At 35.5% G+C, this 109,856-nt stretch overlaps 3 protein-coding genes across 11 annotated transcripts; 2 read left to right on the top strand and 1 right to left on the bottom strand.

The window, feature by feature from the left end:
• Positions 1-16,441: 16,441 nt before the first annotated feature.
• Positions 16,442-48,055, top strand: LOC121410967 (histone lysine acetyltransferase CREBBP-like). 9 transcript variants are annotated; one of them, XM_041603391.1, is made up of 27 exons: positions 16,442-16,965; positions 22,915-23,759; positions 24,922-25,461; positions 25,858-26,128; positions 27,532-27,645; positions 28,432-28,551; positions 28,770-29,367; positions 30,143-30,281; positions 30,847-31,105; positions 32,142-32,539; positions 32,758-32,868; positions 33,216-33,654; positions 33,942-34,060; positions 34,725-35,003; positions 35,653-35,741; positions 36,550-36,654; positions 37,748-37,804; positions 38,271-38,416; positions 38,919-39,066; positions 39,334-39,474; positions 40,054-40,167; positions 41,294-41,459; positions 41,847-42,023; positions 42,564-42,731; positions 42,889-43,158; positions 43,531-44,841; positions 45,724-48,055. In XM_041603391.1, exons 1-27 carry the CDS (start codon positions 16,878-16,880, stop codon positions 46,501-46,503), a joined length of 7,992 nt encoding a protein of 2,663 aa, XP_041459325.1. In that variant the 5' UTR covers positions 16,442-16,877; the 3' UTR covers positions 46,504-48,055. The 9 variants fall into 9 exon arrangements, with proteins under 9 accessions (XP_041459325.1, XP_041459387.1, XP_041459332.1 ...); XM_041603453.1 differs by having other exon boundaries at positions 25,855-26,128; positions 30,164-30,281; positions 34,764-35,003; XM_041603398.1 differs by having other exon boundaries at positions 25,855-26,128; positions 30,164-30,281.
• Positions 48,056-56,030: 7,975 nt separating this feature from the next.
• Positions 56,031-102,277, bottom strand: LOC121410957 (serine/threonine-protein kinase Nek1-like). Its single transcript, XM_041603370.1, has 37 exons — positions 102,201-102,277; positions 98,447-98,596; positions 97,923-98,019; positions 96,571-96,752; positions 92,337-92,404; positions 91,869-91,955; positions 91,462-91,516; positions 90,069-90,193; positions 88,785-88,860; positions 88,053-88,170; positions 87,475-87,568; positions 86,883-86,919; positions 85,643-85,699; positions 84,976-85,023; positions 84,366-84,491; positions 82,895-83,169; positions 82,274-82,388; positions 81,717-81,800; positions 80,885-80,965; positions 79,355-79,408; positions 78,903-78,998; positions 77,349-77,421; positions 76,458-76,516; positions 76,011-76,039; positions 75,022-75,155; positions 71,231-71,392; positions 69,965-70,129; positions 69,006-69,143; positions 68,255-68,572; positions 67,502-67,562; positions 66,505-66,565; positions 65,488-65,774; positions 64,870-64,946; positions 62,643-62,831; positions 61,508-61,647; positions 60,997-61,129; positions 56,031-58,029 (listed from the first exon to the last, which is right to left on the bottom strand). The coding sequence occupies exons 2-37, from the start codon at positions 98,561-98,563 to the stop codon at positions 58,007-58,009; spliced, it is 4,041 nt and encodes a 1,346-aa protein (XP_041459304.1). The 5' UTR covers positions 98,564-98,596; positions 102,201-102,277; the 3' UTR covers positions 56,031-58,006.
• A 306-nt stretch (positions 102,278-102,583) lies between these two features.
• Positions 102,584-109,468, top strand: LOC121410946 (NADH dehydrogenase [ubiquinone] 1 alpha subcomplex subunit 2-like). The gene is made up of 3 exons (XM_041603359.1): positions 102,584-102,718; positions 107,215-107,321; positions 108,653-109,468. The coding sequence occupies exons 1-3, from the start codon at positions 102,630-102,632 to the stop codon at positions 108,745-108,747; spliced, it is 291 nt and encodes a 96-aa protein (XP_041459293.1). The 5' UTR covers positions 102,584-102,629; the 3' UTR covers positions 108,748-109,468.
• The last annotated feature ends 388 nt before the right edge of the window (positions 109,469-109,856 follow it).

Genomic DNA, 109,856 nt, shown 5'->3' with positions numbered 1-109,856 from the left:
ATGACTCATCTTAGTCGAGAATGGGCTGATAAGGAAGGGGGTGGTATCAAGAATTGCTTATGTGGGGGACTTAAAAGAATGGGTTGGTCAAAATTAGGTTGGTTAAGATTTGGGTTGTTGTGACTGAATAGCATGGGATTGGACAAGGTTTGGGTGTGATAAGTTCATACATTTTGGAATCCATAGGAAAGATATGTATTGAAAATAAATCTATATACTGTGACAGAACTTTGTTGGTCTAGAATAGAGAATTTATGTTTGTTTCAAACTTTTTTTCTGAAATATTTGTCCGTGGTCAAATTACAAAATACAAATTGAGTGAATTTTTACATATGTTTTAGTTTCCACCGTAGAGGTGATTTATGTATCAGTCAACATTTCTTCTTTTGACAACAAGTAATGAGAAGCTTAGTTTTCAGTTTGCTGTATAAACATTTGACTGGTGCAGCATCCTAAAACACCATGCGAGATTCACTGGCAAATTAAATTAATGTCTAAGTTTACTAATATCAATTTCATGATATTTGATTAATCTGCAGGGTCTAAAGATTGATTTTAGCCATTAGGGAACTACTCCCCCTTCCCTTTTCAATGAACCAATTCCATGAAAACTTGGCGTTTTTATATTTTTGCTCTTTTTTGCGTGTGTGTGTGAATCCACACCATCGCAACTTTTTTTTCCCTGTTTATGGTTATTGCTCATAAACAGCACCACTATAAAATCAACATAAATTTCCTTTACCTGCTGACAAGTAGAAAAGAAATGAGAAAATAGAGCATGGAATATTCAGAGTTCACTGTGACATTTCTTTGTTACCTTGTCAGGAGCAAAGCAACCTCATTTTGCTATTGCGCCCAACAACATTTTGAAACATAACATGAAATATTTGCTAAGTGTAAAAAAAAAGGACTCCCAATGAATTTATGTTTATTGCATGGGTATTTGTCTTTCTTTGTTATTTTTTACAATAAAGTTTCTTGTCAAATAATCACTGAAATTGTTTGTGGTAACATAATATAATGATCATTTTTATATGTGCATATTGTTGAAGATACCCACTATCAAATAATGCAATTGATTGTGAAGCTCTTTGTAACAGGGCCCCCGGAAGTGGTTCTTAATCTGTTGTTTTGGCTAGAAACAAGTCTTTTTAGCTCTTTCAGTACAACTTCCATCCTTTTCCTGTCCTAAGCTTTGCAGAGTTCATGCAGGTTAGGAAAATTTTGGAGAGTCAGGAAATGTAGTTTTTCCAGAAACAAGAAAAAATAGAGAAATGGTCAATTGCATATGGAAAGACATGATAGTAAATTTTCCATATTTTGCATTTCAGAATTTTTTGAAGACATATATAGGAAGAGCATGATAAAATACATGTACCTCCACAACCCTAATTTGGTTTGAATCGGTTCATCGGGCCCAAGACGTTACCTCATGAATAGTTAGCCCCATTAAAATCAATTTATCATTAGCCTGGATCTAAATGTTATGAACCAGGCAGTACTGGATTGACTTCAATGTGATAAATCATGTATTCATGAGGTAATATCTTGGGCACCCATTGACTGCTTCCCAACCAAATTTGGGTTGTAGAGGTATTTCATCATGCTCTGCCGAAATATGCTATGAAAAGTGTAAAAAAAAAAAAGGGGGAGTTTTGGGTGACGTTATCATTTTGGTACTTGATTGGTGTCAGTGACCGACATGTTTAATATTTGGGTAGTGATGCTCATACTTCAGGCACTAGTGGGGATTTTCTCCAAACTTTCATGACCATCTATTGCTAAATCTATTTGAGCTTTCTAAATCCATCAATCATATGTAAGTTTGCAAACGATTGCTGATATACTTCTTGCAACAAGGTGTGTAAACTGATTTGCTACAGTTGAAATTTATCTATTGCAAAAATCGTTCAATTGATTGAAAATCATTTGTTACCACACTCTCTAAGATTGACAAGTCATGGAAAATGTTCCAAGTCCCTTTCTCTGGAAAGTCATTGAACATAATTGGCAAATCTATGATCCCAACCTGGTGTTTGGGTCATTACCTAGTCCATAGAAAAACAGGAAAAAACGTTTGGTACTACTAAATCTAGGAAAACGTTGTATGAGTATATGATACAATGAAGCCCTTCGTCTTGCAGATCTCAAAGAAAAGTGTTAAAATGAACAGAAGGCAATATTAGACAAGGTGAACATTTATGATAACACCTTAGGCTATGTCTTGAGTATATTAGAACTATTGTTTAGGTACTTTGTACATATGTTCTTCTTGATAACAATAATAATAATGATGATAATAATGACAATAATAATATTTATTTCATAATTCTCCTGGAAAAATTACAGGAGATCCCTCCCGCGCATGCGCAGTCATTACGTTCGCAGCATTGATTTGGCAGTCATTTTCAGCCATTTGGGGTAAGATAAAAATTGTTTTTTTTCTTCCCCTTCTTCGAGTTGGTTGCTGGAATTTATGAGCTAGAACCCTTTTCTATAACAACCTCCTTCTGACATCGACATTGGGTTCGAGTTGGAGTACTTCCTGATGAAAATACGATTATGAATCTTTATATCTTGAATGTGGATACCAAAATTATGTCACCTCAACAGTGTTATCTATCTCTATGTTGTGTATTCTCCCTTGTCTATGAAATTTTAGATATGGTTAGGCAAATGAGAGCACACACAAAAACACATATTTTATTGTAAAGAATTTCAATTAGATGCAAGACGACATGTAAACATGTAGACTATTCATGGTTGTCAGTATGGTATGTATCTTTTGTTAACTTTCCATATCACATCAAACCATTTTTACACTAGCTCATATATTTACACTTGTTAATATATATATACATCTTGAAATAATGATAATAGAGGTGATGTCTGATGCAACGCATTCTTTCTTATGTTCATAATCTCAGTTTTGCTTTCAGCAGCAGCCTTTATACAGAAAGTGAAAATGTTTGCAGTTGTGTACTCTCAAAACTGAAATGCTTCAGTGCAGAGCATCAGAAAAAGAGTGGTAATAAATGACCATTTAGATAAGTAGTGACACAAATATTGTTTATTTTTGTATGATTTTTGAAGAATAAAAATGAAATAGGATGAAGTCTTACTGAAAGTTTCATTTATTAAGAAATAATTTCTGAGCAATGCACAAAAATACTGAAATTACCACATTTTTTACAGTTTGTGGCATGCAAATTACCTGTTGTGAGTTATAGTATACTTTTTAAAACTTCATGGATGAATAAAAAATATGATTTGTTAAATGCTATGTTATGTACCATATACTGTAAACATATGTCTATGTTATGATAGTGTTATTAAGGTGAAAAACTGCTATATCTATTCAATTGGCAGTTATGTTAATTTAAAGGTCAAGTCCACCCCCAAAAAAGTTTATTTGAATAAATAGATAAAAATCAAGAAGAATAACGCTGAAAACTTCATCAAAATCAGATGTAACATTTTAAAGTTGTGCTAATTTTTCACAAAACAGTTATATGCACAATTCAGTGCTATGGAAATGAGAGAGTCGATGATGTCACTCACTATTTCTTTTGTTTTTTATTGTTTGAATTATACAATATTTCAATTTTTATGAATATGACAAATAGGACCCTCTTGTTTGAACACACAAAATGTTAAAACAGTGGAATCCCACATGTTCAGAGAGGATTTTTTTTCATATGGCAATGAGGAGAAAATTAAAATATTTCATATTTCACATAATAAAATACAAAAGAAATAGTGAGTGATGTCATCGGTCCCCTCATTTGCATACTGATCAGGATGTGCATAACTGTTTTGTGAAATTAAGCAAAACCTAAAAATATCATTAGTTTCTTATTTTAGATCGGATTTTGATGAAATTTTTAGCGTTATGCTTGTCTGATTTTCCTTTCTCTATTCAACACAGCTTTTTGTTGGAGTGGACTTGTCCTTTAAGCTCAACTGACTTGGGGAGTTAAATATTTTTTAAATGTTTCAAACTTGTAAAGTGACTGTAGGGCTGGATAAAGTATGGAGTTTCTTAGATTGATTATTTCTTTAGAGATCTGCATAGAATTGATTTTAGATTGATTATTTGGTGAGACATTTATCTACATCAGATGCTCTCCTTCCAGGTGTTCAATTGATTTTTAGTGATGATTACCCAAGTTCTTGAATTGCTAGAGTTGGTAGTCTTGTAAACATAGTTCTTTTTATGCTCTTGTAAAATCTTTCATAATGCTGCTAAATTACATATTCATACAGATTCTTGGTGATTTTTTTTCACTTACGCTAATATTAGTAGGAGTATCGTTTTGCAGGTCATGCAACAAATTGACATAACATACTTGTCGGAAAGGAAAAATGATTTATAAACTTACCTCAGCTTAATTGAATTTCACCTCTCTTCACTCAATTTGTATAACTATTGAAAGGGATATATGTTGAGACCTTACGTTTTAAAGCTGCCCAGATATTGTCATTTTTAATCAAATCATTGTCATTAATGCTATTTTTAATCATCAGCTTGTTTCAATGTACATTATAAAATTGAAATGGAATTGTGTAAATGGAATACTAACTAATTTGATTTAGATTTCATGTTTCCTGTAATATATGTACACTGCAAATACTATCTTGTACATGTGAATGATTTTTGAAGAAGGAATACCTGAATTTTCCCAGGGATTACATATAAGAATGTTTTTGTTTAGGGGTGAATGAGGTGATGTTAAGAGTAAAATAGATTTGCACTGCAACAGTTCAGTTATTAAAAACACTGAGGAGAGAGAGTGAGAGAAAATGGAAAGAGAGGGGGTGGACAGAGACAGAAAGTAAGAGATATAGGGAGAGAGGGGATAAGATTGAGAGAGAGAGAGGGGGAGAGAGAGATGAAGGTGAGTACATGTCTACAATGTGTGTGTGTTGTTTAAATATGTTCTATGATAAATTCACAAAAGAGAAATTTAAACATTTGATGTGACAAAATGAAGAAAAATTTTGTCATCATATTTTATTGTAGAGTATCATGTAAATGGTGCCTACAGACACATATATATCCTATAAATAACTGATTCCTACACTGTTCTAACATTAAATCATTGTATTTGGTTTTACACAGAGTCCAGTGCTTTTTTAAAAGCACTTTGTTGTGAAAAGTATCAATTTTGTAAAGAGATTTTAAGTTGAACTATTTAGCATATTGATAAAAAAAAATAGCTGGCCATTTAACATGTATATCTGGCCAGATGATGGCGTCCTGTGTGTCTAAAGTACATGTAAACAGTACCGATATAATACTTTATGCTATCGATATAATATTGTACAAAAAGTGCAGTTTGTAATATAGATATAAATACTACTAAATAATAAATAATTGGCAGATGATATTGCATAATTATGTGCTTTTAATTGGAATGTAAATGTAGATCATGGATGTATAAATTTTTTTATTATTATTTTGGTTTGAAGTTTGCTGATCTTGATTGAGTTTTTGTTTGTCATTGCTGTGAAATATGAATTTTTATTTGCTGAGTATCCATACTAATCAATGGTAGATCGATATTGACTATTACATGATAAGATACAAATAAAGAATGCAATATAATTGCAGCTCTGTTTGTAGACCGTTTTGTCCTTTGTTGGGGTTGAAATGAATGTCTGAAGTTATTTTAAATACATGAATACATTTAAACATGGATTCCATTTTCTAAAGATTTCTGAAAATGGTAATTTTGCTATTAATCACAATGGAAACCTGAGCCTTGTTACCAAAGTAACTGACATTAGCGATGTTAACATAAGACCCTTGTGAAATAGGCCCTGGTTTAAGAAAGCTAATTGATATGAGCATGATGAACATTCTAACCACATTAGTTTCCATTAATGACAGAGTTTTACAGTTAACTCATTTGCAATCACTTGCAATTTGTTTTATTATTGATTTTATTTGATGCAAAGATGAAAAGATCAATTTGTTACAAGAATGGTTTCCATCTGAACCACATAAAACACAGAATATATTGGTTGATTTGGACAAAAAAAACAAGGAGTCAAATAAATCTAACAAAGAATATAATGTCGGCTTATAATGATGAAGTAAAGAATGTAGAATAGGTTAAAATGAAATTAAAAATGCAAAACTGAAAGTCATAGAGACACAATTTCCCCCTAGGATTTATTTCCCTTTAAAAAAAAATGAGTTTGAATAGATGTGGTAGATAATGAATTATTGTATTGTCTTGAGTGATTATCAATAGTATGAACATGACTGCAAATTGAAAATGGAAGAAAACAAATGTGGGATCTCGACACTCTTTTAGGCCATGTCTACCCGAATAAAAGTTAATCGAATAAATATTTAGCGAGTGTATGAAAAAATTTTATCAAAATTTGATGTGAAATACAGTATGACAGTTATCTGACAGTTCGAAGTTTCACTTAATTAAAAAAGGATTCATTTGCATATCACCTGTTGGCAATCATTTGAATCTATTGGGAAGGTGGTTGACCCCCATGGTCTCATATAAAAGAGTTACAAAGGTTGTAACTTTGCCAACTTTGGCAACCATGGCAACAGGGCTCAGCAGCCAATCAAAATCAAATATAACATGGTAGTTGCCATAGTGGCTGCCTAAGTTACAACAGTTGAAACTCTTTATGGAACGGGCCCCAGGAAGAGTTGTTAAAGGTCAAGTCCACCCCAGCTAAATGTTGACTTTTAATAGAGAAAAATCAAACTAGCACAACACTGAAAATTTCATCAAAATTGGATGTAAAATAAGAAAGTTATGGCATTTTAAAATTTCTCTTTTTTTCACAAAACAGTGATATGCACTTCTCAGTGACATGCAAATGAGTCAGTCAATGATATCCATCACTCACTATTTCTTTTGTTTGTTGGATTTTTTTCTTTTTATTCAAATATTTTTCTTTTTTGGGGGGGGGTGTCCTTTAAGTACAATTTTTTGTTGTTGATTTGTATTCTAGATGGGTATTGAAATAAATTCATCTTGGTTGCCACCTTGGCAACCTCAATCATTTTTTTAAAATTAGTCTAATTAGCATATATACAATATATAGTATGCTTCTACCTTTAAACCAGGGGAGCGTTTCATCAATATTTTCATCTGACATCTTTCCATGATTTTGATTTGATTTGCTGAGAGGCACCGTTCCTATGGTAACTGTCGGATAAAATGGGACTTGTCGGATAAAACGTCCGACAAGTCCTTTCATGAAACACTCCCCAGAAAGACTGAAAACGTATCATTTTTCTAAGAGTTCCTGTAATGAGGAATAGATTCATGACAATAGTTTTAATTTTTAAGGTACGCTGTTATTGTCATCGTAATTAGCATAATGAGCTAATTAGCATAAGAATAAGATATACATATTTCTGAATGTTTCTCCAGAAAATCCCCCAAATACAGCCTTTCTAGGGTTTTCTATCATGAGGAATTCATTTTATACTAGTTATACATTTAGACCAATGTAATTGTTATAATTAGCATAGTTAGCTAATTAATATACTCTGTACTGTATATGTGTAATATATTGATTTCTTTGTCAAAGTTCTGTCTACAAAGGCCTGAAAAATAGATAATAAAGCTCTTCTAATGTTTTCTTTGTTGAAAAACTAAGTTATTACACTTAATTTCCCTTTAACCGATGACAATATCTTAATTAGTATAACGCACTAATAAACATCTACTAGTATATGTGAAAAGTATGAATGCATGAGTATCTGAATATAAAAGCGGCTGAAGTCCAATATTTTGCTAAATTGAGTAAAATGTGGGAAATAGTTCCTTATGCAGTGACTCATCTTGTGTATAAATGATAAATCTGAAATCATCTCGGAAATATAAATGAGGAAAATCTGGTATGAGTGTAAGAATAGCCCAATGCTTTTCTTGCATTCATATCATAGCGCCCTCTCTCATTACTTCTACTTACTTCAGAAGTCTATCATTCATACGTGTAAGAATGACCCAAGTCCATATTATGATTCTAAAAACGACCCAAGTTCACCAGAAACAAGGCACGCCCACAAGTAACATGAAAATATTAATATTCGTAAAAACAATGTACACTGAACCTTGTTTTATGATGCTCTCTGATGTCTTTTGGCCAAATATACTTCAATTGCCCAAATAAAAAAAAATCGATTTTCTCAAGGTTTTCAATGACGAGGAATTCATTTATTTCATTATTTTCCCCTTTTGATAAAAGTAGGCAATAATGTGCGCTAATGTGCAAGATAAAACAGCTTTTCTAATGTTTCCCAAGACTAGGAATTCATCATAGTTTTTATTGTTGAATCAATAATTATAGTTGTAATGAGCATAATAAGGAAAAATGCACTAGTTGCGCAGAATTGTGTTCAATAAATCGACTTTTGTTTATAAAGAAAGCCTGAAAATATAAATCCATGTAAGATATCTTCTATATGGCTTCTATACGACCATGACTTTGGTCCTGCATTTCCCACAGGCGGTGGAAGCGGGGGGGGGGGACACGTAGCCCCTAACAAAAAAAGAAAGGAAAGAAGAAATTAATAAATGGAGGAAGAAAGAAGAAAAAGTAATAAGAAAAAAAAAGAAAAAGGAAAAGGATAAAATAACATGTATACTGAACAGCTGAAGCAAGAAATATTAAAACCTTTTATAGAATAGCGAAAAATTGCAGTTTTTACTTTGCCAATCAATATACACAAATTTAAGCTCGCTCCTAATGCGATTTTGTTCAGAAAAAAATGATAAGCAATATGAAGGAGATTTAGGTAAAATATCTCCATTATTAGAACCCAATTTCAATAAACAGGATGTTGATTTCATACAAATAAGTGTTTTTTTTTACAAAATGCCCTTTGGAAATATAAAAATTTAAAGGCTGACAGGAGCTTTGCGCCTTGGACCCTATACCCGCCGCGCGCTTTGCGCTATATATGCGAAGAAGAAAGAAAAATGGAAAAAGGATGACAAAGAGAAAAATAAGAGCAAGATAAGAATAACAAGAAAATTAAATAAAAATAAGATAAAAATGAAATAATAAGCGGAGGGGAATAATTGGAAAATGAAAATTTTGAGTCATTACATAAAAATGAAAGTTTCGCTCGCATTCCCTGTCAGGGAGATTGCCTGCTTACGAGGATAACATGGAGCTTTGAATATCCCACTTAAAACAAATATGCACAAATTATTTTGCTCGCGACTTGATTATCCATTGTATTCTGTTCATGCTTACAAAAAAATTTTTTTTTTTTTTTTTACTTTTAGCAGCCGACTGAGAAAAATGTGGGTGAATATATTTTTTCCGTCACCCCCCCCCTCCCCTCTAAAGTTTGATGCTTCCGCCTCCATTGGGTATTTATGGGTGGAATTGGGATCCTAACTTTATCTCAATACAGTGACAGAGAAATATATATATGTATTGCACCTATATGTTAATTAGCACATAATTTTTGTTAATTACAATACATTGATTAAAATGGAAACCTGATGTCATAAATGAATTCCTCATCATAAGAAACCATATACACGAGCTGTATTGTTTTCTAGATATTGCAGTTACAATTAGATATGTATTGCACAAATGTAATTTAGCGCATTATTTGACTACATGGTTAAATTTCACCCAATATCTTTTTCAGTGCACATATACATTGGCGGTTCCAGGGGGCCCAGGGGCCCGGGCCCTTGGCGGAACAAAAAAAAGGGGGGAGAAAAAAAGAAGGGGAAAGAAGGGAGGAAAAAAAGAAGAGGAATAATGAGAGGAGGAAGACGAGTGAATAAGATAAGATGAGGGGAAGACTTGGAATATATATACCTTTTTTTATATTTCATGTCACTATATTAAATTGTCGCTCGCACCTCGCGCTCGCATTGCCTGCTCGATGAGATACATCTTGCTCAATAGGCTGATATGTATGAAGTTTTGAAGTCAATATACAAAGCATATTTTAACTCGGACATCGAGCTTCCATTATTTTGTTTGATTTACCAATTATATGATTTAAGTGTTCTGTAAAATGTCCGTTTTATGGTCGGAATATCAACATTTGCAGCTCGCGCTGTGCGCTCGCATTATTGATTTTCATGATAAAAAAATTAAATGTATTCAGAATGCCCAGATTCTGTCTAGCTCTAAAACACGCGCACGTATGTTTATTGAGATACGCAGCTTGATTTTTACTCAAAACGTGCTAAAGTTTCAGATCAGAACATCAAAAGATTTCTGCTCGCGCTTTGCGCTCGCATTATTAATGTAGAAAGACACCAAATTACCCATCCTTTTTCATGATACACAAACACATTCAATTAAAATTCATTTCCACATCTGATTAAAAAGACGAGTACAAATTCATATGCAGATAGATATACAATAAAAAAAAACATTAAAACGTGAATAGAGTGTCCTGTGTTTAGGTTTGAAATCTCAAATTTGTCCGCTCGCGTGTGTGTGTATTTGAGTTTTTGTCAGACGTGCATCAATCAGATATGCTTATTTACGACTGGGACCGACCTTTAACGTCACCATCCGAAAGACGTGACCAGGGTCCCGTAACACAAAGGTTAGCGATTAATCGTACGCTTGATTATTTCGATTGATTGTACATTGTAGTCTATGGAATCAATCGTAGAAAAATGTTCTACGATCATTGCTAAGCTTTGTGTTACGGGCCCCAGGTCTCGAACCTCGAACCTCTGCATCAATTTGTAACTTCCCCACAGCTTGGATTACAGGCGCACGCCACAACGCGCATCAAAAATATTATTGTTTGGTTATATACCGATTCCGTTCATGATTACGAAAAGTGATTAGAACGTCAATTTTTATTAGTTCGGAATGTGAAAATTTTTAAGCTCGCTCTCCGCGCTTGCATCATATAATCTTTGAAATATGTATCGTCTTAATGGCTAACTGCAAAAACATCCTTAATATTTTTTGACCAGGCCAGAACGCATATTAGAAACTCATATTCAACATTTCTGCTCGCGCTTCGCGCTCGCAGTAATTAACTTGTTACATTCGCATCTTGTTCAGGTTCACAAACATTGTGAAGAATGTTCAATTTTCAGGACAAAGTACATGAAATTTCAAATTGTTGAGATTATTACACATTTATGTTGTTTATAAGAATAGAGCGAAGAAATGACTGTTAGGGCATGTGCGTTTTTCCCCCGTTCCCCGTCCTAAAAAAAAAATCACGACCAAGAAAAAAAAGAGAAAAGGAGAAGGTAAGATTGTGAAATTATTTTCCAAATTTTATGTTAAAATCTATCACAAATTGGAATATTTGTAATAAAAATGTCAAAATGTTTGCTCGCTTGCTTCGCTCGCTCGCAACCCTTATTAATTTTACATCATACCCCATATCGGGCCCCCTCAAAATTGTCGGCTCATTACGCCGCTAGGACAACCCATTTAAAGACACAAATTAATATCATCTTTGAGCTGCCGATCGGGGAAAATATGGGTGAAAAAAATCGGGCCCCCTATAGGCGGAAACTGGATCCGCCCCGCATATAAGTTTATAACGATAATTGTGCACCTTAAAAAATAAAACTATTGTCATGAATCTATTCCTCATCACAGGAACTCTAAGATGGATGATACCATTTTATGATTTCTGTCTGGTTTAACAAGGTGGCAACCAAGCTGAATTTACTTCAACATGTTCAATACCCAATTAGAACACGAATTGAAAAAAAATTGTAGTTCACAGCCTTTCCAGGTCTGATTTTTTTTCTACTGGACTTGTATGGCGAATGACAGGGGCGAATTTTCCAAGGGGAGCATTTTTGTTATCATGATGAAAAGCTGGACCCGCAATGGCACATGTTCTTAAGTTTTGATAACTAAGCGGCAACACTTTCAAAGAGTTCGTACAAGTCGCTGCTAGTTCAAGACCAAATTTTGTGACGCCCGGTTACGAAATTATGTAAGTACATTTCAGACCAAATATTTATAAATAACATGACTCATGTGCAAAGTCAATGTGTTTTCAGCTAAAATTCATAAATGAATGATTATTTTTATCTTTATTGACAACAATCATTGATTTCAATATGATGTTATTTATGGCCCAAATATTGTCACGGACGAATTTTGGCGAAAAGACGATGAAAATATGAATAATAACAATAAATAAATAGCAATGAAATACAGTTGAAGATCAAACAATAATTAAATGAAATGTCCTTTCATGAAATTCTCCCCATGAATTGATTTTACTGGCGCTTTGTGGTAAAATGTCATTAAACAAAGGGTATAACAGTCATAATTTATGGTAATACAGGGTCGTAGCCAAGGGGGAAAATGCTCACCAACAGCAAAAATAAATAAATAAATAAATAAATGAATGAATGCGTGAATGAATGAATGAATAAATAAATAAATAAATAGAGAGGGAGGAAAGTTAACAATACATCTTCGATATATAGAGTGATCGAAATGTAACCGAATTACATGTACATTAAACTAAAGAAGTATGAAATAAAATGAGATATTTAAACAATAGAAAAGTACAATACAGATAAAATATCAATTATCAAAAAGAAGAGAAATTTCTCTAATTGCACGGAACCCTACCACCAGCACGGGAAATATCGGTTGTTTCCACATATTTCAGAAAGTTACTTGTTTGTGGTTTAGGTGTTTGCATTGTCTTTTGACAAAATCAAATGCAAGGAAAGTTTGGACATGGATCAAAAGACCCAAAGACCGTTAAACATGAACGCGCCCTGATATATGACAATGTCATTATACTGTACATGGAGTTGGGATAAAAAGAGGGTTTCTTTTGCAGCATTTTTATTCGTGCAATTATATTGGCCTGTAACTAAAATAGTAGACAGATACAATGAATTAGAAAATTTGTTTTAAAAAAGACGACGATTTATTGTAAGCATGGCATAGAATTAGACGAATAAATGTTGCCATATTTGATAACCATGTCATTTTTATTGTGAAAGGAGCAAAGTTGTTACCAGATATCAAGATAAATGAGAAAAGGCAATACACAGCACTGCGTGTGGAAAGTTTGCTTTGATGCTTGAAGGGGGCGTGGCCTATTGAGTTCATGCGCAATGAAACGGGGGAACCCCGGTGCATGCAGATCCCGAAATATATAGGCTCCGCCCATTCCCTGTATACTTATAATGTCGTCGCTCGTTTGTTTGAGCCATCAGAAACAGGTAAATTTCTATTCAGACAAGACAGTGAGAAACCAGAGGGAACGGGCTGGCGAGTGCATTCGTACATGATGTTTCCTTTTAACAGGTAATGACCTCAAAAATATATATTTTTTCAGGCCAAAATACTACATAATGTAGATCTTAAAATGAGAAGTATTAGTAATAGTATATGTATCGTTCATTTTTTAAAATTTTATTTTCATTATCACTGTCTCTTTCTATATATGTTTGATTGGAAAGGATAAACCCCCTACATATTGGGCATATTATATTGAAAAAAGGGTGTGGAAAGCAATAGTTGAAGCAGCAGTAGTAAATTGTAATAGTATTAGTAGCAGCAGCAGTAGCAGCAGGGAGCAGCAGCAGCAGCAGTACCGGCAGTATAGTAGTAGTAGTAGTAGTAGTAGTAGTAGTAGTAGTAGTAGTAGTAGTAGTAGTAGTAGTAGTAGTAGTAGTAGTAGTAGTAGTAGTAGTAGTAGTAGTAGTAGCAATAGTAGTAGTAGTAGTAGTAGTAGTAGTAGCAGCAGCAGCAGCAGCAGCAGTAGTAGTAGTAGTATAGTAGTAGTAGTAGTAGTAGTAGTAGTAGTAGTAGTAGTAGTAACAGTAGTAGTTGTAGTAGTAGTAGTAGTAGTAGTAGCAGTAGTAGTAGTAGTAGTAGTAGTAGTAGTAGTAGTAGTAGTATAGTAGTAGTAGTAGCAGCAGCAGTAGTAGTAGTAGTAGTAGTAGTAGTAGTAGCAGCAGCAGCAGCAGCAGCAGCGGCAATCTTTTAGCAGGAGGTATTCTTTGCAGTGATGTAAATTTTGATCTGCGCCAATACAATATTAATCCAGACAATCATACAAGGGTAATTCCATTATAATCCATTTCAAAACACATTTTCAGTAATAAAAGTTAATTTAACTAAAAATTGATTTAGCAACAATGTTTACTAAGTCATGTTGGATTATTGGACCATTGCCGGCATCATTGGCATCAGGATTCATTAAAATTGCAGTAATGCCTTACTTTAGCGCAAGTCAAATTTTACATCACTGCAAAGAATACCTACTGATTATTCAAGCGTCAAGACATTAAACACACTGAAATATGGTTTATATTTATTTCGGAGCAGATAGGCTACTCTTTCTGACTGTATATGGTGATAATGCACTCATGACATTGGCGTACCCAGGATTTTCCACAAATTTTGAAAAAAAAAGGTCTTCAATCACAAATAAAGGATATTGTACCAGAGAAAAAAGTGACAAGCAAAAAAAAAAGGTCTTGAAGCTCGTCAAGGGGCAATAAAGATATTCAAGCACGTCGGGGGGGGGGGGGGGTTGGCAAAAAAGGTCTTTCAAGCTCGTCGGGGGGGGGGGGGGGCAGGGATACGTCCTTTGCATGGGTTGTGACTCGTCAGGGGCAGACTGCCCCCCCCCCCCGTAGGTACGCTAGTGGCTCATGACATATTTTCTTTACATTGGCGATTTGTGAGATGTCAAGTTTTTATTCTTTCGGTATACATGCCGATTTTAGTTTTAACTGTATATATTGTCAATATCACCTCCAAATGTGAGTTCTGCCTTGTCAGTGAACTCCTACCAGCGTGTGATATTTATGTTTCTATCATATCCCGTTTTATATTATGACATTAACAAATTCATTACCCTGAAAACGATACGGGTTATTTTGTCTGCCTTTCTAAAATTCATTTTGTCTGTTGGATGACCGTATTTCTGTAATATCTGTCAAAATATTTTGGTCCCATATTATTTCGATTTTCAAGACTTTTTTGGCAAGGACTTTCCTCGTGGAATTTTATTGTCATTAACTTCATAAATAATTGAGATGTAATATAATGACCCCTTCTTCGTTCACCTCCTTCATTCTCGCTTACACACAATAAACCCATGAACCCGGTTCACAAAAGAGAATTCCACGCTATTGACGTGCCTGGTCAGGCAGCAACGATGGCGCGCATGTGCACGTGTGGTAAACGTTTGAATCGGATTTCGGGGAGTCCCCCACCTCCTTATGTTATAGTGTCTTACTTGGCGCACGCTTCGCGAAAGTTTCTTTCTTAACCAATCAAGTGCTATCAAATTAATCCTGGTCTAACTTGATCAATGACACGTCTGGTCATAGTACAACCAGACTTAAGAATTGGGAAATGACTTTATGACATGAGTTATAAGCCCCTATGAAACTGACTTCCTACGGGCTATGTGCCTGCCATAATTTTATGCCAAAACCGACTTTCGAAAAGGATTATTTTCATTCTAAACTACGAAATCCTCAGTCTTTCGCGTTTGTTCCCATTAATGCACTGTTGCCCATTGTCGCCTGTGATTATCATTATTATTATTTTTTTTTAATTTTACCTATTCATTTATTTAAGTTTGGGGAGTTGTCGATAAAGTATCTTAAGTTGTTCAATGCCATCATATATGCCTCTTTATTCTGACTGAACGTGACAAATACATGTTTATATTTATGTAGGCCTATGCTTCGCCATAGCCCCTTCTTCAATATTTACGTATAAAAACAACTTATGAAAAGTTTATGTGTGTAAATTTGAGTCTCACATAGTTTTATAACTAGTATTTGAGAGATGTGGATGATAAATAATTAATTGCACTATGCTTCCTGATGAATGGGCCCTGCGACTTTTCATTCAAGATTCTAGCTACCAATCAATTTGGTTTGGTTTGTACCAAACCCAAACCACACTTATATACCGGTAATTATGGAGGAAGGAAAACTGCAAGTGAATGTCAAATAAAAAAAAATGCAGCATAAAAGTACTTCAACTGTTTTTGAAATTACTATAAACATTGTAGAAAAATGTGAAATTGTGTTACTAGAGTAGTTGTAAAGATATAATTGCACCTACGACAAAACTGGCCTGGGTTTTTTTCCTCCACCGATTAGCATCAGCTATGATAGATCTTACATTTACGGTACACACACGGTAGACACACTGATATGATCGCTGCAGCGCGCTAAGACCACTGGGTATTTAAAGAATCTTACACTCTGTCCACTGAATTCGTCACCTGAATTACGAAATCATCCGAAATATCCCGTTACTTGCCGATTCATTTGCACTTGTCAATCATAACTACGTCAGTATAAGATTGACCAATCGCAAGCAATATTCGACGCACTCTTTTGATATGCTAACGAGAAGAACGTGACTAAATTATCTTTCGGATTCGGATTTTTCCGGAAGCTTCCCTTGTTCGGTTTTCTGACAAGCGTAAAAGGTTTTCATCAACAGCCGCCATTTTGTGAATGCCCTACCGGGCGAAAACAGCATTTTCCCCCGGATTTTTACGCCTCATATCGGAAACCTTTTTCCACTAGGCGATCTGAGGAGTTTAGCTAGTATTTTGATTTTCCATAGACGTTGGTTAGATCGTCTTAAATTGTAGCATAATGTGACTGTTGGTCTCTCAATTTGACGATTTTTTCTCGGAGATCAAGCTTTGTACGCCCGCATCATACTGTGTAAAGATGTGCGCTGTAAAGATTCATCATCAGAGACATCGCGATGCCCTGGTTGAACTCTACATCCAAGATGAGATTGTTGTTGGCGAGTAGATGGTCCGATAGGAACATATTTTTGAAGATTTTCTATTACTGAGTATCTATTATAAGGATTCAAATATCGAATTTCTACATTACAATTTCAGAATGGCGGACCAAATCGTCGATGGGCCGCCATCGAAAAGGCTAAAATTAGCGTCGCCAGCGAACGCTTCCAACGAACGTGGTGAATCAGGTAAAATCAAAATTACAACATCCTGACCCTAGCTAGCATGATAAGCAATGTCTTTGTTTTCATTTACCGTAAAGCAGTTGGAAAAAACTCAGTTCATTTTGATAAATTCTTGTATCATAGTTTATCTTGTCAATTTAATTTGTCAGGTTTTATGCAAGTTGTTCTCTTCTCGGGCTTTCAAAAACCTTGATTGAAGAAGAGATTTTATTGCATCGGCGCCACCAGTGCAGCATGTAGTGAGTGGTGTGATATGACTTGTGTCCAATGCAATGCAGACACTGAGACAGCTGATATAGATGTCTCTGTCACTGATTGGAGGAAAAAGCTTGTTATAATATATTCTAACACGTAGGATCTAGGTACATGTAGTACGCTATCATTTAGGCCTAGAACCTGTTCTAACGCAAGTTGTCTAACATAAAAGCTTAAACCTATGCCTGATTCTGAGACTGAGAGTGAAGAGTCTGGCAGGTGGCAGCCATGATGGCGTTCTTTCTTTTTAATCATGGTTACTGTGCTACCGATATCTATTAAACTCAGACTTGGTGCTCTTATATATAACTGTTATTCATTAATGCAGCAACCAGATGTACATTGTAGATCAGCGGAGTAAGACGAAGAAAAAGATGGAAATCTCTGTCATGTTCGTCAGCGTCAATAAATTTTGAAAGCTACATGAATGATCTAGAAGTCAACAATCAAAATTGTATGTGAATTATGATTTATTAGGTCAGATTTTTTGGGTTATTTTCCAAAGATGTTCCTATTGACAATTAATGTAAAATTTTATTGGAACTGAGCCACTTTTCCTTGAAATTTCAGACATTTTAGCTTTGCTTCATGAGCTTTTTCTCTTAAATTTTTTGCAAGTGTGTAAATGTGCTCATCTACAGTTGATTCTTATCCATTGAATCGAAGCCGCAAGTCAGACATTTGGAAGTGTGCCTATTTATTGCGAGGTATTAATGTTCTGCCTTTTACCATGCACTGTCATGACTGTCATTGTAGATTTTTCGCGAAAGATCGAATCCACTCCTAGGCCCGTATTCTGAAGTCGGGTTAAACTTAAACTCAGGTTTAAAGTTCTGGTTTACAATGTAAGTATGGACAGCCAATTGTTACATAATCACTAACAGTAGAGATATCATACTTTCAGCTCATTCGGCTCTCAAATCATCCATAATTGTGAAGGAAGTATAAATAGATGATTGTCTTCACCATCGATGAATCAGGAAAGAGCACAGTAGATCTACATAAGAAACATATGGTAGGGGGTCCTAAAGCTGCGCGGGTCCTAAAGCTACGCACCACTCATCGCGCATGTAGTTTTTAATGGCAAATGCGCACTTTGTGTGGAATTGTGACTGCAGAGTGACGAACGATTCCTATTCAATTTTTTCTACAGAGGCTGCAGTAAATCTCTAAATGCAGAGAACACCCACAACTGTTTTAAATTTTTGAGCTATATTCTCTTTAATTTCGTATTATCCTATGATAGTATGAACATATTTTAGAAATTGAGGCACAGGAAATTCTATTTTTCTGCATGATAAATCAAGTGCGTAGCTTTAGGACCCCTTCTAACATCGGGCGGCGAATTCAAGAGGTGTTCGGAAAACACGGCGGGATTTTCGTATTAGTGAGTTTTGTGATATTTTGTTCTTGCTTAATGATCTTTAGAATATTTGCCACAAGTTAGCGACAGATAATTTGTTCAAATATTAAAATTGGCATAGTTTCTATCGTTTGTAAACAAAGTGCGTAGCTTTAGGTCCCCCCATCATACAACTTAAAGGAAACCAAAACCCAAGAAGAGAAGTAATCTTATTGGAAAGAGTAAAATGAGATGAACAATTTAAAAAAAGTTTCATCAAAATTGGTTATGAAATAAGCAAGTTATGGGAGTTTGAAAACTCTTGTTTTACTTTCTATGGGCATCCTCAAATTGGCAAACGTGCTTCAAAATGGCTGATTTTGTGGACAACTCTCCATTTGTTTTGTACACAAATTTTCAGATTTTCCTCATCTTTCAAATCGCATCTTGCCTCCTTCTGAGCACAACATATGTCATTGGAAAATATAATTCACACCATATATGTCAAGGTCAGGAGGAGAAAATGTGACATATGTAAAATAAAGGGGAAAATATGTGTACAAAACAAATGGAGAGTTGTCCACAAAATCAGCCATTTTTAAACATGTTTGCCAATTTGGGGATCCACATAATAAGTACAACAAGACTTTTTAATCAGCCATAACTTGCTTATTTTATAACCAATTTTGATGAAACTTTTTTTTAAATTGTTCCTCTCATTTTACTCTTTCCAATAAGATTGCTTCTCTTCTTGGGTTTTGGTTTCCTTTAAAAATTTTGATACTTTAGGCTTCCCATACTTAAACCACAACTTTAAATAAACCTGAGTTTATGTTAAACCCGATTTCAGAATATGGGCCCTGGAGTCCTAGTGGTTTGATTTTTGTTTATCTTTTTAATTATGAACTTTTTAAAATGAAATTAGTTATTGTGTATTGCAGTGTTCAGGGTAGATATCATATCTAAGGTAAAAATTTTGAATGAATATCTGGACTTTGTACAATCATGCTTGAAAGTCTGACTACATGTACATGTAAATGGCAGCTTTTTCCAACCTTACTTAGATCCCATTGTCCCCTAGAGTAATTAAATCACGTTAAGTAGTATCATTTTTATAGCTGGAAATGTCTCGCAAGCATTGCCTCACCCTTTACAGATTTGCTTTTGCTGTTGTTATCATGTTCAGAAAATTTAGCCACCTGTCCTTACTTTGCATTTCTGTGATATAGATAAGTTCATGTAAAATCTCCATGCAAATACCTGTATGTGTGGGACCAAATACATGTACTGTACATGTAGCTGTTGCTAGCAGTCTATTAGAAGTAATTATTTCTTTGGCAGTGTGTGACATTTAGAGATTTCACTTGTGAAATTTCCAGTGTTATATAGATACTGCAATGAAGGCTGCAGTGCAATGTTTCATTGGACAATTGTGCATTGCCTTTTTATACTTGAAAATTAGGTGTGTAGAGCATAATAAACAAAACAGATATTGAACTCAGGATGATCTGATGATGTATTTGTAACTTAATATGTACAAGGTTGACAAGCTCTACAATGTAGGTTTTTAATAGCAGACACTAGCAGACCTTTCTCTGAATATCTGGAGATAAAGAAATAAAGAAAATCAAGTTCTTTCCTCTTTAATAATCTTGAAATGAGCTTTGCAGCCTGTCTCATACATGTAGGTGAACAAGAGGAAGGGATTTTTTTTTAAACAATGATTTCTGCTAGAGTCTTAATACAAAGTAATTGGTAAATTCAGATTTGAAATAATTACTGTAATAGTATGTGCATGTAGTAATGCAGTCATGAACCCCTTGTTGTTGACTTTTCGAGAAGATCAAAAAATCTTCTCGAAGATGTTACTCCTGTTGGCACTTTGGTTGAGCGTAGGCCATTCCTCAAACTTTCCCTATTTCAAAATACTAGTACATAAAATTCAAATACAGTTTTTTTGTCTGCAGCCAAATGTCATTTTGTTCAATGAGTTTCTGACTTTATTTTTGTTGTTGTTGTTCGTTTTGGGCCTGTTTCACGCCCTAGTAGTCTCCTCGGTAGACACTTGGTGTTGAGAACTGTACTTTATTTTACTGATGGTCTAGTGCTAGTTAACTATACAGGTCTGCCTATTTCTTTCTTTATTTAGCAGTCTTCTTGAGCATCTGAAAAACTGTCAAAAAGACAAGAATTTGTATATTGATTTTCTTGAGTCTTGAATCAAGCAGGAATTGTTAAGAAAAAAGGTTTAATTGCACCAGGGAGAATCCAGTAGCTCAGAGCTTCCATGGGTTTTAAGTGGGCCCTGGACCCCGGCTGCAATTGACTTCATGTTCATAGCTTGTACTTTGAGCTTACATGTATTTGCTTGTGTCACAAATTTATTGAATTTTTAGTTATGGAAAACCTTCCTAGTCAAGTTTCAAGTCATACATAATTTCAGTATGAACATCTTTATTGAATGGTCCCCTGAGCTTACAACTCTTTCACTGCACTATTACTACAAGTATTGTTTTTAAGTCTTGGATAAAGTGAATTTTCATGTCAATTTTCATGTACACTGTACAAGGTGTTTGAAAAATATTGAGACAAGTTAAAGCCACTACACACCTTACGACCCGACTGGTCTGCGACTGGCTTGCGACTGAGTAAGGGGAGATGTGACGTCACAGCTCTTGTCAGCTTGATAGTCCCAGACCGGTCAGAGACAAGTTGCATGGAAAATCGTAAGGATTTGACATGTCGAATCCTTTATAACTGGCTCAATCCAACTTCCAGCCAATCAGAAAGCAGAGTTGCACGATGCAAATATGATAAACAATGCGCATACGCAGTAGTAAGTGCTTTTTCTCAGTTGCTATGACAAAAAGCAAAATGCATGCGTGAGTTGTAGAGAGCATTCTAGTTGGATCGCAACGTGTGCGGTGTCAAGGCTTATGACTACTGTGCGATTCGTCTCTACTCACTCAGCCGCAAGCCAGTCGCAGACCAGTTGGGTCGTAAGGTGTGTGGTGGCCTTTACACGAAATTTGATTTCATTTCCACTCAACAAAATCAAGCAGGTCATTGGTGTCAGAGTGGTAAATGACTGGAACTCTTTGCCCGCTGAGGTAGTCATAGCATCAACAATCATTGGCTTTAAGACAAAGCTAGACAAGTTCTGGTCTGTGTGGCATTATGTTCATGCATGGGAATAGTGCCTCTTTCATTTCAATGCATTGGCACAGCACATTGCATAAACTGCACAGACTTAGTTTCTTAATTTATCCAAGTTAGGAAGACAACAAGGTGGACCTGGAAACTTGACTATAGGAAGAACTGTATTTTTCAGTAGATGTGGTATAAAGGTATAAAGAAGCAAGTGTGCCAAACTTGACAGCACAGAACTCAGAAGAATCCTTCCAATCCAGTGCATTAAGGTGTGACAGGGTTGGATAGAAAAGTGCAATTGACTCAAGGATTCATTTGAATGGGAAAGTGATTTCTGCTATTTCAAAGTGAAATATTTTTGTGATGCCACCTTATATTTGTATAGTATTTACATGAAGAATATTTTAATCAGGGACCAGACTGACTAGCCTCCCACCCCCTCCCCCCAAAAGAAAAAAAATATGCAAAATCATTTTATTACAGGTCCAAGAAAATTTAATAGTTTCAACTTCAGTCTGTTGCTTGTAAAGTATACTATTGATGTTAGCTTGTTATTGTATTTTTTTCATTGAAAACATTTGTTGGCTATTGAGTGATGTGTTCATTAAGATTAACATCAGTGGTAAAATTATCGCTGCTTAAATTATTCTAACTATGGTAACTACCAGGGAAACTTAGAATGTGAATTGCTTCAGAGCCCTGTTACCACATTAGTTGCTTAAGTCATACATGTAAATGCAAAGTTTCCATTTCTTTTTATGAAACCGGTTCCAGAATTCATCTTCAATGTACTTGGAGCTGTTGGAAGTATGTTTGTTAATGCTTCACAGAGCATGAAAGTGGAGTAATGGACCATACATACATCATATTACATACATGTACATGTATGCATCATGTTTGCAGTCAAGAGAATGGGTTACTTCGACTTCTTGAGTCTTTACTTGGTATCCAATTTTTGCTAGGTTTGTCATGTCGAGAGTAAGGCATGTTGGAACTACATGTACATAGTTTTACAAAATAAATTTTGCTGCAGTTTTCACTAATATGTTTGATCTTATGGTGATTCTTTACTTAATAAATTAATAATGAACACATTTCGTAGTATATGAAATGTTTGAAATCAGACTTACAGTACATGTGCCATGATATTCCGTTTGGATGTTGCTGAACTTCAAAGTACATTTCTTTCTTTCCCTTTATTACAGAATTAACCAAGCTTCTTGACATTGATGTTCCACCTCTGGCTGATGATCTTCATGTGAGAAGTCACAATACCAATGAGACTCCAGTATCCTTCTCCTCAGCCAGTGCCAGTCTGACAAGTGTTGGAGGAGCTAGTAGTGGCAGTACGTCAGTAACTGTTGTGTCATCGATGCCAGTCACCACTGACACACATAATGACCCAATGAAAAAGAACACACAGCTTACCAAGTTGCTGCAGTCTCCACCCCGCACAGGAGTAAGTGCCCAGGTCAGTCAGCCTGGGAGTGTTATGGGAAAAGCTGTTGCAGTGTCATCAGGAATGCAGCAGAGTCAAATGCAGGGTGGAGTTTCCAACTCCAACCTAGTCAACATCTCCCGTTCCTTTACTAATAGTCCTGTGCCAAATAGCATTGCAAAGCAAGCAGCAGGGCAAGGTCTAGCTCCTTCCCCAGCCGTGAATCAGACTGTTGGTGCAACTTCTGGAATTGCCAACACACGGACAAATAACGCTAGTGCAGCTAACACTATTGGTCAGTTCAATCCCAGTACTGGGGCTATGCCCATTAACAGTATGGGCAATGCAAATGTTGCCTCAAACATGGGACCTGGTCATGGGATGATGGGCAATCGGCCAAACATGATGAATGGACCATTTCAAGGTGGAGATGGAATGGCCATGGGTATGAACAATTCCATGGTTCGGAATAACAATCCTGTAGCCAATTCAATAGCGTTGCAGCAAATGGCCAACAACAATGCAATGGGCAATAGTTCTGTGGTCAATGTTGGACAACCAAATATGATAAGTGGAATGGATCCAGCGATGGCAAAAGCAAGGGCAGCAAAGGTTGGTATAAAATTTTACTTAATACCTTACTACCTTCAATATAAAGTATATTTAATGACAGATGTATGTAGTATTCAATTAAGTAAAAGTTAACTTTCATGGAATTTATTTTTTGTTCAATTCTTTATTTACTCTGATACCGCTTGATCAGAAACTGGTGTCATAAATGCAATTAGATTGATAGCAAATTACAAATTGCATGTATTGTGCATAAATTGTATGAGGTATTGCATTTTCAATGTGAATTACACTAATCTTTGGTGAAGGGTTTTTTTTTTTTTACACGTACAAAGTGTGGCTTGTATCATCTCTGTAACCCCCATCCCTGGCAATCATTTTATATTTGGGTCTATAAGTAGCTGAATGTAGGCGCATGATGTTGTGTTTGAATGTTTTTATTGGCCATATGGATATAATAATTGAACCTCAAATTATCTTGGTTTTTTATCAGGATTATTTGATCACATGAATCGATGCTTGTCATGTACATGTACCCTCCCCCTACCCATCAGAATTTGCTCATAAAGAACAAGTTCTGCATTATTTCAACCTTTATTGAAGGAAAGCAGTTTATATTAAAATGAAAATAAAAAAAGTAATTGAATCAAGACTTTTTGTAAAGGGCACAGAGTTGCAAAGAACCGAAATGATTGGCATGGTTTTTTCAGTGGGAAGTTACCACAGGGGGTGATCCAAACATTTTTTGTAATTTTTTCAAAGCATTTCTAGAATCACTGGAATCTGAGAGGTAATGCCAAAGCAATTTGATCCTTTTCACTTTGTACCAACTGATTTGCTAAATCATCCAATTCGATATGTAGTTTAATTAAAAAAATTTATGAATGTATTGATTCTTGCTGGATAAGGTTACTCTTATGATCCCATTTGATTTCCAAAGGAATCGGATTCACATGAATTGGTCTTTTGAATCAAGCTTTTATTCTATTTCATCTTAGCATCATCTCAATTTTTTAGCAGAATATTGCATGGTCAAGTGGTTTCCAAGATTCTCTAAATGCATATTTTCTGAATATGGTTTTGTTATTCTCTTATTAATCTTAGTAGTTTTTTGCCATTGTCTTAATCTTCTGTAAACCTGTTTACATCTTATTCATGGTGGAAGTTGTAACTCTTTATTTAATGCTTGCTTGCTTGCCTGCAGGTGGGTGGTATGGCAAATGTACAGCACATGACCCAGCCAAACACCAACAACCCTTTCCATGGATTCTCCTCTTCCATGAACACTATGCCTACACCCACACCCAACATGAATGCATTGTCCTCCTTCGTGCCCACCACGACCAGCACTTATGCATTAGGGAATATGGTGGATGGACTCAATATGCCTGGCAATATGAACATCAATCCCAACAACATGGGCTCACCTGCCGTAAATATGAACCCTAATATCGCTGGAGCTGCTCCCAACATGGTCAGGAATGTGATCACTAACTTGCCTGGAAATATGGGTGGGAACACGAACATGATGCACCCAAATATGATTGCTGGTGGCAACTTTAGGGGAAGTATGAATGTGCCAGGAACATTGCAGCGGACCATATCATCAGGAAATGTGAACATTGCAGCAAACAATGCTGGGGCTAGTATTCAAGATGCAAACAGAAGTGACAATATTGCAGGGAATCATGGTGTTGGTGCTGTAAGCAATGTTAACATGAATGCTCAAGCTGGAGTGAATGTGGTAAGCTGCTTTGTTGCAATTGTAGCCTTCCTAACCGTCTCATAGCCTATACTGTGTCATATGCACTATCCTGCATGTTATACATTTTATACTTTTGAGTAGCATTTACAATATTTGAAATTCATTTTTTTCTCATGTACTATTCCCTTAATACTTCTTCTCTCTTGCTTTCTTTTTTTTTAAATTGCATTTAATGATCTCATGGTGGTGGTAGATGTGTAATTAATTCACTCATATGGGCTTATGTTTCATGTATGTCTTGTTTACTATAGGGCAACATACATGTACAAAGAAGATAATCATCTCCGTTTTAATTAGTAAGAAGAATGATCTTTGGTGATTTTGTTCCTTATGTGTGTTGTTTACTTTATACGTGTATTTGTAAATTTCCAGCAGCAACAGCCACCACAGTCATTAAGTGCTCAACAGTCACTTGCAGGAGTTGGTGTAGGTACAGCTGCTGGTGGCTCCCAGGCTTCAGCAGCAGACCCAGGCAAACGCAAACTCATTCAAAGGCAACTGGTACTACTCTTGCACGCACATAAGTGTCAGAGACGGGAAACTGCGGCAAACGGAGAAGTGAAGCCCTGTGCTCTACCACACTGCCGAACCATGAAGAATGTCCTCAATCATATTACTAACTGCCAAGCCGGAAAGTCTTGCCAAGGTATACAGGGATCCTTTACTAATTGTGTTCATTGCAGTGTTTTTAACAAGTAAATCAAAGTTAAGTTTTGCTTGATACTTGTTAGATTGGCTACCAGTTGAAGTCCTTGGGGCCTTTCGCTTTTGGGCAGAATCGATATGCATGTAATTCGAAAAAGATCTGTGTATTATCTATAGCTGAAAATGTTTTTGATAGTTAATTTGTGTGAAAATGTGGCATTATTGAATAAGCTTTACAGATGTTATTAAATTTACATACAAATGTTATTAAATTTGCGTAACCGTTCATTTTAGTTAAAGATAAACGTTGTCACAATTTTGATGTGAGGTTGTACAGAATTGAATGAAATGACTACACAAGTCTCTGTATTAATAAAATGGGTATCTCATGATTCTGGATGAAATATGTAATTTGCTCAGATGTTGGGTCTTTCCCAAGCAATAATGATATACTGCACCACAAGTGCTTTTCTGTGCTGGTGATATTCAGTGTCATCATATTTCACATTTTATTCCATGATTTCAAGTTCAATTTATGTAAAGGTACCAAGGCCCTGTTAAAAAAAGTTACCATTATCTGGAATCCTTGATTTTGATTGTTTGGTGATCAGCGTTACCATTATTGGATGGAAAAGTTAGCATAATAGTAAGTTTTATGCATTGGAGCCCAGATCTGCATGTAGATCCATGATGATATAGTGACAATTAAAGGGGAATCCTACTCAAATAAAAACTTGTTTTTATAAGAAAAAAATCAGACAAGTTGATGAAAGTTTGAACAAAATTGGATAATCAACAAGAAAGTTATGAATTTTTAAAAGTTGTAAATATTGGTAATCACTATACCCATGGCGACTTCAAATTGGCCGCATATGGGATGTCATAGTGATGTAAGTCAGGGACTACTATTCCATGTACTCCAATACATATTATGGCTAAAATGTAATTTTTACCAAAAGTTTTATTTAAAATTATATTTTTTCTTTCATGAGGACATAAAACCATATACTACCTAGGTTATATTTTGATTACTGCCCCAGGGGAATGGGTACTTACAATTAAACCACAAGTCCCTTATGATAAAGTACATGGCCTATGGGAAAGTTGTCCTTGCCCCTTGTCATAATTTACTTACCGGTACCCAATTGCCAATTTGAAATCTGCATAGTATTAGTGATCTCAATTTTAAAGCAGCTATAACTTTCTTATTGCTTGTCCGAATTTTTAAAACTTTCACCATTCTGTTTAACTTATTTTTCTCCTTCCCAACACAACATTTTATGGCCAAGGCTGATGTTAGTTGATGTTAGTTTTATAGACTTTCTTATTAATCAGTGTTTTCTGAACTACATTCATTTATCTTTAACTCTAGTAACTAAGTTTGATTTATTTCACCTCTTGCAGTTGCCCACTGTGCTTCTTCTAGGCAGATTATTTCTCATTGGAAAAATTGCACAAGGAATGACTGTCCTGTTTGTCTCCCACTGAAGAATGCTTCAGATCGTAAACAGCAAAATTGTAAGTACATTGCTATGGCAGGAATGAAATCATCTAGATGAAAAATGTGTGGTATTGGTATTTGTTCCCATTGTCAATCAAAGACAATTTAGATTTGCAAACAGATGTGATGTACACTTAATCGGCATATCACACATGCTAATGGACTTTATAGAGGTTTGTTTTTAATTTTTAAGGTTGATTTATCTTTTTAAAAAAAGTATTTGGAGTTTTCATTGAAAGAATTCTATGTTTTACTTTTCTTATGCCTACCCTTGGGTCACAAAACTCTAGGTCACAGAGATGATTATTTGAAAGTTTAGAAAGTTTGATTCTATTCAGGCTTTAGCTGTGGCATACATTTTTACTAATCTAATCTAGCTAAAAGGTTGTTTTTATTTGTTCTTATGTGAATTTGCGTTGATTCAGTTAATTTATCAAAGTTAAAAAGGTTTGTAGCTATTAAATATTTTCTCAGTCTTTTGCATCATGATCACACAAATACATAATAATCTTGATGTTGTAATTGTAAGGTTGATAGGCCATTTTCCAAAACGCAACATAGAAGTAGAAGATACCACGGTGATAGAGGGCTCAATGATTCTTCCATGGAATCTGAGACAGGTTTGGCCTTGAAAACCATGAAAAAATCTAGGACAGGCCTATTGAACTAAGAGCCTGTCATTGTGCTCTGAGTGTATATGATGTCACTGGTATAAATATGTTAGTTTGAAACATCAACTGTAAAAAGTGTAATAGGAGTTGTCCAAACTTATTGCATTGTTTTTTTTTGTTCGCTTCCAACAGCTACAGCAAGTCAGTTTCTGCAGAATCTTGCACCAGTCTCTGTTGATCACAACTCTATGGCACGTGCATTTGAAAGTCTAGGCATCCCCATTAAAGCTCCAAGAATGCAAGGAATATCAGGTAATCAATGCAAATGCAAATTAACTGTGAAATGACTTGTAATGGTTTAATTTAAGGTTTTTAAGTGTTGAAAAGAGGACATGTACTGTCATAGTCTTTAAGAAGGCAAATGATCAGTTTTAACCTGCTGATATGATTTCGGAATATATTTTATATGCTGTGCGTTGGTATTTGAAACAAACCAATATTTTTTATATTTTTTCCCTTTGAATTTTTAGGAGAATCTGCTGGAAACCTGTTGAACCAGCAGAATATCCCACAGGCATCAGGTGCAGCAGGAAATATTCCACGTCCTGTCTTGAATCAACCTCTTACTACTGCAGGTTTAGAACAGCAGCAACAGCAGCAGTTGTCAGCACAGCAACAGCCTCCAGCACAACAGGCACCAACACAGGTTACACAGCAGGTTGTACAGCAGCAGCAGCAGCAACAAGGGCAAGCACAACAACCTCAACCAAATGCACAGCCTGGTCAGACACAACCACAGCGGACACCCCAGCAGCCGGCCCAGCAACCAGCACAGCAGGCTGCTGCATTGCCAACGAGCAGCAATGCTCCGCCAGCTAGCAGTTTCCAAGGCATGAACTCCTTGAGCAATGCAGGACCTACCAACACCATGGTTGCACCTAGTAGCAGCATAGCAGTAGCTCTGGATTCGGCAAGTTTGAACACCTCCAACATTATTAAAAGCATCCGGAATCAAGAGATTAATGTGTCTTCAGCTTCTGGGCTCCCAGCTGCAATCCAGTCCCAAGCCAACCAACCATGGCATGCATTTGTCACACAGGATCTCAGAGCCCACCTAGTCCATAAATTGTAAGCAACTTTTTAAATACAGGGATTGAAGGGCAGGTTTTGTCAGAAAATTAAATGATTAAAAGATTTACTCTTCATCTCTTGCAGTAATTACTTGATTCTTTCATTATAGGTTAGGTATACTCTTGTTTTTGGTGGACAATGACAACAAAAACAAACATCAATGGTTCAGTCAATGACTGTTTTGGCGTGTAATTTGATAAATATTTGCTCCGGTTCCATGACATTTGCTCTAGCAAGAATTGCTCTGCTGTAAATTCCAAGCACTAATAGAATGGTCAACTCCAACCCTGGATTTTAACACTAACCTACCCTAACCTAAACCTAACATAAATCCCTATTACAACCCTAACCCTATCTTAGATGAAATAAAGCCTTTAGAAATTGTTGCATGAACAGATATTTTACCATTTGCTCCATGAATAAATTCAAAAGTTTTAACTCTAAAAAGACGAGCTTTTGAGGCGAAGTATGTGGCGGCCAGTCATTTTGTTTCTAATTCACACAAACATGTTATTAGTGTCAGACCCAAAATGGCTCAAAAACATGATTTCATGTACAAATCCAATAAATTTATAAATGTAACATTATTTTCACTTCTACCGATAAAAAAATATTGAAAAACAAAATGCCTGTGAACAGTGAAGTAGAATATTTGCAAAATAGATAGTGAGGATATGCAGTTTGATTTTGAATCTGTATGTATAGAAAGTATTGCATATATACGTGGCTAAAATATTATATTTTCCCCAAGAAATGATGCTTAGAATAGTAGTTCTCGTTTCCTGTTTTTCAGGGTGCAAGCAATATTTCCCTCCCCTGATCAAGCAGCCATGAGGGATAAGCGCATGGGGAACCTGGTTGCTTATGCCCGCAAAGTGGAGAAGGACATGTATGAACAAGCAGGCAGTAGGGTAAGTTTAGTTCTATTTTATTTCCTTGATATATATGAAGAGCTCACAATTTGAGGAGTTATCTTTCTTTTCATAAGTGAAATATGAAAGTATAATTTTGATTTTTACATTTGTGATGGAATTTTTTTATGGAGGATACAGAGCTGCCAAGTAGTACTGATTTTCGGTATTTAGTACTGAAAAGTGAGAAAAATACTGATAGTTTAATGTAAAATACTGATTTCTAAAGTTTCAGCTTTATGTGTTATCCTATGGTATTTTTTTAAAGTACTGATTTCCTCACCGAAATACTGATTTTCAACTTTAAAAATACCAAAATGTTATTTTTCAGGTTGGCAGCTCTGAGGATAAGTGTGTGTGTGTGGGGGGGGGGGGGGGGGGTGGTGCATTTAATGACATGTTAATACATGTCAAAGTTTTGTAGTAGGTATTCAAAACTATAGATCAATAGTTAGTAATGACACCCAAGCTATATTTAGAGTTATAGTTATGTAATCAGTGTGGAATGATAGGGCATATTGTTCAATAATTTTATCTTTCTTTCATTTCAACATGCATGCAACAGGAGGAATATTATCATCTTCTGGCTGAGAAGATCTATAAAATTCAGAAGGAATTGGAAGAAAAGCGTCAGAAGAGGGTAGCTGAGCAGCATGGCAATCGTTTGCCTGGCTCAGTGGGTCCAGGTGGACAGCTGCTACCAGGCCAGCTTGGGACAGGTCAAGGAGCCAGTCGTGGTGCTCTCACTGGTCTTACACAGAGTGAGTACATCTCTACCGTCCTGCAAGATTTGAGTGGAGTGACTCCAAATGGCCCCAAACGTGGTGAGAATATTACTGGTCCCCTCGGGAAACTTTCTTTTTCTCTTTTGCATGTAAATTGTTCTGACATGTTCTAACCCCAATCAACTTGAAATGTTGACTAATTTGTTTTGCATGTGATGCTAACACTGAAGTGTTTCATTGGAAATTCTGCTTGTTCTGTATTCATTGAGACAGCAATCACTGTGGTGTTGGTCCTATATGGTAATGTCATTGGTGATCCAACCTCATTGAATGAAACAAATATAATATCAATCCATTTCCAGTGCTTTGGAATTAGTCTTTGCTATCAATTTTTTTATTATTTTCTTGCATGATCTTCATTTATTTGTGTTTCTTGTTTTATTACTTCATTTTTTATAATTGTGTGTGTACCTTGAGCATTTCAGTTAAAAAGGTATTTAGTAATTGAAGAGAAAGGGTACTGAGTAGTTTGTGAAAGGACATGTACATATGAATGTTGTGTACACGTACACCCTTCATTTCATGTTGCTAACATTTGCAGTGTGTTAAAAAGATTCTGGAATTCATTGGATGAATTGAATTGAAGATTTACTCATATAATTCCATTATTTATAAATTTTATTCCTGTCAGATGACTAAAGAAGGATTTGAATCAGGCAACTGTTTGTGTTTTTATTCGATATTAAGTTTAATTTTCATTCTAGTTCAAAATTGGCTTAAAGAAATGCCTATCAAGTCAATTTAATAAATGTTTTGTCATCGTATGGTTATTTTATAACACTTCAAAATGCAATCCAGTCAAAAATTTTGTTTCTATGATGTGTTTGTTACAACAAACCTGCACATGTGTAAATTCAGTTTAAATCTTGGTAAAAGCACTGAATAGTTAGAAACCTGGAAATCAATGGCTTATCTAGTCTTTAGTTATTTCTTTTATTATTTATAGTATTTGAAATAAGAAAGAAATGAGGATTAGTTTAAAATTGTTAGAATTCTTGTAATTTTTAAAAATGTTTATTTAAACACCAAAAATAAGAATCAATCATTTAGAAAATATGGATTCTGTTAATTGCAGATCTTGCAATGAACACTAATGTTCCTGGGAATTTGCCAAATATGGTGAATGCAGTTGGACCTGGGCAAACTACTGTCAACCCACAGCAACAATCTGGCCAACAATCAACAATGCAAGCACCATTGCACCCTGGTCAGCAACCACAGCAACCTCAAACGCAGCAACTTGCCAACCAGCCTCAACAGCAGCAGCAGCAGCCCCCACAACCCAACCCAAATCCGTTCCGTAACTTCCCTCCAATCCCTGGGCCACCACAGTCAATGGCGAATGCTGTCAGCAAGGCTCCAGCCAGTGCAGCTATGACACAGCCACAGAGTGTTGGTGCTATCACATCTCAGGCACAGCAACCCACCCAGCAGCAACAAATACCAACTCAGAACAACACATCACCAATTGCTGTGAGTCCACATTTCCATCTTATTAATTAATTAATTGGTCTGCAATATAATCTTAGAATGAAATATTTAAACATTAGGGGTGATAATTCAGGCATGAAAAAAAGATGTTTAAAGTTCTGAATCATACCCTAAGATGAACTGTATTACTGGAGACAACCTCTGTGGATAGATGTTGTTAATATCTTTTTTTGTTTGTGTATCTTTTCTTTGCCCTCCAGTCTTCATTGCCATCAGTCAGTTCAGTGTCTTCTAGTCAGCCTACACCTCAGGCAAGCTTATCTGGTCCACTCTCAAACCATACTGATCACGGTGAAGATGTTAAGCCTCAGGTATAGTTACCATTATTTTCATTCATCTTTATTCCCTATGTTTCTCATTTCATTTCCATGTGATTGACATCTACAAAGTGAAAACATAAATGTCATGGCAATTTATTATTTGCTGTAGGAGGATAATTTTAAAAATGTATATGGCCATAGTTGGTTCACATAGTGATACATAACATGTGGGCATATTCAATGAAGTGTTTTTTTTTAAGATTCATTAATTTTCATTGCAAAAAACAAACTTTTGATGCTTACGTGTCTCAGGAGTACACATTTATTTGAAATTGTACTTTCTTCATTCTGGTGATATGTGACAAGAGTAATGTGATTGTGTGTTTCATTGTGTTTAGATTGGAGGAAAGCAACTTCCCAGCAACAACCCGGCATCAGTGGCAGAGAAGATTATCAAACAGGAACCCCTGGAGACACCAGGATTAAAGAGTAAACCGTCCATGGGTCTCATCAAACAAGAGTCATCAACGGCTGTAGCAACAGCAATCCCTCAGAAGCCATGCAGCTATGGTGACAAACCTAGCAATATTAACATCAAGACAGAGCCCGTCATCAAGTCTGAGCCAATGGACCACGATGGCAAGGCGGAGGTCACTGCAGCGTCAGCAACCCCTTCCTCAAAACCCACAAGCAACAGTACAACCACAAGTTCCAGTGGTGCTACAGCATCAGTTAACAGTACAAATGACACCAAGGCATCTACGTCTAGCCACAAGGACGGTGCCATGTCAACGCAATTGGTTAAGAATGAGTCGAAAAAACCAAAGGCAATGAAGAGTAAGTTGTGATGTGTCATTTATTTGCATTGTGAAATGTTGAATATTAGTAACATTGCCATTTTAGTGTAAGAATCAATTGTTAGCAAAAGATTTATTACTCTAAAACCAGTACAGGTGGACTTGGAATTTCTCTGTGAATTAAAGTTATTTTCATCTCAATATATTACTATTGCTAACTTGAAAAAGCTCCTAGTTTTATATGTGAAAAAGAAAGTCATGAGAATATCAGTAAAAAATAATATTGAATTGTACCTAAACTGCTGTTCATTGTGTTTCTCCTTATAGCATTCAAACCTGATGAACTGAGGCAGGCCCTCATGCCAACACTTGAAAAGTTATATCGCCAAAACCCAGAATCATTACCCTTCCAACAGCCAGTTGATCCTCTCAAGCTGCAGATTCCTGTAAGTATTTACTACCTTGTTTAGTCTTCTGTTTCAAAGGTATATAGATCCACAGAAGAAGGAAGGGTTGGTACGTTGCAAAAAAAAAACTAACTTTAAACCACACCTATCCCTAACTTCAAACCACACCTATCCCTAACTTCAATATTAATCCTCATTCTGAATTGAAATGCCTGTAACTACCTTCACACTCATGCTAAGCCTTCAGAGAAATTAAAGGCAGCGCACTTGCTGCAGGAGTCACTGATTCAAGATGAGTGAATATGTATTTTCTGTTAAAACAATTAACCATTTTTATAGGGGAAGATCTTATGTTCAGAGAACTTAACACTCACCTGTCTGATTATATGAGATACCGACTCGTCATTGTTGAACTCTTAAGGACCTCTTCTAACGGATAAAAAGAATGTGGAAACTGAATAAGTATCTTGCAGTGATAAGTGCCTGGCATTCGGTTCTGTGACATTTGCTTTGCATCATTTTTCTGTTACCAAGTTCTGAAGTCTTTGAGAAATAAAAAAATAACTGTAAAAATTTTTTTAAAACGATTTTCAATGTACAGCCAATTCAAGTCTATGGACTGAGCTGGCATTGATATTTTGACCCAAGTAGCTCTTTCTTTTTACCCGAAATGTGTATATGAATGTATGTGTATATCTTTAAGTTGGGTAATTGCATGCGGCAAAAAAAATCCCACTTACAGGATTACTATGACATCGTGAAGACACCTATGGACCTACAGACCATCAAGAACAAGCTGGACACGGGCCAGTACATTGACCCGTGGCAGTTTGTAGATGATGTTTGGCTGATGTTCGACAATGCATGGCTCTATAATCGCAAGACATCGAGGGTCTACAAGTACTGTACCAAACTGGCTGAAGTCTTTGAGCAGGAGATTGACCCAGTCATGCAGGAGCTGGGCTATTGCTGTGGTAGAAAGGTAATTATTACTAGTCCAGGACTTTTACCTGAAAGATGGATCAAGCCTGGCAAGTGAATACACAAGCAATAAATATTTGACAGTTAATGTAATTATAAACAGGAGGCTGCATAAATTATGATAGAAAAAGATAAGTGGATATCAGTTTCTTAATCAACTTCCTTTGCGTGAGACAGCAATGCATCAAGGATATTGGTAATTAGCTTTAGTTGATAATATTTTGAGTTCTATGTATGAAATATGTTTCAAAAGGAATGATACTATTGATAGCTGTGATGAAAAAGTGTCATTTAAGTCTGTAACTAATGTGATATGCTTGTTACAATTCATGAAGAAAAAACTTGGCAGTAACAGTTGCATATTCTTATGATACTTATAATGTGGATTGTCAGGGCTTTATCTTTACGTATTATAATTTTATAGCATATCGCTTATTCAGTTCATATTTTAAACAAATCAGATGATGTAAGTGATACATTAAAAGAGGAAATGTCCAGGTAACAACTAAAAACTTCAAATGTTTTTCATTCATTCGCCATTGCTAATGCCTTTCATTCATTGCCATATTGAATGTACAAGAAGGGTACCACTTCCATTACATGAATTTTCCCAATACTTATATCTTATACTTCATTTTTATTTCCCCTAGCATGTATTCCATCCTCAAGTGTTGTGCTGTTATGGAAAGCAGCTGTGTACTATACCTAGAGATGCACATTACTGGACATATCAGAACAGGTGATTATATTTCTAAGTTTTACACTTACTGTGATAGAGCCATAAAACTGTGAAACGGGTTTATGCATAGCTTTGTAAACATTGTAAAGAGCCAAATCAAACTTTTTAAAGATTTCTTATATCTGAAGCAAAAATATGGGGAAGTATACTTGTCATTTAAATATTTTTTTTGAATCGTTCTGTCAAAGTATTAGTAACAATGCACAGCTAAAGGAAGTGACTCCAGTATAACTTATGTAAATGTTTGTACAAAAATAAAAAGCTGCAGCATAATTAATCCAACAAACATTAGCAGTCACATTCATATATATTAGTGTACTTGTAGATGTGGTCTTTGAATTATTTACATCAAGAGAATTTTTTTTTTTTTGTATTTGAAAGTTTAAGCTAAGAAAATTCCATCGTTCATTTACTTACTAGTTGGAGTGAAATACACATGTGCACTTCATATTCAATTCCTTATATTCACATAGTACTTTGGAACATAGTGTATTTAAGTAAAGAGTTAAGATGCTAAGATGCATAAGATTATTTTGCAAATATTTGTGTTCTATCATTCCTGTCAATCTTTGCACACTTTTTAGTCTTTTGAAATTAGAAAATAGTATTGTGTTCATTGTAGGTTAATTATAAAATTCCACTGATTCCATGCCGAGTTCTTTTAATCATCACTTTCTTTCATTTTTCGTAGTCTAATCTAACCACATAACATCTCACCCATCTTACTCTTCCATCTTTCACATTCTACCACTATCCCTATTGTGTCTTTGTGTCGGTGTACTTGGCCTAACATTACTTCAAATTACAGAAGTGTTGGCCTTGTTTCCAACAGGTATCATTTCTGTGAGAAGTGCTTCAATGACATTCAGGGTGACACCGTTGTCCTTGGAGAGGACCCTACACAATCACAAACGTAAGCTTTTTTCAAAAGTTCCTCATCACTGAATGAATATTTTTGAATTTCTTTTTAATATAGATGTGTATCAAGGATTAGTCTAAAGAAAAAGTAAAGCCTGAACCTTTTCCTGTTTTTTCTTGCAAACTCACTTCTCATGTATAAATATCACAGCCACTGTTCACAGTTTGGATGAAACAAGAATTTAATGAATATGTAACATTAAAGGTCAAGTCCACCTCAGAAATATGTTGATTTGAATCAATAGAGAAAAATCAGACAAGCACAATGCTGAAATTTCATCAAAATCGGATGTAAAATAAGAAAGTTATGACATTTCAAAGTTTCGCTTGTTTTTATCAAAATAGTTATATGAACGAGCCAGTTACATCCAAATGAGAGAGTCGATGATGTCACTCACTATATTTTTTGTTTTTAATTGTTTAAATTATACAATATTTCAATTTTTACGAATTTGACGATTGTGACCTCCTTGCCTGAAGCACAAAATGTTAAAATGATGGATTTCCACGTGTTCAGGGAGGAATGAAACTTCATTGTACATGACAATGACGAGAAAATCAAAATATTTCATATTTCAAACAATAAAAAACAAAAGAAATAGTGAGTGAATGACATCGACTCTCTCATTTGGATGTTGCTGGCTCGTTCATACAACTGTTTTTGTGAAATGAAGCGAAACTTTCAAATGCCATAACTTTCTTATTTTACATCCGATTTTGATGAAATTTTCAGTGTTATGCTTGTTGAATTTTTCTCTTTTTATTCAAATCATGTTTTTGTTGGGGTGGACTTGTCCTTTAAATTTAATACTGCTATATAATTAGATATGAAATAGTTGATGACTGGAAGCTGCTTATGATAATCAATATATGAATGATATAAGAGGAAAAAGAAGACCAAAGATGACATGGAAAGATATGTTAGAAAAGGAAGCAATAAAGTTATCTGAATAAGGAGCTCCAGACAGAAATAACCCCTCAGAAAATGCTGACTGAAATAGATGATGGTGATTGTGATAAGAAATTGAACACGGGAGAGCCTGATAAGCTTTTTAAAAATTACATTATTTACTTATTTACCAATATAGGACAATCGAGAAGAAGACATTTTGCAGGAAGAAGAATGACATTCTTGAACCTGAACCGTAAGTATATTTATCTTCATTCATTTCATACAAATATACAGCAAGAGCAAGTGATACAATAGATGTAACTACAACAATTTTCTCATTTGTAAATGAACTTTGGCATAAAAAATAAAGAAGTTGTATTATTATACTGCAGGTTTGGTGTCTTATTTTTTCAGTCATTGATGATTTTACAGTAATCAAAGAAATGCTGGAGCTATTTAGGATCATGAGAAGGTGATATAAGCATGTGTTCTACTACCAGTGTCAATAGCAGTTGTCTTAAAATTTCATGGAAAAATATTGATGTAGGGTTAGGGTCATATTTAAAAAAAACTTTAAAAAATCCCCAGAACCCATCTTTAAAGGAGATTTATCCCATAATCTGTTATGATATTGTGTTTTTCTTGTAAACTGGTTTATTTTAACTTGTAGATTGTTGTTACTAGTAACATTTTGCTCATGTATTGTTTTTCATTATCAGGATGTACAACTGCCTTGAGTGCGGTCGTAAGTTGCATCAAATTTGTGTCCTCCATGTCGATGTCATCTGGACCGACGGCTTCATCTGTGATGGATGTCGGAAACAGAAAAATATCAAGAAGAAAGAAAACAAGTTCACAGCAAAGAGTGAGTAGCCAAACCAGTTTAATTATTATCTTATGAAATTGAATATTAATGTATTAAAGTTGAACTGACGATACTTGTATATACTTAGCTTAGGGAAATAGTAAGTTTAATATTTTTTATTTTCTATTTTCAAGATTAAATTAAAATAATTACTGAAAAAAAAAAATCCTAACTTTTCTTTAAATACTCCTCTTTCATATTTTTTTCCTTTCGAGACCATTACAGTCTGCCCATCTTTCCATAATTTTAGATATAAGACATGAACAAAATTTGTACCTTTCTTAAATAGAGTTGTAAAAAGCAGCAAGGTCTGTAATAAATTGTGGGATAAGCTTTGAGACATTTCCTCTGTTAAAAGTTAAATCCACCAGATTGACATAGATATCACAGCTGTGCCATTTACGCTCTTTATCATATTTGGATTGCCTCTTCAGATTTCTAATAAATTCAACTGTAGTTGTTACTCTTCCCCTAATTCATGATGATAATTTGATTCTTACAGAGTTGCAACCTTCAAAGCTGGGAACTCACCTTGAGAACAGGGTCAACAAGTTTCTTAGAGATCGCAACGCTGGTGCTGGTGAAGTGGTCATTAGAGTCATGTCATGTACAGAGAAGGTTGTAGAGGTCAAGCCAGGAATGAAGTCAAGGTAAGTCCACATGTCTTCTTCTCGGTCCTGTTTCTTAATGGACTACCAATTATGGTATTCCATGGTAAAATAATAAATAGCACACTGTATTGAATGGAGCAGTCAAGTAACCTTGTTTTTTCAGCATTTTGTGTACTTCACTTTATCCGGATAGTTAATTTCCCAGCAGCATGTATTTAATCTTTTCAAGTTAAAATGTGTACCTGATTTTTCATTGACGATGGTTTATGCTTTGATCTCTTCTTCTTCTTTTCTTTCCCTTTGCAGATACGGAGATGATCTTCCTGATACCTTTCCATACAGGTCAAAAGCACTCTTTGCCTTTGAGGAGATTGATGGGGTAGAGGTGTGCTTCTTTGGGATGCATGTGCAAGAATATGGCTCAGATAGCCCCAAGCCAAACCAGGGGTAGGTATATTAATTTGAGAGCCATCAAGAAAGTTCAGTTGAGAAAATATGATTGACAACTTTCAAATTGTTATCTTGTAGTAAAGATAAAGAGATTTCCTTTCAGCCGCCCTTACTCTCAACATGACCCCCGTTAATAAAATCTGAAATGCTTGGGCTAGAGATTTCTTTGTATTCCCGTACATATATTTCGGTGCAAGTGTATATAATTCTCAACAGAATAGAGATTATTATTTATTTATCATATTGATGATACTAAAATTCTACAGCATGCACAAATTCAAAGAAGGCATTATGTTTCCCAATCATTTGAAAACATTCTCTTCTATAAATCAATGTCACCACCAGAACTTAACTTGATATTTAAGTTATTAATTATGACTTCTTAAAAAAGCATAAATGATTCTTCACCAAAGTGCTGCTGGTGATTAGTTTTAGATTTCCTAATTACCAAACCACTGATATACCAAAGAATATTTTTTCACATCATATCATGCCATCAATCATATCAAACATATATATTTTGATAGCATATGTTTTGATTATCATTTAATTCTTGTATCTCTTTATCTCTTTTAGGCGAGTGTATATATCCTACCTGGACAGTGTCCATTTCTTCCAACCTAGGGCTTTCAGGACCGCTGTCTATCATGAAATACTTATTGGTTACCTTGAATACACTGGATGTCTAGGGTAAGATTTGCTTGTCCAATATAAGAGATTCACACATGCATCCATCCATCCGTTCTTTTCTTTTTGTTTTCAAAGGGGGGGAGGAATTCAATTTGATGTCCATATTCTTTACAATAGATGAGCATCTGATTAAGATGCACAAAGGTGCATTAAGGTGCACTAAATAAATCATGTGTATCATTTTTTTTGTTCTAAAATATATGAACTTGATTAGAGGTAGCAAATGCATTATCATTTTATCTTTGTCCACTATCCCAACTTCCTAGAAATATTAGTATAAATGTTATCTTTCTTTATGCCCTTTAATCCTAAATCTCCTGGGGTATTTTGATTCTTGTCAATTCCGGGGGGGGGGGCATTATGGCCCCCTCTTTAAGATCTTGGCCGCGGATTGCGCGATCACAACGAAAATTTGCATGATGGTAGAGAATGATGTAATCTACGCAGTTGCATTGGTAAATTTCACTGAATTCATATATTTTTATCTTATATGAATTAATTTTGCTAATTTATTCATGAAATCATACTTATTGCTCTGATTCACTAAATAAAGCTCCTAGAATGCCATTTTTGGGTGAAAATATGCTTTATAGCATTCCTAACAATTGTGAATTGAAAAAAATTTTGGTTCCAAGACCGATTTCTTATGTATTTCTTTTTTTTTTGATGGAAATCGTTCCAGACTTAATTCTGATCATAAACAAGGCAGAATTAAGTTTAATCAGTAAAAGTAGAAATAATGACACATTTATGAATTTTGGCTAAATACACAATTTTCATTGGATTTGTACATGAAATCACATTTTTGAGCAATTTAGGTCTGACATGCATGTACATAATGTCGTAATCGCGTACCCGGGCGTCACAAATTTGAACTCAAAATTTGCGCGAGACTTGAAAGTAAGAAGTCAGTGAGCGGCGAGGTCAAAAAATTTTGCGCAGCAGATATATCGCGAAAATTGTTGGGGGGGGCATTATGCCCCCCTCCCCCGGGAGAATTAGGGTTAATTCTGTTTCAAGATATAATAAACATGAAATATGTGGCAATGTTGCCAAAGATTATGTAAACGCTATCTGAAACTTATGATACTATATAATTTTGTTGCCTACATCTGTGTTTGTGCAGGTATGAGTTTGCCCACATCTGGGCTTGTCCACCGAGTGAAGGAGATGATTATATCTTCCATTGTCATCCTGTAGAGCAGAAGATTCCTAAGCCAAAGAGATTACAGGACTGGTATAGGAAAATGTTGGACAAAGCCCTAGCTGATGGTGTCATCCATATCTACAATGTAAGTCTCATTGGGGTCCTATTCCTAATCAAAGAAAATGATGCAAGAAACTCATTTCCAATTGATTGCCAGTGTGAATTTACAATTGATATTTGACTGTAATGTTTTATGAATCAATTTAGTTGTAACTTGTATATTCTAAATTAATAGCCAGACTTGATATTCAATTTTGGACATAGATGTGACTTGATATTGATAAATTTCTTGCAACATTATTAGATTTCATATTTGTGAATAGCTGTGTTGCTTTTTATTGGAGAATATCCTTGTCTAAACCAAAGTACCGAGTCCCATTTTCACAGAAGTGGTTCAAGCATCCACAAGTGGATTATATGTTATGGTCTTATGAGATTTGACCCATATCTACCTATATTCTTTTTGTTTCAGGACATCTTGAGTGCAGCTATGGAGGATGGGTTGACGTGTGCCACTGAGCTTCCTTACTTTGAGGGTGATTTCTGGCCTAATGTTCTTGAAGAGAGTATCAAGGAGTTAGATCAGGAGGAAGAGGAAAGGTTGAAGGCTGCTGAGAAGGCTGCTGCTGCACAGAGTGCCAGTGAAGAGGTAAAACCCTCAATCCTAAGCACCATGATTTACCTACTCATTAAAAGATATATCTCTACAATTCTCACATGTACATTTTGATAAAATTGTTTTAACATATGTTGCAGAAAATTATCTTTTGAACGAAACTCTGGGAAAATTGAGTGCAACTTGCCTTTCAGCCAATCTGAAGAAAAATATTGTGTGAAGCTTGTCATACAAAACTTTTTATTGACGGTAACGTTACCATTTACTTCAGTGGAAACCTCCCTTTTGATTATTTTTTTTTAGCAATGTTACCATGTTTTCCACTTTTAACTTTACCATTCCAAGGAAACTTTGAGTTCGTCCGCTTGTTTTCTCTTTCCACTCGATATTGAAACAATTACCTACTTGTACTATATGTAATATTTTCTTGCCAATTTGTTTTTTTGGGATGTCAATTTTCCTTTTTAAACTGTTCATGATTTGCTTCAGTTAATATCCCATTTCAAAGTCATGTGCACAGTCTCAATAGTCTAGTCATTACTGAATGAATCTTTGTCGTATCTGCTTATATAGCAGACCCAGGTTGGTCCAAATGGCAGCAAGAAGTCTCAGAAAAAGTGCAAAAAGACGAACAAGAGCAAAAGCAGCAGTACCCGCAAGAACAACAAGAAGACCAACTTTCCTCAGCAAGGCAATGATCTTTCACAAAAGTTGTATGCTACCATGGAGAAACACAGAGAGGTGAGTGCATATTTTGATCCCGACTTTTTAACAGTTTCGGGGGGAGGGCTAGAATTACAGTTGAAGCTTCTAGTGAAGCACAAATAGTTTTTGACGTGTGATCAGATGAACAGAGGCAGAGTTTGAATAAATTTGGTGTTTGTGTTTCCTTGATTAGGTATTCTTTGTCATCAAGCTCAAGCGAGCACACAGTGAGAAGATCCATGACCCGGACCCACTGGTTACCTGTGATCTGATGGACGGACGTGATGCCTTCCTTACCATGGCAAGAGAGAGGCATTATGAGTTCTCTTCCTTACGTCGAGCAAAGTTCTCTTCCCTCTGTATGCTGTGTGAGCTTCATAACCAGGGTCAAGATAGGTTTGTCTACACCTGTAACGAGTGCAAGCACCATGTGGAGACCAGATATCACTGTACTGTGTGTGAGGTAAGTGAAAAACCCTGGCTGCTTTGTTCAAGATATTTGGATATCCCTTTTTTTTTCGTTCTTGGCTCATGCAACGAATTGAAATAAATTGATCAGTGAATTGTGGCCTCTTGTACTATTTACTGTTTTTTGTGAGTTCTTTTTTCAATTTCTTACAAGGATAAGTAAATCTCACTTTTGTAAAATAAATTTGATTTTATTTTCATTCATAGTTTTTTGAATGTGATAGTTACCATCAATTTGATTTATACATTTACGTAAGTTATTCATAACAATTAAAGAAGTTGTACTCGCTAGAGTTATTTAAGAGAACAACACTTGTTTTTGAATACTCTAATCAAAGAGTTATTATTTTTCTATCCAATCATCCAGGATTATGATCTGTGTGCAGTATGCTATGAGAAGATCAAACATGAGCACAAGATGGAGAAGTGGGGACTAGAATTGGATGTGGAACCTGGCTCCAATGCAGTGAGGAATCCTCAGGAAGCTCGTCATCTCTCCATACAGCGATGCATCCAGTCACTAGTCCATGCCAACCAGTGCAGAGATGCCAACTGCTGCTTACAGAGCTGTCAGAAGATGAAGAGAGTTATCCAGCACACGAGAGGCTGCAAGAAGAAGACAAATGGAGAATGTCCGATCTGCAAGCAGCTTATTACTCTGTGTTGTTTACATGCCAAGCACTGTCAGGAACAAAAGTGTACTGTGCCATTCTGTATCAATATCAAGCACAAGTTACGGCAGCAACAGCTTCAGCAGAGACTGCAGCAGGCCCAGCTCCTTCGGCGTAGGATATCGGCTATGACGCGGGGAGCACCGCCTCCTTCTCAGCCTGCAGTGCAAGCAGCACCACAACAAACGGCAGTATCTTCGATGCAACAGCAGCAACAACAAGCGGCCTTACCCCCTGGACAGCAACAGGCAGCAATAGCTGCTCCTCCACAACAACCAAACATTCCTGCAGTGCCACCACCTCCTCAGGGTGCTCTCGATGCTGTGAAAATTGTGCAACAACAAGTTGATGCAACTAGGAATCCAATTAATCAAATTGCACAGCCAAGGACTATTTCACCACCAACTGCTCAGCGAGGAAACCCCAATCTGAAAACTGTCATGAGTCAGCCAATGATGCAGCAACAGCCACCACAGCAGCAACAACATGGTGGACAATTACAAAAATCTGTTTCAATGCCTCCTGGTGGTGGTGTTGGTGGTGTAACTGCAATGAATCAAATGGGTCAGTGGAGGCCCCCTATGGATCAGGCAGGACATATTCAAGGCCAAGTGCCTGTCATGCAGCAACATGCACAAGGCATGGTCATACATAATGCATCCCAGCCTCAGCAAAATCACATGACTCAGGTACCACCTCAAGGTCAGCAGCAGATACCTCCGCAAAGGAATAATGTGCCACAGCAGGCATTGCAGCAATTGCTGCAGACACTGAAGTCGCCACATTCTCCTCAGCAACAGAAGCAGGTTCTGTCTATCCTGAAGTCCAACCCCCAACTGATGGCTGCCTTCATCAAGCAACGGTCGGAGCATCAGCAGCGGATGCAACAACAGCAGCAGCAGCAGCAACATGGGCAGCTGCAGCAGGGTAACATGCAGGCTGCTGGTCAGCCTGTACCACAGCAACAGATGGCTCAACCAAATATGCAGCAGCAACCTGCACAACAGGTACGAAGAAGTTTAGACTTGGATGAGGTTTATGGGAACACCATGTAAATTGTCCTCCAATATACTGTTCATTCTCTAAATTAATTAAGTCTTCTTCAAAACTACTTACATCTTTACCCACATGCCTTGTCCTCGGGTAGTTTTTCACAATGCAAACCTTGTTTAACTAGCATTTTATTATTAAAGCAGTAAAGGATATAACATAAGTCAAAGATTAAGCTTCATTGTCTTGGCTGGAAAGGTATTAAAAAAAAGAAATCTAAGAAAGAAAATATGATTATGGTATATTTGCTATTTTGGTAATGACTATGGTGGAAGGACTCAGGCACCAATCAAATTTGAGGTTTCCACTGTTATTACCTTATTTGCAAGGTTACTACAATCAGAAGTCATATATGAAATAGCCCCTGGTGTTTGGCAAACAGATGCATCAGTGTAAATTTGGAGCTTGTTGATTCAACACGCAATATCAGCCAAGTAGTATGTGTGTAGAATCAACTACATTACCGTCTGGTAAGGACTGCTCAAGCTATGCACATCTTATTATGTAGTGCATAGTGTTTGACCAAAGTGTAGCTTTTTTAGCTCTTGTTTATAAAAGAGTTGAATGGCTTGGCAAATTATTTGTTCAGTCAACCTTATATCCTGTGCACAACTTGTCTGATAGAGATTTCCTTAGTACCATCATGATAAAAAAATTATTGCAAACTTTCCAATTCAGAAGTATTGAGAGCATACAGACCTGAGTGGGTATTTTTAAGGTACCCTTGAAATATGCTTTGCACCCTCATCCCAATAGGATCCTGTATATTTTGCATTTATTTAGTGATTTCATTCTAAAGTCCAATTTTTAATGATGATTTCCTTTTCAAAATTTTTCAGATGATGAATCAAACGTGGATGCAACAACGGCAAAGACCAAGGTTTCAGCAGGGTTATATTCAACAGCAGATCCAACCGCAGAACCCTGGCAAACCCTTCCAACAAATGCCAACTGGCCATCCAGCACAGTACAGTCAACACCCTTCTGCCATGCAGCAAAGGCGAAACATGATGCCACAGACCATGCAGCAGCTCCAACAGCAGCAACAGCAGCAGCAACAACAGCAACAGCAACAACAAGGCATCTCACAGGGTGATCCTGCCATGCAGTACATGCTTCAAGGTCAGGTTCAGCAGCAAGGCATTATGTCCAACCGCTCGCCACAGCAGGTTCTGTCGCAGGTCCGTTCTCCTCAGACAACGAACAACCCCCTTGCCCAGGTCCGGTCGCCGCAGACCAATGCCAATAATCCCTTAGCCCAGGTCAGGTCACCACAGACAAATTCCAATGCCCTGGCACAGGTTCGGTCACCCAATCCTAACCAGTCACCGAGACCTCAGTCACAACCCTCTCCTTCACCAAGAACTCATTCTGCTCAGCCTTCTCCAAGGCCAGTAGGAGCAATAAACTCTCCTCACCCTGTGGGTGGGACAACAGACATTCAGATGGATCAGACCCCTGTGTTGTCACAAAACCCAACGGCCATGGGCCATAGCAATAAGAACTCGCTGCAGAGTCCCGCTACAGTGGGCGGAGCAGCACCAGGTCTACAGGAGGAATCCGACATGACACCACTCGATCCTCAGGACCAATTGTCAAAGTTTGTAGAGATGTTGTGATTGTCATGGTGGAGTATTCGTTGTGTGTGTTACTATTTAAATCACAAGGCCAAATATGAAATGAACAATCTTTGTACAAAGGAGATGAATATAAAATGTAATAAAGCAGAGACTTTTTTTTTTTACATAGACTTCCCGTCTTAAGGGTTACAAGCAGTCGATGATTAGCTTCATCTGATGGGGATATAACTGTAGATTTTGGTGCAGAATAAGTATTGTTTTCCAAAGTGTAATTTTTATGATAATTTTATTTTATATTTCAATTTCATTCCTTGCAGTTTCTTATGAAATCTAAAACAAGTCTTGTATCATTGCTATAAAAAGAGAAAGTTAAGGAAATTTCTATTTGTACAGCTCTATATTATTATTATTATTATTGTAAGAAAGAGAGGAATAATGCCACTCACTCAAATATGAAAACTTTCTTATTTTTCATTGTTTCATAGTCATTTTTGTATACAGTAAAAAAATTTAATATAACATGGTGCATTTCAGTACCAGTGACATGACTAAAGATGTATTTCCTTGACTCTATCCACTATGACTGTGACATATCTATGTGCTGTACAATTTTAGTATAAATAGGTGTAGGTATTGTGAATGGTCTTTATTTTCCTCCCATTTTTAAAAGAAATGGTCTACATTACTGTGTCATAGTGGAATTTCTGTCCTGTTTTTTTGTATAAAAATTGTTTGAAAAAAAATAAGAGAATCATGCTGAATGTTCTATTTGAAGGTTGTAACTAATTTGAAGAACCCCACGATTTCAAATGTTTGTACAAAAGAATGACACCTAAAGTGTATTTCCTACTTATATATCATATGCGTAATATTCTAAATAAATGTCTGCACTTTTCAAATTTGAAAGGAAGTTCTTTTGTCAATGACGTCTTTCATTTGGTTCATTATGTTATGTTGTATTCATGGTAACGGTAATCCCTGGGCAACTTTTTCCCCCTTTTTCTGGATTCCATGTGCACAGACATCTCTTAGACATATTGCATTGGTAATTTTCAACTTGTTTGTACTATCATATATTTTCTGTAGGAAGCCATCCATATCACAATTCTTGTTTTATCAAAGTTATGACACTTCTTTTCATCAAACTGAAATGTACTTTAAACGTAGGACTCGGACAGCATTCTCACGTCTTTATATGTAAATTAGAAATTATGTGAGGTCTGTTTCAATCGGAAGTCCAGCTATGCAAAACCGTTAAAAAAACCCCGTTTAGTCTGAACACAAACTTGTGGCAGATTATGTCTCTGAGCCATTGTTAATACAAGTGCTTTGGACTTGAAATTCATTCTGAAATGTTTCCTTTTTATTATTACTTGAATTTCCTTGAATTTCACAAAAATATATACATCCACATTTATATTATGATGGTTATTAACTACAGAGAGTGGAAAGTGTATCTTTGCAAATGTGAACGTCAATGATGTTAATAGCAATTTTAAATAAAGAAAGAAGTCAATTATAAAGCATTATTTTGATAGCAAGATGATTGAATCTTCTTTAAAACAATGAATAAACATGTTTTTAAGACAGACAAATGACTACTCTGTGTGGAAATATGTGTATTATTCAGATATATAATCTGCAGCAATGTTCTTTTATCTCTTAAGGTTTTAGGCTTCTCAGTAATAGCCTTTTTATCTGTCCCTTTTCATCCCTGACAGGCTCCAACTAATATTGCTCAAGACCACCCATAATATCATATTTCAATAGTAAAGAAAAAAGGAAAATTATGGTATTCAGGCTAAATGAAATTGTCATCAAAATCAGATGTGGAACCTTTTGTCTGACATTGTTACATTAATCACAACACATATTAGTTACAAATAAGTTAGCTGATATTGTAAATTGCTTTGATTATATAACTTGCCCAAATAGGGCAGTAAGTTTGACATGACATGACCAATGCCAAACTTGAAATAGAAAATTTATACAAAAAATATAAAAATCAGTTCTCTTAATTGTAAATTACAAAGGTGAATTAATGCGAAACAGTGTCAAACCAATCTTTGGGCTGAATTTAGTATCTGGATGTTAATTTTTGTGTTTCACAATGGCTGGTTTATAAGTTATGCGTTCAAACGTTTTACATCTGCTGGTTAAATTCTTGGCATCAACTGACTAGACAAATGATGTAGCTTCAAACTTCAATTGTGAATGCAAGTTTTAACACCACGGTGTGAAATTTAGTCTATTGGTGAAAATGTGGATATATGTGGTTTGGATCCATCAGTTTATGTTACCCGCCTTTGTAGGCCAAAGATTTTGTAACATTTGTAATTCACATCTGATTTTGATGAATTTCTGCTGTATTTCTAGTTAGATTTTATCATAATTGATCGTTATTTTGTGGACATATTCTTTCAAGCCAGTTTCTTTAGTGAAGGTTCAATGATGTGAATTGATATGGAAGTATTATTTGACATTCCAGTATTTGTGAACATTTAAAGGACAAGTCCACCCCAACAAAAAGTTGATTTGAATAAAAAGAGAAAACTGAAGGAAAAAAACCCTGAAAATTTCATCAAAATCGGATGTAAATTAAGAAAGTTATGACATTTAAAGTTTTGCTTAATTTCACAAAACAGTTCTATTCACATCCTGGTCGGTATGCAAATGAGACTGATGTCATCCACTCACTATTTCTTTTGTATTTTATTATATGAAATATTCTAATTTTCTCATTATCAAGTGAAACAATGATTAATTCCTCCCTGAACATGTGTAGATAGCATTGTTTTATACTATATGGTTCAGTCAAGTTGGTCCTTATTGTCAAATCTGTAAAAAATGAAAAATTGTATAATTCAAACAATAGAAAAAAGAAATAGTGAGTGATGGACATCATCGACTGAGTCACCTAATTGTGCAAAATCCACAGTTTTGTGAAAAATAAGCGAAACTTCAACATGTCATAACTTTATTATTTTACATCTGATTTTGATGAAATTTTCAGGGTTGTTCTAGTTTGATTTTTCTCTATTTATTCAAATCAACATTTTTCTGGGGTGGACTTGACCTGTAAACTTTACATTCAGCAACCTTAATATGTAGTGTTTTTATTTCAGGCCCTTTAAACACTGATCTTACAAATTTTATGACTGAATGTCAGAAAGTTACAAACAAAAATAATCCATAATTTTCAGGCATTCTCATGCTTTAGAAAAATAGTTTTTACGAGAAATTGTTGAATAATAAAAATATGCAGTTATTTTTAATTTTAAGACAGAATTTTGGATATATTAACCAAAAGAGAGGTTTTTATAGAAAATTCCTGGGTATTGTTTTATTTTTAAAAATCTTTTCAAATTTTTACCTTACAAACAAAAGCTATAGGGCGAGGGATTTTTCTTAAAGGGGAATCCAGCCTTGGCCATAAAATGTTATGTTGGGAAGGAGAAAAATAAATCAAACAGAATGGTGAAAGTTTGAAAGAAATCGGACAAGCAATGAGAAAGTTATAGCTGCTTTAAAATTGAGATCACTAATAGTGTGTAGATTTCAAATTGGCAACTGTGTCAGTAAATTATGACAAGGGGCAAGGACAACTTTCCCATAGGCCATGTACTTTATTATCAGGGATTAGTGGTTTTCTCCTAAGTACCCATCACCCTGGGGCAGTAATCTAAATATAGCCCAGGTAGTATATTGTAGTATGTCCTCATGAAAGAAAAATATAATTTGAAATAAAACTTTTGGGAAAAATGACAGTTTAGCCATAATATGTATTGGAGTACATGGAAGAGTAGTCCTTGCCTTACATCACTATGACATCCCATATACGGCCAATTTGAAGTCTCCATGGGTATAGTGATTACCAATATTTACAACTTTTAAAAATTCATAACTTTCTTGTTGTTTGTCCAATATTGTTCAAACTATCAACTTGTCTGATTTTTCTTTTCCTTATAAAAACAAGTTTTTATTTGGGTTGGATTCCCCTTTAATGAAACAATTATAGGAGGTTAAGTTCACATGGGAAATAGATATTCACTGATGGGTGTTGCATAAACCCTGTAGAAGTGCCAAACAAGCTCGGTAGAAGGGTAAAAACAAAAGGTTGAGGACAAATAAGTTTCTTCATTCACAGCCATTACTCAAAATAATTTTGCCCCTGCCCCCGTCCTGTTGAAAAACATCAGCTCAAAGTCCAACTCTGCTACACCATAGGGGTATTTCTCACAAAGGCCCCTATTCTGAAGTCGGGTTTAATTTCGACTCTGGTTTAAAGTTGTGGTTTAATTATGGAAAGCCAGTTACATTGAACCTCTACTGTTAGAGATTTATGTATCAGCTCATTTGACTACCAAAACATCATTAACTGCCTGGGAAGGATAAGTAGGACAATTTTTCACAAGTCTTAAATAAGTAGTGAAGAGCACATTTAACATGAGAAGCATTCACCGTAAACAAAATTTTGAAACGTTTGGCTTCCCATAATTTTAGCACAGAGTTAGACCATGGTCCAAGTTAAACCGACTTCAGAATTTGGGCCAAAGAGTTTAGTGAGACTTGTCCGGGCTGAAAGAATGTTTAGCTGAATAGAGTAGAATTCACTGAGCAAAATGCCGAAATTTTCATCAAAATCGGATAACAAATAACAAAGTTATTGAATTTTAAAGTTTAGCAATATTTTGTGAAAATAGTTGTCATGAATGTTCATTAGGTAAGATAATGATGTCACATCTCCACTTGTTCTTTTGTATTTTATTACATGAAATTGGGTTTATTCATTTTTTTTCCTCCCAGAACGAGAAAAATTTGATTGACAACTGATTTAGTGCATTAGATATTTATTGCTGCAACTTATTTCATTATAAGGGAGACATATTCACACAAGTATGAAATAATGAAAAAAAAAAATGATTTTATGTAATAACATTAAAAAACGGAAAGTGGAGATGTGACATCATCAGCCCACCTAATGACTATTCATGACGACTGTTTTCACAAAATATTGCTAAACTTTAAACTTCAACAACTTTATTATTTGTTATCCGATTTTGATGAAATTTTCGGCATTTTGCTCAGTGAATTCTACTCTATGTATTAAGATATAAATATTTTCAACCTGGACCATCCCTTTAAAGCTTAGCGCTGACACGCACATGGTATGTAAGGCGCAATGCTGCAATGTTATTAATACACAGTAGTGTATCCTCTTCAAATGATCTGACCAATGCGGTGATGCCATTTATAATGCATGCAACTTGTCATACTTTTTGTGAAACACCCCCCAAATATGATAAATCAAAACAGGCAAATATTCTCTTCTTATGGATACATGTATTCATATTTATTAAAGACCATCTAATGGATGCATAGAGAGAGACAGAGATGGGGGCAACATTGAACCTTTGGTAAGTACACTTTCCAAGGGAACACTTGATTATCAAAGATGGACATTTCCATATTCAGTTACACAGTATTCCCATAACAGGAATCACTTGGGAAAGAATATCTGATCACAGAAGGTCAAGCTTTAGAGTATATAACTAGTTTGCAAATTTCTGAGAACGGGCATACGACTAAGTACATTATTTGGAATGAACACAAAACCATTATCTGGTTGAGCTTTTATAAACCTGTGAGTACTAGGGTCTTTTTTAAAGACTCCTCAATTTCCCACTTCAAAAAGAAAAAACAAATTACAGGGTTACTTTGGGCTAACAGGCTAAAATTTGCTCCAAAATATTACTCTTTTCATTCTCCCTTCTGGGAATTTCATTGACAATTTTACCCTGAGCCCCAGTGGAAGTTTTGTTTTCAGATGATATATGTTACATGTTACTTAGCCGCATATAATTCAGGATAAGGAGGTCCATTTATTCAGACATCTAGCTCAAAAGACAAAAAGGGTCCTGAATAATTTTGAGGTCTGTATATGATACTACATGTATTGGGAAAATAACGGTCTGTATCAAATAACCTACATTTCACAATCAACAAGTTTGACATGCAAGTATTTGAGAGTCAGTTTTCTGTCATTAAAATTTCTCATTTCAATACTAATCTACACACTTCTCTATTAAGTAACAATACGGCAGTCTTTCAAAGTTTCATTTTTTTTCTCAAAAACGTCACTTTACTGGGTTTCATATAAAGCATTAATTTTAAAAAGCTTAAACATTTTCGTCACCTAGAAATAGCAGAATATGACAAATTCATCAGACTTGTGACCTCTCATGTATTTTTTCTTTCATTAAACATACATTATTTTACTTGAGACTTTGCAAGACCTAAAATTTATTTCTAAAGTGAGGTATGAGATCAACTTTACAAATCTCCATGACTAAAAACTTTCAAAGTGGAATATTGAATACTATCAAGAATACTACTATCTGAATACAGCTGGATGATGTGATAATACATAATAAGGAATACATTTACTAATCTAGAATTCCATAGCTGCATTGTACTAGCTGAATGAGGAACATACATGCCAGAAATGACTATGAATACAGTCCCATAGCACAAAATCTACCATTGATACTTTACCACCAATGTTAAATACCATGGCATGGTGCTCAATAACCAATCAAAACCATGGTTTCCATATCAGGGGCCCGTTGCATAAAACTTTTTACCTGAGAAAACTCAGGTTGTTTTTACCGGAGTTTTTGCCCTGTGCTAAAGTCAATGGCGGAAATCAGACTAACCTTAGTTTTCAGTTTTTACCAGAGTTTTCTCAGGTAAAAAGTTTTATGCAACAGGCTTCTGATATCATTGATTGCACAGTTTAATGGTAAGTTTTGTCCCATGTCATATTTTGGGGCTTTAATACCTGGTAAATGTTTCATAAAGCTGTTCTTTAGTTAAGAGCGACTTTAAGAACGACTGGTGATCCTTTCTTATGCGCAAACCATCGCCAATGAACATTTTGGTTGTATGTCATTTACCACAAGAAAGCATCACCAGTCGTTCTTAAAGTCGCTCTTAACTTATGAACAGCTTTATGAAACACCCACCTGGTAATTATCATCATGTTTCAAATGAATTCACGAGACACAAGGATCACCATCTATAAACTTGTGAGAGTTGGGCCCACGAATTAAAAAGAGAAAAATATTGCAGAAATCCAAGATTTGTATGTACCTGACATGCATGAATAGATTACTTTTGCCAGTTCAACATCTTATTTACTATTTCTGATATTACAATGTCACATACAATGAATGAATTGGAGGCTGAAATGAACAAAATTTTCACGACAGAATACATAAAATCTAAAATGAAGATGCTTCCTCTTGATTTTTCTGTAAATCATAACTTTTTTCCTGTTCAATAATCTTTGGATAGGATATGGGCAAGGGTATGGGAGCTCTGAATCAGCCCCCCAAAATTTGTCAGGTATTAAATAAGCCCAGCCTATTTAAGCTAAAGTCATTTTCTCATAGTCAAACTAATTTTCATGATCCAAAGAGTTATTTGACTTCTACACACAGATTCATCTTAACTACTCTTTAATCATTTCAGTTTGTTCATGTTTTTTTTAAATGCTGCTGACGATAAGTCGGTGGAGATCAAATCTCTGAAAGTCTTAATAGGCAAATAAAATATATAGTAATGCATGATATGGGTAATTAATTAAGTACTGTTTCATAAGTCTCTTTAAGAAGTAGAAAAAAGGTACTTTCTACAATGCCTTTGGCCACATACATGTATGTTAATATAAGGTTCATGGGCCATGTAAAGCAAGATTTTAATCTATCATGTCCAACATCACTTTGGTTGATAAGCAGTATTCTTTGCTTAATCTTAATCAATGTTGTTTAATTAATGAGCAAGTACTTCAACATGACAAAATGGAATGCAAAAAAAAGAATACTATAAAGAATTGAATAGCAAGGACGGAGAAAATATGTTGCACAATATACACACAAAAAGATATATAGATTTTGGACCAGCACACGTCCAAAATATGTACATTTAAGATGACAATGAATGTTCATCTCAAACATGTACACAAACTAATGCATTAAGCATCCACACACAAATATATTACAATATATAAATCATCTATTCAATCTGCATAAAATGCTTTTGTGGAATTAGATTTTGCAATGCAACTATAGTAGTACACATGATGAAGTTGAAAAAAAAAATGGTTTTTAGCCATTGGGAAACGCCAGCTGGTATAATTCCAAAATATTTTCTTACACCAATAAATGATAGATTTGTACCAGTAGGATTTTGGTCTTAATTTTGAATTCTTCAAATCATAACTTGGTCTGAAACCAAGTTGGGGTAACAGTAATTTTGATCAATTGGTCTTTTTGTAGATGTAATCAGATAGACTATGTGTTGTAATGGAAAAAAAGTTGATATCTAAAGAAACAAACAGTCTTATTGGAATACAATGAAATATTAAGTAGCATTTAAAGCAAAACCGAAATGGTATTAGACAAGTAGAACTATGTAATATGGGATGAGACCAACCAAGCTATCAAGTGCGAACTCCCCAAATTCCCTGCATGACAATTTTGAAGCCTGGAGCAAAATCGCTATTCTTACCTACAAAATTATTTTTTAAAAAGAGCTAATCTACCCCAAGTATGGAGTTGCAAGGTCTTATCCACACAGAATCTAAGTTCTTCATCTCAACTCTACAAATTTCTTATGTTAAAATAACAATGACACATCTAATAAATATTGCTACCAATGTTGCAATTTTTGTTGCAGTACACATGTATCTCTAAACCTCTGCAAATACATACCATTTTCCAACCAACACCCAACAATACACTGGCAAAAAAAATCTGACATACATAAAGAAAGCCCTCATGAATTTTTAAAACTCTTCTATGTATGCATACAATCCACAACTATTATTTCCATTCCTACAAGGCAAACATATACAAATCTTCATAATTATTATTCACACCTTTATCACATAAAACAATAAGTAATCCATTAATTCTTAATGGAATTTACTAGTTAAATTGAGATAATTTTTTTATATTTCATCCATCTTATTACTGATGAAGAAAACTTCTTCCTAAGCAAATAATATCATACCAACACTTGTATACATCGATTCAGTACAGAATTTCCATTGAGAATAAAGACTGCACTGTACTGCATAATCATACGTTTTTTTCTCTGTTTCTCTTCTTTCTTTCACTGTGCCTTGGAAAATCTGCAGAGTGGATTTGGCACACTATAAATCCATTCTATTATTATATCATCAATGAATTCTTTCACTCCTCTGGCACAATAAAATTGACCAACTTTAATACATCACCTGACACTGGCATGCCACCTGATATCCACTTTCTGTATGTAGTCACCTGACACTAATTCTTTCATAGGGTCACATGACATTGAAATATCACCTGACATCTATTACCAATACATAACCACCTGACAATACTATCATGGATACCTGACAATACCATCATATCATAAGTCACCTGACACTTTTGTCCATTTACAAGATATACAAGGCAAACTGCTAAAGCATTTCTTCAAATTTATTCATTTCTCTCTTCATGGGTCTTTTTCTTCAATATATCTGGATTTTCTCATCTTCATTCATCATTATCTGTTGAGAAAGAGAAATATTTGATAATCAATAAATTGACAATTTACAAAAGTCATGATAGAAAAAAAAATTGATTATGAAGATATGCTTAGTAAATAAATGCGAACTATACATGTACACTACTAATCCTATTATCAAGCATCTCAGTACATATACATGTATAATTGTATATACATAGTACAGATTAGCCTGAAGGGAGATAATCTTATGCCACACCTAGAATTCTAGTGAGGGCAGCACTGCATCTCCCCCCCCCCCAATTTACCAGATTAAATCATTAACATTAAAAACCCCAGACATCTAGAGCAAATGTGAAGATGGTGTGAAGTACATGTAAATGCAATAGTAAAAATAATCACTTGTCTTGTTGCAAAAATATGATTCCAACTACGCAGTTTAATTCATGACTGTCTATTTTACACTTAAATCCATTAGATTTTTATCAGTGAGCAAGTAATGATTTTTCAGTCAGCAATGTATGTAAAAAAACAAAATGGAGCAAGAAGGTGTAAAATTTACATTGCTCAGATGTCTGATGTAGTTAATGATTGATAATGTTTCATTAGATCAATAGGCCATGATTCCACCTGCGTACACAATCATATTAAATGTACAAATCAATATTTTTCTGTTAGTTACAAATATAAAGTTAGTATTCAATGAACCAAAGCAGGGATTAGTATGCTTATTCAACCACAAAAAAAATGCTCAATATTGACCAATTTTAAACACCACCACCACCAACAAAAGACCCCACACATTTCTACTATAATTAGTGCTCCCGTGCAATAAACTAGTGCATCATATTTTTTATCAAATACATGTACTAATTTCAATTACTGAATTAATCATATTGTCATTATTCATAAATTTTACAAGTATATTACAACATTAATTACGTTAGCATGAAATGTAATTTCACCATCAATACTCATATCCGCTAAAACAAGGATACATGATTATCGGCAGCATTGTATTCATGATACCAACAGAGAAGCATACAGAACCCCTAAATGAGACAGGATATTTCTTTTAATTTATCAAAACTCGTTCACACAACGTACTGGTCTGTTCCCATGACTTTCTACTCATTCTCACAACATATAACTTAATAACTGCAAAGTATGCTGGGAGAATGAGACAAGTCTTAGGTATGAGTTAGTAAATTAATGAAAAGAGATAGCAAGTCATGAGAACGAGTTATAAAAAAATAAAAGCATCTTATGTCTCTTTAGGCGATTCATAGAAGTTCCAGAAAATTTCTGCATTGCAGATGCTATAAAATTCAATTCACATTTCCACGAGATACCATTTTCACAAGATGCAACAATATTGCTCTTATACACCAATGATAAGCATACATTTATATTACAGTTTATAACTACATGCTCATTTACAGCAATACACATGCTTTAAATTTTATATCTTGTAATGTAATTCTAAAGATTCATATTTTTACTGTAGCCAATGATCTCGAATATCCTGGTCGATCTACTCAAATCAAATGTGTAAGATGTCTATCATAAATCTATTCATTAATTGACTTGTAAAATGTCATTACTACCTGTACAATGTGTCTATAGAATGAAACATTCACAAATCTGGGAGTTTATTATACCATTCCATAATTTCCATTCTTTAAAGGGCAAATAGTGATTTGATGTAATTTATAACCATAGCTACATATTCCAAAATCAGTTTGTCTTTCTTCTTACAAACTGTGCTACTCAGTTACTTAAATGTTAGATTATCTTACTTGAATGTTCATTTACTTGGAAACAAATAACAAGTTTATAAAATGATTCATTTCATTAAACTGAAGGATGGATGTTGATCATGTAGGGTTTGATGGTTTACAGATGACAAGGGAGCAGGATTACGGGTTGATGATGATGATGAAGAGTAACAAGCTTCTGATTACAGTCACATGCAGAGCAATGATTATTTTTTCTGGCTCTTTAATGCTATTTTTCATGCCATAAAAACAAACAAAAAAGGGAACAAAATGGGAAATAATGCAATGATACGATTAGTTGCTCCTTAAAATAGAAAAAACAAAATATTTACATGCACTTAATTCAGATGAGTTGCATCTCAATCAAGAGGAGTTAATCATGATCTATAAATATAAAAAGATTCAATAAATGGAAGTTAGTTTAAATAAGAAAAAAATATATAAAATGAACATTGACTTCAAATCATTTAAACATATTGTAAATTAAAAGGTTATGTGAAGCAACTATAAATTAATGTTTAATGTCATCTTTCCAGCATGCATTCCCAGATAAAATATTACACTATGAAATGTATTTGCAATATCATAATAGACCAGTTGTCCTCAGTTTTCGAACAAAATAATTCCAAATCACATTTCTGTGAGATGCACACTTCAAGTTGCAAGCATTTTTGGATAATTTATCAAGTCACTTTCAATTTCAAACCCCCTTATTTTAATATTAAAAGGATATCAGGCACGTGTACAGACAAATGCCTACCAAAACACACTTCATAATGTTAACAACAGAATGACTTTGAATAATAACTTCTCTTACATACATGTACCACTGGAATATCACAACTACACCCCCATTTTATCAACATTAGTGAATGCTTACTAAAAGACACCTAAAATAATTAAATTACAGTTGAGCATGAAACATAATCAATTTTACTTACATACACACTAAATTAGTCTTACTCTATTCAGGCTTAAAATGTCTAAATGAGTTTGGACATCAGGTCATGTACATTAAACATACAACAACCTCTCTATTTTCCTTAAGAGATTTTGTTTGGAGTAAGAGGTATTTCAAACTTCTTCAAGGTGAATGTAATATTACAAGCCAAAATGTAGGCCCTATCCTAAATATGAAGTGCATGTGTATATCAAGGGATTGTTCATAAGTTGATTATACTGAAACCTAATGATACAAATATTTTTACAAATGAAAGACAAGCAGTAGTCATAGATACATCTGATCTATCATAATATGACAACTTAAATTAACAAGCCTCAAATTATAATTCTCCTTTAAGTGTTCAAGAAATACCTCCATGCTAGATAAAAAAGAGGAAGAGATGAAAAGGGAACAAAAGAAAAAGATAGAGAGAGACAGGCAGACAGGACAGACCAAGAAGGGGGAGGTTAAAAGATGGGTAAAACAAAATATGCAGACATACATTCCTGTCGGTACAGTGCAAAAGAAAAGAAAAAGAAAAGATTGTGGGTATGAAATAAATAGATGCATCAATACATAGTGGAGTTTGCAAATAGGAGAAAGAGAATGATATAGATGAAGTCTGAGAAAGATTAGGAGAGAGACAGCAGGACAAGAAGAAAAGAGATCCAGAAATCAGATTAAGAGACAGATACAGAGAGGTGATGGATGAAAAAGGTTTGGCAAAGAGAAAAAAAACATGGATGGTGATGCTCCAGATTGATGTTCACAATTATCTGTAAAACCTAACATATCTCATTTTCACACAAACACACACAAAACAAAACACTCTCACACAGTGAAGAGGTTAAAACTGACAAACAAGAGCATTCAGCAGTTTAATCCAGGTTCCTAGACATTATGTTGATTAACCAAGGGATAATTAGTAGTAGATCACAGAATATTGTATTGTTTTTGTACATACAGCAGGTGGAATCTCACTTCACAAAACATACACAACTACCAAGTAGTGAAAAAAATTCAATAATATGGATGCCTGTATTAGGCATATGCGTACATATAGGTGTCTGAAAGAAAAGAAAAAAATGAGATTAGGGCCCGTTACAATTGATCCGATCAACCTCAAGTATATGGAAATCCATCAACGTCATATTTTTTTCTTCAGTTTATTTGCACAATGTCCTTTGTAAACAAGGAGAAGCACACTGAATTTTCAAGAAAATTATGAATGTATGACATCTAAAAAAAAAAAACATTTTGAACAAACCTATGTTTTAGATGATGGCGTTGCTGGCTTTCCATAGTTGGGGTTGATTGCATCGTAACTCTTTGTTTGGCAGGGCCCAGGGGCCCATCTTACAAAGAGTTGCGATTGATCCAATCAATTACAACTATGGACGACCAGCAACGTCAACAACTAAAATGCATGAATGTTCAAACTATTTTTATGACGTTAATTACATAAATTCATTGTTTTCTTGACTATTTGGTGCGTTGGTCTTTGTTTACAAAGGACATTTTGAAAATTTTATGTACAAAAATAATGACACTGATGGATTTCCATAGAGTTATGATTGATCGTTATGATTGTTTGCAATTAATCACAAAGTTTAAAAGGCAATTCTGATTGGTGACTGGTCGGTTTTGAATTTCTTTGATTGATCATTTCAAGATTGGAATTAATTGCAAACTTTTGTGTTACAATACCGAGAATAGAGATGGATGGATAGAATACTGAAGAGATTCAGGTAAGGAATGGAGAATAGGAATGGAAGGGGTTGCAGGGAAAGATTGAAGGAATGGAAGGAAGGAAAAGTGAGGTGGAAAGAAAGAGAAAGAAAATGAGAACAAATACAGGGAAAGTTGGGAGGGGTCAAAAAGAATAATGAAAGGATGGAAGCAAGAGAAAAGAGGAGGGAAAGCAAGAGGAAAGAGGAGGGAAAGCAAGAGGAAAGAGAAAGAAAATATGAAAGGATAGATAGATGGATGGAAGGGAGGAAATAGGAGGGTAAATTGGTATGATAATGGGAAACAAGGTAAGAAGGAATGGAAGGAGATTAGGGATGGAGGGATCAAAGGAAGGATGGGAGAAAGGAAAGAAAGAAAGAAATAGAAAGAATCAAATTAAAGAAATAAAAGAGTAACTCTGGTAAATTTGAAACTGACAAATGGGAGTAAACCCATTCAATAAAGTCAACCCAAATAGGAAAAAAACCAAAATAAATCCCAAATAATGTCAACCACTAATCTTACCTTCCGTGTATGCTCCATCAGCCATCACTAGCTGGAGGATCTTTGTGTATACTTGACCTTTGCCCTCTCCTAGGATGGTATTAACACGCTTAGTTCCTTCTTCAATATTCTCATCTTCATCTTCATGCATGGCCTGGAAAATAAAGGTATTGATTGAAAAAAAAAAATTAAAGAAACATGAAATTGACATAATGCCTACCATGACAGGATGTCTATAAAAATAAATAATACTCCCATTTTCCCTCCATTGATATCACTTAAAGTCAAAACATTAGATTAATGAGGAAGGTTTACTTACCAACTTTCAATTTAATTACATTTTTCTATTATGCAATAGACATATCTTCCGAATTCAATTCAAAAGTTTATCTAGAAAGAAAGTACACTGCACTTCATTAGGATAAATAAAGAAAGTAATCAAATAGTCTCGTATGTAGTTTCATGACTATGCACTTCCGTCAAAGCTAGATATGAATATAATGCTAGAATAAAAGAAGAATGATACACTGACCTGTATTGATTTATATGCTTTGAGGAATGTCTCACATCCAAGTTCTTTCTCTAACTGTAGTCTTGATTCTTCTAATCGACTGTATATACTTTCTCTCTCCTCAGCTGACATACCAGTCTCTTCTCCTTCACTTCCTTCACCTGGGATAACAAAAACAGACAATGAATCATATCCAAATAATAAAAAAAACTTTTCCCACAAAAACAAAGATTTCATCCCAGTGTATATTATAAAGCCACAGGTGACATATTTGTGATTTTTTTCCCATGATGCATCATGGTAAATTGATGATCATGAACAGTAAATTGTCATGTGTATGTATCAATGGTGAATGAGGAGAGTGACATATCGGAATGCACCTCTGTTTGGTAAGATGTTTCACTAGGCCAATCTTTCCATTGATTATACATACAGGAGGACATTTTGAGAAGCCACGTGGTAGCCCTCTCATCAGAACATCTAAAGATAAATTAACACACATAAATATCCATGATGAACCAAATCAGTATGTTTACCCACTCTATTGTGAATCAGCAGAACAAACAAGAGTCAAACCTGTCTATATAGAGAATCCAAGTAAGCATTATCTGCGATACAAGAAAAACTGTCCTTATAAGAAGGTGGTCTCTATGGGCAGGTTTGTGTATTAATGTTTCCATGGAGATGATTATCAAAGGAAAATGCCAATTGTGGTCTTTATAGGTGGGTGGTTGCTAAAGCAGGTTGGCCAACTTCAACACAATTATTTGTCTGAGTAAGTGGTATCTGTCATAGCATCCAACCTGAACCAAGACACACACAATGGCCCGTATTCACAGAAGAGGTTTCAATTGTACCATGGCAAATAACCATGGACTCTGCAGATTTGTGTACATAATTATGCTTATTTTATCGCGTTCTCTAAGAAAAGTCCAATAATAAATGCATGCTTTTGGCACAGGGCGCCTAATTGATGTGCGATAATACAAGGAATCTTTATAAACCAAGGTTTTGTACCAAGGTAAAAATTGAAACCTCTTTTGAAAATATGGGTCAATATTGTGCACATTCTTCAAACAGCAATGGCCAAACTATCCTAATCAATGGCTCTGTGAATCCACTCTACAACTCATATAATAATAAATTGATTTCATACCAGAGTCCCAGTCCTCATTAATTGGTTTGCTCTTGCCAGAAGTCTCCTTATCATCGTCATCTTCCTCTTCATCGTCATCGTCTTTGCTCCCTGATGGCGAAGATGGGGAGGAGTCATTTGATTCTGCTCCAGGGCTCTTTCCTTCCTCTTTATCTTGTATCCGTTTCTTTCCAGGTGTATCTGAAACATCTTGGTGAAGATAAGACCATAATGCATTACCATTCATGGAATTTAAATATTTAATCAATACGACACTATTATTTCAAATTTGAAACATGGGTGGCTGTAATTTGAGCAAAATTGTTTCAGAATTAGCAAAGATACCGTAAGTAACGGTGTATTAACCGCACCCCCAACTTTGGACTAAAAAAAAAAAATTCTTCTCACATTTACATGCATATTTGAGGTACGAAGAAACAAAAACTAAGTTTAAGATTTCAAAGTATCCAAAGAGATTACCAGTATGCGGAAATCTGCTGTTCTTGATCAATTATCTACAAATGTTAGAAAGAAAGAACGGTCCCGACAATATTGGCCAATTACACACTCACCTCACAGTCACAGTGTACACACACACAGCACTGCCATTACATTGCAAACTAAGATACAGTACCAGTCATGCCAGTACATCTTATCAATTATGATCTGTGTCTTTCCCAGCGTAGGAGGAAGAAACGTTCACATTTCTTGCATCACAACCTCACAATCACTTTCAGAAATTTGATGTTTTAGCATGAATTTTGGATACGAGATAACAGGAAGGTTCAAGAAACAAAGAAATTGACATTTTTTTCGAGTTGTTTTTTACGGCTTTGTGCCGTCTCTCTCATGCGTGGTTTACATGGTATCTTATAAAAAGCAAACAGGAAGGAAAAAAAACAAGCTGACGCGAAATGGGACTTTGAATAGCGCCAGCTTAAGTCGCACTATAACCATATTACAACGCAATCTCTAAGCTCACTCAACTCTCGCTCAGCGGTGACAAAATATTACCAAGTATGCTTGGGGTCTCTTTTAACTTAGCCTAAAAACTTCACTACTTTGAATCGAGAATAAAGTCAAAATTAGTGTCATGAAGGTGGGTGCATTTGTTATGGACAATATTTAATCAAGATCGTAATAATCGCTTCCCATTACCCGCAGCTCATACCCCGCTAAACGACATTGCCTGGGCGGCTACACCCGGCCACTCGATGTGTTGTGAACTGGCAGACATCGTACATGTATGGGAGGGGTTACGGCAGGCTGGCTCAGACCCGTCACCGTGTATAAAACCGCACCCCCGACTTTTGCTTCTAGCCCGCCGAGAAAAAGGTGCGGTTAATACACCGTTACAGTATCTAAAAATAAACACTACAATTTGTGTGAAGGTACCAATGGAAAAATCCATCACATGCAGATTAATGAGACTTCCATTTGTGCAACATGTGCACTGTTGTATTGCGCATTAAAAGAGTAAGTTTTATCTCTGATCATTTGAATTATTTTACTGAAAATTCACCAGATAAATCTTGCTCAAATAATTTTTACATCAGTAAACATGTCCATTTCGCAAGTGCTATTGCTAACTAGCCTATCTACAATTAAAACACTAATGAACCATAACTGTATCTTTAATATTCTCTTTTTCAAATACTAATACTCCATCCAAAGAGTTACATACGATGATCCAGTCTTATTTGGCGATCCAGCCTTACAGGTTTCTTATAACCTTCATGGAAAGCCACGCAATTTATTTTATTATCTAATCACATTATTTGATGTTTCTTTGTATTTTTATCCTATTTTGCGAAATAAAGATTGAATAATATTATGCAACATTTATATAGCGCTTAATACAAATGTTTCTAAGCGCTGCATACTATTACCCCGGCTTTAGCACAGCTACCCTGATCGGGCGCATCGAGCATTCAAGGAATTTCTTCCTACCAGGTACCCATTTACTACACCTGGGTTGAGAGTGGCAAATGTAGATAAACGCCTTGCCAAAGGACGCTAGTGCTGCGGTGGGATTTGAACTCCGGACCTTGTGGTTCACAGTCCGGAGACTTATCCACTGAGCCACAACACCTCTATGAATTGATGATTGCTTATTGATAAATTCTTAATTGAAACAATGTTAGGATGTTTTCATCACTCCATGAAACCAGTGGTATGAACTTTAACATAATACTAAACAATTATTTTTCATCAATTTCATCAAACTGCAATGGAAATGTTTTCTTACCATTTGATTCCAAGACACTTCTCATAGACTCAACCAGACTATGGTATTCTTCTTCATCTTCATCAAGTACTTGTTCACTGTTTGTGAGAAAACCAGAGAGAAGGGACATTCTGGTTTATACTTTAAAAGAGCAGGAGGAGGAGGATAAACACAGAGGGTTAAGCTGGACTCGATAGTCAAATCCTATAGACCCTATCTAACTGCATTATATGACAAACTACTGTATCACTTAAATCACGATCAGGATACTCCAGCTTTTGAGATATCTGCAAACGATACCCTAACTAGATTGCTAATCATGCGTGAATTTGAATTAGCCTGTTGAAGACTTAATGATTTTGCTAAAACACATGTTTTCCATAGACTCCAATATGCATATATGATATGGGCCAAGTCTCCACCTGGGTGAAGTCTTCTTGTTTTGATGCTCCCTAAAGAGAAGCGCATATTAATATTGTTGCAAAATTAGAGCAGATTTAAACATTCTACAAGAACCTAACCATCCCACAAAAGTCTGCTGTCACCCTAAACTGAAAAACTTCTTCAAAACAATCTGACTAAAATTTGAAGAAGAACATGTTATGTAGATCTATATAACACAGTCTGAGTCATACGTACATGTCATCTTCTCCATCTTCCTCTTCATCCTCCTCGTCGTCCTCCTCCTCGTCGTCCTCCTCATTCCTGGCCGTCAAGTTTTGGAGTTGTCGAATAAGTTCATCTTCCTCATCATCATCATCCAGGTCATCATCGATCATGACATCTTGGTCATCGTCCTCCCGATTGCTGAGGGCAGTATCAACACTCTGAGCGACAAGGTTCTGATCTGCTTCAAAGAATGGATTCAGGGCCATGGTCGTACGGAACAGCTGTCTTAGGTCCGGATCAGAACACGTCCGCAACAGCTAACAATCACAATAACAAGGTGAGAACTTCATTTACACTCGCTACAAATACATTTACCTGGGGGGCGTTTCATGAAAGGACTTGTCGGACGTTTTATCTGACAAGTCCCATTTTATCCGACAGTTACCATAGGAAAAGTGCCTCTCAGCCAATCAAAATCATGGAAAGATGTCAGATCTGACAACTTGTCGGATGAAAATATTGATGAAACGCTCCCTAGGAGTGTGGTAGTTCCTGAAGATTATTTATAATTAAAGTAAAGAATATGAAACTGAATACTATGACTTATGGGAGTATTATTTCTGGTGCTGTATATTCATATCACCTTTTGACATTGGACTTTGCTACAAACACACATCAGTTTAAAATTCAATATTATTCATTGCAAATCATACATTTTTGTGAAGAAAAAGAGACGCACAGTTATTAAATTTTGAGAATGTATTCTTCATTTCATTTCAGAAGTTTGGGACAATGAAAAATTACTTTGATTTTTAGACCACCGGCAGTGGCAGATCTAATCAGATTAGCATTATATTTTAGTTTGGCCCACCATTCTGCACGAACAATTGGGGCAGTGAAATAATATTGATCACTAGGGCAAAAAAGCCAAAAATACACTGTGGTGTGGGGGTTTTGGTTACTTTGCATTTACACCATTATGTCAATGGTGTCTGAAAAAATTACAAGATTACCCCCATCTTGAATGAGTGTAAAGCCTTTATTTACCTTGGGTTCTGTATCAAAGTAGCATGTAGACAAGCCAGCAACCACACTCTTCTTGGCAGACCTACAAGATATACAAACCAATTCCCTATGATTAAGGGACAACGTAGACATGACTTCGTGAAGTGGGCCCATTAATAGTTCTAACAAACGTTTAACTGTTTTAACTCATCCTTCCCCCCCCAAAAAAAAAGTTTAAAGATTATGAAAAAATTGAAACATACAGTATATACCAAAAATATATTTTCACAACTATCATCCATAAAATTAACTTCTAGTATCCTAATTTCATTGACAGCTATTTACATTGATAGAAAACTAATAACAATTCTGTTTCTATGTAAAATATTATTACAGGTATTATATTCCCTATTACAGGCCACCGCACACCTTACGACTGGTTCAAGATCCAATTTGGAACAAATCCCTATTTGCTCATTTTCTGAAAATAAGAATGAATAGTATCTTTCTATTTGAAGCTAAAATTAACTGAAAGAATACTAATATATCTATTTTGGATGATTGCAAGCCTTTTATTTTTTAGTAAAGGCCAAATTAGTTTCAAACTGTATCCAATCGTATGATTGCTATGTTGTCATTACGACTAAATGTTAAATTCATTTTTATTCTAATAAAGATGATATCATAGTCAAAAATTTGCACAAAGGTATTCACATGATGATTTAGAACATTACAGAGTACAGTAATTATATGTTTCAATATTAGCATCAAATTCTACTTAATTTTATTCCAAAATCGGGTCATAACAGACAATTTGTTCTAAAGGGATGTATGACGACATGATTCGTACGTTAATTCTGTTCACTAAGACATAAAATGATTTGCTACCAAATTTACATACCCACTTGGTGAACACTAGCAGGGGATGATGATTTATTAATGGTTGGGTCTATTTTATAGGGTAAATCAAATTAGCATTCATAATTCATTTTGGGAAAAACAACTTGATAGAGATCATTGGAGTAAGAATTAAACTTACTTTTCACTGCTTTCTTGATCATCCACATCTTCTTCTTCCAGTTCAACAGCATCAATTCCACCTTATCAAAGACAATTAAATGAAATAATAAGCATAAATTAAGATTTACAAGAAAATCACTACTTGGTTCTTATATAACACTCAAAATCATCAGAATCAACCTTCCTTGTGCTTTAATGAATAATCTCATTTTTTTATAATAACATAGCTGCTAATATATTAATCTAGCATATCAATGAATTCTTTTAAAGTACCTTACTTTACCTGGGTTGAATGTGGTAAAAGCAGATAATTGTCTTGCCACAGGATATTAGTGTTGAAGTAAGATTTGAACCTCAATCATACCCCATAATACAATCAAGAGACATTTCCAGTAAACCATTGACATTGTACCATTGGTATTCCTCCATTGCTGACAAGGTTGTATTGATGACTCCCTTCTATGTTCACTGAAGTATGTTTTTGAAATACCCGTATCAAGGACTATCCTTGATTTGAGCATCGATTATAAATACACAATTTCTTTTATCTGATTATAATTTGAATTAGTATGGAATATATATACCTTTTTGATATACTACACACAAGTTTTCAGTTAAGACTTTCTTGTGTGAAACAGAATAAATCAAGTGTGTGTACAAAATATTAAGAATTGACATGCATATCATGAATAAGTATTAAGAATTGACATGCAAATCATGAATGAAAACATGATTTTCACATAATTTTGAATTCCATGTGAAAACTACCAACCTTTCTTTTCCTGTGGGTTTTTCTCTCCTGTTTCCATCTTTTCTTTTTTCTCCTCATCTGTTTTAATTGGACTCTTCACTCCTGATGGTGAGGATGATGATGATGGTATGATGGCAGGAGGAGAGGCAGTTTTTACTGAAGGAGGTGAGGTACTAGGCCTTGGGCTCTTGGGAGGCGTGGCTTTCTCTGGTGTAGGAGGGGCCTCAGCATCAGGGGCGAGCCTTGGAGGGGATGAGTTTGATTTGGGGCTGTCCTTTGTTGCAGAAGTGGGCGGTTGATCCTTCTGGTTTGGAGAATCTTGTGTTTTAGGTGCAGCATCTGCATTGAGAAGTTTAATCAAATTTCATTGTTTGTTCATATATGAAATTTATGCGAAGTGATGCAATTAAGAAAAATAGCTAAATAATATTTATGGAACAATAACCTCCATACCACACATCGTAGAAATCAAGCATTTCATATATTTAAAAAAATTGTTTTCATTAAAACATGACCTGCATTCTGGTATTGACTTAAATCATTAATTGAAAAGCTATATGTGATGGATAGATGAATTGAAAATCACTGCAATTACACTTTTATATTTGTCATACGGTTGATGGGTACTTTCTTGTAAATGTAATAAAAATGTGATAGTGTTTGAGAAAAAAATTGAAAGGAAACCAACATGTTACCTATACAGATAGGGGAATCCCAGAATGCCATGCTCTTTTGAGGTTGTGGAGTATAATAAAAAAACTCATTTGTTTACCTATTTGTGTTTTGTTGCTAGGTGATGATGCTGCATTATTCCATGCTGGTTTAGATGGAGATGGAGGAGTCTGTTTACTACCATCTGAGGATTTGGTATCATCTTCCTTGTTCTTTGCATCAATAGTTTCAAGATCAGCTGAATAAAGAAAAAAGTTTGATAGTGATTCATCAGGTGAACTGAAATGTTCAATTCACCATACTCCACTGAAAAAGGTCCTTTTGGTAATGATCAGATGAAAATACCTATATATAAACTGTGAGAGAAATGATTTCTCCTTGAAAAAAATCAAAGATTTTAAGAGGAAATCATTGATTATGGTAGGACTACTGTATCTTATATCATAGGCCAGTGTGTTAAAGTTTAACATGATGTTTTACTTGCAAATCGGTTGTTTAGGGAGCATTCAATATACCATTCTGCCATGACAAATATATGTTAAGCCAATCAGAAGCAAGATATTCAATAGCTTATATCAGTCAATAATAGAACCTCCTGCTGAGACAGTTCACAAAACTCTCCTCTCTATTGTCTCTAAGAACCTGGGGTCATTCATAAAACTGTTTGTATTAAAGATACGCATAACTTTCTTGTGCTACATACAGTATGTATCTGACCTACCACCTAAGAATATGTTCCAGTTGTGTGCAAAGTAATACCTTGGTCACATTTGTCCTACGGCAGCGGTACGGCGAGTCAAAAACAGCCATTTTATTCATTTTTATCCAAACCACCTATGTATAGCTGGTACAAAAAATGTTTTAACGGCTGTTTTCGACTCATCGTAGAGCAAATGTGACCCAGGTATTATGCACAACTTTATGACCAGCTTTATGAAACAGTCCCTGTGTATAACAAAAATTTGATTAAGCAAGGTAATCCTATGGTTCCTAATGTTTGATTACTTTGAGTCTCCAGAGTTTGAAGATGCAATAGCAACAATCACATGACATCCTTACCTGCTTCTTCGTGGTCACCTGACTGTTTCCCATCAACGACACATGTGTTGTCTTGGACTACGGGTATCTTCTCCCTAAGGCTCATAGGTTGATCCTTAATGACAGTCACACCCATAGGGCTCCCTCTATCGTACATTCCAGGTGCTTGCAATAATTGAGTTTCTCCTGGAAAAACAAAAGTTTGAACAAACAAACTCATCAAAATCTCTCCTGTTTAAAGCAGCTATACAGTCCGACCTCTCTTATCCGGACACATTGGGACCAGCACCAATCCGGAGAAGGGATTTATCCGGATCTGGGAGACCAAAAATTACATACATGCAGCTGCTGCCTCGATCCCCGCAATGGCAACGGCGGTAGCTACACGTTATCCATTGTAGTGGGCTTACAGACAGTATTCACTGCAGTGTCAGTGAAATTATAGGCGGTATTTTTACGGACATGAAATCGAACGATGGCCAAAACTGTAGGATAATTTACCTGCTCAAATGATTGAGGTATAAATGGAGCATACCTTAAAGAAAGAGAATGAATGACTCAATGAAACTAAGTTTTACAAATAGATCATCGCGGCGGCTATCGCAGCTTCGCAATGTCAGCCATTGCTATACTGACTTTAGGCTCAAACACAATAGATGGCGCTGTCCGTATTGAGGCCTAGCGTTAGCTAGCGAAACTTGTTGTTTTTCCCTGGGAAACAAAAAGAGAACATGATGAAATGTTTGCACTGTGCCCCGATTTCCTGGAAATTATCCTGCCTAAGTTCTTTCAGTGATTTGGGTGAGATATTTTTATGTAAAATAATGTTGTTTTCTGTAGACTATATTGGAAAATATATGTAATCAAAGTGAGTTTGCGTATAGGATTGAGTTTAGATTGCAATCTCATTTCCTCACGTACTAGATTGAATTTAAAAAAAAAGATAAAAATCTTGGCAAGTGTGCGTCCGGATAAGGGGAGGCCGGATAAGGGGAGGCCGGATAACAGAGGTCGGACTGTATGATAATTATTTTATTAATAACTTACATATCTGTACAGAAAAACCTGTTTTAATAACACTTCTATGCACATTCCCTGTCTATGAATATGAGTCTGTTTCATAAATATTTGCAACTACGGTTTCTTTGCCATTATTGTAACTATGATGTAAACCTTTATTGTGATTGGCTGATGAGCCTTGTTACCCTGGTACTTGCCATAGAACATTACTTCAAAACTTTCTTTGTGATTTTGGGCCAAAGAACTTTGCACAATGTCTATTCATACCTTTTGGATTGACCGCTGCCATGGTCATAGTTCCTGCCTTGATCTCAGCCATCTGAAGAGCATTGACTACAGTATTACCTGGAGCACCCCACTTCTTCCTATTGGCTTCTACATTGGATGCAGACACTGATGATGGCTGTAACATATCACCTCCACTAGTGGCTGTCATAAAGGTACGTGATAAAAAAAGGAAATTTCGTAATAACACAGCAACAACAAAATGCATCATCTACCTCAAATAATAAAATTTGCCCTTTATAGTTTACCTGCTGACTTGCTCACAGCTGAAAATTAGAATATCTCAAGATAATATCAAATATACAAGATATTTTGTTCACTCTTGACAGACTTGTCAACTTCACTAAAACAAAATATTCATGAAGAAGAAAAAATACCACCTGGGTGATGGAATGACTCAGTGTCTGTAAAATTATGCAGAAATAAAACCACTGCAGCATTAATTTACAAATAAATCTCAGCAGAATTTATTCCTTGCATGCTTTTAACACTATATGCAGCAGCTGGTTAAAGGTAGGGGATAGTGAAAATAACTATGGACCTCAGAAGAGAATACCCCTAAATAGCAGTGCTAAATACATGTGTACATGCATGTTATTCTTAACAAGTGATAACATTGAGTAATTTTATAGTCGATTTGACATTTTCCGAACCTAGAAATGTTCTTTCCGATGAAGTTTTTTTCTTGATTCGTGTTCATATGGGGTCCTAGAACAAATTCAGCTTGGTTGCCAAAAGTTGCCGTTTGGGCAATTTTGCTAATTTGCATAAATCCAAAATGGCCGCCAGATGCCATCTTGAAAACCTAACTTTTGAACCCCTGTCCACAAAATGATGAGTAATGACTTGTTTTAGGGGTTTAGAGATGTGTAGAACTGATTTCTGTAATCATTTTTGCAATATAAGGTCATCTTTAGGTCAAATCCAAGATGGCCGCCATATGCAATCTTGAAAAATTGACTTGTGTTCCCCTTGCCCCAGAATGACGAGTAATACCTCTATTTAGGGGTTTTAGGGTGTGCAGAATCCATTTCTGCTTTCTATTTTGCAATATAATGTCATCTTCAGTTCAAATCCAAGATGGCCGCCATATGACGCCATCTTGAAATATCAATTGTTGAACCCTTTGCCCCAGAATCATGAATAATAACTCTATTCATGAGTCATTAGGTATGTTGACTCAATTCATGTAGTTATTTTGCACAAAGGATCATCTTCAGATCAAATCCAAGATGGCCGCCAACCGCCATCTTGAAAAATTACTGTCTGAGGCTTATACGTGTTAGAACTAATGTAAAGGGATTTCAGTAAGAATACTCATTTCTTTTATTAATTCTCAAGTTCATTTTAACATTAATTGCTCAACTTAGAATGAATCCTCTTTAGGTTTGGGCTATTCATTTCGAGTGTATTTTTTAAGGTCCATTCATACCTTTGTACTGAAGAGGCTTTTAGGGTCTTATTTCAATTTGAAAGTGTTTTATCAGTATTATTTTTCTAAATCAATGTGTCCAATGATTGGAAGGCATCAGTTCGCCTTAAAAGACGATGGTGTAGCGCTAGGCCTTACATTTTCGAGAGTGACTATAGAGCTCCACTCTAGAGTGGCAGTCTCTAGAGCAAATTTTTACAGATGAAGGAGGATGGCGCTGAGACACGTTTATATAGAGATGCTGCCCTAGCCTTCCTCCTAGGCCTTTGGTCTGCCAATTTAGCATTCCGATTATTTTCTGACGTCTTGACCCCTGTACTTAGTAGCTCTCCATAGAATGGATGGCGACTATCATCTACACCTTCATAAGTGTTAGTGTCTATGCCGGCAAGTTTTATGTCATATTTGCATGTGTCTTTAAAACGGAGGTGTGATCTATCGATGGGGTGAGACCAATCACACAGCTTACCTTACCTTGGCGAATCCAAGAAGGGATTCGCCAAGGTTTCATGGGGCAAACATGCCCCAACCACCTGAGGTGCCTTTGACTAAGGAGCGAGAATAAGCTTTTGATGCTAGCACGTACGCTGAAGGGCCTCTGTATTTTTCACTTTGTCCTGCCATTTAACGTGCATGATACGTCCGAGGCAGCTGACATGGAAGGTGTTTAGCCACTTTTCTTGGTCGGCGTACGTTTTCCAGGACTTACTTCCGTGCAGGAGCTTGGCCATGACTGTGACAGATTTTACAATCCTGATGCTTATATGCTTGTCCTGTGAAAGGGGACAAGAGACATATAGTCGGTCCAAGGTAGGTGAGGAGTCCACCATAACCAGACGAGTGTGTGCTGTTGATATACATATCTGGAGGACAGTCGGTGTCTTGAGTCTATCAGGATTTCTGACTGTCTCAAAGTCTGATGGATGGTCCAAACCCCTTACATGCACAAGACAGGCAGCTGTTATGTATGACTAGGTCTTGTACTCCCACTTCTTGAGAGGCAGGGGCGACATCGTTTCCGTAAAACATTTCACGAATGAGAACAATCCTGACCGTGGAACAGTCTTGGGGAGCCTATCTTCTGCAGGAGGCTAAAGAGTGCACTCCTGCTGACCAAGTCAATGGCTCTTGTCAGGAGGAAAAGTCCAATAATAATTATAAAGGAATTTAATAATTAAATCATTTTTTTTTAAGAATACGGAGAAATCACTTTTTAATTCAAATAATACTTTAAAGTCATTTCACTTGAAAAGTATGGTTGCACAGAAATAAAAAAGGGATCAAAACTCCCGAAATCATAGCCCAAACCTTGAATGGTTTAATTCTAAAGTAAGCGGTTAATGACGAAATCTATCAACCATCTGACCATCTTAAACATGACTTGACCTCGAACTAAAAATGGAGTGATTAAAAGAAATGAATCATTCTCACTGAAATCCCCTTACATGAGCTCCAATACATAACAACAACCTTATTAGGGACAGCACTTCTTCAAGGTTCAATAGTCTCGGAAGTAGTTTTGTGCAAAATAACTACATGAATTGAATCAACATACCTAATGACTCATGAATAGAGTTATTATGCATGATTCTGGGGCAAAGGGTTCAAAAATTGATAATTCAAGATGGTGTCATATGGCGGCCATCTTGGATTTGACCTGAAGATGACATTATATTGCAAAATAGAAAGCAGAAATGGATTCTGCACACCCCAAAACCCCTAAATAGAGGTATTACTCGTCATTCTTGGGCAAGGGGAACAAAAGTCAATTTTTCAAGATTGCATGTGGCGGCCATCTTGGATTTGACCTGAAGATGACCTTATATTGCAAAAATGATTACAGAAATCAGTTCTACACATCTCTAAACCCCTAAAACGAGTCATTACTCATCATTTTGTGGACAGGGGTTCAAAAGTTAGGTTTTCAAGATGGCATCTGGCGGCCATTTTGGATTTATGCAAATTAGCAAAATTGCCCAAACGGCAACTTTTGGCAACCAAGCTGAATTTGTTCTAGGACCCCTTAGGAACACGAATCAAGAAAAAAACTTCATCGGAAAGAACATTTCTAGGTTGGTGTATTGAGCCTATGAGACTGTCAAATCGACTATTAAGTCTGGTGTTGGCGTTGGTGTTGAAAGCACAATTTGGATTGCTTCCCCTAGCTCCAAAACCTATTCTGAGTTTGTAAAACTGATCCAGATCACATCATCGACACCTCAACAACTAGTGAGTGACTTTTCAGGACCATCTTCATTTTATGTTTGGTGTTATACTTGTGTAAAAGATGACCTAACACCAACACCAAAAGGTCAACACTGAATTTGAAATCACCCATTACCTTGCATATTAGAAGCTGTGACTTCAAGAGGCATGTTGGCTAAGACTGCTGCTTTGGTAGCTCCACCAGCCCATTGCTTCCTGGGAGCAGCAGGGGCTTGATTTGCTTCAGATGCTGCTGGAATTACTGGTACCCTATTGAGAAACATTTACAGGGTTTGATTTTATTTGGACTAATTTTGCTTATAACAGCATAAACAAAACAACCTCCGCATGACCTACAAAAAGTCCAGGGTATGTGTTAGTTAAACCCCTCCATGAATTAAGAATTTCCTGTTACTTTTTGAATATTTTTATCTCTCTTTCTCAAATGAGGGGTTGTCTGAGCATGATCATTTCTATTTCAAAAGAAATGAGTTGACAGGTATTTTATGCCATTTGAAAGCTGATGTTTTTGTGTACAATACGGCACAAAACAAGAAAAAAAAAAAACTTTGTTAATACGAGAATTTTATTATGGTAGATGAACATGTAAGTGAGTTTTAAAGGTAAATGCTAGTTTTGGTAACGATATCAAAATGAGTTCTTACAGAATCCAATGAAGCGACCACCAAAGTGTCTGTTTGTATAAATAAAACGCATGTGCCAAAGGATTCTGGAAGAAATTGTGTAATTGCTGAGAAATCAGCAAATAAGCACAGGATTCGGGTAGAGCGTCGGGCCCGACGCTAGTCTAAGCAATAATTATACAATGTCCCACGTGCGCTTATCTGTGTTGGGGATCTTCGGTGTGAACATTTTTCAGCGTAGATTTCAAGATTTCACAAAGTTCACTTAATGTAACTGTACCAGATCTAGATCCTCGATGATATACTGACAATTAAGCCTTGTTTTACAGACTTTCTCATGAAACCAATACTGCAACTACTGGAATTTCTCTTTAATAATCTCTTGAAAAAAAGAAATCCTCCAGTCTCCCTTTTATACTGCTCTCTGTTTCTCTCTTTGTTTCTCTTACTCACTAATATCACATAAAAAGTAAAAGCTCACCTGTTTTCTTCCTTTTCAAGTGGCATTTCCTGGAAAAAAAACAAAAAACAAATGCAGTTGAAAAAAAGCTAATTGAAGAGACTAATCAGTAAGGAAACATGGATTCTGGTTCAGTACTTAGTCTGATTAGAATGAAGTGTTCTTGTTGTCATGCTGAATGTAGTTGGCCTATGGAAAATGTGATTTTGACCCAATAACACTACAACTTATTTGGAAGCTTCAATTTTCTGAAGCATAGATCTTTCGCTTTATCATAATGGAAATTGTTGATCTGCAATAATTGAGGCATCTGCTACCAGATTCATACTGAAAGGCCTGGGCTGTCTCTTTCAGAGGATGACATTAAAAGTTGCTCCCAAGACATAAATGTGATTGATACATGTGATTGATGCAGAAACCCCAAACACACACATGCACACTTAATACTTCAACTATGCCAAAGCATACCTGTTCTGGTTGGGTAACATCTACACCTACTTCTCTCAGCACAGCGGTAAGAGGCACAACTGCACAAGGTAAACAAAAGGTATCACATTACATTCACATCATGAGAATCGATCAAGAAGTATTCTGCCTGCCCTTTTGTTTCCTACTTGCTGTTGGGTATTGCCTGACATTTTCTGATCAAGTTCAACAGCCTTCAGTCTCTTAAAGGATGTTTAAAGTCAGTAAGGTGTCTACATGAAACATCAATAAGTCATATTTAGGTTGATGTATGGCCCCTTTCTCACAAGACACACTATCCCCCCTGGCCTCGACAATGTTTTGAATTATTGACGAGTTAAGGTGTCACGGTCTGTTGTCTGCATATTTAATGCTCTATTTCAGACAAGAAGAAGCTTTCCCACTGATCATGTTAGGGCAATACTATCCTTTGCCCCTTATGAACCCTCCAGTTCTTCTCTGCTTGTTACCTTTATATATTACTCCTTTTAAACACTATTTGTTGATTCTTTTTAAAACAAAGTCACTTGTTTGTATGCCTTTATGGCTGCACATTTTTCTCATGACATTTTCTCTGATATGTATGCCTCTCCGACTTCATGATGATTCTTAATATTTTATCAGACATCAGAATTGCTAACTAAGACATGGACTGCACATATGACCCTATGCTACATGTTTCTACTGCGCTAGACTCTTACATGTTTTTTCACACAGAGGTGTTGAGTAGTATGTTATAGACTTAACATATTCCTAATTTGTCAAGTTCTATTATTCTTTATCCATTTTATTTGACATACATGTCTCTTGCATACATTAGAATATATGATAGACTGAACACAACTCCTCATTTGGTAACGTAAGAAGAGATGACAAGAGATAGTGTAAACTAACCTGGTACTGCTGGTCCCTGAACAGGTTTACTGGGAGCAGCAGCAGGCTTATCTGTCACTCTCTTCTTGGCAAGCTACAAATTAAATAAAATAATGGAAAGAAGATATATTATTTTACATTTTACAAATGGCTTAAGATTCTCAGATTTAAACGACTCTATTAACACTAATAATATATTTGATCAGTGAAGAATTCATTTACAAGTATTGTATTAATGAAAATAGCATACAGAATTATTTTATCTGGTATGGGGGGTAGGCACCAGGGGCACTGAATTTGCATTCAGGATTAGGGCTCCTGGCCCCTGCTCATTAAATTATTCTTGGCTCTGGTCTAGGATTATGGTTCATAAAATAGTGGAATTAATAATTTCTATATACTATTCTTAATGATCACACAAATTATTAACTATGTCTGTATACAGCAAAACAATTACCAGAACAGGTATAATGCATTTGCTCAATGAGTTAATCAATATGGTCTGGAACAAGAGTACTAAAAATTGATTTGATGTGACAAGGCCTTGAAGTTAAAGGAGAATGAAACATTTGGAACTAGATAGCTTGTGTGGAAACAGAAAAATCAAAGAAACAGATCAACGAAAGTTTGAGAAAAATCGGACAAATAATGAGAGTTATGAGCATTTTGATATTGCGATCACTAATGCTATGGAGATCCTCCCATTGGCAATGCGATAAAGATGTGATGTCACTTGTGGACAACTCACCCATTACTTAAGTATATATTTCAGTTAAAATGCCTCTTTTATCACATCTATCAATAGATCATGTGTTCTTTCTATAGGAGGGCATGTAATACAGATTTTCAAAGAATACATCATGGATAAAGAGTTTGTATCACCGTAAGAAAAAAGTAAAAAAGAGACATTTGGGGGGTATTTTATAGTCCACCAAGTGATTGCAATATTCAAATGCTCATAACTCTCTCATTATTTGTCAGAATTTTTTCAAACTTTCTTTGTTCTTATTCTTTGATTTTTCTGTTTCGACATAAGCCAACTTGTTTCAAAGGTTTCATTCTGCTTTAAATTCCTAGCATTAATATGAAGAATATCATGTCTAATAATTACTTCAATGTTCAACTACACAAGTGAAATGTTGAACAATTTCTTGCAACAAATAAAACATTTCGCATTCTTATTTTAACAACATGAACAAAAAAACATTTATGCTTTGGATTCGGTCATATCATCAGCTGAGAGTTGCAAAATCACATGTAAAACTATCTTAATGTCCGGACAGAGAGGGAAAACTTCCTTTCCCAAGTTAGCAGTGACTGCATTTCTAAAGATAGCTAAAAAAACTAAAATTTAATTCAAGTCAAAATATAAATCCAAATGTTGTAGATAGTCACAGAATCAAATTTTCACAAATATCAAAATTCCAAGGTATCAACATATTCAAACATGCTATTATGTTATGCTACAGTCGCAAATACCTTATGAATGATTTCATACCATTTACTGCCAAGTACAGTGTTTGTAAAGGAATTTGTGACCGTACCAGTAAAACAGTTTTAAATGAAAAGACTTACATGATCATCCCATGCTCTCTTCTCCTTCTCATAAGCTTCTCTTCTCTGTTTTTCAAGCTGTTCTTTAAGCTTTGCTGCTCGCTGGTCAGCTTGTGCCTATCATAAAATCATATTAAAACTAACATTTTCATTCTTTTTTATTTATGCTATGGTCACAAATACCTTTATGATAACTTTACGAATGATTTCATGCCATGTACTGTTATGTATAAAAATCGTTTGTATGGCGATCGTAAAGGTATTTGAGACCGTAGCATTAGAGAAGACAAAAAAAAATCAGGTTTAATATTTTAATGTAAGTAATTTCAAATCAAATCAAACTGAATAACTACTAATAATGCCATTTTTAATGGTGACAATGCAATTAAATATCCAAATGTAAATGAATGATATCGGATTGACAACTCTATAAAAGACAGAATAAAGATTTCAAAAGTAAAGACATTTCTTACCTTCAGTGCCTCAATTTTTTTCCTTCTAGCTTCTGCGCTGATCTGTGGATCATTCTGAGAATGAAGAAAATAATAAAATGTTAAAAAATAAACTCAAAGAAATGGGATACACTGCAGAAAGTGATTCCTTTTGGTTGATCCAAGCTAGTTAATTTTAACAAAATGATGACTAGCTCTCTCTACATCACAAAGTCACTGTATCAGTAAACTCTAGTTATAACTTTGGAGATTAAGACGTTATAATGTAGGGGTAGGTTAATTCAATGATGGTAAAATCAAACTAGCATTAGAAAAGGCTACCCATTCACAATTACACCAATTCTTTTCCAAGAAATAAAACTCTGTTAAATCACATCTGCCTTCTTCCTTCAGCAATAATTTGTCCATAAATATTCTATTTTTTTAGTTTTCCTTGAATATCCATCTATCATTTTAATATTAAAGCTTCTAACAGCGTAAAGCTATACATGTAAAGAGTTGTTATTCTCTTTACTTTCTTTTTCCTTGGAAATTGTTATAAAAGAAACCTGCTTGTGAAATACATCCTCTAAAAGACTACTTTTCTTATCTGCCTTGAATTGTATTTACACATGCTTCAAAATCAAACTTATTTGCAACCAAAACGTTCTCTTATGTAGGCAATCTTTAACCCTATGTAGCCCGGGCTATTTTGTAAATGCATAGCGCGGGGGGGGGGCCTATTAGGCCCCCCCTCTCAGATCTCGGCCGTTTGCAACCAAATTTGGTGTGTGGGTGTCTCATTATGTATTTTACAAGAATGCGTTGTCAAATTTGTGATATTCATTATCATTTTTTATTTATCTAATTAATTATGCAAATATTCACATTTTTTCAAGGAATTTTCATTTTTTTGTAGTTTTCCCCCCATTTTTTTTTTAGAAAATGCAATGGAATCAAGCATGTTAGTAGCCAGTCATGTAATCTAAAAGACAGCTCACTCAACTGTATTGAAATTGTATAATAATTAGATAATAATAGTAATTAATTATGCGCATATGCTAATTTTTAGGCTTTTAGGCTATTTTGTTGGATAATATTCTTGTTTCCTTCCGTGTTTCCAAATTCTTATGTATTTCTTTGTTTTTGATTTATTATGTATTTCTTTGTTTTGAAATCTCTATTTTTTATTGTTTTTTTAAATCTAAAATAGTTAGTGATAGCACAAAAGAAAGTTATGTGAGGAAAAACAGAAAAAAAACATTCATCTGACAACACTTCTTGTAAACCCCATATATTGTACACACAAAAGTCGATGGAAATTGCCATTTTCGGTGACATTGGTCACAAAGATGTGCTATATCTCCCAAGTGTACCTCCGATCTTTATCTCCGCAAGTGTACCCCCGATTTTTGCAAACAGGGTCTCAAAATGTGCGAGAGATGTGAAAGAAAAAAGTCATGAAATTTCAGGGTATTATTTTTTTGCATTTAGAAATTATCGCGAAAATTGTCAAGGGGGGGGGGCCTTTTAGGCCCCCCCCCCCGGCTATATAGGGTTAAGTATACTTACTTCTTCTTTGACCTTATTTCTGACATTAATTCTTTCTTTGTAGTTTTGCATCCTGATTGCATTCAGCTGTTCTAAATATGCCTGTTTGAAGAAAAAAATATTCAAATGGAGAGGAAATAAATCACAATAAAAGCACAAATCAAAATATTCTGATAAAGGTGCCACACCCAAATACTTTAATGAATAAAACGTTCCAGTTTGGTTTGGAATGTGAAACACATAATTGAATCAGAATAGAGAGTATACTGTACAGAAACCTATATAGTAATTAAAAATGAAATTATATTATCACTATATTATATTGTATGATATGAGACAAAATTTTATGACACAATCATTGTATCTAACAAGCTATAAATCTACATTTGCAATTTCTATACTAATATGTAGACTGGTACGGGCAGTAGGAAATTTCATAATTGAGTGAATCTTTATTTTTAGTGTCACAAGCTATAAGCACACAGATTTGTTCACAAGTGCACTTTGTATATAACCATTCATTATTATAATTTCTAGACAGGACTATTTTTCTATTCCCCCATTAATATCATATTCATTATTATTTCAATTATCACAATTATTACTAGCAGCAGTAGTATAATATTATCAGTAGTACAAGTATCACCATCATTATATCATAAAAAACAAATTCATAGCTAGTATTGCCATTGTTGTCAACATTATTGTTAGTATTATAAAAATGATTATCATCATTATCATTAATACTATCATCATAAATACTATCTTTATAATTTTAATCATTATTATCACCATGATCAGTGCAAATTATTACCATCATTACAAAATATAAGTTTTATAACGACAAACTAACCTGCTCATCTTTATTCCTTCCTTTCTGTCCACCGTACGGTAGAAGAGGTTCATTCCTAGCATCTCCCGCTCCTGCTACTGGCTGCTATTACACAAAACAAAACACATATAAAGAGTAAGCAAACACAATATCATATTGATGAAATTGAAAAAGGAAAATTTCTTGTGTGTAAGCAAAGTAAACACAGGCATTTCCACATGGGTAATGTTTTTCTTCTTCAAATATTTCAAGGGTTTGTGTGCCTGTTTTATACATAGCATTGTGCAATTCCATAACACAAGATTTTTTTTATCCTGCGATTTGGGTTGTTTATGAAAATTAACATTTCTACCATAAATATGACATGAGTTTATCATTTTTTCAATGCAAAAGTAAACAATGAAAATGACAAGAAACTTTGAGATATGAATGACTAACTAAAACCTTGCCCTTTTATAACTACTCAGCATAGTAATATGTAGCAATGATACAATTTTGGGGGAAAGTCTTTACATGTTTTTGCTATCAATGTGTAAATGAATGCAATGATTTTGTATATGATTTGGAATAGTACTTACTGCTCCCCATCCTAGTTGAACTGCTACTCTGGCTTTGTTAGCTGCTGCTTCTCTCTTCCTTAGTAAGAAATCATGAACCATCTTAGCTCTCTCAGCTGCTTCTACACCAGCTTGCCTGAATGATTATAGAAAAATTATACATACATCTAATGGTTGACTACTTAATTAGATATGAACAGTACAACTTCACTAAAGCATGGTTAAGAAATAAGGGGGGGGGGATGAAGGGAAAGTACATTACATTTGTAGATGAAGAGAGTAATACAAACAGTGCAATCAATTACACACAAAAACCATTCACACTAGTCAAACAATTACCCGGTACCCGGTATTACAAGATTGACTTAATACCATAAAGTGATACTTGTTAGACAAAGTGAGAAATTAATTGACTCTAATTTTCAATCAATCAAAGAACTAATTGAGGGGGCATTTACAATGGATATAGTACAAAAAAATGTGAAATGATAATTGGATAAAAACCTCTGATGAAAGTGAGAAGTGTGCTCAAATCAAAGAGTTTTCCATCCGTATTGATCTATCACAACTAAGGAAAGTCAAATCTTTCGTAATATTTTTCAAAACATTTAGCTGTTCATATATGACTTCAGATTATCATACCATGCATTTTCTCCTCTCTTGGCGGCTTTGGCGGCACTAGCAGATGCCGGCCTCTCCCTGATCTGCCTCCTGAGGGCCTCTTCCTCCTGTTGTCTCTTAGCTCGTTCCTCTCTGAACATGGCAGCACCACCTTGGCCCACGGCAGCCCCATTGGCTTGTTGACGTAGGTTGGCAAGGTATTGGTGATAGTGATCATAGTTACCTCGCTCTGGTTTAGCTCCTTCATGAACCGATGGCTTCTCATACTTAGCTTCTTTCTTTGGTGGTTCTTCAAACTGTAAAAAAATCAAAGTTGCCATGATAAATGAATATGATTTGACAGCATTTATTCTATTCATCATCACATTTACCTTCACCAGAAATGCAGCAAATCACTCTTTATAATGAAAAGAATACATCCTCACCTTAAGGACATTCAGTATAATTTCATTATAATAGGCTAATGTAATAAAGCAAAATTACAGCTTAATGGTAGAAAAAAATCAACTTCCACAAACACAAAATTACACACAAATTTTCCACCAATCAGATAATTAACAAAAATGTGAAAGACTGTCGACCATCTCGTAAAAATGATGTGTAAATCACTAGAAACTGGAGCTCAAAAACCTAAATTCAATTTGATATTTCCTGGAGCTTAACCCTTATTAAACTGGGGGGGGGGGGGGTAAATTTGAACCCCCTTGACAAATTTTATCACTACGCTGTCGCACAGTGTTTTGATCGCGCTGCACACAGACTTACATTCAAGTCTTGCGCATCTTTTGAGACCAAAATTGTGATGCCCGGGGACGCGGTTCTGAAATTACGCAACATTTTGTAAGTGCATGTCAGACCCGAAATTGCTCAAAAACGTGATTCTGTGTACAAAGTCAATGCAAATTGTGTTTTTCAACCAAAAATCATAGATGTATGATTATTTTTATTTTTGTTGGTTTAAATGGATTTATTCTATGCTATTTAAGATTGCAGAAGAGTACCCGACAAAGTTACAAAGTTCATTGGAAAAAACAATAAAAAAACAAAGTTTGAAAAAACAAAGAAATACATCAGAATTTAAAAAACAATACATACATAAGAAATTAATCATATTTTCAATCTTTTGTATATATTTGTTAGAAATGTAATAATTGATACTCCAACCAAAAATTAGCATTCTACTAGCTATATAAATTGAGTTCAAGGCAAAAACATACACAAAAAACAAAATTTAGGGCAAATTTCATACGCTTATTTGGATAATTAATTAAAAATATAAAGAATTAATTTTAAAAAAATTTTACCATCAGTCTTGTAGTTTACGGCTCTACGCGTGTGCATATTTTCGCGGTAATCGCGCGATCATCGACCGGATCTGAGGGGGTGTCAAATTGACCCTCCCCGTATATACTGGTCTGAAATAGCCCAGTTAAGATAGGGTTAAGCTAGCTTTCAGCATCTAAAGGTGTATATGAGATTAATGTGGACCTACCTCATTTTCAGAAGGCCTGATACCTCCTCCTCCTCCTCCATAACCACCTCCTCCATTACTACTACCACTGCTACTAAGAAGGGTGTTCTTCCAGCCTGCTTCACGAGCTTTGTTGATATTCGCCATCTGATATAAAAATAATGTATATATATAATAAATTCCAAACCCATTCTCACTTTGAGTGTAGGAAGACTATCTCACTGTCTTTCACTCATCGTAGAGTATTATTCTTCACGATTTCTATGACATCATTTATGCGAGCATGAATTAAGCAATATGATTTACAAGACAAATATTGTGGTATTTGTTTTATCTCATCAGAGTTGCTTATGCTACATTTTTTAATATGGCATACTTAAATTATATCACATTTCACAACAAACAAAACATCTATGCAATATATTATACAGGGGCAATAGTTTGATAAAATGAAAAGTCAAAGAAAACATTGGCATTTGAGAATAACCTGTTGAATTCTCTTTAACAGCTGGACATAGGCATAACTTTTTCACACTGCAATAATTTGTTGCTAGAAAATCTTAATGTTCTGATATACTTCAGATTTATTTAGAAATAAAATAAATATAAGCAACCATATTGTATTACTTACCCTTCGTTTATCATTCAATTCTTCACGTTGTTGTCTTACTTGTTTTTCCTAAAAAAAAAATTTTTTTAAAAATCATGAATATGACAATTTTTCGCTTCTTATTGGATTATTATTAATAACTGGTCTAAATTTTCAACATCCTCTCCTGGCGATGTTTTCATTTTTCTTAATTAACCCAGAACATTCTCATGCTATTTTTCATTCAAAATGAATTGTACAGAATATTACATCCCATCATGATGGAGCTTGAGTAAAATATGATCTTGAAGATTTGACACAAGAACATCTGCCCACACAGTCAGTAATAGTACTACGTATTTGACATAATTTAAATTGACGTTATTTCTTTTTAATTGAAATTCTAAAGTCTTTCTCTTCTTTTTCCTGTTTCTTATAATTGATGCAATTGTGAAAATATTCTTCATTCTTCATACTTTGACCAATTTTGCTTGAGTCTAAAGTTTACAATTTATTGAAATACCATTGAACCTGATGTGAAAAACTTAAATTCCATGGTTTTAGAGTAAACCTTGTTGAAAATTATATACTTTTCAAAGTCTTTTAAATTATTTGTACTAAGGACAATTGCTACCACATCTGTACATGTACTTCTGACAAAGGTCAGAATTTGTGAGATAGTGAAAGAGAAACTTGAAGAAATACAAACCTTGAGCCGTCTTTCATTCTCCTTTTCTCTCAATTCTCTTTTCTTCTGCTCCAAATCCTTCAAGAAAAATAAAAATGAATACATTTTGAAATAAATATTGCCATTCTGATGGAGTAATACAAATCAGCAAGCAATTAACATTATGGCTTGGGGTAAGAGAGAGAGGAAAATGAGGCCTTTTGAGGAGATTCTCAAGAGAATAACAGATGTTTGGTTGATTTATGCTCCTACATATTTCTACTTTGAGAGAACTCAAATGTTATAAGCTACTGAAATCTTTGCATCTGATTGGCTGAGAACAAATAGTAAAAGCACTGTTGCTTCATGAATATGATTTAATAGCTTATCAAAGGGTATCGCAAGCCTTGTCCAACTTATCACAAGGAAAACTCTTTAAGGGATGCTCTGGGTTGAAGATATTTATATCGCAATAGATAGAATAAAATTCAGAGAGCCAAATGCTGAAAATTTGATAAAAATTTAATTACAAACAACAAAGTTAATGAATTTTAAAGATTTGCATCATTCTGGTGAAACAGTACTAGGCATGCCTTTGTGACAATTCATTAGGTGGGCTGATGATGTCATATCCCAACTTAGGTTTATTCAAAATTTTCCTACCAAGAACTAGAACAATTGGATTGACCACTGTTTGAATGCATTAGTTATTTCTAGCTGCAACTTATTTCATAATAATGGAGACACTTCATTTACATATTAATGAAAAAATGAAATGAATATGATTTCATGTAATAACATAAGGAAAAGGAAAGTGGGGATGTGACACCATCAGCCCACCTAATGAATGTTCATGAAGACATGCAACAACTGTTTCAGTGGAATAATGCAAATCTCTAGAATTCAATAACTTTATTTGTTATCCGATTTGATAAAATTTTCAGTATTTTGCTCTTTGAATTTTACTCTACTTATTTAGACATAAATATTTGCAGTCTGGACCATCCCTTTTATATGAGTTGTAATTTACCATGCACCAGGTTTCCTTTGTTCCTTTACACTTTATTTTGAATAAAATATTGTTTATCATATGCCAAATGGAAGAAAAATCAATGTTTATTTGAAGTGAACTAACTGGAAAAAACATTTATCAAAAAAAAAAAAAATACAGATTGATGCTACCTTAAACTAATATTTTTTTATAATGACTTTAAAGCTATATACCGGAAGTTTGTGATTAATGAACTGTATCAGTAAATAAGAATCTAGATTTTTTTTCTACCTTTGCTCCTCCATCTTTCCTGTCCTCAGATGATTTTCTGGAGTGAAAAGGAAAAAAAAAACAAATTGAATCAATTGTAATGGTAATGGGTACAGCTCTCCAATTCCAACTGGGATGGAAGAAATTGAACTGTGAAAGATTACAGACTGGAGGGGAGGTAGGGGGGGTGAAGGAGGAGGAAGGTTGGTGAGCAGAGGGGTAGTATGAAACGAGGAAGGTCAGAGGGATAACACTGATACAAAGGCTCCACTATTAAACAGAGTTTAGTTCCAATGGCCTGAATTTACAAACGTGATTTTGAAAACCCACGGTTGAACCCATGGTTTATGAACATTCCCTACATAAATTACGGTTAATTTACCGCATATATTATTTAAATACTGCTGCATGCTTTTGTTAGTGTGGCAAATCAACGCCTGTTGTCAGGACAACAGGCGTAAACTTGGCACAATTTGACAAAAGCGTGCATCATTATTGGACATCTTATCATATGCGGTAAATAAGCGTAATTTGTATAGGAAATTTGCGCAAATCATGGGTTCAACCAATGGCTTTCACAACAACTTTTATGAATTCGGCCATTGATTCTCACCTAATTCCAGCACTTGGCGGTCTCTTAACAGCTACTGAAGGCCCATACTTAGCTGCCGGATTACTAATGGGTTTGGGTACGGGTGGTTTCTTAGCTGCAGGAAGAAAAAGAAGGAAAGTAACATGATATTATGGTAATCCAAGACATTAATAAATCAGTGAAAAGACCTGTAAAATATTTTGAATGGTCAGTCTTTGCTTTCTAGTTCTTATGAAAGGTTGTAATGGTCACTCTGAAATCACAATTTGAGAAGTTTATAAAATAGGAATGGAGAAAAATGATTGTGGCCCTGTTGTGGCCCAGTGATTTAGTCTCCGGACTTTGAAACAGAGGGTTGTGGGTTCAAATCCCAGCCATGGCATAGTTTCCTTCAGCAAGAAATTAATCCACACTGTGTTGCACTCAACCAGGTGAGGTGAATGGGTACCTGGCAGGAATTTATTCCTTGAAATTGCCAAGCACGTAAAAGCTGCTTGAGCTACAGCCGGGGTAATAATATCCAAGTCCTTTGGAAGCGCAGAGAATTGTCCCATTTCAAGTTGAAAGTCCAAAATGAAAGAAATACATACAATACATACCAGCTGCACTGATTGGTGGCCTAGAGATAGGCTTCTGGAATACAGGAGCTCCAACACCCCTAGCAGCTGGACGAGCATTACGATGAAGGATTGTATGACTGAACTCATCATTCAATTCCTAGTTGTAGATTAATATCAGAGATGAGAGAGAGAGAAACACAGATAAGCACAGAAAAATAAAGCAAGTGGGAGAGAAAGAGTGGGGGAACAAAGAAAACAAAAATGAGTGGAAAAACAAATAAATTGAACAATCATATAATGAATCTCAAGAACATTGAAGACTGACTGACACTACTACGTTTTGAAAAAGAAACCCTTTACCAAACAAACAGGTTTACAGATAATATTAGGGAATAACAATCTTAAAAAAAAAATCAATATCTACTTCAAGGTAATTACTACCTGGGGTGGATCCTGGGTTTCAGAAAAAAAAAATGAAATTGTGATCTCTGAAAATTGTTTGAGCAGCCTTTCTTTACACCAAAAGAACTTGGCACTCAAAATCAGGTTGCTTTCTATAGGGCCATATGCATACCCAATTATCTTGCCTGAATCTCACTACTAATGGAGCACTATAAAGTCGACCCACTTCGAGAAAGAAGTGAAAGACCTTACACACATTAAACATCAAAGTACATGCATAATAACTATATCATTCTGACTTTGGAACAAAAAAAAAATAGGTTTACAAAATTATTTCAAAGGAGCATTTGAACACGAAATTTGACTTACTGCATCAGTTAAGAATTTCTCTATCCTCCTTTGAACAAAGGGTTTCTTCAAAACTGAATTGATAGAAGGCCTGTCCCTGTATAGTAAGAAAAAAAAAGTGAAAGTGATGTCTAAATCGAAATTTGGATGAGAAATCATTTCAAGGGAAATTCAAGTCAAAGTCTTATAATTTCATTATGATGATTACTATCAAAGCTTTCATGCTTTCTTAGCAGTCAGGTAAAAAAATCACTACCATTTACCATTTATGATCATCACTATACATTGCTCATTTTCTGACTACTCAGCAATAACCCTTTTATTTTTAGAGGCATTCAAACCTAGTCCTTAATTTTTCAAGTAACATTTGATTATTATGGTTACTATTTGTTTGGCATCGCCTGTGCCTGGGAGGCAAAAAGCGAACTTCTCATGTAAATCACTGTGACCCGCAGGTCTCTCCTCCCAATATATCTGATCGGGGGAGTGCACGTGGACCACTACACCAGGGTTTACACCCACTCTTATTTGAATAGTGCAGTGGGTTCTTAACGTGCAAAGGGTGGGACTCTCCTCTACACGGGGCCTCCATTTAACGTCCTATCCGAGGAACGGAGTGTTTTCCACTGCATCTATGCAACAGGGGAAAGATGTGTAAACAAAAATACACTGGCTTCAGTCATCTGTCCAGGGTGGACTCGAACCCAAGATCATTGGTTTGACAGGCATATGCTTCACCGACTGAGCCAACTTCTTATTATATTCTGCTAAAACAATTCAATTTGTGAGTGTTACCAAGACTTGAGTTTACTTGTAATCAAGATAAAAGCTTTGAGAGATTCCCTGAAAATTGTACAGAACACAGGTAATATAATAATAATAATAATAATAATAGGCATTTATATAGCACCATCTATCTAGAAATATTCTATTCAGAGGCGCGTTGTTATTATTTCTATTACCCCGGCTTTAGCTCGAGCTGCCTCTCAGCGCTCATGCATTCAAGGAATTAATCCTGCCGGGTACCCATTCACCTCACCTGGGTCGAGTGCAGCACAATGTGGATAAATTTCTTGCTGAAGGAAATTACGCCATGGCTGGGATAATTATTGCATTGTTTTTGTAAAAACACCATAAAATTGCATTTTCCTCAAATCTGTTTCCACTTATGTCATTACAAGTTAAACAAAGGAGGACATTTACATCAACACGCAGCCAGGCCACACATCACAGAACTTTGAGGAAAAGATCCTCATATAAACTTCAGGACTTAATCATGTTTCTACATCCCACTGGCCTGCTTACCTAGGGTTTCTCTTGAATAGTTGTGCCACTAGATTCCTGATCTCATAGCTATAGCGTGGTGATACAGGAGGATAGGATCCACGGATTATCTTCAAGACTAGGTTCTTCATGTTTCCTGCTTCAAACTGAATGTAAAAAAAGATAAATATCTCATCATCAGGGACAGCGCTACAGGCAGGGCAACCATCCCCCTTTTATGATTTTTCAAGTAATGGGGGAAAAGAGGATACAAAAAAAGAAAAAAAGAATAGGAGGGATTATAAAAAACAGATAACTAGGTTGTGTAACTATATTACCGCTGCTATTCAACCGAGAACAAAAATGTCACTTTTTAAGCTTCCATGCCACCTTGCTCCCCCCATCAAAATATCCTGATGATGCCCCTTGATCATCATCATAACCATTGACATGAATATTCAGTAGCTGCCCTATTACACGGGTTAACTGTCAGGAGTATTGGACACATCTGTAATCATTGGAAAATTGTGATTCCAACCCCAGGGTGGGGGGGCACTTCCATTGACAAGTGGATACCATGCGTGACCACCAAAAAAAAGGATCTCTTTTTCAATATAGGGCATGTTACGTTCATAATTTAATAAGGGTGTCAAAAACACTGAAATAATGAGAAAAGGGTATATATTTTGCAAGGAAATCTACATGTTTACGGTCCAATTTGCGAGGGTATAAAAAGGTAAAAAGGCTAAGAAAAATTTAAAAAAATGATATTTTTTTTAATTTGGGCAATTAAGATATATTTGGCCAAAGGACATCAGAGAACATCATAAAACAAACTTAAGTGAACATCTTTTAACGAACATTAATATTCACGTTATTTATGGGTGGGGCCTTTTGTCTGGTAGACTTGGATCATTTTTAGAATCATATGAATTTGGGTCATTCTTACATTCATATACATGGTAGACTTCTGTCGTAAGTAGAAGAAGTAATGAGAGAGGGTGCTATGATATGAATGTAAGGAAAGCCCATGTCCTGGACTTGGGCTTTTCTTACACTCATACCAGATTTTCCTCCTTAATTTAAAGCATTTCTGAGATGATTTCAGATTTATCATTTATACACAAGATGAGTCATTGTATAAGGAACAATTTCCCACATTTAACTCAATTTTGCCAAACATTGCACTTGGGCCATTTTTATATTCAGATACTCAATTATATTTCACTATTACAACAATACCCATCATAATACAAATGTGGAAATCATCTGTAAAACTACTAAAACATTTTACTGAAGTTTCATAACTTAGAAGTATAAACTTGTTGATATTCAATACATTATGAAAGCAACACTTAGTAGTTACAATAGGATCACAAATAATAATGACTGCATGAACAAATTGTTAGTGTCTTTGTGAAAAAAAACAACTTACAGCATGTTTCAGTGTCAGCGTCTCATAGAGTACACAACCAAGGGCCCATATATCACTGAAAAAAGGAATAATTCAACAAGCAGTATTAGACACACTTCAATGATCGTAACTATTCAACGTCATTTTGAAGCGATTTAATCAGCACACGGGAGGGGGTGGGTTGGATACTTGGATTGTTGTACATGAATGAGTAAGATAACTCATATAAAGACAAAATACATTGTGTCTGCATTTTTTTAACAACCCCCCCCTATGTTACGTTGTTTTATGAGACCAGTTATATTTGAAATACTTGTAATGATGATAATGATGTTACAAGTTTTTAAACAATTTAAAAAAATCACTTTTACAGATGATTTTAAACAATTGATGCCAAACCCAAATCAATAAGAATGATTTTTACTTACCTTTTGTTATTATATGGTTTATTTTCACATATCTCAGGAGAGAGATAATATGGTGTGCCTATACATGTCCTTGCCAATTCCATTGTACTGAAAGAGAGAGAGAGAGAGATACAGAGAGATGAGAAGATAGAAAAGAAATACAGGGAAGAAGACCCACATAACAAAAAGAGAAGAGGCGGGGAGTCAGAGAGCAAAGAATGGGGACAAGTCATAGTGCCAAACTAGACGGTAATTATTTATTCAGCAATTAAAAAGATACACAAAACATTACATACACATAGAAAGCACTGTTAGATAGTGTAAATTTATCAGGAAAAATTGATTGAAATAAGAAGTTCATGATTAGTGAATGAAACTATAGAAGAAGATACGAATACATCTTGGATATCTTTCATTCACAAAGCATCATCATTTCACATGTGCCCCTATCTCAAAATAAAAACAAAGTAGGAGAGTGGAGATACTTACTTATTCAAAACTCTTGCAATGCCAAAGTCACCCATTTTGATAATGCCTTTCCGTGTCAAGAAAATATTCTACATTTCAATGAAGAAAAAAAATACATAAACCAAGATACCAGTAAAAATCTTCTCATAAACATTCCTGTTGAAATTACACAGATTAACTCCAAAGCAAATATTCTGTTATGATATTATCAATATCCAAAATGTTGTGTCAATATCCTTAAAGGCACTTTTCTTTAATTAGCAAGTTCAAAGAATTTAAGATGAATAAATATTACCCATCTTTGTGTGAACTAGCAGTATAGTCTGACCTCTCATATCCGGACACGTTGGGACCAGCACCAATCCAGATAAGGAATTTATTCGGATTTGGGAGACCCTATTTCAAATACACACAGCTGCGCCTCCCCAATGGTTGCAACACGTCATCTATAGTAGTGGGCTTACACAGACAGGATTAACTGCAGTGTCAGTGTAAATAAAAGACTTTTTTTATGGAAACGAAATCGATTGGTGAAAAAACTCTTGGATAATTCACCTGATTAAATGATTGAGGAATACATCAAGCATACCTCGAAAGAAAGAAAATGACTCAATGAAACTAAGTTCGATAATCGGATCATTGCGGCGGGCATCGCAGCTTTGCAAAGTCAGCCATTGTTAGACTGTAGGCTCAAACGAGATAGATGGCGCTGTCCATATTGAGGCCTAGTGCTAGCTAGCGAGACATATGTTGTTGTAATCAAAGTGAGTGTGCGAAGGAATTTTGATTTTAGATTGAAATCTCATGTTTCCCCAAACACTAGACTGAAAAAAAAATCTTGGCGAGTGTGCTCCTGGATAAAAGAGAGATCTGGATAAGCGGGAGGCCAGTTAAGAGAGACCGGACTGTATTTTCACTACTATGTTCAGCACTGGTTGGTGCCTTCCACTTTTCAAATATTGAGCCACAATAAATGTAGCTTAGTAAGCTCAGTAGAAAAGACCCTAACATACACAAATTAAAGAACCCTAGGGGTAGTAATTAAATGGAAAATGTTTTTTTATGCGTGATTTGATCCCACTCTATATGACGAATCTTCATGATATTTTGAGAGAAAGACAAATCTGTGATATGATTAATCCCTACAAAAAAAAAGATCTTTGATTTGTAAGTTTTTCTAATGTGCAATTTCTAATGAAGCATTACTCAAGACTAAGCTTTTTCGGTATTGATATTTTCAATACCGGTATTACTAATAGCTTCAATACCGGTATACCGACTAATACCGAGTAAATTCCCAATTTATTGTGCAAACAGTGTCCAATGTTTATTTAGCCCTGATATGGCCTCGGATAAAGAGGGGATGCTTGTGGTCAGCTGAGGAATGCTCAGCATGGTTCGTTCTCATTGACAAAAACTTTCTCTTTCTTTACCAAAAGTTATACGATCATGCTCTCTCCCCAACGAGAGCTGTGAATTACCTGTGCATGGGTGCAAAATTATCTCAGCAAGCACATGGTACGAAATCAATAAGTCAAGTTGCCAAATGCTACACCGCACAAACTCACTGCTACTTACTTTGCTAAACGTGTGTAACATGCCCTAACTTCCAAGCACCAAAATTCCCTGCTAAAACTGTCAAGGATATATGCGTGATTTTCCCTTCACCGATCTGGCCCCACTCATTCACATTCAGATTCGCCCCTTTTGTTTACCACTCACATCAACACGTGTTCGTCGAAGGTTCAAAGTTTGTTGACCTCAAATTTTGACGTCTCGTACATAACTTTTCTTATAAATGTCCATTGTGTTGAACCCCCCCCCCCTCTTGTGAATCTCCACGTTGTCTAAAAGTAACCCCCCCTAAACTTCTTATCCCCCAGCTGCCTCTTTCTCACTCATTTTTTCTTGCTTTTGTTTTTCTTTATCTCCCCAGCCCCTTAATTCTTCACTCTCTCTTTCCCATCGGCCCATTCTCTCCCCGTAACCACCCTCTCTTACCACGAACAATCTACATCCTCCTCTTCTCTGAATCTCGATCTTCCCCTCTTTTTTGTCAATTTCATCTTTCACACATGCCAAATTTTAGTTGATCAACTTCTTATCACCCCACGAGACCATCATACAATCAATCCAATAGTTTATTTTATTTTATTCATGACAGCACATGCACAAAACGGATACAACACCCATCACAAATCACACAAATATTCTCAGCCACTTTCTTCCATTTACGATCACTTCACAGATCAAAATAAACAAAGAGGGATGGCGTAACATTTTTTTCCTGTTAATGTTATCAACATTTTCTGTCTTTTTTTATTTTCATATTTAATTTATTTATTCATTAATGTATCTATTTATTTTTTTTTTGGGGGGGTCAGACGATTTTTGTAGCAGGCTTATAGTATAAAAGTAAACTTGTCATAATTGAAACAAGTCAAGAGCAGTCCAGAAAAAAAGTGTTAATCCCTGTGGTTTGTCAATGCACAGCACCCCCCCCCCCAAAAAAAAAAACAAACTCAGTGGTCATTCCCATTGATACAAGTTAAGAGCAGTCCGAGAAAAAAAAACTTGCATAAAGAAAAAACAATTGTTAATCCCTGTGGTTTGTCTGTCAACGCCCCAAGCCAAGGTTGATAGTTTGTCGAAGCCCACAATACACCACGTGGTCAAAAGGCAGGCTAGGGAGTGTTTCAAAAAGAGTTTTGTCAGTGATTTTGTTTGTGTAGAGGGATGTTACAAGCTAGCAAACCCTCGCATGTGATTGGCGGAAAGCAATCTGTTGTTGAAACCACTGAAAAAAACTCTTCATGAAATGCTCTCCGTCTCGGTCGACTTCGTTGTTTACTGTAGCTGTGTACACGAGTGCATGGAGCTGAGCCGACATGCACCCCAGTATCAGTAGCGGTGGGGCCGAGGCCTTATGCAGCGGCTAACGGAGCTCAGACAGTAGTTAAGGGGCGATGTATTCATTTCGAGGTTAGATTATTGGATTCTGATTTCATTAAATACGTTGAGAGAGCCAAAGAACTTATTGTTTTGACTTAATTTTACTGTAAAAATACCCATAAACGACAATACAGAAGAAAATACCGGTATGATATTTTCAACTTTTGGTATGACGGTATTTCGGTATTGAAATTTCAACGGCGGTATCCATACCGGTATGACTTTCATACCGAACGGTATTACTAATACCGGTATATCGAAAAAGCTTACTCAAGACACTACATATAAAATAAACAAAAACATTGGAAATATTGACAATCATAATCATAACTAGTGGATTTGCCTAAACAAGCAAAAGCTCATGAAAACTACAACTACATGTATCACCGAATGTGAATAATACACCTGCCGTATACTGTTACCATGGCAACAGTTACCAACACATGGAAAAATATTCCTTGCCTATTTCTACCACATGACCAATGTGTGAGCTATCATGAATTGGTTAAAGTAGTTAAAACCACAAGATTTTCGCATAATTTTGACATATATGTTGTTATCTTGGCAACACAATTACTGACACATGGAAAAATGTGTTTTGCACATCTTCACCTCAAGACCAATGTGTGAGCCAAATTTCATGAGAATTGGTTGAAAACTGATGAAGTAGTATGAACAAGATTTTTACCTAATTTGGGGAATATATAATGTTGTTACCATGGTGCCGAACACATTTTCCAACACACACAAAATGTGTCTCACACATCTTGACCTCGAAACTTATGTGTGAGCCAAATTTCATGAGAATTAGTTGAAAATTGATTAAGTAATTCAAAACGCAAGATTTCAACACAATTTTCACTTTAAAATAAGCTGTTACCATGGCAACAGGATTTCTGACACACAAAATATGTTTTGCACATCTTTACCTCAAGACCAATTCATGTGCCAAATTTCACGAGAATTGGTTAAAAACTTTTTAAAAAGTAGTTTGAACTGCAAGATTTTTACATTTTTGCCATAATATACCGTTACCATGGCAACATAATTTCTAAAACACATGAAAAATGTGTCTTTTATATTTATACCCCACACCAAAATGTGTTCCAAGTTTCTAAGAATTGGTTAAAGATTGAGGAAGTAGTTCGATATGCTAGATTTGCAACGGACCGACCGCCCGCCCAACCACCCAACCATACACTATCCTTCAAACTTTGTTTGGCGGAGGTACATGTAAGAATAGAGCACAAGAAGGAGTCTGCCAGTAAGGTGCAACACTCACTTCTATTTATTTATTTTTTACCTGTGATTTGATATCCCTATGAAGAATCTTTCTGTCATGAACATGTTTGAGAGCCAGACAGATCTGAACAAACCAATCCATGACTTCATCTTCAGGAAACAACACGCCTCGTCGTCTATTGATGGCTTGATAAAGGTCACCTCCATCACAGTAGTCCATAACAATGTACAGGTTACCTTTCTCTGTAGGGTTACAAACAAAAGACATGATTCAGGGCTTGATTTCATCCCAGGCCATCAAAGTCAGGATTATTGTTAGGCCTCAATAATTCATATTGCTTTTTAAATTGCTTCCATTTGGGCAATTCCATGAAATGTGTGTGTCCGACCCCCTATACGTAATATGTGGGACTTTCATGAAATTTTCTGTCTCTGATTTCTTGTTCTTTTCACAGTCTGTAATGCTCTCAAATGACCATGACTTGTTAAGATTATGAAATGAAGTAAGACTTGAAAAAAATGTGTGTCAGATGTACAAAAGGCTTGATCATTTTATGGAATTGCCCAAATGTATTGAAATAAAGAAACTTTCCTTGTAGAAGAGGCCTTGCCTTTAAAACAGTAAAATTTCAAGGCCAAATGATTCACAGACTTGAACAATATTTATTGTAATTTTCTTAATTTTCGAACTGCAGAGTTTTTCATCAACAGTTTTGTCTGACAAGTTGTCAGATCTGACATCTTTCCTAGATTTTGAGTGCCTGACAGGAACAGTTACTCTGGTAACTGTCGGATAAATCAGAGCTCGTCGGATAAAATTTCTGACAAGTCCTTTCATGTAACGCCCCTCTTGCATCTATCAACCAGTTTCATACAGAATTTCAAATTTAATATGAGGATCAATGGTTCAAGACATGTCATGGTAATACATTTTCCATGGTGAAGGTAATTATCTGTCTTTGCCTCTCCAGATATGAATGAATTATCATATCAGTGATCAACACACCTCTATTGAAACCAAACACACCCACAGCAACTTTCGAGGAGAGGAAAAAGAAGACACATGAACTCCTCAATATGTGTGTCATGCCTTCCCTGCGAGTCCAGGTGCAAGTATGGAATAAAAGACTGCTGCTTTTAATTGATATGATAGTAAAATCAAGACTTATATAGTGCTGAATGTTATTACTATCCTAGTCATTGAATTCATTTGCTATAGCACACAAAACATACATGGTTACAGAGCACTTCTGCTAGACGCAGATGCCATTTTAAAAGCCCACACATGCCCAGCTAATCATATTCACAAATTAATGATGCATCCTGTTAGTGACCAAGAAATACTCCCCCTGAAATTGACAAAATTCATTCATAAACTTTCCAGCACAATGTTGATTGTGCTACAGCACTCACCTTCAAAAGACTCAGCATAAGACACAATGTTGGGATGTTTCATCTTCCTCAAAACAGAAACTTCTTTCTTAGATTCCTCTCTTTCCTTCCTTTTCATCTACAGTGGCAATAAAAGGAGGAAAGAAATACTTGTAAAGGGGGAAAGAAATTATAAATTATGTAATGTCACCATATTAATTGTTTACAGTTTTCCATTTTTTGAATTATTAACATCATTTACTGATGTCTGGAAATGATGAAACCAAAGTCTGAGAAAGGAGGGAAAATTCTGAACAGAAAAGGTAATATTGAGACAAATGAGACAGAAGGTGAGAAAGAAAGAAAAAAAAAAGAAAGAGATAGATAGACAAACAAGGGAGGAGAATGAGGGAGAAAGAATGGTAAGAGCAGAGGAAAGAATGGGAAAGAGAAAGAGATGGGATAGAAAGGGCTTGAAGAAGAGAAAGATATTCGGAAGGATGGGGGTATAATAATACTTGTGATAGATGGCAGTTATATGATACTATAACAATACTATTACTTGCCTTGGAAATATTGATTTCTTTGATAACATACTCCTTGCCATCAGCCTTACTTTTCACCAACAAAGCCTTGCCAAAGGATCCCTCACCTATCTGTTTCTTCTTTATGTAATTCTCCATGATGTGGCAGTTGGGGTTAAACTGGAGGAGATACTGTAAAAAAAGATAGGAAAATGAACCTAGGGCTGACAAATTACAGAAGAAAACAAAACAACTTCAGCCTCTCACTCTGTACTAGTGTATGGTGGAATTCAACAGTTTGAAATTAACAGTTGTGATTTAAGCATTAAGGCAATGATTGAGAGTCACGATAAGTTTGAAGAGAGAAAGTATGAAAGCAGATTTGAGGTCTTTATGAATTTGAAAAGAAATTATGAACAAAACTCAAAGTTCGGTATTTTTGGTGAAGATTTTTTTGTTGTTGGTATATTTGGCTCCTAAACTTCTAATGCCTTTACCCCAAGGCTCCACACTAATTTTTTTTTCTTGGTGGCCTGATCGGTCCAATAAAATCATCGATTTCATATTCTTGGAGGCCCAAAAAACAAACTTGATGGCCCTAAAACAATACAATTTATCAAAACTTTGGTAGTGCGACTGGACCACCCATTGTGAGCTTTTCCAGAATTTTTTTACAGAAACCGACTCTCATTTTTGATTGCCCCGGGCCACTGCTAATGTCGAGCCCCGTATATCCTATCCCATAATTTTAAGTACCATTTTGGAATCCACACTTAAGCTCCTATCAGGAAATGTATACATTTATGGACAATGGGTCAAGTATGTCCAGGTTAAATAGATTTAAATAAAAAAGGACACATTTTTTCATGTCGCGAACATATCACACAAAACCGGCCCATCTAATTGTTAGTGTTACAATTACCAGTAAGTGTCTGACCCTGTTTACAATGAAAAAAAAAAGCCGGGCTGAGCCATGGCCTAAAATTCACTGTAAATGCTCAAAGGCCACATGCGGGGCCAAAAGCGGCTGTACATTTGGTCCAGCTCCGGATGCCGATTAGCAGCTCGGCCTGGCTTTTTTTGTCACCGTACACAAATGCGATACCTAATTCCATTAGGAATTTCCTAAAAGAATTTAAAGATTTTCTGATACCGAAGAGTCATTTTTTAGAAACAGAAAATCACTGTCCATACAGATGGCTTAAAGTTTTCTCTTTTTTTTTTCAAATTGAAAGGGGGGGGGGTACCTTCGTCAACATCATGACATAACGTTTGATGGACTGATGATGTGATTGTCATGATTGTAATTGAATGCCATTGGAATCTACTAATTTTTTAAACTGAATTTAAAATTTAATGTCATGTCATTTGAAGAGTTTGATAGACCAGCATGAGTAGACTAGACAGCTGGCAGCCCTCTGCTTCAAGGAGTTTTTTTAAACATTTTCTTTTTAAAATTTCTCCTCGTACACAGACGGCTTGCTATCGTGCAGCCACCATTAGGGGGTTGAAAATGCAAATTCCCCCCGACGGAGCTCATCAATATTTGTCCTTATTTCATAAAAATATATAAAAAGAACTGTGCAGAAATAAAGATTATTATTCTGTTTTGACCTGAAATGCACCAAAATGGTAAAAAAATAAACTTAAAAGGGAATAAACAGTGACTTACGTCGGCTGTCGCGCAACTTCACTTCCCTGTCACTCACACATATTGCGAGGTTAGTACGCTATATAAAAACCTCGCACCACGTACATGTTTACGGTATGGATTTTAGAGTTGTCGGTTAACATTGCTTCATTACGCGACTAGGTTACAATGTAATTCCATGATTTTTATTTCATTGTTACATGACATACCTAATTAGAGATGATCATGGATGCCAGAAAGTCAAACTAAATTAATGAAACTGAAAGTGCAAACAATTGACAAGTGAAAAATAAATGTAAATGTATGGATTAGCCCTGCCCTCGGTCCCGAGATTCTTCTGACTTAAGTCTTGACCAGGGTGACCAGACTTCCCGTATCTTGCTCCTTTGTCCCGGTACAAAACCTTCCTGGGACGCGTATTTTTTCCCGTATTTCAGAATATTGAACAAAATATAGTTAATACATTTTAAAGTGAAGAATTTTCATCAAAAACCAACAAATGAAGAAAAGACAACAATCCTGTAGACTTCTGCTGTAATTTTCTTGCTAACTCAATACACTGCAAACGGGCTATTAGCGCGGCATGTATAGGATGGGAGCAGATTCTCAATGGTGCAAACAATCTCACATGATAAACAGTTTTTCCACCCAAATAACCACAAAATCAGCGTGAAATTTTTACAATCATATTATGGATTCTCAGATTACTGATTTGGTGAATGGTGATATAATCGGAAGTTATTCAGTTTTATAGCTAGATCTAGATGTTTTAGCTCTCGTTTGAGTCTTGTTGTGACCGGTGCGTACTTGTAATCGGATTGTAGAGATGCCTGTGTGTGATGCAGCGTTCTTTCATCTAATTTTTAAATTTGACAATGTTTCACTTTGAAATTTTATTCATTTCTAAAACATTTGATTTTTTTTATTAAAAAACATATTCAAAACCGCAAATGTCATTAAGAGTTTTGTTAGATGAATGATTTCGTTAGCTTGAAGTTTGAAATTTTTTCCTCTTTCTTTCTATCATTTTTCTTTCTTTTCTATCCTTCTTTCTTCATCCTATCCAACCTGCTTGCCCTTTTTTGTTCCATCAATATCTTTATTTCATATCCTTCTTTCCTGATCCTTTCTCTTTATCTCTGTTTATTTTTCTTTCCTTCCTTCTTTCTCTTGTTTTCCATCTTTATTAAGTTTCCTTTTTTATTTCCTTCATTCTTTCCTCCACATACTATTCACTATTTCCCCCCACTCTTTCATCTTGTCTTTCAATCTTTATTTTTTCCTTCTAATTCTTTTTCCTCATACCCTTTCTTCCTTCCAACCTTCCAGTTTTCTTCTTTCTTCACAATTGTTTGCTTTTTCATTTTCTGAAGAAAACATTTTTCTTCATTCTTTCTTTCTTCCTCCTTTTTTTCCTTTCTCATTTATTTTTTTTCTTTCACACATTTGTTCATCTTCCCTTTCTTTTTTAATTCTTTATTCAAAGAATGAAGGAAACTTTTTTTTCTCTCTTTTATTCTAATTTTATTTTAAATATTTCTTTTTTCCTTCATTTTTTTCTTTCTTCTCAGTTCATCTCTCTTCTTTCCTACAATTTTATAGTATAAAAATATTTTCTTTCTCTCCTTTATTCTTTCATTCTTCCTCCCTTCCAATCAGCCCTTATTTTTTACAAGTCTAGTATTTTTAACACTGCACTGTGTAGCCTTCTTCCATCTTGTTGTTGATCTAAAGTCATGTAAGTCCCTGGCTCGCGCTCGGTCGATCCGCTCGTGCAGCTAGCATGCTTTGTCTTGCCCCGTACTTTGTGAAATCTGGTAACCTTGGTCTTGACTGGGCCGGGTCCACGATCCTGGAATGCCATGGTCATGGATACTAGTGACGCTTTATCCGCGGCGCGGCACACTATTCGTTCAGATCAGCGGGACAGAGAGGTTTTTATCGGGAACACTCCGGCGCACTGTGCATAACAATACCGCTGCTAATCAATGAACTGCAAAAATTGGGTTAGATTATTTGAGACGAGTGAGTACGGTATTAAAATCAAAGTGAAACGTCTAATTGTAAATTTAAAATCGAAGGAATTTCATGAAACCAAATTAAAATTACCAATACCGCTAATAACACTCGGCATGTAATATTTACCTCTTACAAATTCAATTTCCCAGTTAAATTTTCTACAAATATTCAACCGTTGTCAGCCATAACTGCCACTGCACGAAGTGTATGATGGGAATGTAACTTAATCAAACTAGTCTGAATTGATACACAATGATTTGTTGTAACAATAGTATAAAGTGAAAATAAATCATATGATCCTAGTGTTGTATGAAAGGGTGATAATTTTCATTTCTAAATAGATTATTTACGAAAATTAACATATCATATATGGATATTTCAAGAGCGTTTGCATATTCTTAAAAAAACCCCACAAATTTCAGCCTTGTGTCAAAATTGTCACTGTCCGATTTCGATTCTGAATTTGCTGAAATTCGACCGGATCGACTACAGACTATATTCATTAGGGAGAACAGTCAGTGGAGATTAATTTAAAGGCTCAAATCTGGTGAAATCATGGCTTCTGTTGCACGGAGGTTTCCTCAACATCTAAAGGAGCTTAGAATTCATCTTTGCCAACGTTCAAATGCAAGTGAAGGCGTTAGGTGAGATTTAAAAAATACTTTAATTATTAGCTCTTACCTCACCACAGCCACAGCCTACATTACAGGCACAGACACACTCACAGTCACAGTCACACAGCCATCATGGCCATGATGACGCTGCACTGACACAACAAGCTGACAGCACAGGCACGGCATCAAATTCAAAAGTTCAAGTCACAAAATAGTTACAGAGATGCCAAGTTCAAAGACCAGCTATGTGTGAGATTTTCTGTGAATCTGAGTGAGATCACAGACATTGTGTATGGTCGGGGGTCCTAAAGCTACGCGGGTCCTAAAGCTACGCACCACTCATCGCGCATGCAGTTTTTAATGGCAAATGCGCACTCTGTGTGTGGAACTGTGACTGCAGTGTGACGAACGATTCCTTTTCAATTTTTTCTACATGGGCTGCAGTAAATCTCTAAATGCAGAGAAAACCCACAATTGTTTAGAATTTTTGAGTTACATTCGATTTAATTTCATATTTAATATACTATCATAATTTGAGCAAATTTTAAAAATTGAGGCACAGAAAATATTATTTTTTTGCATGATAAATTGAGTGCGTAGCTTTAGGACCCCTTCTACATCGGGCGGCGAGTTCAAGAGGTGTTCGGAAAACATGACGGGATTTTCGTATTAGTGAGTTTTGTGATATTTTCTTTTTGGTTAAGGATCTTTAGAATATTTGCCACAAATTAGTAAAAGATGATTTGTTCAAATATAAAAGTTGGCATATTTTACATCGCTTGTAAACAAAGTGCGTAGCTTTAGGTCCCCCCATCATACAATGTATGGGGATAAGCTGTGATAGTTGCGTGAGACAGAGGTTTGAGGGGATGCAGAGCTACCAAGTCTCACGCATTGTGCGTGAGACTCACGCATCCAGGGTCCGTCTCACGATCTCACGCATGGCATCCATTTTTCTCACGCATCGGGACCCGACAGAAAAAAAAGAGAAAAAGTAGCATTATTCGCCAGATTATACGACTGGCCGACCGCCTTCGCGTCTAGCCCGGCACGCGAGACGAATCAAAAGTGCAGTCAGCGCACGGCTAGTACGTGATACGATGAATAGCGTGCGTGCATCGCATGGTTTTGAACGTTTTGAAGCCCATATCTCATGTGCGCGCGCGTTGCGCACGCACCTTTTCGCAACGTACGAGTGTAAGTACTGGCCGCGCGCACAGAGACGTCGAGTCATAAAAATCTCACGCATTACATTTTTTTGAACTTGGCATCTCTGGGGATGAACAAGATGCTTGAGTCTCACACATAATGCGTGAGACTTGGTACTACTACTAGGCACTTGTTCACTGCTACCATCTGGCCTGTAGAGAATCTACAGGTAGGACTATGGTATGCCAATGCTGTATAGAGCACCCACTTTAAAAAATCATTAAAATATCACTTTTGTGACCAAAATTACTAATTTCAATATAGTTTTAATTTATTTATCATTAGTAATGTGGGAATAATTTTTGTATTCACCAGAGCACTCAAAAACTTGAATTTTGGGCATATTTTTATGTACACCCTCTATTGGTGGAAAGTAATATGGCAAGAAAATTTTCAATTTTTGATCTCTATTTTTAATTAAGAAAAAATGATATAAAGAATCAAATTTAAATTTATAAGAGCCGAGTGGTATGAATTAACAGGTCTAATGGAAACTGTCAGTATACAAAAATCAAGCATTTGCCCCAAAGAAAAAGAGAAAATAAGCCAAACATTGCCACCTTTATTTTGTCACACATGGAGATATAACTGAGAACAAGGTTATATTATAACCTTGTTCATTGAATGAGTGGTACTAGGTAGCTCTGTAGTTATATGCACAATTTAATCACATGCAAATGAGAGAATCGATGATGATCCTCACTCACTATTTCTCTCATGTCTCTTGTTTTTATTGTTTGAATTATACAATACTATATTTTACAGTATTGACAGTATGGTCAGATCAGTTCCCCCATGTCTGCGCACCCGAGTATCTGCGCGATTCTAGTAAAAGAAGATACGAAACGAGCATGAACTTTACATATGCAATACATAGACAGGTATTCATAGAAAAATCTGACTCAAAATGGTGGAAAAATAATGAATTCAGGGCATTTCATGTGAAGGCCTCAAAATGCAGCCTTTCTCATCAAAATCCCAGAATCGTGTGCAAAGTGAATGAGTGCGCAGACATGGGGTACCATTTTTTTTCAATCTGAAAATGACTTCCCGAGGTTTTTTCAAGAAAATCTTTTCTTTTCTTTCATTTTTTAATGAGAAATTTGGTACACTTATGACTTACTCTTAATAACATAAGAAACACCATTAACCAAAAGATTTTGTGAAATAAGAAGAAATTCATGTTAAATCTCAACTCAAATTGTTAGGTGCGCAGACTTGGGGCCCACCATCATAATAACCAACCAACTTGGCTGAACCATAAAATGTTAAACAATGGTAATTTCACAAGTTCAGAGATAAAAATAGAAATAAAACTTTGTTTCTCAGGAAAATTATGAGAAAAAATTGAATATTTAATATAATAAAATACAAAAGAAATAGTGAGTGAGTGATGTCATCAGTTCCCTCATTTGCATATGCATACTGACCAGGATGTGCAACTGTTTTCTGAAATTAAGTGAAACTTCAAACTTTCATAACTTTCCTATTTTACATCCGATTTGATGAAATTTCATAGCGTTATGTTTGTTGGATTTTTCTCTTTTTATTCAAATCAACTTATGGGGGTGGACTTGTCCTTCAAAAAGATGTGCATCTAACTAATGAATTTACACGAGGGCAAAATGCGAGCTTAATACTGACTAGCCAGGAGGCTTCTAGAGAGTAAAAATCATTTACTAACGTAAGCTTACTCTCATACGAAGCCAGGTCTTCCTGGTCATACACTCACACAACGTTACCCGACGCACACGTCTGTAATGTTGGCGAAGAACAATCGGGCAAGTCTCTTTCGTCTTTTCACAATATTTTTCTCATTTTTTTTGATGAATTCTTGTTAAAAAAATAACGAGTGTAGAAATGTCGGACATGAAGTTTTATCCCATGTACATGATTTAGGGCTAGATCTTTTAGAAGGAAAGTAGAAATCTCGGGGGTGAAAGTTTCAGGTTTTGGCTTCCGTCGTGTGGGATAATGACCAGGAAGACCTGGCTTCGTATGAGAGTAAGCTTACGTTAGTAAATGATTTTTACTCTCTAGAAGCCTCCTGGCTAATACTGACCAGAAAAGGAATAGTAAATAATAAATAATTAATGTACATTTATATAGCGCATATAACAGTAGTTTATAAGCGCTTAACATTTCTTTCTTAACGTAATACATGTATAAGGATTATGAAGAGCCTAATAAATTATATTGCGTTACATTGCATAATATTACATGCAAAGGAACCTGTTAAAGAAAGCATTTAGTGACCTTTTCAGGATACATATTACACCAATAGAATAATTGAGAGTGTGAAGTGGGAGTTGAAAAATATAATTCCAGCCTGAAAACTAATCTAAAATGTATACTTTAAAAAAGTATTTTCTCTCGAAAACGGCACATTTTCTTATTTCAAAGGGAATTTTCCATTTTGGAAAAATAGCATTTTCCTTTTTTTTTCTTTATTTCTTTATTAAAATTTATATTCTTTATTACTATTTTTAATGATCATCGTTTGGATTATTATACTAGTAATCATCATTAGTAGTGTTTTTTTTTCATTAAAAATGACATTCCTTCTCATACAAATCCTATTTTCTGGAGGTTACTCACACACGACCAACAAACTTAATCCCCTGCATCCTTAAACCATTTGCTTAGGCAGTAAAATTGCTCGGATAAAATTGAAATTAAGCCTATGCTTGATCCGGGCCCGTAATAATGCATTACATGCTTTGGCCACAACATAGACATGTATCATCGATTTTTATTACTATTATGGCATAATATCGTGCATTTTGTAATGACAACACCGTTTTTGTTACCAAAATGAATTGTTTTTAATTTTCGTAAATACGAACCTTATTTAATTTTCGGATTAACGAACCTCATTTCGTTTTCGGAATTACGAACTTCATTTCGTTTTTGGAATTACGAACCTTATTTCGTTTTCGGATTGACGAACCTTCGGAATTACAAACCTTCAGAATAACCGAACCTTCGGAATTACGAATGTATGCGAAAAAAAATTAAGAAGCAATTATAGGAAGGAGATGAAAAGGAAGACAAAAACTGACATAGAAGTATTAAAGGGGGAGAAGAAGGTGGGAGAAGAAGGTGGGAGAAATGAGACCAAATCATGAGATGAGAGGAAGAAGGGACAATGAAAATTCAAAATCAGAGAAAGGGGATTAAAAGAGCAAAATAAGGAAAAGAAAAAAGAGAGAGAAGGAAAATGAATTATTGAAAAGATGGCATTTCATTTTTTATTTAATTTAAGCTTGTAAATCTTTAACTTTTAAACTTTGTTATATATTGCTTATTCATCTCAGGGAATGGGTGAAGACACAGTATGTAGAAGTGAAGAAGGCCAATCCCCGTTTCCCTATCCTGATCAGAGAATGCAGTGGGGTTCAGCCTATGGTCTATGCAAGATACGGTAATTGATGTTTGATCAATGAAGTATTCAGATATTTCCACTGAAAAAATTTGCTCTTGATTGATAAGATACACTGATTTTATTCTCAAAGTAATCACTTGTCAGTGAAAATATCTGACAAGATATTTAATGAAACGCTACTTGTCGTATTTTTCTTCAGATGTGTATCAATAACAAATGGCAAACAAATGGTAGTAATCTTATGATATATTTTCATTTTATATTCATTATGGTGCTTGCCTGAAGAAAAAAAAAACCTCAAAGAAAAGGATGGGCTAGACTTGTTGGTGTACTTCCAAATTTATTTTGATTTGTTTTGAAATGGAATGCATGAGTACTGTTTACTGGATCTCAGATGAAAAGTCCACCTCAGAAAAATGTTGATTTTAATCAATAAGACAAGCATGATGCTGAAAATTTTATCAAAATTGGATGTAAAATAGGATAGTTATGACATTGATTTTTAATAGTACATGTATGTGCACAATCTAGTCACATGCAAATGAGAGACTCGATGATGTCCCTCACTATTTATTTTGTTTTTATTGTTTGAATGAGACAACATTTAAATTTTTACAGATTTGGCAAGAAGGAACAACTTGACTGAATCTTGAAATGTTAAACAATAATAATTACACATGTTTATGGAGGAATTAAACTTTGTTTCACAGGATAATGAGAAGAAAATTAGAATTTTGTCATATTTTATATTATAAAATACAAAACAAATAGTGAGTGAGAAATGTCATCAGTTCCCTCATTTGCAGACCGACCAAGACGTGCATATACATGTAACTATTTTGTGAAATGAGGCGAAATTTAAAATTGTCATAACTTATTTTACATCCAATTTTGATGAAATCTTCAGTGTTTGCTTGTTTGATTTATCTCTGTTTATTCAAATCATCTTTTTGTTGGGGTGGAATGTTCCTTTAAGTACAATAGATTTGAAAATTAGTTTCAAATAAAATATTCGATTTTTTCTGATTGATTAAAAAATATTCATCGATCTGCATCTTCTGCTATTAATTGAGATCCCTCACAGAATCTTATCATAATGAAATTGTTTGGGTTACTTGAATGCAGTGGCCTGCATTCACACACACAAAAATATATTTCAACAACAGTCATTCCCAGCTAACATGAAACTTTTTGAAGTCCTGTGTGTACTTTTTAGCTTGGCTTGTTGTGGAATATTCATGTCATGGTTACATGTCACTTTGATTTCTGGACGCATATCATGCATGCTCTATGCATCTTTGGAAATAATTTGGCAAATGATGATCCGTGTCTCTTTACCATTTTTTTTGTGTGGGTATTCTCATGAACAGAGTTTGGACGTGAGGCGAGTACTGATGTGACAGGTTTTAACTCCAAGCAAGTCAACGAGACTATTCAATCCCTTGTTGCTCAGCAACCAAAATAACTCTGATGATGAAATTAAATTGAATCTGGACATATCAAAGAAACACAGCAGTGTATAGATGTGGCATCTGCCGTCTTTCATCTAAAGAAATCAGGAACGGATATGGAGGTCTTTGAAGGAATACTCTACTGAAAGACGGGATGGATGCATCATACTTTCTATAAATTAACTGACCTGGGTGTGGGAGGAGATCTTCAATGGAAAACAAGTTTGTGTACAGTCTGAACTTTGAAGCTATGAATGCAATTATATTTCTTTGTCTAAGCATAGTGCTTTGATCCAGTATTTTTTTAAGATTGTGGGGAAAGAATTTTTCAAAATGCTTTTGATTTCTCTGAGATGCATAATGATCGACCTGACTTAACACAATTTTGGAACTTTCAGAGTTATTGAGAACACTTGGATGAAAGTCAGTGTTTATTGTCTCCCCCCCCCCTTTCCTCAGATATCTGTTATATTCTGCATGACTGATGGTACCAGTCTAGTGGTTCTACCAAATCAGCCCCATTCCCCTTCTCTCCCTTTATGTAAGGAATGATATTTATGAATTTACCTTTCCATTTATATTCCATTCGTTGGCACGTCTAGGGAGCAAAGTGGCATGTGGCCTGGGGACCGCTTTCAAGCGGTGCAAAAAATAAATAAAAAGTTTTAAACACCCCTCCAAACCTGGATGTCATAAATGATGAAAAAGGTAAATTGGATGAGATAGGGGTGGGGCCTATATTGATAAAAATGGGGAGTGTTTCATGAAATGACTTGTCAGACGATTTATTCGACGGTTTCCATAGTAACAGTGCCTCTCAGCCAATCAAAATCAAGGAAAGTTGTTAGACCTGACTACTTGTCGGACAAAAATGTTGATGAAACACTCCCCAGGTCAGTGTATGAATAGGAGATGTCCTACCCTATGTTATCATGTCCAAGTATTGCGATATATGCATTAATAAGGCTTTCCACTCTGTTCACTCAGCTCTACTGAGCAGTTGAAACTTGTGTGATGTTTTTTAAGAAGTGAAATGTGGACTTGAATGATAATAAATCTATGAATTATAATTTAATTGAGTGCTTTCTCATATTCTTGTTTGTTGGATTACTTGATGTTAAAG

The sequence above is a fragment of the Lytechinus variegatus genome, chromosome 1, assembly GCF_018143015.1.
Source record: "Lytechinus variegatus isolate NC3 chromosome 1, Lvar_3.0, whole genome shotgun sequence".
Taxonomy (NCBI): domain Eukaryota; kingdom Metazoa; phylum Echinodermata; class Echinoidea; order Temnopleuroida; family Toxopneustidae; genus Lytechinus; species Lytechinus variegatus.
This window is presented reverse-complemented; position numbering and strand designations above follow the sequence as displayed.

Excerpts from the sequence above, each read along its gene's own strand:
- LOC121410967 (XM_041603381.1), top strand. The coding sequence starts at position 16,878 with ATGGCGGACCAAATCGTCGATGGGCCGCCATCGAAAAGGCTAAAATTA. Across the intron at positions 33,655-33,941 it reads AAAACCAAAGGCAATGAAGA|CATTCAAACCTGATGAACTG; the intron begins GTAAGTTGTGAT and ends TTCTCCTTATAG. Across the intron at positions 39,067-39,333 it reads AAGCCAGGAATGAAGTCAAG|ATACGGAGATGATCTTCCTG; the intron begins GTAAGTCCACAT and ends TTCCCTTTGCAG.
- LOC121410957 (XM_041603370.1), bottom strand. The coding sequence starts at position 98,563 with ATGGAGAATTACATAAAGAAGAAACAGATAGGTGAGGGATCCTTTGGC. Across the intron at positions 85,700-86,882 it reads GGAAAGATGGAGGAGCAAAG|GATTTGGAGCAGAAGAAAAG; the intron begins GTAGAAAAAAAA and ends TTTTTCTTGAAG. Across the intron at positions 81,801-82,273 it reads TTCAACTAGGATGGGGAGCA|CAGCCAGTAGCAGGAGCGGG; the intron begins GTAAGTACTATT and ends TTTGTGTAATAG.
- LOC121410946 (XM_041603359.1), top strand. The coding sequence starts at position 102,630 with ATGGCTTCTGTTGCACGGAGGTTTCCTCAACATCTAAAGGAGCTTAGA. Across the intron at positions 102,719-107,214 it reads AATGCAAGTGAAGGCGTTAG|GGAATGGGTGAAGACACAGT; the intron begins GTGAGATTTAAA and ends TATTCATCTCAG. Across the intron at positions 107,322-108,652 it reads TATGGTCTATGCAAGATACG|AGTTTGGACGTGAGGCGAGT; the intron begins GTAATTGATGTT and ends TCTCATGAACAG.